This window comes from Platichthys flesus, chromosome 17, assembly GCF_949316205.1.
Source record: "Platichthys flesus chromosome 17, fPlaFle2.1, whole genome shotgun sequence".
Taxonomy (NCBI): domain Eukaryota; kingdom Metazoa; phylum Chordata; class Actinopteri; order Pleuronectiformes; family Pleuronectidae; genus Platichthys; species Platichthys flesus.
Genome location: NC_084961.1, coordinates 12,520,571 through 12,664,749, shown reverse-complemented (window position 1 = coordinate 12,664,749; position 144,179 = coordinate 12,520,571). Strand labels below are relative to the sequence as shown.

The 144,179-nt window shown below is 42.3% G+C and overlaps 2 protein-coding genes across 2 annotated transcripts; both read right to left on the bottom strand.

The window, feature by feature from the left end:
* Positions 1-74,437: 74,437 nt before the first annotated feature.
* On the bottom strand, positions 74,438-94,679 carry ptp4a2b (protein tyrosine phosphatase 4A2b). The gene is made up of 7 exons (XM_062409769.1): positions 94,525-94,679; positions 78,998-79,289; positions 78,572-78,680; positions 78,379-78,471; positions 78,156-78,286; positions 76,227-76,301; positions 74,438-75,727 (listed from the first exon to the last, which is right to left on the bottom strand). Exons 2-7 carry the CDS (start codon positions 79,000-79,002, stop codon positions 75,616-75,618), a joined length of 525 nt encoding a protein of 174 aa, XP_062265753.1. The 5' UTR covers positions 79,003-79,289; positions 94,525-94,679; the 3' UTR covers positions 74,438-75,615.
* A 2,911-nt stretch (positions 94,680-97,590) lies between these two features.
* Positions 97,591-143,944, bottom strand: col8a2 (collagen, type VIII, alpha 2). Its single transcript, XM_062410591.1, has 3 exons — positions 143,318-143,944; positions 108,393-108,584; positions 97,591-102,885 (listed from the first exon to the last, which is right to left on the bottom strand). Exons 2-3 carry the CDS (start codon positions 108,553-108,555, stop codon positions 100,982-100,984), a joined length of 2,067 nt encoding a protein of 688 aa, XP_062266575.1. The 5' UTR covers positions 108,556-108,584; positions 143,318-143,944; the 3' UTR covers positions 97,591-100,981.
* Positions 143,945-144,179: the final 235 nt, after the last annotated feature.

The following is a 144,179-nucleotide window of genomic DNA, read 5'->3' as shown; positions in this document are numbered from 1 at the left end:
TTCACCTCGCCACTTCTTCTCTGTATGAGCCACCTCTTTCCTGCACGGTGTAATAATTCAGTGTCTGACAGGGGGTTTAACACCTCAGTTAATAGCTGCTCACTGCTCCTATGAGCTATGCTATTGGGGGAAAGGTAACAATAACAGGGTGCAGAGACTGACAGTCAAGGCACGGCAGATCTTCTGCCCTCTGAGCCCCTTTCTGGCTATGAAACCCTTCTCTCAGGCATATCAGCACTAACACCAGATGAGCAAAGCCAACACAAGTGCACATGTACTGTAAACAGTTTCACTCACTGCTGGTTTGCAATTACGGATCTCCATTCATGCAGCAAAATGGCCTTGGCCACACATAAAGTGAAGCAGAAGTTTTCTCCATGAAAAAGAATCTTTGCCCTGTGGTACTTGATCACAGTTACCAAGTGAAAGACAGGAGTTAAGGACATTTATTTAACCAATAATAATGATAGAAACAACACAAAAAACATGGAGAGGAGGCATAGCCAAAGGTCCATGTTGCAAGAAGATATAAAATTGCATAAAGTGAGGGTAGGCAGAGTGCTCGCACCAAACGCTCATACTCTAAAGAGAGAGAAAACACTCTGCACATACCAGGTCAGTATGGCTCTGCTATTTTCTTCTCTCTCCTAGATATCAAACAGCGAGAAGAGATTGAAGAGGCGTGGAGACAAATGTTATTGAACAGTTTGAGAGGGGGGGAGAAAAACACAAAAGCAGACCAAGGACGGAGAGCTGCGAGAAACAAAGGGAGGGCATTATGTGGGATGTTATGAGCGCGAGGCCCACAGAGAGTGAGATGGGAGACGGAGAGACGGGAGAGCAACGGGGAGAGACAGAGAGAAACACGAGAGCACGTCCATCAGAACACTGTCCCGCTGCTGTGAACAGCGGCCCAACTCTCTCCAAGTAAAGGAGACGGAGTCGGGGAAGAGCAGGCTGCCCATTAAAAAAAGGGGCTGGGGAGGAAAAGGAGATGGGAATGGAGAAGTCGGAAACAGTCACGCTGGCTCTCTCAGGGCCCGCGGAGAGGCAATGATAAGACTCTGAGTTTTACATCAGCGGCTGATGGGAATCAGGGTCCCTCATCTGCCTCCTCTTCTGCCTCAACACTCTTCATCTCTGCACCTTTCCCCTGCCCCCCCCCCCCCCCCCCTTGCAGGCTGTTCCTGTAATTGGCTGCCCAACAGTGCTGTGTCTTGTACTGTGTGTCTGTGTGTGTGTGTAACTGTTAACTTAATGTGTATTTTCTTCGTTTTATTGTGTCAATTTTATAATTCATCACAATTTTATGTTTTTATGACTTTTAGATGATGACAGGGAGAGGGAAGCTCTTAAGTACATTCTGACTCACTTCGTCTCTGTCTGTTGCTCGCTGTGTAGCCCCCACAAACACACACACACACGCATGCATACACAGGCACAAGCACACATAAGCACACACACACTTATTTTCAGCGAGGATGAAGAAACCACAAGGCAGCTGGAAGTCCAGTTAATTTGATCATTTCTGTGATCAGACACATGTAAAGTTGAAGTTGCAGAGGAGCAGTAGTGCATGGCTGACTATTAATTTACACTGGTTAGAATTAAAGATGGAATAATTAAGAAACAAATCACTGTGGGTGTTTGGGCGAGGGCTGTGGCACACATCGCACACATCATGCACACAGGAGGGAACTGAGCTACATCTTCTCTGCAGCCACCACCTTAGAAATTGATGGATTCTAATACACCAATCCAGTGAGACTTTGGTGATGTGCAGCATTAAAACAAATAGAAACGCACAAAACCATAATAAAGGTTGCTTTGATGTGTTCGGAATTGTGTGTTGCCAAAGGGCCACGGTCCTCAGAGCTGCCCGAGGTTAAGGTTTAGCACAAAATGAAATTGTAATGCAAAATCATGTTACAGGGAAGTTGATACTCGACCCGCAACAATGCGCTCTCAGCAGTAAACTCTTGAAATAACAGCTACACAGTAAACCTGCCAAAAGGTTTCTACTTTGCATTGCAGTATTGTATAGTATTTGTCAACAACGATAATAACTTTTACAAAGACAATTTAAAATATTAGAATATTTGTATTCATTTGTTATTATTCATACAGCAATCACTACCCATAAGGAGTTTGTTAACAAATACAGCAATAATCACAACTTTCTCACTATGTGTAATAAACCATTTTCGAAAGAAAAAATATTTTGCGGTACAGACACGCAGCAACACCATTGAAAGTCAACAAATCCACAATTTAAAGAGGAAGCAAAGGTAGTCCGGCAAGAAAACCTATACCCATGAATATGAATTGTTCACACTTGGATATAGTCTGAAATACAAGATCTGATGCTCAAGAATTTGCAAAGACCAGTCCACTTTGTTAAATCTCTAAGGAAGAGTCATGTGTTCACGTCAATACAGTAAATAAATCCTTTAATGCCAGCTTCTAGAAGCTGGCATTAAAGGATTTATGTCTGCAGATTTGAAATAGTCAAACGAACAACTACACAAACATGTTTTTTAAACCTGCACCTATACAAAATGTTTTCAGTTCACAATTTAGCCCACCATAGCTTTGATTTATATCTCCGCAGGTTTCGATGAACTTAAAAACTGCATATGAAATGTTTCTGGACAGGGGAGGTTCGAAAGTTGCACTTCCTGTTGATTAATTCAAGCTGCAACATGTTCCCTGTACCAACATTGCTCAGGTTATTTGAGTTAAGAGCCGTGCGCTGAAATAATCAGGTTGCAATGATAAATTATCCAACACCTTCCGCTCACAACTCCATGAGACAGAGTTAAATCAATGCTCTATCACTCGATAGACAGTCCAGCTGCACTGAGGTCAGCTCTTCCATGCATCACAGGACGAACATCAGGTCACAACTCAGTTTTATTATCAGTCAGATACAAATTTCTCTCCACTCCGATCGATACGCGTTTATTCGTGGCTCCGTTGTATCTTCATTAGCAGTGATGTGTTACAGAGATAGTTATTCATGTTGTTCTTTTTTTTCATTACTGAAGAAGAAGCTGAAGATTTGTTTGTTTTCGCGAGGCTTCCTTTGGCCTGACAGGCCATTTTGTCTTGTGTAGTTTACTGTGCCTTTCATTGGTTGGCGAGATGAATACCGTTGCATCTTGTGGCCATTATTAATCCTAATAAAGTTGATACAAACTTTTGTCGAAATCCCTTTTAAGTAATGCACATCATAAGAGTCTGAGTTATGGAGAGTCGAGGTGGCCGTGACGAACGTCTCCACCGTGCCTGGTCTGTGAAAAAGCTATTTAGCCTCATTGGCTCTGATAATTCATGATAAAAAATTTGTACGTGCCAGATAATAACATAAAAAACCCAAGTTTGATGTTTTAACTGAACTGTTAATGCTCGATACCAAATAAAACCTGAGAAATGCAGAGGGCAGACACTGCAGGCAAACAAATGTGAGGAGCTAATTACACATCAGCACCTCATCTATTCCCTGCTCGAAAACTGTGTCTGGATTTTACTGAAACTTTCTCGAGCAAAAAGACATTAAGATCACTTCTCTGTGTGCTCTCTGCCTAAGTGCCGCTTTTTTCTGCCACTTTAGCTCAGATTAAAAACAGAAGCGAGATGAGCCTCCCCCTGCTCCCCTCACTTCTGTCAACACTCTCTCAGCTGGGGCTGTTACCCCTTAACCTCCTCTGAATGTTTCCAAACTTACATTTAGTGTTCATCACGCTGTAAGCCAGGAGCTGATCCAGGAGCAGGGGCAGGGAGGCACTGGCCCCAACTCAGTTTTCCCCTGAAGGTCCCCAGTCCTGCCCGTAGTCTTTTAAATAAACTCGTCCCTTACTGACAATAATAAGAATAAATTATTTTTATTAAGAAAAATTTATTTTCTAAGCTTTTTTGAAGAACACGGTGTGCTTGAACAAGGAACACATTTCAAAACATGTTCAGTGATGTGTGGCTTTGCTAAAAGCTATAGAGCAACAAACAAGGTGGGGCTGTCACTTTATATTAGAGGTTGAAACGTTAATTCAAACTTCAGTTCATAATCGACCTGTAGTGACCCACTTTAAATTCAAAATATTCAGTCCAGAAGCACATCTGGCCGTCTGAAGAAGTTTGTCTCCTGATTCAATATTGGGCGACCACTGTCAGCTTGACCTACTGCATGTCCTCTTGACCTCTCAGTAAAGTAAATCACTTACAAACATGACAGCCGGAGCATCTTAGAACTGGCGTTTGCCTATTTGCAATTTTAAATGGCAAAGTGATGATCAAAGTTGAGCCTGTTTGCACATTTTTGAACATCCAACTGCTTTATAACAAATATGTGGGTACACCTCTTGGCAGCAGCCGAGGAGGCACAACAGACATGCAGAGCAAAGTCAAATATTCAACATGCCTGCATATGAAATTCATTTGAACTAGATTTTTGGAAAACTGGCCACGCTGCAACAGGGAATGACAACGTGCACCTTACTGAATCAGGAATGGATGTTTGAGAAATAATTGCCCCCCCCCCCCCCCCGTGTAAATTGTGGCCCCTTTACGGACCCTGATTTCGACAATCCTAGATCCGCCACTGCTCTCACGCATACACATGACCACACTGTGCGTATGGAGAGTCTATCGAGAGAGTAACAAGTCCTATTGAGAGTGATGTCCCATACTCCACACCCTGTGAACTGCTGCGAACAACCAATCACCTTCTCCCCATCTATCATACATAACCGCATCCAGCCCCTGGAGGCTTTATCAGCTAAAAGCCCTTCAGTTGGAGATCCCCGGCATAAGCCCATGTGTAAATTTGCCGTGCGGCTCTGAGGACACATTGCGCTAGGAGACAGCTGATAAAAGCTACCATTAAAACAGCATTCGGGGCCTTTTGCTCTGTAATGAAGATGGAGGAACTGCACTCTTGACAGCGTCGGTAGATAAACAAACGAGTGCTCTGTTCGAGCTCGGAGCCGCGGCAAGGTTAGCAGAGAGGTGGGGAAATAAGAACACTACATCTGTGCATCTGAGCTTGTACTGTGGTCTCTGCCCTGCTACGGCTAAATAGCTTGACACTATCTCGGATCGTGTGCCTCCTGCGCTCTAGCATGTGTATTCAGAAAGTGTACTGTACACTCCCCTGTGTGTTTGTGTGTGTGTGTGTCTGTGTGCGTGTGTATGTGTGTGTGTGTGTGTGTGTGCCCTCGCAAATCTAATCTCAGGGCTGCAGCTTCAGTTGGAAGCTGCCTTGCAGTGGAGAAGATGTATATTTCATTAATTCGCAGTAGTGACCTCCTGGGCTGCTCGCTGGTGTTCATCAGCCTGCTGCTGAATCCTAATATCACTCTCCACAGCTAGCTCCACTGTCAGTGTGAGAGTAGTAGGGGAGAGGGAGACTGAGCAGGGATATAGAGGTTGTTGGGGTCATTTTTGGAATGCCTCGGCTTGTGTCTATCGACGAGCGTGTGTGTGTGTGTGTGTGTATCATGTACTTTTTCTCACTTTGTGCATTGGGAGTTGAAGCAAAGTGGCTCCAGTACTGAGACCATTCCCTTGGTGAGAGCAGCTCCAGCTGAAAAGGACCACGGGACGAGCGGACGGAGATGATGGGTTATTAAGAGCCGAGGTGAGAAGGCGAGGTCAGGATCAGGGCGCGGAGGAACCATACAGGGAATCGCGGATTGCTATATGCCATGAGGAAGATTGCTTCGGAACAAACCGAAGCAGCCCTTGGGTAAATAAACACAGCTGCATCCGGGTCATTCAGAGTGCGGAATAAAAAGTAATAAAACTCCCGACTTGTGTTTTTGAAAATAGACTTTCCTTCCCACCAGGCGCTGGTCACGTCACAGTGAAGACGTTTCTGCACCAGTAGAGCAGTAAACAGAGAATAGGCTGTGATTTTCCCTCAAGCACACTGCATTCTAATAAACCTCACGTCCTTGTAACAACCCAAACTGCAATTTTCCCTTTGTGCATGTACCTAAAAGTACACACATTGTGCCTGCTGTGTGTTCTCCTGCCAATGATTTTGCATACACAAAAGTAAGGCATTTACCACAACAGAGCACAAGACTGAGAAGTTAAAGAATCACATTTGCAAGCAATGTCTTGATGAGACAAAATGTTGAAGGTTAACTGTTCATTTGAAATCACCTCATCATCAAGTTACTCCCTGTGGACTTCCATGTACCTGCCACAGCTCAGCAATGGAAGATGTTAAAACCACTAACAAACTGTAATTATTTCACCAGAGAATCAACACAAAACATTTTAATCAAAATGTTGATCATCCCCGATTGGTTGCGCCAGCTTGTTTATTTCTTGTACAACTGACACACGTCCAATCCAAACTAGGGGGAAGAGCATTGAGGTAAACACTGAAATATCTCATTTAAATAATCAAACGCACTCCAAGCAGAATATGACATGTTCAATTTGGATCCAATTGGTTCCACTGAAAAATAAACACAACTAGACTGGCATTCAGTGGAGCGCCTACCGCTGCCAAGGCTCAACAGAGCCCGTAAATGTGATCAAGCTGCACCAAATTACACACACTCATAGATAGCAAGTCCCTGAATGTGCCTGATTCATTGCATCAAGATCCATGAATTATTCCCTGAGAAATTGATGAAAATGTAAAACAAACAAAAAAATTATTTCTGACAGTATTGAAGAAAGTGACCAAATTTCCCCGATCCTCCCCAAACTTTAATGGCGTCTTCCTTGGCCCCTGTTCCATCTTTCTATCCAGTTCTGTGAAAATCCGTTCAATGGTTCAGTCAGGTCAATCTGGCAGGAGCTGAAACACAACCTCTGCTGCCCTTTTTTTGACCTCATCACGGAGGTCATAAAAAGAACAAAGCTGGTTTTCAGGTCTTCCTATGAGGAGATGTGAACAATCTGTGAAACTATCAGCTGCCTCGCCAGCAAGGAAATGCAGAAAAATGAGCATCACAGACGTATCGTATTATTTCCTTCAACATTATGACGGATGACTGACAAGGACTAGAGCAGAGTCAACATTCACAATCATGCTCCTTTTACCTCTTGGTGCTACATGATGAGAGGTTGGGAACCAAAGCATTACGTAGAGGCTGATTACAGTGATATGAAAAAGTTTTCTTTTAAATGAGTCGTGTGCGGGATTCAACTTAAAAAATCCACTAGTTATTAAGTCTCTCAATCCTCAGTTACTTTGACCTCTTGGGGTCAGCGTCTTTGCTTCTTTACTGGGAATTTGGTGACGGGTTGATAACGGCTAGGTATTTCTGTCTGTTTAGTTCACACACAGGATAGTGAGGGGGATGGTTACTCCATGGTAAGTTCCTGGAGGATGTGTGGACCTGCTGCTGTTTGTCAGTGAACACCTCATAACTGTATCTTAGCACTGTGTGGCCCGGTACAGACCAGGTATAAACATCCGTCCTCAGCAATCTGATCACAATCTGATGACAACTTGTCATCAGATCTCACTTCCCCGCACTGTATGCAAATTAACATAATTTGTGTTAACATGAACCAAACTTTTTTTTCAGTTAGAGAATTCAGACGTATCCGATTGCATTGGGTGTGGTTGTGTCAGGGCAAACAAGCGAGGGCGGGAGAGAGAGAGAGAGAGAGAGAGAGAGAGAGAGGTAAAGGTCAGGCGGAGCTGAATGAATATTGTGCAGCTGTGCTGTGTTACAGGATTGGCCTGGCCCTGTAAGAACTAAAACGTGCAGTGTGTGAAGCTGATGACCGCCGAGAGTGTGATGCGAGTGTTGCTCCTGCTGTACAGCAAGAATAAAGTGGCTGTGTTAAAATATAGAAAAATCTCATCCTTCACAGAATGGTCCGGGCGGTTGGTAACCGGCCAGACAGCGAGCCAAACAACCAGTGAGCTCCCGATTACGGTTCAAAGCCGAGATACTGGCCATAGAAAGGTAACAGCTGTGAAGAAAGCTTATTCCAATATGAGAAAAGTATTAGCCACTATGTGGTGGTCAGTGTTTGAGTGCCTTCACAGCTGAACTAAGAACGGGGGCCGTGTTTGAGTTTGCATGCATAAAATACAGAATATATGAAATGTGGGTGTAGAGGCTTTGGGGAACCTAAGATCACTGAAAATCCTTTTAAAAACTCAAATAAATACAAATGGCAGTGGACCTTATCTTCATAAACCACAACATGCATGACATGGTTAGGCTATTTCACGAACCTTTCCCAGTTGATTCATTTATTTTCCTCCTGTTTTACTTTTTATAGATATGTAGGCTGTTTACAACCAGGAAAAATGCCAAAACTGGCAATGAAGGAGAACATTATAAAACATATATGGTTTAGATAAATGAGAAAAAGTTGTGCTAAAGCCTAACCTCCCCATTTGACGTATGGGAAATGGCATTGGACGGTATTTCATGACCAGTGGGGCAGATCTTATCATGTGGATGGATGGATGGGCAGGAGGAGAGATGAGGCGATAGAGGGATAGATGAAGAACAACTGTGAGCTGGTCTCAGCTATAGGGCAAGATGAAAATCAGCGTGCGGTCTGACAAGGGGAGGGATGTGAAGAAGTGGAAGTGGGGTAGGTCAGGGGGTTGAGGAGAGAATGGGTACCTGCGGGTGGCGGCACAAAGCCCATGTTTACTGAGACGCTCCCGCCAACAGGCAAGATAAAGTACATGGGAGACGATGGGACTTCATGGGGAAAAAAGAGAAAGAATTGACTTGGGACTTGAAACATATCTGTGGCACTTTCAGATAAAGCGAAAATTCAATAATGCTGTGACATTAACTCACTTTATGTTCACTGACTTTATCTAAAAATGTTTAGTATTCAGCAAAGTGAACCCGGATAGAGAAAATACAACCATTGGTCAACTTAGTGTGGAAAGAACAACACTAGTAACTAAGACGAAGTTTATTTAATGATGGTGCTCAGATCGGCAGATATAGGGATTGGTACAGTCGATTATGTTTATTTTGCACTTAGTATTTATACTGAAAGCGAAAGAAAACATGTTTTATAATCATCTTTAAATGAAGAATTAAACTTGTCTGTGCTTCTATTTACATTTAAACAACAAGCCGGGCTGAACCTGCTGCCCTCGTTCCTCTTGTCTCTCTACCAAGAGCGCAATGCATGAAGGAATATATTACTCGGTTAGTGACCACCACTTGTACACTACTTTTCACGATGCATTGTGGGAAACACAATATACTATACTGCACTGAAGAGGGTATACAAACTTAACTAAACATTCTGACACCACTACAAAATGGCAAACTCACTATATAGTGATTAGTGAGTGATATTGGACACAGCACTGGTGTAAACTTTGCACTAGCTCATGATTGGTCAGATTTGTCATGGATTTCTGGACAGTTAGGTCTAATTAGCAAATGTTAGCATGTGCAAACACTAAACTTGCATAAAGACAGTTTATAAAGATAGATGACGTGAGTGCACCTTAAAGGTGAAACCCAATCACCTTGATTGCCTGCAGATAAGGACCTAAACTGCACATCCTCCATGTTAACAGATGGGGAATGGACCAAACTAAAAAGTCAAAAGTAGACAAAGTCGGATATTTTTTAGGCTCAAAGGTTTTTGACATTTTAATGAATGAGGTGAAAAATCATGATTTTACTGATGATACTTCGACTTAATTTTTGTACAATGGTAGAAAGTGAAGATACTTTTGTGTATTTGGGTGAATATGGTAAAATTATATCAGTTGAAAATGATATGAGGATGGCAGAATCATCATGTTCATGATGAGTTAAAAGCACAACTGTGCTTCACTTTGCTACTGAACATGTGTGATTGCTGCTGATTTAGTCATGAATATTCAATATGGTCATTAAACCTCTTGCTGCAGTATTGTACACATGTCCTCTACAGCGCTCATGGTCATGGCCTTTAAAGTCTACATGGGTGAGGGGAGTGAAAATAGTCATCTGTTCTCAGACTGGAGTTTCTCTCAGTGTCCCTCGGTTGCCAGGATGTCAGGCCCTTAGCATCCAGACCTGCATTAACCTTTCTCCTTTCTAAAGCACATAGACTTTTATCTGTCCATAGACAGAGAGGGAGGAAGAGAAAACACACAGAGAATAACAGGGGCCACTGAGGTGAGTGGATGAGTGAACAGAAACAGACCCTTTAACTGGTTGGGGTTAGAAATAAAATATATTATACCAGCACCCCTCCCGAAAATACCATGCCCCATTATTGAATGAAGTCATGCATTCGCAGATGAGAAAACGCACAAGCAGCATGAAATATGTATCAGCATGAGATATAGTTTTCTCTCAGAATAATAATCAAAGCCCTGGACAGCGCAGGGCTGTAAGGACAAAAATCTGATTCCACAGCCACCCGCAGACACAAAGTAAGGCTGCTCCCATCGCCAGGCACCACCAGCAGCACCATCCCTGGGAGGGAGGGTGTGGGGGTGTGGGGGGGGGATCTAAATGATGTTACAGGGGAACGAAGTCCACAAAGGCTGCAGACAAAGTTTTCACTGTAAAACCGACCAAGCCTGCGTGCCTCCAGTGGCTCCACGTTAGTTCAGCTGTCAGGATCTCTGTGTTTTTGCGGCGAGAACACAACAGCAACTGTTTTTTTGGAGCGATGATTTGCTAGGAAAATGTCAGCAGTTTTATTTTGTTTGTCGCCATCTCTTGCTGGGCCTGCACTGAGTTTTTTAAGCACATCACTGCGTGTGTGCTTAAAGGACTTGCAAATATTGCCACCATGTGATAAAATAGTTAACTGCGAGATTCATGTTATTTCCCAGGGAATTGCATATTCCCTGGAATACAAGCATTCTGCACACAGTTGTTTTTGCTCAAGCCCAAAGCTGCTTCCCCACCCGTCACTCACAGGGTCGAGCGATGCTGGAAACCCCACATCCACTGCTGGTGCTTACTCGACAGCCTAATTCAGCATGAAAATGGCTTTCTTTGTCTTTACAGGCAATGACAGTGATATCAGGACAATGACTGTGTGTTTGAAAACACGACAGTGAGGAGAAAAAAGCGTTTCTTTGTCAGTCGTACCCTGTTGAGATTAGGGCCGCTGCCAAGTTTGACCCAAATTTGCTTTGCAGTCAATAAAAGGCTTTCATCGATACGTGACTGTTTAGTACTGAAGCAGCAAAATTGTTTTATTGGAAAAGCCTGTGAATAAATTTAAACCCCAAAAAACAACCGTCTATCTGTGGAAAAACACTCCATTACACTAGATGTCAAAATCTCTGAGATAAAACATAGACTAGTCGAGTTTGAACTGCCATTCAAAGCCCTTTAATAGTTTTACTCACACATTCCTATGCAGATCTTCTATGTTCACACCATGGTTAGTTTGGGATTCAGTGCCCCAGGACACTTCAAAATAAGGACTGGTCAATCCAAGATTTGAAAGGACCCATTTAACCCTCTTTCAAATTAGTGGAACAACCACTCTTCCTCCTGGGCGACACACAGTTTGGTCCCCAGTTGGGTTTCCACAGTGTTACATGGTGTTCAGGCACATACAAATTATACAACTAACCCTTATTAGTTGTATAAACTATTTTTAGAGACATGAAACTTGTTTGGTTAATTTGTCCATATCGTTGTGATACTGCAGGAAATTGGCTGCTGCATGCAGTAGGGCTATATTTTTCTCTTTGACCCAACCTGAGCCTGACAGGTGATTTGATTTTTCTGTCTTTTCCAGACAAATGTCGAGGATTCTCCCTCGACATTTGTCGAGATTCTCCCGTCCCCCACGGGAGAATTTCCACACCCTATCATCCCTATATAGTTCACAGAGCTTGAATCTTAATTATTCTATCTTCTCCATTAGTGACCACCAATTAAATAACCATAAAAGAACACAATAATATACAATATAATAATACTATTTATTTCCCATGTAAAAAACTGGAAATATGTGAGGATACCAACAGATCCTCCCAAATCACAGCTATAGAACCGTTTTGTGATGGGACATCCCTGCTATTGAGGAAAAGTTTGGTTTAAGCAAAAACACGAGTTGGTCAAGATTAGAAAAACATCATGGTTTTGATTTAGATTGCTCTTTTGGTTGGATTTAACTTTTATGATGATCTTTTTAACTGTGCATTCAGGTTCAAGGTCTCAATGATTGAGTCACCAACCACAATTTCCTTCTCTTGCTTCAGACGGACAATAGCTTCAATGACCCAATTTAAAGTAGGATATTTGGGAATCTGCTGAGAAAACACAGATCAAGTTATTCATCTTGAGGACAATCTACAGGATTCCCTATGAAATCCAAATACTGTAGAAGCACACGGCATTTTCAATTACAGGCAAATTATTTATTTATTATTTTATTTTTGTGCAATCTCAAAATGAACTGGCAGAGAGCTAAAGGAAATGAGTAAGTTGTAAAAAGAGCCTTGAGCTTGTGAACCAAATCAGAGCTAAAAGATTGGTTTAAAAAAAAACTGTAATTTTAAAAACAGGAAGCAAAGAAAAAATGCATCTGAATCTTTCTCACACTTAAACTACTCAAGAAATGGTCATATGCCGTTTTAACAACAGCAAAATAAAGAATGAAAAGAGCTCTATGCACTCGAAAGATGGTGTGATGAAGAAATGGGGCTAATTGATACACTGCGCTCTTATAATGTAGCAATGGGGGAAAAAATTACATTACAGATATTTCATATAATTATGAAGAGTGTAAAAAAAAAAATTTGAGTTAATTGCAGAATTGTGGCGGGGCAAATTAGACTGAGGAGAGCCACTAAGCAGTAAATGGGAAACACACTAGAAGAATGATGGATTTGGAGCCAAGCTTGCTATTTAAATTTGATCTTTTAGCTGCAGCGGCGTGTTGAGAGGAATGAGACGTTTCCAATTCTTGACAATTCAGCCTTTAGACTGACAGCTCTCTCTCGCTCTCTCTCTCTCTCTCTCTCTGGGCTGAGATTTGAAGCATCTTGATACATGAGTGATGCTTAATGTCTTTGATAACATTCTTGGTCTTTACTGATATGATGATTGGTTTCATGCCGCATGTTCGCCGCCACTTCACTTTTGACCTTCAAAAGACCGCCCGTCTGTCAGGCCTCGTTCACAGCGGCAACGGCTAAGTCTCTCACTGATCTGCGGTGCATCTTTGACGGTTTAATTCTCAGCTTTTATCATTTTGAGTGTCAAATCGCACTGGGACTCCGGGGTTATTGGAACCAGAGCTTTGCATGACAGAGCTCCATGAAAAGACAAGTTCCGAAACATGGCAGAAGTGAAATTAGGCAGTTTCTCATTTCATTTTCTCATTCAAGTGACGGATGAGTCACTGTAAGTAATTTCATACGGAAGTCAACTTCTAATAACTTTCACTGAGAACTTGAAAACATCACCCAAGTTTGAGACGATTTTCTGGGTCCACTACCACTTTGAGATTTTTTATCCGACATTAAAGTCCCTGGTGCAGTGCCCGTTCCACAAATGTCTGTTTGGAATTGACCTGAGGTAATGATGCTGGTAGCAGCTTACGTTCTAAAGCTGTAGCGTCTAGGCCACACAAGGTGTATGTGCTGTGTCACTCGTTGGCCTCTGTTGTTCACACAGAGCTGCAGCGTGAGGCTTCTGATACTGTAGTTCCTCACTAAAAGTACTGTAGGCCTATGTACACAACTAAAAACCAGGTCCCTATATCTTTAACAGAAACACTACAGTGCTTTGACTTTGAAACATGAATAGGAAGTCGTCCAAATATTTATGTCTGTGAGATATTTGCCCGGGCAATAATGACCATGTCTTGACATAACCCCAGCCGCCATTTTCTCAGGTCACAGAGCAGAGAAAAGCTCCACTCAAGGCCACACAAATAACCTTCTCATTTCTGTAGAAATGGCCTGTGTGTCATCATCTTCTGCTTCACCGCTCTGCAACCTTTCAAAACCACTGACCATTCTCTATGATTGTTTTTTAAACTGTGCAAGAAACACAGGTAAAATGTGGGGCTCTCCAAAGCCCATTTCCAGCTCTTATTCTACGCTCTCCAATTTCCAGTCTTTCAAGATCATCACTCAGGTTCCATTGCCTCATTTACTCATCCAAAGCGGTGCTTTTCATAATGGCCGTTTGTCGGCCAAATAGCCGACTATTCATTGAAGTCCAGCCAGCTACTTTTATGACCGTATTTCCTCAAATGGTGACCATGGCCTTTATTTACATAAACTGCAGAAGTTAGCAGCCCTTTATTTGAGGCAGGCTTGTATTAGAGAAAGACCTTTATGTCTAATTACCTGTTTGATAACTACAGTTGGCAACATTTAAATAGGAAGCCTTTTTTTATCCACCCCCATTTGCCTTGATGCACGGTCGCTGCAGTGCACGCTCCACACACACACACACACACACACACACACAAACACACAGACACACACAATATGCAGAGGGTAAGGTAAGGTAAGGCTAGAAGTGATTTGCTATGGAGAAGCTAATTTGGGCTCCATCCTAATGCTGTTGGTCTCAGGTCAATGATTCAATATTAGAGCTCGACTGGTTTGGATATTTGACGTACATCGACTTTAACCAGCTTATTCAAAACTATAAATAAAAGGAAACACAAATACGACCAAAAATATAGAACTTGAAATAAGAAAATATCTATCAATTCATCCCATCTATACTGCTTCTCCTTTGGGGGTCATGGGAGGAGCAGGAGCAGACCACAGGGCCAACATACAGAGACAACGATCCACTGCCACATTCTCAACTATGGTCAATGTAGAATCTCCAAATCAAACTAACCCGGAGCATTATGAAAAGAGATACATATAAGAGATAAAATAGAAATCTGAGGAGATTCTTATTATGTGGTTTTAGGATTAAGCCCAATAAAGTTTTTTATTTCGATCTGTCAAACCTTTTTGACCTGTTAAGACCTCTAGTTCTGATATGATTATTATTAAACCATTATTGTTAGTGGCACAATATTAGTCAAATTTTAGCCAGCATACGCCAACAGACCAGGAAAGCAGTACATTTCCTGAGGGTATTTCAAAGAACTAATGTGCATTTTTTAACAAAACAACTTTAACAATAACTTTGCTTCACTTAAAATACAGAACATCCTTTTTTTCCCACTTGTAAAACAACTAAAAGAAGCAGTTAACAGTGAGAAATTGATTGTGTCAAAAGTCACTACTGCAGGGAGGAGTACCAACTCAATGCTTTGACAGGATTTACATAACATCAACGGATTTATGTTGGATTGACTTGGTACATTTAGCAGTGTAATTTCAACTGTCTGCGAGTAATGTATCTCCTGGAACTGAGAGTGTGTTTTGAGTCAGTGTGTGCATGTGTACTGTACACACGTTGAAATGCCTCTCCCTGTGCTGCAATCAATCCCTTTAATTACTCTGTCCTCGCTGCAACCGAAGCCTTCATCAGAGCCTAAAACATTGCAATTGTGGCAGAGGAGGAGGAGGAGGAACAGGGGCTGGACGAGAAGAGTTATTCCTGCCGGTAAGAACTGTTGGATGGATGCCGTACTTCATTAAATGTGCAGACTTGACAGTTTTCATATATTATGTGGGTTTTCAATTTATAGCTCTGCACATCTGTAAATCTGTCATTTATGTAAATCAGTCAGATACATTGGCATCCATTTGTTATTAATAATCAAATAACGTCCAAATTATAAAATATACAGACCTGCTCTTGGAAAAAAAATAGCTGTTTACTTTTCCCAAAAGTCCTCTGGCAAACACAAACCATTAGACCCGTTTTTAGGCCTGTCTCTTCTCAAATGGCTCTCATGGAAAGAAGAGGACAAAAAATGGACTTCTTTACAAACACACAAGCTTTGTCCAGGTACTAGGGCCGAATCCTTTGGAAGTCTTGATCTATAAAGGTGCGGCCTTCGTAGACATAAGTAGTCCTCTAAGTCCAAGCTAAAACTAGGTCTGGTATATGGACTATATCCCATTCGCGACACTACATTGTACCACTCTAACCATTGCTTCAAATGTTACTTTGAGCCGTTGGACTTACTGCAGCTTAGCTGCATAGCTAGCTTCCGCACTGCCCGCATCCTAGGAGAGTCCTGGGCTGACCCAGGATGGATCCAACAATTTGATCCTTCCTTGCTCAGGACTTTGAGTATGAAGGAGCCAAGTCGTGCAGCTGTGATCAGAGAATTCTGAATTTGGGCACATCTACTGTCTCAACACAAACAATAGTGAGTTTTAAACTTAACTGACCTGAAATAACATTATATTTAACTGTTTACAGGTTGTAGTCTAGCTGAACCTCACATTTCTATTTTGATCAAGTATCCTCTTTTTAGTTGTAACTCTACTGATCCAATGTCTGCTCTCCCAATAACTCCAACTGGGACAACACTTTCCCTGTATCCTTAAATTAATCTTTCATCCGTGTATGTATTTGTGTTCATTGAATCATTTTATAGAAATCAAACTTTGCTGCAGTTCTCACTTCACAGTAAAACTCTTCATATTTTGATGCAGGAGGCCACTCCGCACTCTGTACGCCAGTTGACTTGCTGAGAGTGCAGTACTTGTATCCTCTGGGCAGTCTTCAGAGGCTGCCCTGGGGGTGTTACTTAGCTTTTCATCATTCTCTCCTGTTAGAATGTACCCATAGGAGGTGACAATGCTGTTGGTGTTGTTGTTCGCTTCAGCTGCACTTTTGTCGTGGCGCCCGTTGTCCTGGTCAAATGAGATAACACAGAAAGTGCAGCACAAAAACTCCATTTCTCCGACCATTTCACACCATAACAAATGTGTGAGATTACGATTTGAGGTTGAGGAAGTGCATGCATATACATGCATGCACCATCTATGCGATTCCCAGTACTGAGTCCTGAACCACATATTACATAGATCACTGTGGCATTCTTTGAGCATCTTTGTTGTATAAGTACTTGTACTGTGCAATGACAATAAAGTTGAATCTAATCTAATCTAATCTAATCTAAATACTGGTATTTTATTCAATTGAGATTTAAGCACAGATGGGCCCACCTGCTGTGCCTTTCTGCTTAAAACCCTCCACCGGTGCCATTAAGCCAACTAAAGGGTCATCAGCCAGAAGCCAAAAGTATCTGATGTCTTCCAAATGTGGTGGAGCAGCGACAAGAACGTCTTCCTTGCATGGCGTATGCTGTACATATCCGTCCATGTGATCTGACCTTTTGACCATGACCTCCCAGTTCCTGTACATCTTCCTTGTTGCCATTGGCTCACTGCGAAGATTTAGTTGCGCTTCTTGCCCATTTCGGTAACTTCAGCAATGACTTGGTCCTACTTTTCTTTCTTAGTGGCTGTGGACCACATCTTGGGGGCCGTTTCCCATCCTGACTGCAGTAAACCGACCTTCTCCTGTTGTTTCAGGCAACTTATGGCTTGGTCGACTGCTTACGTTCCCTTCCAATCTTGTCTTATGTCCTTGGGTGTTGATTTTCTGAACAAACAGATCAGTTTAGTTATTCAGCTCAAACATGAGCCACACCTTCTCCTGTCAGTAACCAAAGCTGATGGATTTCAGAGGAAGCTATAGGGTGTCATTGCCAAACTGCACCGTGGCGGACAGACCATAAAAATTACTTTAAAGGTAATTATTATTCATGTTTTCATTGCCATTACTTCAGTATAAAGTTTTAGGAGCAGCAATACCGCATGTACTCAGATATTATATCTTCATAAGTGATAGCGTTCTTGAAAAAGGCCAAGCAAAGGGCACATCAATATTATTACAGTGATATGCTGAGAAGAGAAAGCTGCACTCCGCAGAGACAATCTCATCAAATCTTCCAGGAAAATTTAGGATTATAAACCAAATGCCCTTGACAATAGCATTTTAAAAACAACAGCTTTCTCTACCAAAACCCATTTGTCTTAGAGGAGATGTGTAAATTAGGTTTGTGCACACAGGACCTCATCTCTATCCTGCTAGGAAATGATAGGTTTGATTTGTGGGGTCCATATTTGTGTATTCCTATCTGTCCATAACAACCCAGCAGTATTTGTACTTAATACACCACAATCTCTCACAAACCCAGTATGAATCAACATGTCAAGGGACTTTAGGGGCCCTTTTTCCAAAAGAATCATGATAACAAACCACTTCTTCAACGATTCTTTTCTTTCAACTCCCATCACCCTCCCAGACACATCACACATCTGGTCATTCTAGACTTCAACCAAACTACAACAAATTAATGAAGCATTTGGCAGAAAACTAGTGGCATGGGGCAGTGATAGGAGGCTGTACATACGTCTAAGGAGGTACTCACAAAATTGCAGCACCCCTGGCCACATCATTTATGTCTATGTCTTTTCATCGGAGTCCCCTCTTGAAATGAAGGCAGCTCTTTCATATGTTGAAGACAGTCACTTTTTTGTTCCTATTGACAAAAAACGTCACAGAAATAAACGATGACTCCCACTTTCACTCAGCGGTGAACACGCTTTGTCAGGTTTTAGCTCTGATGGAGGTGATGTAAAGTATTGCATCGACTTAAGTAACTGCACGCTTGCTGAAAAGAAGCCCAGTCAAAGTGTTGATTTCTGCACTATTCTACTGTGCATGTGCCCCAGACACAACATTTCCACCTGAATCTATGTCAAACTGCACTGTTTTATTCCACTTTGTTCATCCCTAATGGCTCAGTGATACAGCACTGAGCCACGTAGCTCGGCCTCCACCGAGCTACGGTTTCCTCGTCACCGCCTTCATTTCCTCTGGTTATTTTTCCTCCTGCCGACTTGCTTGTTGTGATCAGTCTCTGCGCCGGTTCCTTGGCAGTGAGCAGCTGATACAGAGCGAGCAGGGAAATTGCGAGAAATGGGCCCCAAGTGCACTCGTGGTTTGACATAATTTCCATACGGACATCTGGGGCCAATCAAGGAGCTGAATTGAAGCAGGGGGAGGCTCAGGTGTCTGAAAGGCTTTCGTAATAAAGAAGAGATACTGGCACACATTCATAAATGGCCAGAGCACACTTGTTAATGACTCGCGGAACTCTAGCCAGATCTCTCTCCCTACGCTATGCCTCTCTCTCTTTCTCTCTCTCTTCCTCTCCTCCTCACACAGACGCATACAAATCTACAGTAAACTGCTCCCTGACCCAGAAGTGCCAACAAATGATATTGCATTTAGCTGCACTGGTGTATAATGCACTTTGATCATGTCTGATCAGAATCTGTCACACGCTCTTTTTCTTTTCTCTGTTAAAGATTTTAATATTAAAGGAACAATCTCGTAAAGGCGCCTTTAGATTTCCCATTTCCTCTATTCTGTACTTCAATGAGAGGCACGTCTCCATCTTTCTGTTACGCAAGTTCATTTGAAGCAGGCGCAGCTCGAGGGGTTTCCAATCTGGATTTCAAGGTGAGGTTACGTCAGAAGCCGAGGTTTAATCTTTGGCTTTTATTATGCATGTGTATATAGAATGGCAAACAAATGCTTTTTAACCCATGTTCTCTCATACCTGTATTTTGTAACATCTTTCTTTGATTCCAAACCTGACTAAGAAATCGTTCATATTCACATTTATACGGACAGACATTTTAGAGTCTGCAATTAACCTAAACAGGGCATCTTTGGACTGAGGGAGGAAGCTGAAGAAAACCAACGTACAAGAAGAGAGCATGTAACCTCCACAGAGAAATGGCCCACCTGAGCCAGAATTCCAACCAAGAACCTTCTTCCTGTGAGGCAACACTGCTTACACTCTGAAATTCAGAATCAGAATATACGATATTTGCAGGAAAAGACATCAGAACACAGAGAATTCATTGTGACATTTACCTTTGGCCACCGATATCTAATCAGATAATCTAGTCCAAGTGACAACTGGTCACAATTTGAAGACATTCGTGAAGGGCAGACTTGAGTTATTATGTTGAAGAAGGCAAAACCATGTTTTGTGAGACCACCATGACCATAACCTTTGACCTTTGACCACCTAAATCTATCCGTGAGTCTGAGATAATATTTGTTTAAAATGTGAAAGGCCTCCCCAGAGGTGTTACTGAGATATCATGTTCACAAGGCAAAACAAGTGCTTTGTGAGACCACAGCGACCTTGACGTTTGACCTCGAATAACTCTCTCCTCGAGTCCAACTGAACGTTTGAAGATATTCCCACGTTGTGTTCTTTATATACGGTGTTCACAAGAACAGGATAGATGGACAGACAGAACCCCGAAAACATGGTGTCTCTGGCCTCTGTCTGTAGGCAGAAAGGCTTTCCTCTCATACACATGCTCACCAGAGAAGAGAGACTAGCAGAACATGTGATGAAAAAAAGGAGAATCTATATATTCCAGGGCGCACACGTATACATTTTGTTATAGGTCAACTCCTTATCCCAGTGTTACTATAATTATAGTGTGGAGAGGACACAGTCATGCCACATTATTGCCCTGGTCATCCACCATCTGGATGTGGGAGACAGGGAAAGCGGAAGAAAGAGAGAGCAAGGAGTTTGCAGGTCTCACATATGGCCCAGTTAGTTTCTTGTCACATTTTTTTTTGTAGAACAGGGAAAGGTTGAGGCAAGACATATTGAACCTACATGGCTGAAATGCCAGAGGGTGTTACTCTCTCCTTACTTTCACAACTTGTCTTAAAGGGATAGTTCACCCGGAAATGAAAATTCACATTATATACTCGCCAATATGACGATGGAGGGGTGGGTGAAGTGTTTGAGTCGGCCAATCACTTCTGGAGTCTCAGGGTTAAACAGTGTTTCAGTAAAAATTACCTCTGATGCAAGGTCGCCACCTGAAGAGGTCACAATTGACTTGAATCGTATCGGATTCAACCGGGACGCTGTTTACCCCTGAGACTCCAGGAGGTTTTTGGTGGACTCAAACACTTCATCAACCCCTTTATCAGCATTGTGATGATATATATTATATATATAGTTACATTTTTCGTCGAACCATCCCTTGAGACTTGTGTTTTAGGTTAACGTCCATCTGTGCGAAATGTATAAAATATTAGAGCCTTGCTAAAATAACATGTTAGAAACTAATTCCAAAAAATGCATCAACATTTTTGTCAAGTGTAAAAACAAGGAAGCTTCATTTGACACAATAAAAAAACTGGTGTATGTGTCTGATTTTATGACATATTTTATTCATACTTATGTTAAACAAACTTTTCCACTGTGCTCTCCAATCTGATGGAGGGTCATTTTCCCTCGACCAAAGCACAACAGCAGAATGTATAGAAGAGGTTTGGTGTATTTGTCTGCTCTCCCATGCGCAGTAAACATGAGTATCTCTAGCTAACAAGTTCACAACCCACTGTGACCTGGCGCTACTTCCAAAGTCAAGAAGCACAGCACTGCATATCATTGAGTGCTTTTTTTCTTTCTTGTAGAAAAGCTGTGTACATCACTAAAAATCTCCATTCAGCACTGTGGGGGAGCAAAGATGCAGACGTTCCTGCAAACGAATCTCCAGTAAAACTTTTTAACCTCTGACTTTGAGTCCTCATCCACCAGGCCTGCTCTCTGGAAAAATACAGTCTCGAAACAGGAAAAATAACACATACAGTACATCTCTGTGTTTCCTGTCCAACTATGTTTTTCCCCTTCATAGTAAACATACAAACGGTTGTGTTAAAATGAAGTAACACTTGTTATAATTCATGAGTCTCAAAGTTTCTTCCTTTAAAAAGTTGTACAAGATGTCTCATTATTTATTTATTTTCTAAACAAGATTGATCAATGTTATGTTATAAAAATTCTCCAAAATGATATACCAACTACGGTGATATATAAACTTTTACCTTGATTATGATAAATTAATAATGATGTTATAACATTTAAATACAAGGTACAACTTTCAGGTCCTCTTCGAGTGCCGAGCAGCCAGCCCAACCATTTGAATCACTGTGAACATAACTCAACTGTGTTTATAAGACACTGAAGACCTTCCTCTGTGTTTCATGCCACACTAAGATTAATATAAATCTCTGGAGAGATCCATTTATCCGTCACTCCGCAAAGTCCATACTCAGCATGATCCAAGTCTCGAAAGGACCGGTCTGCTCACTTCCCTTTAAAAAAAAAAAAAAATCAACCCGTCCATCTGGGGTTCACAGTTGGCTCAGATACAGCAACAAGAAGAGTTCCAGGAAATCATGTCTCTGCTTGTATTTATCAGTGTACTCTGCCCTGTGTCAAAAAAAAAAGATCCTCCACTACAACCAGAAAACCCGAACTCGATACACAAAGGATGTTTTTGATTTGTAAAATAGGGACTCGGGTGTTGTGTTTTTTTTTTTGGTACTTGTTCAGCTCATTTGAAATTGAAAGGTTAAGCATTAGGAGTCACGAGTGTGAACTCAAAATGATTATTGTGTCCCTAATTTAGATATGATTAACAAGGTCAGTTTAGAATAAGAAGGCTTACAATCTGTGTGTGTGTTTGTGTGTGTGTGTGTATTTGTGTGTGTGTGTGTGTCATTGCCTAGAGAAAAAAAAACCTCTCACAAACACACACAAACCATTCAATTACAGAAAACCCTGGCCTAATCTTTACCCCCTCTAATTAAGCCCCGGTGAATAATGTTTCCAACCTGCCGAGGGGTTTCCGCACCGACAACTCCTCCGTTGCTAAGATACAGTTACCCCTGGCTCTACAGAAATGTGGTTACCGTGTGTCGTCACCGTCTCCTTCATTTACCTAAACTGCTGTTTGGATTGCCTCCGCTCTTTTATATTTCATTTTCATGAGGCCCGAATGCTCCCCAGACGCCGTCACTCATGGGTCAGAGCGACGGAGTCAGAATTAAAAAAGGCCAAAGACTGAAGAATCTAAAATACAATGTTACGTATTTGTGAAGGCAAATGTAGTAAACTACTTAAAACTGAAGATATTCTGCCAAAAAATAAATTTTTGAAATGTCTCCTTAACAAAGGCAGCATATCTGGTTTATAAATTGGATTTCTGAGGCAGGTTTTCACCGGTAAATCCTTCTCTTAAGTTTAACACAGTTGGTTTCCTGACTGCCAGGCAATTGTCCACAAACTACCATGCGCTGGGTGCTTAGCGCTCCGCCATTTCCAGCATTGGAGGAGAGAGCAATCTGAATTGATGGCCATCTTACATGATGGATTTGATAAGGGGCGTCCCCTTTTCCCCTCATCTCGAACCCACCAAGGGCCTGGACGTGAATTGTCATTGGATTATCGCTCCGCTGAAAGAAATTGGACAAGAAGCACAGTCCAGGAGAGTTAATGCAGCGAAGGAACGTCGGGGAAAAGGAGAGTTATTTGTTGGAAATGCCTTTTTTCTCGTGTCTGTATGTGGTTGTTCATGTGTGCCCATGCCCTTCATTACCAACTGTCATTCATACATGCAGCCGTCCAGGAACATTTCAGGTCCTGTTGTGACATCCCATTCTGAACACCAACTGCAAACGGCAGGTGTTAGGATGATTGCTGAGGTCTGTAACAACATGGAGGAAATAACTCGCTTTCCCAGCATCGTCAACCTTATTGAATCCACCATTTTTCATCTGTCCCTCTTGATAAATAGGATCCTTAAATACTTCAGGTCTGCAACAAACAATTATTTGCATGACTGATACATCCGTCAAATTATTTACTAATTTTACCGCCTATCTCAAACCTTCACAAGCCTCTGTACCAGAGAAGTGTTGCTCTCATGTTTAAGGGAACTGTATACAATTGTAGGGAATCCATTTTTGTAGCGTGAAGCACGGGGGGTGGGGAACGTCCGGCCTCGGGCCACATACACACCTTATGCAAGGTTGTTTGATCCGGCACGGAAGGCAATTCATAAATACAGTTCAAGACGCATGTAGACACGTAGACACACAAACACACAAACACACAAACACACACACATTCCAAAAGGGTCCACTGAAACACCTAAATTATGAGCTGGTGCACCTAAATGGAAAGGTTCGGTGCACCTCTGCAACCAATGTAAAAAGTTCCTCTGGTGCCCTGGTGTGATTTATGTGTTAATGATGAACAATTTATTTATTAGAAAAAAGGTTCCACACCCCTGATGATTACATAAATCAAGAGCACAACATGTGACAGCAAATAGGTCAGAGGGCTACAATTCAAGAGAACAGCTCGAATTGCAGTAAGTGAAGCAGATAAATGTACAGCTGTGTGCAGCTCTAATATTAATTTCCCTTTTGCTACGTTTGTGTGCACATATGTTTGTCTCCTGTGTGTAATCAAGCTGCAGTGGTTTGATAAACTGAACCATAGTGTTCCAATGTGTAATGGGTGAATCGAAGTACCCACTCTCCCATAGATATTTTGACTCAAGCATTAGCTGCTCTTATTAAATTATTGTTATCTCCAGCTAGACACACGTACAGAGCAACACTACCTTTCAGAGTATTTGCTCAACCGTGTGGATGCAAATCCCCAAACAGACAGTCGCAGGCGGGGTTTGACTTCTCTTCTTTGAGATGCCTCTGCTTGAGTGAAATCCTCCACACACACACGACAGGAATAGGAGCGTTTGTAGCTGTGCAGGAACATTTTCCATTTTAAGAAAAACAAAACACTGCGGCTGAAAAATGGAAGTTGGGCTCTTTCAGGTTTTTTATACTGAATACATATTTCATATAAAACAAATACAGATGATTATGCAAATCTTTTTAATTTAAAAGTGCAATTTGGGCCTTGTTTTGCTTTAACTTTTGCAGCGTACCTTAGGTTATAGATGGTGGTGTTCTGCTCTACAGTGTAGTGCTGCAATATGAGAAAATGAAAGAATTAATAATTAATCACACCAAATTGATGGATAATGTTGTAACCCGAGTTTCTAGTTCAACTCTATTGATTGGCTCCTCCCACTGAGATGGGTGCCAACAGCAGACCCTGTCGCTCTTGGCTGGTGGGGCAGGGATAATAATCCACAGTTTGTGACATCCTGATTTAAGGCGAAGCCTTGAGGATGATGATTTGCGCATTGCAATTTATCGACAGCAATCCCCAACGTGAGCCTCAGATACAGGACAGAAGGTGAACTACCGCTTTCATAGCAATACACTGTTGCAATCTCAACAACACATTGAAAAACAGTTTTTGTTGTAGTCCTTTTTTTTAAAGGGAAAAGAGACAAGGGATATTCTCCAGGTGTCTTTGTATTATGTGATGTTCAGTGAACATCCTAGATATCAACACAGATCACGTGGATCCTATTGGTTTGTGAACTGTGGTTTTGAAGCCTTCAGATTGGCATTTTTTGCCGTCTTGGTTTTTGAAACCAGGTGAAACCATATTTGGAGGAAAAGGGTGAACCTGACTGAGAATTCAAGAACACTGCATGTCCACCTACACCTGTGTCCTGCACCCATAAGACGGCATTAACTCTCAATCACACAGTATCGATGACCAAATTCATAGTATGCTTTGTCATCTCTTTTACTGTAAATGGGACTGATGATTTATAAAATCATCGGTCACTGATTGGAGACCTTAAACCCCATGACTTATTTTTGCAGGGTTGCCCTCTGCTGTTCATTGAAGAGAATACAGGTTTTGAGTCACTTCCACATTCTCTTCACTTATTGGGCACAGCGTAATTTGCATGTATCATAAAAGAAAAGAAAACAATATATTCCACTAATCACTAATCCATAAACATATTGTTTATATTTAACGAAAAGCCATTCACTGCCACAGATGGTTTGTTTCTTCAGGGGGAAAAAAAGGTATTTGTTCTTACGAGCGGTTTGGGATTTTATATATTTAAAACATGCTAATGAAGTCTGTATCTGCCTGTAGAATTCTCGGCTTGCAGTTGGTAATTATTGTAAACAAGGTGATTTGCATAACTCTTTTCAAGACCTGTATAGAAAATGAAATATCGGACGTGCACTCACATACATACATCACTGTACACACAGACACTAACACGCACACACACACACAATTACTAAAAGACCACCATTGAGCACATACTCAGATATTCACCACCATCTGCCGCGCAATCCATGCGTCAAATTGACTATACTGATGACAACACCCTTGGAAAAAAAAACAATCCTCCAGTGAACACTTGCTCGCGTGTCTTAAACACGCCGACATGAATGCTAAGAATGTCGCTGACATCAGTGGAATTGACAGTTCCATCAGCACTTGTCAGACGTGGGCTTTGACTGCAATCACCTCCTGAAAGAATGTCGCTTTCAGACGCTGCTTCTTGAAATATTCACCGGACAAAGTTGACTTTTTCTCCCACGTTTGAAGACACAGTTGGTTGAATTGCTGCTGAACAGGAATTAAGCCTCGGATACCAATTCACAACATGCTCCCTGTATGTTTTGACATTTTGACACCTCAAGTGAGAATGAGTGGACTTCTCTCCTCCTATGTATGTCATCACCATAGTGTTTTTTTTTCCAGTCCCAAGATCAGACATTGTCACCCACTCAAAGAACAAAACAACATTTCTTTAGACTGATTTGAACCAGGGTTCAGGTTGGGTTCTCTTACAGTCTGTATTAGCCTGTAGATGTGAACATGTCCCTGTCAACACATTGTCAGGGTCCTGTGAAAAACAGGTAGTTTTCCTTTTCATAACAACAACAGAAGTTGAGAAGACGAGACTTACCCTTGCATAACACGGTACTGAAATGTTAATTATTCTTAATTGGACAGCAGGAGGTGAAAAGTACTGTTCCCTTTTTCCACCATTATATGAAATTTGCCACCAAAGAAACTGCCTGTTCACATTATTTGAAATGGTTGACCAAAAACCTTTTTTTCTAAATTATTGAGAGATTATTCTTGATTTAACTTCCGCTTTGACCTTTATCAGTGGACAGGTATGTCAGCGGACATCCACCTTCCTGAGAAAAACAGAATAAAGGGATGGATGGTTGTGTAAATGATACCTGCGCTGTACGGTCCGAGCAAATGTCAAAAGAATTATGGAAATGAAGAATAAGCGGCGTCCAGGCTCAGGCTGGTTGCCAGGTAATGCAGGTTAACAGCGGGATAGCCTCAGAGGTTTTCTTTGATGCCTATAACACAAAGATATTTAGTTATAAAATAAAGAACAGGTATCAGGTATTAGAAACACAATGGCACTTTTAGTGACTGATTCTGAACAGTGACTGAGAAGCACATTATCGGTAGTTGAAGGAAACCCATGTTCCATCCTTACAGGTGTTTTTTAAAGAGTATACTCCAGCTAGTGATCATAAAGTAATGAAACAATGGCCTGAGAAAACATTTGACTTCCCCCTGTGGGAGTCCAAGAATAAACTCCTGCATCACAGAATCAGAGATAAATCACATAAATACAGAAGAAACGATTATTCAAAGACTTGAGAAATACGGTCAAACATTGTGATTTAATCGGAACATTTTCACATCTAAATTGCTCAAGTTCAGACTCCCGATGAAAAAGAAGTGACCTTCTTCAACACTTAAACCATTCATGAACATTTTCTTACAAATGATGCGGCAATTGCCGTTGTTTTAAAAGTTGGACCAAATTTTTATCATAATGTGCGTCATGATAAAATAGGCATCTTGATACATTCAGCCAAAAGCTGATATAATCTTTCATTTTACAATTACAGGGTTAGGGCAATCAAGACACTTTGGCTTCACTTTTGGGTAGCCGTCATGTCGTCCTTCCTAGGGTTTATTAAATTACTATTTTATAATCATGGATCTTTTCTTAAAAATGGTAAAATATTTACACAAGCTCAGAAAAACAAAAGCTATTTCTATTCAGGTTGAGTAGTTTGCAGTGGTTGACAGGTACTCAGGTACTCAGGTACTCAGAGATGAGTCAACAGTATCTCTAATGGCGAGTGCTGATCATTTCTGCCTGATGTCAGAAAACCGAATGATGAGTGGCTGCCTGCTGCTGATCGAAGGATGAAAGCATGACACTGCCTTTGTAGAGAACCCCCCCCCCCATCCACAAATGAAACACATTAGCGAAAAAAGCAGAAAAGATGGACTTGTTGTTTTCGACCATCGCTGTGATGTGTTCACTCCCTGCTCTGCTTTCTGAGAATTATTGGCTTTTATTATCATATTAGTCGACATTAAGATGAAAAAGTCTGTGAGCCTTTCTCGCTGCAGACCACCTGTTGCAATCTCATCATAATACAGGAAATGCATGCCGCCCCACAACCTGATAATGCGCATGCACGCACGCACAAACACACGCACACACACACACACACACACACACACACACACACACACACACACACACATACACACGTGCATCTGCCCAAGCACCTGTAGAGTTTTTACGCATTGCCAGCTGCCCAGTCATCCTAAACTCTCGGTGCCAGCATCTGTAATAATCTGCGATGCCGCATTCAAAGCTGCCGTTCTGCTGTTTGTGTACACAGGCCCACTTCCATTAGAACAGTTACATACTTAGTGCTTCGAAAAATCCTTTTCACAATGCAGCTCTCCTTCAAGGTGCAAGGCGAGTAATTACTTTTTTCTTTAAAAAAAAAGCAGGGATTGGAGCGTGCTTCCCCCTATAGATGCTGAGAGTAAACAGTTAATATAAGAGGCTTTGGTGTGCAAGAAAAAAAAAGTTATTCCTGTAACTTCTTAGAAAGAGAGTCTTTCCTTTTCCTTTGGCACTTGCACCCCCCTTCCTTTGTCCCTGTTATCACAAAGAGACACACAGACAGTGGGGGATCCTGTTTGTATTCTCTATCTCGCACCGACACGTCTTCCCTCAACCCCACACCAACATCTGCACCTATTTGTTATTCCTTGTTCTACCATGCTCTCAATTCAGTGCAGAAACTTTTCTCATATGTCACAGCCTCCTCCTCCTCTTCGTCCTCACTCTGCATCCCTTCTTTTTCTGGCCTCGTTCGGTCCAAGCAATGTTTCACATTAGATCTTTAGCAAAGCTTCTCTCCTCCCCTCATTTTTACTTTCCCGCTACACAAAAAAGAGAGTCAGCACACAGATGTCAGTCAGGGATGGGGTTATTTGTTATAAAATACAAATTCCCATTACTTTGGTCAGTAAAGTTATTGATTAAATTTCGATTCCCATAAACAACTTGTGTTCTCTTCAAAAGACGTAAAAGAACTTCACTTTCAACTGTTTTTTCATTTTTTTTATTTTATATATCTTTTAATGTGATCTCTAGGGAGCTTACATAGCTGAGGACAAAATGCAAGAATGATAATAAGTAAACTAATGATCTGAAGTTGGAGGTATAGTGTCAGGCGTGTTGGTTTATCCTAAATATGAGAAGAGCCGGACTGGTCCAATTTAAATATTTATTGAGATGCAATGAAAGTTGAACAACATAGCTATGGACAATTATCACAGCCTAGGCTAATTAAGTTAGCAATAGGTAGTTAATAATGGCCCCGAACAAAAGGGGTTTGATATAGTTATAACAGTAGATATAATATGATTGGTTATGAAAGATTGAAGGGGAGTCACCGCAAATCAATTTGGTTCTCCCTTGTTGGTGCACAGGCATGTCCACGCCTCTTGGCACAGAAATCCAGGAAGTGACAAGAAGCCGCTCTCTATGACGCGTCTACTACTCTGATAGTTGCTAAGCAAAATGTTCTCTTCATGAAAGGCCTTGACACAGCTGATGCCATGTGGGCCATTGGAGAAAGGAATATGATGTTCCTGCTATATTCAAACAATGTCCTGTTGATGTAAACATTAGAATCCTCGAAACCAAAACAACGAGACAAAACAATGTCAACAAAGTCACACTGTCCGACCTCCAGAACTTATCAGACAGCTGCTTGAAATATATTTGGATGAGTCTAAGGGAATAATGGTTTGATACTAAAAGTTAGAATTCAGAACAATTATAAGATTCATTATTAACAATATGCAGCAAGGGTTATTTATAAATCATCTGAATAAAGGCCTTATATCTGGTTCAAACTGATCATGCTTCCCCCCCCCTCTTTAGTTGCAAATAGTTTCAGCCAGACCCAAATACTAGCTAGAATTTGAAATCCTAACAATAGTGTGAGAATTGAGGGGAAAAAACAAAATTAGAAGAGGCCCAGGAAAAATGTCAAAACTACTCTGCAACAGCTACTGTCTGGTCTTTGTCATGAGGTTGTTCACAACTTAGCCATGAAATTAATGTTATGTTTACACCCCTCACTTTTCACTCGTTTCTGAGTTTTACAACATTATTTCAAACAAGTCATAAACATGTCATTGACGGTTAGTTTATTGTTGAGTAAATACATTTTCCGAAATGTATTTCATTGAAGAAAATAAATTCTGAAAAACCAATGGGATAACCAATTTCCTCTGGCTCATGATTCTCAAACTTCTTCCCCCTGTGAAGACATTTGTTATTCTACAATTTAAAGTTCAGAGCCTTCACTTTAAAAACACAGATCAATAGTAAACGGCTGCTGCAACCATTCAGCAGCGCATGTGAGCCCCAGTTAGGTCCTGAACACAGGCATATCAGTCTCTCTCTGAACTTATTGAGCAAAGTGTTTTTAAAGTACTTTGAAGTATCCTTAAGTGATCTATTTCACAGTGAAAATGTTGAACTTTACTTGGAAAAATATCTGAATCTAAATAGTAAATATGTTTAATACTCAGTATGTAGGTAGTCAGAGAGGTTCTTAACACAGGCATATCAGTTTCTCTCTGAAATTATTGAGCAAGCCGTTTTTTACAGTATTTTGTGGTATCCAGAAATTAACTGATTTGATTGTACACATGTTGGACTTTATTTTGAAAAATCTCTTAATCCATAAAGTAAATATGTTTGATATTTAGATGTAGGTAGTCAGAGACGTCCTGAACACACGCGTATCAGTGTCTCGGAACTTATTAAGCAAAGTTTTTTTACATTACTTTGAAGTATCCTGAAATTATCTAGCCTGACGTTGTCAGACTCACAATTCTAGTCAGAACTTCCCGACCTAAAATGTTGTGGGCGGGGCTAAATTTGTCTGGCATCCAGGCTAGAAAATATCTATTCCACAGTGAAAATTTTGGACTTTCCTTTGAAAAAACTCTAAATCTATACAGTAAAAATGTTTAATAATCAGTATGTAGGTATTCAGAGAGGTCCTGAACACAGGCATATCAGTCTCTCTCTGGATTTATTGGGCAAAGTGTTTTAATGGTTCTTTGAAATATCCAGAAATTAGCTACCTAAAGCTAAAAATGAGTGACTTTTACTTTGTAAAATCTCTAAACTGATACAGTCAAAATGCTATTCATAAAAAATGACACGTGATACACCGTTCAGGGACGTCTTAATATTGCTACTGTACGAGTGAAAATGTGACCCCATCAGCTACAAATGCCCTGCAAGTTAATAACAAGATCATTGGCCTGCAAGAGGAAGCATGACTATGTCTTCATGAAGAGCAAAAAGACAATCCTCTCCCTCTTCTCCTCTACCTCTCCCCTCCACATCACAGCGAGCCCACACAGCCGGGCCCTGCTCTCCCTGCCAGCGGCTCCATTTCAAACGCTCCTACCTTCCTCCCTTTGAACAGCATCATTCACATTTCCCATACAATTACCACCCAGCCTCTCCCCATCATCCATCCATCATTTCCTTGCCACGTCCTCATCTCTCCTCTTGACCCATCTTGTCTTATGAAGCTCGCTCGCTGCAGAGCGGGCCTTGTGATCAGAGCAGGGAGCTCGCCAAGAGCTCTGGCGCAGGACCAGAGCGGCGTTCATGGGCAGCCCTTGCTCAGATTAGCCCCTCCTCGGAGTGGCGCTGGAGCTCCCCGGCTCCCCCGGGCTCCTGCTGGAGGAGAGGAGATTAGAGTAAGAGGGAGGAGCACATTGAGACACTGGAGATTCCAAGAGCCGTTTTCAGGCTGCCTGTGAAATTGGATAACAGATTACTCTCAAATGTCCTCCTAACACTTTACATTAAGTAGAACTAATAACATTAATCGAATAATTTGCCAAATACTTTGGTGGCTCTTTGAAGGGAGCGCAGGAAACTGGGCGTGTTCTCCTTCTCGACACTTGAAGACATGCATGGTTGTGTTTGGGTGGAGCTGAAACTTTGCTTCGGTTGCTGTGGTTGTTGCTGTTGTTCTTGTGGTTTGATGGGGCTGCTGTTGCCATCTTTGATTTGAAAATGCATTCAAATAGGTTTAATATTAACAATGGTATAGCTGACTCCATGTAAAATGAAATAAGTAATTCGTACACACAGGTTCCGACCCTCGCCCTGCAGCACCGCTCAGCTCTGACACCTGTTTCAGACGATTTCAGGTGGCTCTTTGGTTTTCGCTCAACTGTCACCCATGCAGGTGGGAGGTAAGAGTTCACTGTTCTCAGCTTCAAATTCCTCATTAACTCACTGCAGATGTTTAAAAAAAAACTCGGAACATTAGAAGGCTTCAGAACTTGGTTTCTTTCATGCACAACCTTTATCTTTATTTCATTAAATTTCAAACTTTCAAAACCCAGTTTTGAAATATGACATTGGATAAGATTCAGTACATGTAATGAGTATTTCATAATTTCTAAGTTAAAAGTAAGAAAATAGTTAAGATAGAAAATAGCCACAAATTCAAGTTATTAATCACACATAATGTCAACATTTTGAAGATTGTGACATTAAGATGGTCATAAGATGAAAGGATTTCAGACCAAATACAATCATGAGTCAGCAGAGCATTCAGTCACAAGTTACAGTATTAACAGCTCGAAGCCAAAAGGCTGGCAGGTTGCATAAAAGCACAAGCTGATAACGTTAGATACCTGCTGTCTCTGTTCTTCCATCATTTAAAAAAAATGTTATCTAGATTATTTTATTTCAGTCACATTTCTAGTGTGAGCTGGAAGTTGCGTCAGGCCAAGAAGAGAAAGACTGACACCCATCCGCTGGGGGAAACCATTCCCACTGTCAATCTCAGCCTGAAACACATGCTCACATGACACGTCTCACCTCCCACGGGAGCAGTGATCACCTCGTCCGCCGTCTTCCACGAAAAAGCAACAGGAGGTGTCAGAAGAGACGCCTCCTCATTTTCTGTGTGAAATAATCATGCCGGAAAAATTAGATTCTGCTTGTGTGTGTGTGTGTGTGTGTGTGTGTATGTGTGTGTGTGTGTGTGTGTGTGTTGCATCCTGACTGTTATTACTAAAAAAGATTCCGGTGAGGTTCATAGGCCAAATCGATATGAATTCTTTGGGTGGGGTGAATCGATGGGGACAAGCAAAGGTCGACCTCCCTCAGACCCCTGATGGCTCTATGCAAGTATCTAGCAACCTTTCACCTTAAGCAGTCACTGCGTCTCAGTGTGCCCTGGTTTAACCAATCACACGCCGTTCCTTGAGGAGGGACAAACCCGGCTAGCTTTCACAACCTGCAACTTAGCAATTACATAAACGCTTCTCTCCTGACACACATAACCATTGGGATTTCTAAAAAGTCTCAAAAAAACGTATGGCATTAGCGCCATCTAATTTGACCATTTGTGTGAAAATGCTCGATATGTAATCACCTGTTGAGATTAAGAAAATGTAAATGCTATAATTACTACACACCGTTTAAGGAGTTTGTCTTTGGATCCAGCAGAGGGCAGTCTACACCTTCACTTTCAGCTTACCCTCTGACCTTACTGCTATAAAAATGGAGGATATTAGCGAGCCTAGATGTCCCGCGCAGGCCCCCACAACTCCCTCTGAAGAACAGAGGGGGGGGATCAATACCATGGATGGAAAAGTGATGAGCAACAATGAGTTTGCTTGCATCTGTCCAACAACAACAAATCTGCATTGTCATCTGCTAGCTTGCCGAGTGAGTCAGCGGAGGTGGGCAGAGCAACGTCAAATGTTGCCGTCAACTGGTCGACATGTTTCACCTCAGCAGAGCCCTAAGTGGTGAAAAAATCTAAAAGATTTCTATGCAAGGGTGAAGTGGCTGAGGTGCGGGGGGAGGGCCTAGGCATTCTGAACGAGCTGCGTTCAAACTTTAACGTCTATTGTCTCGACTACTTACTGCAGGTAATATCGGTGATGTAAGAATTTAATTGCTGCAGTGGCCCCGCCGTTATAAAGGGCATCAGATATATGGCTGAAATCTAAAGGTCTAAATCTACTTGATGGAGCTCATAATGTGAGAGATTATACACGAGTATGATGGAGAAAAAAAAACGTTTTTGACAACTACACAAAGAGACTCAGCACTTAGAAGTGCGGCACTTCTGAAAACCCAGCTGCTACTTGACGTTTTCTGGGGACTGACAGTGAATGAACTTGATCTCTGTGGCTCAAAGTGCTTTACCGGCAGAAACCAAACAAAAAGGACAAATTTAAAACTGTTCCTTGAACTCTTTAACTCGAGTTTTGTAAAACTAGCTTAAAGTAGGATCCCCACAGGATTTTGTGTCGACCGTGCTATGGTGAAAGTGGAGCTGTGGGGATCTTCAGGTTTGTGCAGGATCAAAGGTCGATATAGTGTTTGCAATATAGAGGGGGGGAAGGCCATTTACAGCTTTTAAACTAGAAAGAACTTTGACGTCCAATCTGCGAAACACAGGGAGCCAGTGCAGGCTGTGTAAAAAAGAATTTATGCTCTCTCATTCTAGTTTTTTGTTAAAACCCTGGCAGCAGTATTCTGGAGTGTGAGACGTTTTGCATTAGCAGCTTTTTTTTCTGTTACTGTCAACTTGAAACAAAAGCATGAAAAAGCTTTTCAGCGTCTCGCTGGCTCAGAAGAGGTCTTACCTTTGTAATAATGCACAAATGATAAAAGGCACTTTTGGTTAAAAATTAAATGGGATGCAACATCGAAGTGAGAATCCAAAATCGCTTTTGGTTGCAAGTCTGAGGCCAGTGGGAAGTTTGAAACCAGGCAATCATTTTGTGTAGTGGGTGAGTTTTCTGACCTCTCTTTGTTTTTAAAGTCTTCAGTTAAGTGATCACTCTCCACCTGTTCCTATTCGATTATTATTGCACTATTTTCATCACTGCAGGTTGCCTATCAACACCTTGCAAAGGGACAGCCAATGAAAATGAGCCTTTCAGACAATTTGGATGTATTTACCTTTGTGCGAATGTTGATTAATATTTGTCGTCCATATTCAAATAAAACATTAAGTAAAGTAAAGTGGAAATACAACTTTTACAGAAGGATCAGTGGTAGAAGGACCTGTGTATCTCCAACTTCCCCATCAGGGCTACGGGCAAACTGCACAGGGAGCCCTTACAGCACTGAGACTTTGGGATGCCTCTTGCGTCTGCACAGTATAGAAGTAGAGCTGGCAGTTTTATATGAGTTGAAACAACGGTAGGTCAGGGGGGTTAGAGTCTGTGTGTGTGGGACATAAACACTTCACCAAACCTTAATAATAATAATAATAATAATGTGGTCAAATCGTGAAACACGTTATTTCTCCAAGAGTCATTTGTGACTATTTTAGAAGGTACGAATAAAGCAATTATTTGTGTCGTTCAAGACTGATTGGACACTTTCTTCTGCTCGGGTAAAACACTTTAAGAATGCTTTTATGTGTGAACTTCCAGTATATTTACCTTTGGTTTACTTTTGAAATGATTTGCTTTGTGTGTCTTTGCGTGATCAACTTCCTGTGATTGTCTGCGCCACCGGGATGTGTCGATTATCACAGCCTCTCTGTATTTAATCTCTGTTCTGTTCCCTGTTGATTTCTTGCATTGTTGTCTGTTCCCGTTTCGCTTCCTTCCATGATGTTTCCTCCTCTGATGCTTCAATGTTTTTTATTTTGTCCTGCTTGGAACCACTGCTTTTCTGTTTGCCTGTCCTCACCAGCCTTGTCTGTAGCCTGCAATTTGAATCCCTTTAAAATCAACACGTAACAATTTGACGTGATGGGCAGTCTGGCCTCAAGCTGTATTCTGAAAGTTCCTGCATGAACTTCAAACATCACATTTTATTATGATTATAATTATTTCCCCAGTAGGTTGCCCTCACATGGCAGATGGCAGCAAACTGGATTATGGATTACAGGATGCCTTTGACCAAATGGGTACATCCTTTTTGTGTAAAATCCAAGTAAATCAAGTCTGACATCCCAGCATTACATTTCCACTCAAATACATATTGCTCATTCATAATAGGCAGTTGTCCTCAGACATGTGAATGCAAGTCTTAGGAGAAAAGACCGATCTGAGGTCCAGTCAGAGTTTGGGGGAAGCTTTGAAGTTTGGTTTCAAGGCATCGGAGGATCGCTGCAGTCAAGGCCAAACCTTAGGTACTAATAAAGAAACTGATGCAGGATGAAAACCCAGAATAATTAAAATAGGACCTACTGTTAAACATTGTTTCATTTAATTTCATATTTTCTTGCAGCCAACACCAAACCTGGGCTTTGCTTTCAGTTGTCCCACCTACACATCTTCAGTAAGAGGTCTGGTACAGATGAAAACATGAGATTTCTTATGCCACTTTTCTTCTGTCATAACAGTGAACTTTACGATCAGTTTTTATTTGCTGAACGTGCACGTGAGGGAACGTCATCCACTCTCTGCCGCATCTACCACTGCAGTGAGAATTGCCTTGCGCCTTGAATTATGTTTTTTTTTTACTCAGTAAGGGATGTAATGTCCAATGTAGCAAAGTACAATACTTCAGTCAAAATCTACTTAAGTAAAAGTAAAAGGGTACACAAAAGTACTCAAAAAACTACTCAATTACAGTAACGTGAGCAAATGTAATTCGTTACTTTACACCTCTAGCAATGACCATGCGTGTCAGGGACAGGAGGCATCTGCTTTGGTCAGATTCATGTCGCATAGCCTTCACCTGGGCTCGGACACGCATGTCAAATCGTGCTCTAAATTGAGGAGCCAGGTCTGTGGAGCACAAACACAAACACTTCAAGTCTGAACACTGGTGCCACACAATACAAACAATGTTTCCCTCCATTCGAATACTTGTGACCGTCACATTGCACCTCCTTTGAATTCATTTGAATCAAGTGACAGGAGACAGAACTTTAAGTTGATTTAGAGTGCATCCGTGCCAGTGTTATATTTACTGGAACTAAAGCAGGTAAAATGAAGAACATGAAAAAATGACAGAGGCGAGGCCGGCGACTGATGTCTTAATCAAAGGATGCGGGGAAAGCACATGTGCCTGATGTGAGGAGAAAAAGGAGGAAACAAAGAAATGAATTGTTCTATTGTTTGTAAGGTGTGCGCACACACACACACACACACACACTCTCACACACAGGTAGGCTGTCAGGGTCATTTAAAGGAGGCGTGCCGTGCGTGCATGATTCCTGGTTCACAGCTCAGGTTTTACTAATGCAATCGATGATTCTGGAAAGGTTCCCGCTGCAAGGTTTACATGGTTAGCAGCCTTAAAAAAGAGCTGCGACACAATTCACAAAACCCCCTTGACTTGACTTTTAAAACGCCAATTATGTAAAGAAGGTAGTGTGTGGTGCTGCTCTCTCTGGATGATGGCGGTGGTTAGGATTAGGTGTGGAAAAGCAAAAGAAGCTCCAACCATGCAATCACAGAAAATGACACATGACATTTCAAACTCACTTTGTTCCACATAGCAATCCTCGCTGTAAATTACCAAACAAATCACCCGTGACCACTTCTTCCTTCTCCTTGGCTCCCTGCAGGCGGCGCACGGGGACAACCCCCTCAGCGCGACCCACCTCGATGAAATCTGTCACATGCTTCAAGGTCAAATGCTGCATGACTTTAAGATGCTCTGGATGCATGATAGGTGACATTAATCCATGGTTTGTCATGGAGCGGGTAAGAAGAGTCATTATAAGGTCCTTACACACCCAAGAGTGGGGCCTGATGGATAAACAACGTAAAAATGAAACATGAAAAACTCGCCTGCAACTATTTCACATCAAAAGTATTTGCGCCGGCAGTGATGTGACTTTACAAGGCAGCAACACTTATTCATTAAAAAGTTCCAAAGTTTTCATGCCAGCCCATTCTTCAAAAAGAATGATGACTGCAGCATCATGAAGAGCAGAGTGTGGTTGTTGTAGCTTTAACTACTACAGAGGCTGCTGAGCCCCAGCGACCACGCTACAAAAAAAATCATAGGCATAGCATCATCTACACTGTTAAAAAAACGAACTTACTACACAATCAATGAAACAATAAAGTGAAAGAAGATTTTAATTGAATTTAGGAATAAGTCCAATGGATCAAATGTGAGCATCGAGCATCGAACAGTCATCAGCATCATACCAAATTACTTAAATTATTAATAACTAAATCACACACACACACACACAGAGAACTGTCACGATTTGACTACAGTCATATTTCCTATTTTTGAATTTAATTTAGCGCATCATTATTTTCATTCTTGAGAGAAACCCAACGATGAAGTGAGTTCATCCATTTTTGTTTTCATTTGATCTTTTATTAATTTAGTCTTGCAAATACAAACACGCTAATTAACTATTACCTGCTGATCCAATACCAGTTTTGCAGACGGTGTAGAGTGCACGTGGAGGATGTCAAGCACATCTCTCTCGGTTACTTTCTGTAGCACGCCGTGATCTGCTCCACTGATTACATTAATTACTGATTGGCTGCTATGATTCTCATGAATCCTAAGACAAGTCATGTTTAACCCTCACAGCATGAGTGAAAAGTTTGTTAAGTGATTCACTGCACAACAAAAGGTAAATTCAAAATGAAAAGACAATATCTACGTCAACCCGCACCAATTCCTTCTGACCCGATATTCATGAAGACTTCTTGTATCTAAGAAGATGTCTCGTCTGCAGATAAATGTAATGGTTAGGTTCCGGTACTTTACACAACTGTGTTGATGATGATATCAAAGTGATCGTCACGCTTTACCCCCGTGTCCTTGATTTCTCTTTGCCCGGTGGATTGAATCATCCCTCACGACATGTAAGAGACTATAAAATGTCAATAATGAATGAGCGTGTCCATTTAGAGCGAGAGTGATAAGATGCTGTAACCTCTTTCATCTGTCCAGTTTGTTCTTTGCATCTCCCCTCACACTGGGTTTTCTTTCGAATCACAGAGGTCGGACTTTTGTTGGAAGAATTAGCCGCAAGCAAAGCGGAGTCTTGACTCGCTGTGCGCCGAAAGCAACCGCTATCTGACGGTGAGACTCAATATTTAACACCTCGCCAGTCATCTGAGGGATGGATCGCATCAGGCTGCTGGGAGAAAGGGTGGGAGAGCAGCAGAAAAAAGGAATAGGGAAAGAACAAAGCCAAGAGAAGTTGAAGGAGACACTTGCCTGTTGGGAATGTAAAATAGCAGACCTGGCGAGTAAAAAGATTCTGAACACAGCCAAGATAGGACAGTGAAGGTTTTTGAGGCATAAAAAGAAACGGCAAAACAGTATGAGGGCCCTGCAAGAGTCGATAAAACCGCTGTGCTCATATGACTACGCTGAGGCGCGGCTCATGTATGACAGCGACGTGATGCCCCGATGAAGCCAGCCATGAAATTGATCTGAACACGGAGGCCTCGAGAGCTCGTGCAGACGCCGCAGCTGCTCCTGCTTGCACGTACGCCCAGCGACGCGGCAGCGGGGACAAGAGAACGCCTCGGAAAGATGAAAAGAGCACCTGAGGATATTAGCAAAGCAATGAGAGCTGACCTTCCACACTCAGGGAAGCAATATCCAGGTGACACGGAGCGGAATGCAAATCAGCAGCCGCGGTATTAACAAGGCAGGGTCCACTTGTGCGCACATGCACATTTTTCACCGACCCAAGCATCTGTAAGATGACTGCTTTCATGTTACTTTACAGCTGGATGTATTCAGACGACGGCCGACCGAACCATTCAGCTGCTAATGAAAGGGAATTAAACCCGATGATTGTCTTGTGGCTTAGGAGGAGTTTGCTTTTCCTCAGGATTAAGAGTTTGAAGAATCAATTTCAATGAAATTAGAAGAGACAGCTTAACTCAAAACACATCGAGCTGCTGCATTGAATTGAAGCCGAGCATGTATTGGTCTTTGTCAATCAATTTCTCTTTGTTTCCTGCAACCCATCACTCGCAATATCTTCACTTGCCCTCGGAGACCTGCAGCATTTAGCCAATCGATGGCCTCTATTGATTGGAATCACTCACAAAACATATCATCCATTACAGTCAATTAATGTGGCGCATGTAGTTCACGGCGAGGAAAATGATGCCGTGCATAAGCAAATCCTCGCACATCAGGGCTGATGCGCTTCACATATGAATGCATTCGGGTTTGTTAGTTTGTGTGGGCGATGTCAGAATCTGTATGCATACATTGTACGTGCGTGGTCACGCGCTAGATTTGGGTGTTTGCGCCGTCTTCCCCTCAGTCGATCAGCATGCTCCCCCTCTCTACCCCCCTGCAGCAGCCCTCCACCAACCCAGAATAACAGGGCAAATTTGCAAGAATACATAATTAATTCCTCGTCAGAAATGGCAGCCGCCTCCTATGACAAGTGCTCCTCGTATCCCCCCCCCCCCCCCCTTTCTTTTTCATTTCCTGTAGCGCACCTGAGACACAAACACTCGCTCAGTACTCCTCCCTTGTGCTGCCGACCCCATTTTCCTCCCACCTATGTGGCGGCGCCGTCATAATACTCAGACACACACACACACACACACACGCACGCACACACACACACACACACACACACACACACACACACACACACACACACACACACACACACACACACAATTTCATGTAAACTCTGTCTCTCCAGGAAAGCACCAAACATACTCACATGCAAAGCTATTGCAACGTCATCTTACACGGAATCAATCTGCGATTGAAATGTGCTGGTCATCTTCAAATAGGAAAAAATAAAGAATAAAAATAACATTTCCCGTTGTTCTCTTCCATGCTGAGCCCCCGTCGCCTTCAGCTCTAAATCTGAAAAGGCTGTTTTCAGGTCTTTGATACCTGCTCTGTCCAGGTACTCAGGGCTTTGTGTGATTCTGACAAATAGAGAGATAGGAGTGACAAAGGTCTCCGAACTCGCCTGCTGCCAGGGAAACTCAGAGTACGACAGCACAGTCAGAAATATCCCTGTTATATTAAATTCAAGCCCCTTTTTCAGTTTCTTTTTTTTTTTTTTTTTTCTGTATTGTTACCTTTCAAATATCACACACACTGAACTGTATCTGTGTCCCCCTCGGGAAAAGAAGTATATGTGGTTAAACTGTCAATGTGAAATGTTGAAAACAAGTTGTGGAACAAGCTGAGTCGATCTCCGGACTGACAGGCAGGTCAAACTCGGCTTCAGCTACACAGTTCAGTGTTCTCAGACACAGTGCCATCGTTGGGATTCTTCTGAGATAGAGGATTTTTATGACGCACCGACAACAACAGAAAAATAACACAAGGGTCTCCCCGAGGTCACAAAACAAGGTGAGACTTCCTGTTCACGCTGTCGAGGAACAGACTGAAACATTCGTCAGTTTGATGATGTTATAAAGTTTTAAGGACCACACTGACTTTTTGGTGGTTTGGCACATTGATTACGTTAAATAATATCCACACAGATGATTACCTAGAAATCAGCTCTGTATATGCAGCGTTTGCTTGAGACATGACTTGAATGTCAACACAAAGAGTTCTCGCTTTGCACAAACAGGAAATTGACACCCTTACATGCCACCTGTAAGCAAAGGAAATGGCTTCATTGCAGTGCAGTTAAATTAAGTATTAAATATTGAGAGAAATGATAAGAGAAGGCTCATATTCAGGAACCTGAAACACATGGAGCCACAGCGGCACCAAGGCAGCTTCTTAGCTATAAGGTTGTTCAGTACTTCTGCCAAAAAGCATTAACTTATATTAACTATATTTCAAATGCAAAGCGATGCATTCATGTCAACGTGGAGCAGAGTCTTGAAGTTAAGGTCTTATGGATTCCTTGCCAAGGAGAACTGGGGCCAGTTGAGACCACAGGCCCCTTCCACGTTATCGGTATGATGTTTTTAATAGAGTGATAGTTAAGTTTATGCTTGACAGTTAACTATAAAAGTCCATGATATTACTATAGATACTTGGGCCTGACCCATACATTTTTTCATCTTATTTCTTCACTAAAATAAGTGGATAATTGTCACGATTAACTTTGACTCTTCGCCTCACCAACCGTTGTTACATCCCTTCTTTTTTCTGCTTGTCTGTGACTGAAATTCATGGAAATGACCGAAGCCGATTTTGGGTTTTATCCGGCTCGCTGGTCATTAGCATTGTGGCTGTGTGATGACTGATTGATCGAGGCGTCGCTGGCTTTGCATGCAGCTGCAGAAAACTGAAAGTAGTTTGGGTGAATAATGAATATTAATTGCAATAACCCGCACAATTCCCCTTCAATCATATTAGTCCTGACTAATCAAGCTGTTGTTTTTTTGCCTCCGCAGAAGGATCTTTTTAATGCATTTATATTAATTCATTATTTCAATCTCATTCAATTATTCTGTCGAAGGCCCCGGTGGCACTGCTGTGGCAAATTAAAGGCAGTTTTGCAGAGAGACACATACACACTTTAGCGACGCTGACAACAGTGACAGATCTTTATTAGAATAATAATGCACTGTTTATGTACAAACTCATTGACATGCACACATGCCCTGTTTATCGGAGGGTGTCTTCTGCAATAATGTGATTATTTGCAAGTGTAATGCAGCATTGACTAGGATGTGTTAAGGGGGCTGGGGGGGGTTAAGAGAACGGATATAGGGGAGGGAGTGTGCACGTTCTTTGAAAAGGGATAAAAGGGGATCAAAGCAGAGGGAGGGGAGGGGGGGCAAAGTGATGATTGGATAATTGAGCATTTCTTTCTGGGGCGATGCCATAACAATAAGAATGTCAGGGTCCTACCCTCCTCAGAGACGGGACAATGGTTGTTTACAGGCGATTAGGCAAATTACTAACTAAAAATATGTGTGTTTAGGAACAAATACAAAGGGTTAGAAGACTAATGGAGTTGTTAGGGCGCACTTTCCGATGGCAAGATCCCATTAACGATCCGGAGAGAATTAAATGGACCCGAGGAGAAACGTTTTAAAGACAACATGTCAGCTCCCAGCTCTGTCCTCCACATCCTTCTTGGCAGCGTTCACTTACTGATGAGGTGAGCAATATTTAAAACAAAGTTCACGTGAGGTTCTCCAGTTGGCCTCAAGGCTTTTGCAGTGGGAAAAAGCTGGTTATCCTTCACTGAATAAAAGAGAATACAGAGTCGAATCTAAAGGACATTTTCATTAGCTTGGCATCACTGCAAGAATTTCACACCGTCATCGAGAAGGTCAACACATTCAGAGCAGATAAAGGTTACTTTTGATCAAGCATGTTCTAGTGCAGTGGTTCCCAAACTTTTTACAGTCTCGTACCCCTTCAGACATTCAATCTCCAGCTACGTACCCCCCCCCCCCCCCTCCCCGACGCACGTATACAGCATATAACACTTGAAACTTTGAAATTGTCAGGGATTTCAGGACTCGGATGGAAGTTTAGATCAAACAGAGTTTATCTATCAATTGTCAGTTATCAATCAGTTGTTAACCATGATTGTCAGTTCCTAATCGATTGTCGGGAGAATTAACGATCGATTTTTGATTAATAGTTCATATTTATATTAAAATGCACTATTTATAGGCTCTGTTAAGATGCAGTGAAAATATAGATCTTTATTACAAGGTGAACAACTCTTATGGCAGTAAAACGGGATCCGCTCACTGGTTACACTTGAAAATATGCGCTACTGTTCTCTTAAGCCCCGATGAGAGTGCAGCTAGCTGCTGTGAGCTAGCTGGATTTGACGGTTCTTGACCTCTCAGTCCGGTGGTTGTCACCCCTCACCCAGAGCTCTGTCTGGGTCCGAAGGGGCTAACTTTGGAGCTAGACCTCCTACTTGAAGAGAGCATTGGTATAGCTTCGCAGTGTTGGCAGTGAACGCAACAGAATTAAGACTATGACAAAATGTCATCTAGGAAATTCTTAAGGATCAATTAATCGATTGTCGATTAATTATGCTCATCCCTCGTTTTTACTAACAGTCACTAACCTACCTGTAACTTTTATTAGCAGTGTAATTATTTTGCTGAATATGGGTATACATGAGTATTTTTGGCAATGCGACTTGGCTATGTAGACTATTTAATATTGCATGATTATTTATAACTCAGTTTGAAAATGTAAATGGGCTTTTTCACTTGGAAAACGCAAATACAATTTTCTCCCCATGTACCCCCTGAACCACTTCGCGTACCCCTGGGGGTACATGTACCCCAGTTTCGGAACCGAGGTTCTAGTGCATCTAGTACTGAAGTCTTCTGAAAATACGCAGATGGATTTTACAATACAATCCATGTTATAATTTGGGTTTATCGTTTTGGGAAGTTTGGGCGATACAGTTGCTAAATCGTTTTTTAAATCATCTTTTAAAAAATGCACAAAATAACAATATTTTATTGATGGACAAATTGGAAGTTGAAATCGAAACATATTAACTGTTAACAGTTAAAAGTATACTTAAATATACAGATATATAAATAAGTGACAAACGATTGCATGGGGTCTATGCTAGCAAAGAAACCAAAGGAGAAGGACTTTAGTCAGGCATTTGTTTATTTATCGCAAGTCATATCGTCATTGCAATATTAGACACGGTTATCGCATTTTTTTCTTCATATCGTGCAGCACTACAACCAAGGTGATATTTATAATGGAGAAACAAAGCTTTGTGGGAAAACATCAGAGCAGGACTGGGGCCAGATCTCAGCTTAAATCGAAACAGTTAAACAGGACACAAGGTTAAATTAACCAAGTTGAGTCGATAATTGCTAAGGAGCCCTGAAAGAGAAAACAGAGATGGAGTTTGTTACAAGGTTCCGACACAAACCTTAAGAGCAGCTACTGATTAATCAGGCAGGGTCAATCAGTTTGCAGAGGTGAATTCCTCTCTGGGAAATGTCAGGACTGGTGACTCTCCAGGGACTTGTGGTCACCCGTCATTATGCAAGTGATTGGGGCGCCTCACTTGCAGATATTTAACGAGGCTATATTTAAACTTGCCTCCCAAATGGAAATGGATTCCGAGAAAATAATGCCAGCCGATAGCTTCGATGATTGTTCCCTTATCAGCATGCAAGTCATGTTTAAGAACACTTCAAATGGAGAATATTTAACACATCAAGCCTAGAGATGACATCCAGCAATAGTCCCTGTGCTCACAGAAATCAAGCAACATAGCGGACCTGCTAAAGCCTGGAGAGTATGTTGAGGCGATGGTTTAAATTTGATCGGTACTTTCTAAGGAACAGAGACGTTATACGTTACCTTGGGGCTCGAAACATAGGGCCTATTTTTGCTCCTGCTCAAACTCAGGGTGCAGCTTCGTGCGGTGACGGCGAGAGCTCAAAGGACGTAGACCGAGGTCGCAATGAAACTACCCGAGTTAGGTCACCTTGAAAAAAGGGGACAGTGTTGTTGAACATAAAAATGGAACAAGAGAAAGAGACATGCAGTAGTTACACTTGTGCCTGCTCCCACTGTTAGTGCTGAGGCAGACCAACCATCCGCAGTCAACATTGAAAACAATAATAAAGGTGAACTAAGGCCATATTCAAATATAACTTGGTTCCATCATGGTTGTACAATTTCTGTCCTAATGTTTAGTGTGTGTCGTGGCCATTTCCTCTAGAGGGTCATGCAATATTTAATGAAATCTGGCTGTAGACATAAGTCAGAGCAGGGAGAGCTTGTGAGCCTTCACACTGCGTTTTTCTTTCTCGGAATTGAAGGATGTAAATCTTTTCACCGACTCCTGGAACAAGACACGGAGCGCTTTGTGCAAGCATGACGCAGCCAGAAAAAAAAAGAGCCCAGACAAAGCAGGAGCGTGTCGACGCACTCACAAATCTGACAGACTAATCCACGAGCAGCGCCGAGCCGACAGTAATGACGAGGCACTCGGTTTGGGTGAACACATTCCTAAAGGCGCACTCGATATCGTGGCGTCCCGACAAACAGCCTGCCAGAACTGTTCCGTCCACAGAGGGGAGACACGCGCCAGCAGAAAGTGCTCAGAGGCAGGGCCTTCTCGTCGAGGGATGAAATCTGCTCAATGTCCTGAAAGGCTGCACGACTTCAAGGACACGTCTCCATCTGAACACAGTGAGACCCCGGGCGGCTCCCGTCCAGCCCAACTTTCAACATTGTTGTGGACGAATCGGAAAAACCGCCGAAATTAAACTTTTCTGTCGGGGAGAGAGCGAGATAAACCGATGAGGCAGTTATCAGAAAATAGACTCTAATTAGGGATTTTCACTGGAGCAGTAATTTTGCATGAACTGCTTATCGAAAATCCGCGAAGGAGGGAGTGTTCTTTTAGAGTCTGATGATATTAATGTTATTTGATTGTGTGTGTGTGTGTGTGTGTGTGTGTTTGCTCTTGTACAGATATCTTTGCAAGGATCATTTTGAGCCTACAAACGACAGAGTGAAGACATCTTGGGAGAGTGAGGACATTTGGCCGGTGACCGACCGTTAATGGACTGCAGGACTTGGTTGTAGGATGAGGCATTTAGATTTGATGGTTAGGGATAGTGTAAAGAGCTAGGGAATGCATTATGCCAATAAGTGTCCTCACAAAGACAGGAGTACAAACGTGTGTGTGCGTATGCATGTGTATGTACATCTTTGTGTGTGTGTGTGTGTGTGTGTGTGGAGCCAATCCAAGCTATCGTTGGCAGAGAGGTGGGTTACAACCTGGATAGATCACCAGCCCACCACAGGACCAATATATAAACTGCTGGTTGACATGCCCTGAAGTCTGGACATTCACAGAGTGGCAGTATGTGAGAATACAAATGTTGATCCCCCTCAACGTCGGCTGAATGAGCCCATGTGAGAATGCATCGGAGGGGGGTTGATGATGACATGACGGAGGCGAAAGTGGAAGAATACAAATATACCGGGATTAGAAAGGGGCGTCATTCACCGAGAAGACACGGACAAAGATGTGAACTGATTCCAGAATGTTGATACTGGTGGTGACGCGCTATAAAGTAAACATTGCTTTCCACAGCTCAACTTCCACGTCATGTCCTAACTTTTCCAGGCGCCCTACTCAGGTGCCAACCCTCACATGGAAACTTTTCTGTTGTGAACACGTCTGACATGCACCAGCGGCATTTCTTATATGTGAAAGGCAAACTCCAGATAATGTCTCACACCAATGTAGCTGGGTGGAGCCATGGTGAGCAGTAAACTGCAGCTTGGGACCTAGTACTCCATCTGAGTCTGACACAAACAAGTCAGGCATTCTGTTTTTTTGTCACGAACCAAGTCCTATGTAATCTCCAATTTCACGCGCGTGCAGTGTAAAGGAATCCAGCAGATAGCCCAACCAATGTGACCAGACCCAAATATATTTTCAAAATGAAATTTAGCAGTATTTCATGCTTTTAGTATTCAGTAAAACATTGATTATTCATTACAGCTCTGGAAAAATCAAACATGATGAAAAATCCCCCTCATGAAATTGATGGTAAATCTAAATATCAAAAGATTTGATGAAACGGGAAAAAGCAGCTTTTTCACTGTCGAAAATAAATAAATAAAAATTAAATCATCTCCAGCTCACTCTCTCGCTTCTAAGTCATCGCCCATGCACATCATTCCTGCTGAGTGCAGATATTTGGGCTTGTTTGTTATGGTTGAAGTGTATCACTCACTGAGGCTGTGCTGTGCTGCATTGCATGAATTAATGATGAACGGAGGACGAGATGGAAAGAGAGGGAGGGAGCGAGGGAAGGGAAGGGAGATTCAGAGAGACGACAATGAGATGGACAGGACAGAGAAACGGGATGGGCCGATTATTCAGATACATTAGTAAAAGCTCATTTTGAGAGGCAAAATGAGAAAAGGGATTGGAGAGAGATGAGGGCGATAGGGAGGAAAAGAGGGAACAAGGGGGAGTGAGAGACAGAGAGAGAGCGAGAGAGAGAGACATGGGGAAGAGAGAGAGAGAGAGAGTGCAGCCGCTCTGTAACTTATCTTCCCTGGCTGTTTTGTGGCGGAATAATCATGGAACTCATTTGATTACAAGTGTCTCATTGAAAAACATGGGTTTTCATAAGTGTGCAGCCAAATGCTTCAATCACAAGCACATGCCGTTTTGAAACCGGGGGTTTGTAATGAGGACTAACTTCACATCTGGAAGATTCATATCGTCTGATGCAGAGTCGGGGCTTCTGACACTTCTGTTCATTCATTCTTTGGAGTCCGTTCCAATAAATACATCAAACGTTCCAAGAAATACAGTGACTCGAGGGGACAGCAAAGTCAGTCCATCAATCCCTCTGTCTGTTTTGGTGTCGAACTGAAATATCTCAACAGCTGTTCGCGTGGCTTGCCAAGACATTTTTGTGTGGACATTCACGGTGCCATGTGTGTCTGTCACACTCTTCACTGAGGCAGTCAAACTCCATTCGATGGATTGACGTTGACATTTCCGGAATGTCAATCAGCGTAAATGTTTTAAACTGCAGTTATAAACCTACCTAATGAGAAATGACTTGTGGTCAAGGTCACTTGTGACTGTGATACTGCAGATGTTTCAGGTTGAGGATCACACATGTCACTCATCTCTGGATTTACAGCCAGTCCTCCCGGGTCCCGTTACAATTTGTATAAAGTCGTATTGTACGTGAAATTGTTATCTATCTGTCGACGGCACCGACATGCAAATAAAACCTAAAAAGAGAGAAGAGAGATGTGGATCTGGTTCATTTGTTCATATCTGTTCATGGTGAACCTTCACAACTGTTTGTCCTGTCCTTCGCATGGCTTCACATAATAGTGTTTCAGAGGGAAGCATAATGTTTTTTCCTCTTTAGTTGACTTTATGATTTGATACCATCTGTAAGTATGATACACAGTTTAACCATTTAAGAGTCCAAAGCACTGGGAAAAGAAAAACTTTTTAATCAGCCACTGGGATCATTACGATTCTTCTGATGGCAACAAGAGGGCAGCTGCCCGGGCTGAAAATCGTGTCACTCTGATCATTATCATGTATTCATTGTTTTGGGTGAAGTCAAAGTTTGCGTGTGTCCATGAATGTGAACATGCCCATCAGGCCTGGTTCCTTCCACTAATCATCACGACGGGGATCTATTACCTCAAAGCCTGCTGGGAAAAACATTCTCCTCAGGACGCACTACTAATCTGCCAGCATATTTTACTCTCTCCCTCTAGAGATGTCTCATAAGATGAAAATGAAATATGAGAGTAATCAATATCAAAGTGTTTTTTTCTGTCTCATGCAGAGTAATTACCACGAGCACGTCGAGAGCAGAGTGTGATTTTTATTACCAAGGAAACCTGCGGTAGTCGTTAATGTGTCTATTCACTGTCAAACTTATCTATAAAACCGGTTTTATGTCTCGGTAGTAGAGCGAATGAAGCAGGGCTTGCATGTGTATTTGATTCCATCTTGTTGGCTCGAACAACTGTGTTTGTTTGAGCATTCCCCGAAAGGCTGCTCAGTCTTATCATAAAGTATGGCATCATGTATACGTGCAGGACTTCGGTCTCGAGACAAGATTTACATTTCTTTTCCTCATCCCCTTCATTTTCAGCTTTTGCGACGAGCGGACTTTCCCCAGATGGGCAAAAATAAAAACTTCACAAAATAGACCGTTAGCCATTTCCATCAGTGAATGATAATTATGATGTAGTTGAAACAATTAGCTGACGAGTTGAGGGACAGAATAATAATCAGATACTAATTCGCTAATTGATCGTATTTATTGCATTTCCAGGCAAAGTGCCAAACATAGTTACAGTTCATGAGAAGGGGACTGTATATATGCAGGAAAGGGGAACTGTTATGTGTTGTTCATTATTTACTATCTGGTGATTTATTTGCATTTAATGGTCAAAATAAATGATTATTTGTCCAATTTGTTGAAGATAGGAGTAAGCTGCAGCTGTACATCATTAAAAAAAATAGTTTGACATGTTATTACATATTGCATCTGCTCAGTACATGGAGGTACAGCCATTACTGGGTTAGCTTAGCTTAGCACAATCACTGGAAAGAGATGGATTCGGCTGACTTTCCAGAATAAATTAAATTTAACTTATAAAGCTCACTAACTAAAATTCAAGATGTAAACAATGTAGTTTAACACGGGTTCTGGTAAAACATTGTCACTTTGCTTGTTTTGGTTGCTTGGCAACTAGCATCTGGCCATAAATTGTGATGGTTATTTTTGACCTTCAAGGAATATTATAACTTGATCTGCAAACTTTTTTTAAACATAATTTTTTTAAATAGAGATGAATTAAAAAACGTGAATAGACACATTACTACACCATGATCGATATCTGTCTAGCTATATGTGTATTTTAATTACACAAATTAAGGTGATACAATAAGACCAGATGTCTGACCGACACGTGAGGCTCTTAAAATCGACTTTTATTCCAATTGAAATATTTTTTTATGTCACTGCTCAGTAACCATGTTCGAAAACATCACTCACCATTTAAAGCACAATTCTAAAATCTGCAGTTCTGAATGTGTTGAACTCCATGTCTTTCTTCAGCTGAGCCTCAGTGTCACTCCTCTTCATATGGATCCGTCTGCACCGGCTACAGCCTCATTCCAATCAAACTGTCTTGTGAATCTTGAACGATTCACACAGTCTCTTTCATTCGGCTGCGTGGTGTCTGCAACAACTAATCCTTCTAAAAGCCTGCGCCCCAACTATATGGAGCAGCAATGATAAGACGCTGTGTGACTCTGTCGTCATTGCCGTCCCTATATCCCTCATTCTGGACATTTAATCCTTCCTGTCCTCCACAAGACAACTTTTCCTCTCTGCCCCTTCCTGTCCATCCATTTCCCATTGCTCCTTCTCCGATGTGGAGTAATCTTAGATCCGCTAACCATTTTTCAAAGTAATGACGCGAAATACAATGAGTTGGAGAAGGCAAAAGCAGAACCTAAGCGATGGTAAACACACACTCACACACACACACACACACAGATTTGTGCGACATTAGGCGCTCTCAACATAATCGAACGTGACAGCGCAACACGGGCGTTATGGATATTTGATCATGGCCAGTGATTCAATATGCACACGCTCACGGCAACATGCTCATATGTAAATGCCAACGCACACAAACTGAATCACACTTCAAAATGTGTTAGTTTACCGTAAATTCTATTTCTAGTGCTGTACATTTACACCCAGCTCCGAAGAAGAAGGAAAGAAAAACCTATTTGCATATTTTTAAAACTTTGCAGTCTCATTCTAATCAAAAAATGTCTGTGTTGTATTTTCACTGCTTGAAAAGAGCAACAAAACCTCCTGTTGCATTTCACACTGCATTCCATGAGGTCTTTGTTGACCTAAAAATAACATCTTGGCGAGAGAAAAATCCAGCAGCGGTAGAGTACATTTTCTCCCATTTCCACCGAAAACAAAATTCAATACGGTTGCTCGTGCCAACATCAAATCAGAGCTGGGAGGTAATGTCGGCGATACATCATCCTTACAGAATCACTGGAATACAAAAAAAAAAGGTAAAAGCTAAAATGATACAACTTTTTCTTTGTGGACTTTGCACCTTGCACCAGAAAACCCGGATTTCACCTCACTCGTCACAGGATCACTAATTTCCCTCCCTACTCCCCTTCTCCCAGGACAGTGAAGAAAGAGTAATATGTATGAAATCCAATAGATGCCAAAGGTGTTGTTTTGACAGTGTGAGGGAGCAGGAGAGTATGATCGAGGGGGGGGGTGGAGGGAAAAAAAAGAAAAAGAAAACACCTGACATGAGATGATAAATGTATGGCAGAGGTGGAAATGGCTTCCACCTGATTTGATATGGAACGTACTGCCTGTCCCTCTTAATCTTACAGACTCTGTAACATATTCATTGGCACTGTCAGACAGGCAGCTTTATGGGCTAAAGGTGGGGGGTGTTGCCGTATGCTCTTATCTGAATAAACCCATGTGCAACTTTTTGGCATTTCCACACCAACATACACACACACACACACACACACACACACACACACACAGAGCAGCAGAATATTTTCATACGGGGGCATTGGGGTCATCGAGGAGCTGATGTATCATTTGTATATTCAAACAATATTGACGTTTTTCGGGCTGACTCAGACGCAGACATACGTCAAGGTTGTTTCAAATTAACACTTGGAGTGAAATGGCCGAGCGTTAAAGTCAATCAGCCTCTCTAGCTGCAGGCGGAAGCCGATTCTGTATCTTTCCATCTGCATTTCCGTCTCTGTCTGTCCATAATTTTTCACATACACACGTGTGTAAATACACAATTTCCCTGCCTCTGCATGGAAAGCTGGATAAGCTGCAGCTGGTGATATAGAGAGGCTGCAGAGGGCCCCAGCTGACCTGGGCTCTGCTACCCGATGAATCTTTTATCACATCACCTCTGCAACCCTCGCTCTCGCCACCGTCTCTCTCTCTCTCTCTCTCTCTCTCTCTCTCTCACCATCATCATGCTGCAAAAATAACCAAAGAAAAAAGGCTGCAAAATCACAGAACATTTTAACATTAATAGATCATTACCATTTTAATGACTAGGCATTAGTGTTATTTTAATAAACAACTGACACGACTGACGGTCTCATCCTCCACCAGCCACTTGAATCTTGATTGGGCACCTCGACATTAAGTACGTGTACATGGAGCCTGATATTTGGATTGTGATTGCTCTAAAGCCTGAGCAGAATTAAAATGCTCAATTAAAAAACACGTCAATAACAATAAAAACAAACTGAGGGGTAGACGGGTAGTTAAAAAAAATACATAAACCAAAAAAAAAAAAACCCGGAGCGCTGATCGAACGCGTGTCAGTGTTGTGTCATCCGTGAACGCTTCTCCTCAAAAGAGCACGTCTTCAGGAGCGGACAACACGAACCACTTCCTGTTCTGATCAACCTGCTCTGCGTCGGTTCGGCTGACGTCTCGGGCGGTTCGGCTGACGTCTCAGTCGGCTGCGAGCGAACGTGCAGGGACACAGTGACTCAGTGACTGATTCACGTCATTCGTTCACAGGAGAACGGGGGGTTATCAAGACGACACGTTCAGCGCTGATTGGGGTTGGTAACGTTTAGCTGCAGTGACTCAACACCATTTGTCTCGGACTGCAATACATACTCGAGATTGATTTAAAACAGACGTTTAAAGTTGTGGTGTGAGGTGAACTGCACACCTACAACCACACACACACGCAAAGTTACCATTATGATGCACTGACTGAATGGAGATTGTGTAATGTGATTCACGATTGCCTGAAAATAGTCTCTGCAAGTGAACGATTGTAGGTTTTCCATAGTCTAGTAAACAAACAATACAATAACAAGGGGAATAAGGGTAGCATCGCAGTCATACTAAATATTTATGAGGTAATATCTATGACAAAAGAATGAGCCAGTATGAAACTCAAAGTAATCACCGTCTTGGTTTTCTCTTTATTTGTTTTCCATTCCCTCTTAGAGCAATGAAACTTATTGTGAAGATCCTGTTTAGTCTCCGACAGCAGAACATCATCTGTATACAGAGAAACGCCAACTTTCAAAAAGTCGGAGCCAAAAACCAGCTGCTTGATTTCAAACAACCTGTTTTTTTTACAGTACATTACATTTCATTTAGCTGACACTTTTATCCAAAGCGACTTACAATAAGTGCATTCAACCCCGAGGGTAAAAAACTCAGAACAACAACAATCAAGAAAGTACAATTTCTTCAAAAATAAAGCAAATAAAGCAAAACTACAAAGTGCTATAAGTAAGTGCCATTTAAGTGCTTCTAAATTGTTTTATTCAAGGTATAGTTGTTTTAGACATTCATTTGCAGACAAGCAACTGGGAGTGGACTTTGTTATTTTGTACTTGATCCATATTTCTACAACTCTGAAACTGCAGTACAGTTCCAAATTGAACTTCAACTGTGAAGTGAGACTGCCACTGGGCTGAACTGGACCGGCTCAGAAACCAGGTGAGGTCTTCACATTTGACCTGGTGAAAGAAAATGTGAACTGTGTGTCTCCATTTTTCTGGAATTTGGGTCAATGCAGTTTCATAGTGTCCTGGAGTAGTGGAGGCTGGCTACCGTGCAGCTGCAGCACACAGTACTTGGCTTCAGAGATGCCCTCTGCTCTGCAATCACACAGATAAAGTATCTCAAAGAAGAATACAAGGTACTGAAGAAGCAGGTTAACCAGGTGTAAAATACTTAGAGGCAGCTGGAGATCCAGCTCCAAGAGGAGCTCAGGCAAAAAGAGAAGAACCACAGGTAAAAGAGACCAGCTCGCAAGAAACAGTACAAAGGCTGTCTGGACCTGCTCCCCCCAAAGGACAGAGAGCTAAAGACGAATGAAAGACAGATGAGCAGTGGGCAGGCCGGCAGCAGGAGCTGGCTCGGAGAGAGAGGAAATTATAAGAAGGTGAACGAGATTCAAAACAAGCAGGAGGAGATCAACACCCGGAAGGAACCAGGAGAAGGATATGGCTGAAAACAAGCAGGAAATCAAGATTCAAAAGGGTGGACAACATGGAGAAAAAAGACAATGACAACATGGAGCAGACGACAAAGAGAAGTGAATATAAACGAGTGAATGTGAAAGGAGAATATAAAAAAATAACAATAACAACATGGGCTAGCTCCACCAGCATTTGCTTTGTACTATCCAGCTAAGACACTCCAGCAAACAAACCCTTCACTCCCTCACAGACACTTCATCCCTCCTAATGCAAGTATTAAATATTTTAAACTGTTCAGTTCTGTTCCCGCTCCTGATGCCTCTCTGAATAAAGATGCAGGATTAACGGCTCTTATCAAGTATTAAAGTATTTATCATAAAGAAAAAGACAGAGATGATAATGTTCTCCCTCTTTGAATATGATTGTTTTAGACTTGAAGCTGGCAATAGAAGTTGAAGAATCAGTGTGAGCATCGGAGCCATCTTGGTTATAAAATGAGTCTTAATGCCCTTAAAGAGCATCGGGCAGCCTACTTAATTTAACAACAGAATCAAAAATATAACAGCCATTACCCCACGATGTTAACACCCTGCCTCAAATCTGTTGAAGAAAAATCTGTCCAGACACAATCTTTAGTTTGTATTTTTTAATGATTTGTGTTATATATGCCTTTTAGTTCAAATTCAAAGAATCATCCTTTAATGTCAAACCAATCAATAAACCGAACGCAGTAGATGGCGATAATGTTGGACTTGATGTTGGTAGACACCGGCCAATAAACCGTAAAATGAGGAAGAAGAATTTAAGCATCGTCATTGAAATTTATTAGATAAGAGGTCACACTCAAACAAGGACACACACGATTGCATCTTGCAACATAAATTCTCATGTGACACTGTAAAATGTGACACAACTGTATTTACACTGAAGGAGAAACGGTGTCAAGCAACTGCGGACAGCCAATATTGCAAGAATCATTCATATCCGTTATAAATAAATTCAGATTTTCAGAATTTGCTCCAAATATTTTCTCATGTGAATAATATCACGTTAGAGTTCGAAAGCCCATTTCAGATAGAAGGCGTTCTGCACTTCACTGGCTGCTTGGTTCAGCACGTGACCCCCTACCAGCCTTGGTTTGAACTGACCCGATTTTAGAGAAAAATAGGTTTACCTACAACAAGCTACCTGACTATTATTCTCAAAATGTTTTTCCATAATGTTTTTCCCCCGAGGTCCCAATATACATGTACAGTCAATTTGTGTCGTATAATTCGGGAACTCTGATACACACACTCACACAATATTCAGCTTTCCTTGCGTTGTGCATTCTGTGCCTGGCTGGATTCTTCTTTTCTACGTAACAACGTGTCAAACTTTCACATCAAAGTTCAGTTTGTGTAAAATGCCGCAGGACATTGAAAAGAATGGGTGGTGCCACAGTCGTGTTACATCTACAAGATATGATGTAGCCGAGATAAGATAGTGTTGCCTAGGACTCGGCGATACAACTTTAAATTGTTATTATTATAATATAGTATTTATAAAATATATTTGATTACATTTAAAGAACGGTTTTCCCCTAATGCATACATGGGGGAAAATTATTAACTGGATTAACTGACATGAACAAGATTAGGATGAATTATTGGTTATAAATATTGGTTTAAATACATTTTTGGTTAATTGCCCAGCCCGAGATATCACCACATTTTAACACCAGACATTCAAGATTCAAGAGATTCAAGATTCAAGAGTTTTATTATCAAATGCACAGAGATAGCAATTAACAGTCGCTAGCAATGAAATTGTTGAGTCACAGGCTCTCTTCTAACAATGCTCAAGAAAAAATCTAAAACAAAAATTGGAATAAAAATTGTGTAAAATAAAATATCAAAAATTTTAAATATGAAATAAAATATATATATATATATATCTAAATATATATATATACAGCTGAAGAAAGAAAAAACAGTGTGCAATTATGTGCAATAGTGCAAATTTCAATCAGGGTGAACAAATGTGTGCATGGAACCACAGCCATTAGACTTGATTCTGCCCACATGGGAAGACTTGTTGGTGACCAGAATTTGTTCCCGCTCAAGATTATAGTCACGCTTTAGGAACTCCTCCTGTGTTGAGATGTGATCACAATGCAAGTCAGGCAAACTCCACATGTGATCATTCTGATCCGATCACATTCCAGATTACAGGGCATTGTGTGTGAATTTATTTCCCTTCATTTCAATGCACTTTTCTTTTTTCGCCGAACAGGAGATCCAGATACAGACCACATATTAATACCAGGTGTAAATGTGGCCAAAATGACAGATGTCAAAATTAAAAGAAAAATAAAAGAACAATGAACCAATGGATTGATTCCCCAATACAGATGCAATATTAACAGTTACTGCTTGTTCATACAGTATGAATATTTGATTTAATCATTTTTTTTAAATTAAGTGCTGAGCTTCAATGATGGATAAAATACAATTAATAATACAGCTGAACTGTGCACAAGTTTGGAGGCTAATTTTCAGCCGTAAACACAAAGGCCCATGTATCAGTTGAACTCCATATGAGTAACGCTGAGGAGGAAAAAAGCATCTTTTCAGTCCGTTTTTCTCTCAGCTCATACTCGCACAGTAACTGCTTCAGTCAGGTATTGATTTCACTACAGAAGCACTCCTGAGCCCTCAGAGGTGCTCTGACTAAATGCATCCTGGGTGGATTCAGGACTGAAGCCGCTGCTGTTTTTATCAGTCAGCCCATATTGACGTGCATGCCGAAAGACCTACTTTAAAATCAGTTAAAGCTACTTCAATCATCAGACCACTGGAACAAGAGAAAAAACCTTGCCTCACCTATAAAATGATATGCGAGATATGAATGTAGTTTTTTTGATTTGCTTCATTTAACAATGAGTTACACTGCAACATGAGGTATCGAGCTGGATTTAATATAACATGTTTAATTGGCTTGCTCTAGGTAAATGGCGTAAAGGTATTATATATCATTTTAGAATAGAAAAGAACACAATCTTTTATGGTTGCATATTAATTCACAAAGTTCTGGTATGGAACTGAGGTACCCTACATTTCAAATAGTTACATTCTAATGGGAAAATATGTTTGGTACTTCATTTCTTACCGACAAGTCTGCCATGATTGGGTCCAGGAGATGAATAAGTGTTGCTGAAGGTTCATAAGAATCGACTGTTTAATCAAGGCATCAGTTCACATGCAGCGTGTAATAACAAAACCAAACAATCTCACACACTAAAGATAACAGGGGATAGAGCTGTGAGATATTCAATGGCTTTTCTAGGGTTATAGCTGAAGATATTATCAAACCTGAAAAATATCTTTGTTGCATTTTATACATCTGAACTGGTTTTATTCTGTAATTTAACACATTTAGAATGACAGGCGGCATCACGTTATTAGGCTCCGCCTGCCTATTCTCAAGCCTAATTGATTTGTAGGTAAGCATGGGTTTAATGTCAGTGTGTTGTCAGTTCGGTGAGGAGCTGTCTTTCCATTTGAACGAAGTCAATTATTGAGCTGGTTCATTTCCAAAATGTCGTTGTCACTCTGATATTATGATTTTACCACAAGCCTCACCAAGTTCAGGTCGGTGCACAACACCAGTATTAACGCACCAGTGCAAGAAATCCTGCAATCAACTTCCTCCGATTGGTCTGAAAATCCAAAGTATATTTTAAAAAAAAAACTCTGCAAACAAACTGAACCACTGAAGAAAGAATCGAATTTCCGAAAAACAAATGAATTGAGAGGAAAAGGTTGAATGTTCCCCACTTGTTTTGATTGTTCCATCAGCTGGGCTGGATGGAAAGAGGCGGAAGATGAGAGACCCAGAACCAGAATTAGAGAAAATGGCAAGCAGGATAAAAAAAGTCACCCTGAGCCGGCGAACAACTGTGTAAACACTCCAACCACAACAAACACATCTCACAAACTGTATTCAAATTCAAATGCCTCTCTTCCTGACCTCCCTTCTTGACACCCCCGTCACTCCATCCCGCGGCGGTCCGGAGAGAAGGTGCGCCGTTCAATTGTCCGCCTCTTTACAGGACGAGTGCGGCGACCTTGCCCCCCCCCCAAAATGAATGACAGAGCGGACTTTTATTTGAAATGTGAAACAGTACGACACATGACAGGCAATTACTCTCGGGGATGTCAGTCTTTCAAGGGGTCACTCCTGCCACCATTGTTGTTTAGTGCCACTCCTCCCGTTCGCCCCAACTCTTGATGGACGTTTCTTTAGAGTTGAGGCCGAGCGCAGCTGGCAGGCGGCGGCTGCACCAGGACAGAAACTCAATAGTGTGGATGAACTTGGAGAAAGGGACGAAGGGAGGAGGAAAGAAGAGAGTGAGACGACGGCTAAGAACACAGACGGGGAGAGGCGGGCCTATGGTGAAATCCAGACATTTCTTTTAATTTCTATTTGAATGCTTTCCGACTCTGGATGAAATCTTGAGGGACAGTGGAAGAACATGGCAAGCCGGCATCTACCCAATGCGTGAAGCCATCTCCTGCCATTTTTATTTTATTCTCAAGGTAATGCATCCAGTTTCCCTGTTGGGCAAATACTTGGTGCTCATCTCTTCCATAAATAGTTGGGAGAATTTGCTCAAATAAAATTACGTAAAGAGCTCTTTTTCTCGTGGGCCCCAATTAGAACTTATTTGGCAAAATGGCAGCTTTTTATCCCTCGCCGTCCTCATGTTGTGTTTTTTACTCGCAACACATCTCCTAACAAACTGCAGAAAAGAAGCAGCGAAATAAGGCCATTAAAAAACTGAGAGCGCTAGTGAGGGAGAGGGGGGCAAGAAAGGCTACAAGACGGAAAGAGCAAGAAAGCCATTAGTCACGCATGATTCAGACATTATGGAATAATTTCAAATGTTAAAGCTCCATATCTGGTATTCAGAGTCATTATTATACCGTGGTTTGCTTGAACCTCCGGGACTGAGTGGACTGCTTCGACCGGCGAATTCCGTGAAGTTTATTCTGCCAAGCTCCGGCTATGAGAGTTCTTTTGAGTCGAGTCAAGATGGAGGGTTATGAAAACACAAGCCAAGGCGATTTATATCTCAACGTGCAACATTGACAGTTTTTCATGTTTCAACGTTATGTAGCGAGTTCACTGCTGATGCTGAAGCACGCGCTTACGATGTCTCTAGTCCCAGCGGGACGCCTCGGCTCAGACGCGACCCGATATTTATATGCACCCCCGTCCTATATTTGGGCATCACACATCGATGCTTTCACAGAGAGAACACTTCAAGTACAGTCAACTTAAAAAGACCGACATGTTTCTGCGGCCCTGATGAGCGGCGGTATAAGCTGTGTGATCATTAGTTATGCTTGTGGGGCCGGGATGTCTTTGCTTTCTTTTCTGTTTTTTCACTATCTCGGCAGGCCAAGCGATCTGCTTGCTGTTCCTCAGAATACAAAGTTTCCAGCCTGGACAAGACCACGGGATTCAATTACTGAGCACAAAGCCCACAGCAGCACAAAACCCACAGCATTCAATAACAGCAGCTCCCGGATAGTGGAAATGGCTTATGGAGGTATTTTGATTGAAAAATATCCATTGATTGCCTTCTATCTGTCCCTCTGTCCTTGTTTATTTTTGTTTGACGAGCAGCAGTCGAAAAACCTGGACAACAAAGACGTGCTCTAACTTAGAGCTCGAGCCTGGTTTGCTTTTGTCGCGGTCAACCTGGACATAACTTTAATCACAGGAAAAACGTATTCAGCTAAGAAGGATTTTGATAGTTTAAACATTTGGTTTTAGTTGTAAATAATTAACTTTTCTTTCATACTCATCTATGATAGTAATAATAAAGCTTTTAAACTCATCAAGACCGCCCCCAACCCTTCCTCCTCCTCCTCCTCCTCCTCCTCCTCCTCAAACATGAGCCTTTGTCAGCAGGAATATTGCCTGTTTCTGAATCGTCTTCATTGTTATTTTCGACAATAAAGTACTGCTGTACCTGACTCAATGTAACTCGACTCGCTAAGAATGTCAGCCACCGTCTGAAAAGCTACTTTCAATACTTTTCTTGTAGGCTTAGCACACTAACAAGCAAAATACATTTCCTGTAATGTATAACGATGTATCACGATGCATTTCGTTAGTCACATGTCTTCAACACAACATCATGGATGACACGCACGTCTCATCCAGCTCTAAAAGAATATGTTGCATGTGGTCTCACCTTTTCTCGATGGCCTGTAATCGTGGACGTGGTGGCAGCTGATCGTGGACTATGATTACAAGTTTTCTTGACATACAATACCCCTACTCACAAACTCTACCTTAATGACATTAACGCCTCAACTCATTCGCAACTCAGGTCATACCAATGGTTATTTTGTTCATTGTTCTCAGATACACATGGCATCTATTGCTTTGCAGCCCTTCCTGTGAGAGGTATCCCTCACATGTGGCTCTCTCTGAGATTTCTATATGTTTTTCCCCCTGTTAATAGTTTTTTTTGGTAGTTTTGTCCTTACTTTTGTTGAGGATGAAGAACAGAGGATATCACACCTTGTTAAGCCCTCTGAGACAAATTGTGATCTGTGAAAATGGGCAATAGAAATCAAATTTGATTGATTCATTCATATAGCCTGCCTGGACTTATTTCTATGTTAAGGAGTCTGGGAAAATCAATGGATTGTGACAGAAATGATTGCTCCCATGTGCCTTGTCTCAATACCTTGCTCCCACTCTCCCAAAGCATCGATAGTGTGTAGCCAACATTAGATTACTTAAAGTGGATAGCCAACAGAAGTGCCTCCGATCTTGTAGGACGCAGGAAGGCTTGGGACAGCAAGATCCTGGTTCTATGGAAGAGAGCCGTTAATGGATGTACCAGGTCTTCCCCAGGAGTCAGGCTCCGGTGCTTGGATGCCTTAAGGCCATGATCTGTTGTAAGATGAGTTGCGGGCGCTGAAAACTGCTCTGCCTGGACTGCAGGACCAAGGCATGGCGCAGACGAGGGGACTAGATGTAGTGCGTCGACCTGCAGGCACCATCACTGTCACCACAGCAAGGGTCAGAGCTCTGAGGGGGGCAGAGTGTGAGGGAGGGTGCACAACTGCACTTTAAGAGGAAGAAGAGCTAAGTGACGCCGCACATAGGGATGAAGATCAGCCTGCAGATACGTTATCTGTTCTCTTTGAGAGGGTTGAATGTGTGCATCTGGGCCCTGAATCTGACAAGAGGGTTCCAACATCTGTTTGGTGCCGAGATGAGCTCTGTACCAAACAGATGTTGGAACTCAGTGATTCTTTGGTGGCTAATCCGGCGGTGGGCCTGAACCCGACACGTGCTGAAAGTCAACAGTGTGGAGAAGAAGAAGTGGAAGGAGGAAGAAGCTGTAGTGTCCAGGATCCAGTACTTTCCTCTACTGTATATAAAGATGACAGCTCCCCAAAAGTGAAGTCAAGGTGTCCTGATTGCCCCCTGGTGGTTGGCTGCCGTATAGGCCATAAACCCTGTATCCTCCATGTTAGCAGATGGGATATGGACCTAAGTAAAATGTAACATCTAACAGGTTTTTTTCTAAGGTCTAAGGTTTCTTGCCACACTTCAAAAATGATCAAGTGCTAAGTTACCCTTTAAGTTTCTGTTCTAAAATGACGTAATCGACACAAGATGGCAGCGTTCATATTATATTTATATACATTATATTATATTTTGGCTTAATCATAACTCAGTCCTCCGAGTGGGTGTTTTTACTATGAGATGATGAGTCAAGGAGAATGTAAACTGATTTTCACAAGTAACATTGAAGCATGTGAATTAAATCTTTGATTAAATCCTCTCTTAATCAAAGAACAAATCTGATCAAAAAGTCCCAGACTGAATTAACTTGAGTGAACATTAGCATATAATCCTAAATAAATACCTAAACCCGGCTGAAAGTGAAACATCCCAGCTTCCAAATGTTTCAGTGTAGCTCTCTACGGCATGTAAACAATCAGTCTGAGGCTGAACTCCATTGATCCACAGCTATTTCACTCTGGCACAGATAAGACAGGCACCATTGCTCCACGTAATGAAATCAGGGACCATATCTCACTCTGGTACATGATGCATTATGAAAAATAGAGGCAACCACGTAAGCCGAGTAGGTGCTGTGTTGGCACCGTGTGTGCATGTGTTGGTGTGTTTCAGGGAATGTGACAGCAGGGATCAGATAGCAGTGAATGGAACCCAGACTGGATTTAGAGTCTGCCTGATATAAGATTGGAAGGTGGAGATTGTCTCAAATATTTATTAACCGAAGCGCCTCGGGAAGCAGCGGTGGGCACTGCATGCAGCGAACAAAACTTCAGTGCTTTCCACAATTCCCAACTTGTGCTGGAATGGATTTCGTCTGCACAGCTTGATGAAACGTGGCCTTCATATGATGTCCTGCAAAATTTCTCATAAAAGTCCAGTTGTCACACACCTAATCGAGTCAACATCCACACTTTTCCAGCCCCTATAGTAAAAGGTTCTGCAAAGAGCATTTCAGGACACGGCTCCCAATCCTGTCACTTAAGATTAATTCATGCAACTCTAACTACACTCGTGGTAGGGCAAGAGGATAGACTGCAGCCCTAAGGAGAAAGATGGGTACAGAGAATGAATTCAGTCTTTGCAGGGAGATTTAAGAATGCTGCAACAATAGGAAGGGAGAAAAAAAGGTAGCGTGTGAGTTATACTGTTTCCTTTCTGCATGACTGAGTGTACAGCGTGCAAAACAGTGAACAACGCTCCGTGTGTGCTGGCCTAGGGTAACAACACAGTTTGTCACCAGGAGTTTGTGTCCTAACAAGTCTTTGTCAGCGGTCGGACTGAGGCAAACACCGCAAATGGACAAGGAGTCTGGAGAGAGGGAGTCTGATTAGCTACAAGAGGTTGTGCTTTCAGCAGACCTTTCCCAAGACCTTTTCCTGTCCTCGTCCTCTGCCTGGTAGAGACAGCTGAAGAGCAATTCTGACTTGGGTGCTTGGCCCTGAATGCAGAATCGTCCGCTGACAGTAAACAATGTGGGACGATGGAGCTTTATTTAGCAAAGACATTTGCATCACCTTTTCCACATGTACAGAGGTCCTAAAGTCTGAGACCATACATAATATATATTTTTAAATAACTATAAATAAAAAGGAAAACACAAATACAACCAAATATATATAGAACGTGTATATTAATGTAGACATAAATCTACATCTTAACTGCATTGTGAAAATAAGGTCTGTGAAAGGCTCATATGGGCCAAGATCATCAGTGGGGCTCTAAACATATCTACATATACATAAGTATGTGAAGCCCCACAGGGGTGCATTTCCTGATTTGCCCCCCCTCCCCAGCTTACTCCTCTCTGGTTTATTTCTACATCCTGCCATTTGTTTGCTGGGGAAATTGCCTCCAACACTAACATGGCCAGAGCCCATTACCATCAAGGGTGTTGCTCCACAAACACATTTGAGTGAAACACACACGGAATAGTGGAGCCGGTGCATTTGCATGAAGACATGTTCACCAGTTTCTCAACCTCTCGTCACCCACTGACTTCCTCCCCGGAAACTCCTATTACCTCCACCAACAGGAAAAGCTGTTCCACATCTTGACAGCGACGGCTGTTTGCCCATGTACCAGGCAGTAAATGGTTGGAATACTAAATAGGTTCTTGCAATGCTTCTATATGGGCTCTGCTGCAGAAACAGGGTTGAATTATACATGTATCGGGAGATCAATGTGAATATGTGCATGGGGCGGGGAGGAGGGAGAGAAAAAACAAAGCCGAAAAGGTCGGAGGCCTGCCATGTAGAATCAGGTGTCAATTATGCAGGTCTCCAATGCACCCACTCCTCTCCCTGTCTCTGGTGCCCTCTGTCAACTGCACTTGTTGAATTTGGATGTATTGTTGTGTTTGTTTCCCCCCCCCCCCCCCCCCCCCACCTCTCTTGTTCCGTCACCTCTGATTGCAATCGCAGTTCAAGCTTTCCGGCATTAAGTATGCGAGCCCTGCTGCATGCAGTGCATTTGCTATCAGCAATCAGCAAAGGCCATCGTCTCATGCCTAAAGACAGGATAAAAAAAAAAAGTACTACATGCCAACAGATGGGAAACTGAACCCTGACAGGGAGAGAATTATATATAAATAAAGCAATGAATGTCAACTAATGCAGCCGTTGAGGCACGTTATTAAATGCACAAACACCTGCCACCGTATAATTCAGATGTTTAAAATGAAAAAAGGCCCCTTGTCATCTCACTACACAACCTTACACCCATGCCTTAAGAACACGGGATAATTGCATTCAAAGATATTTTTACAGATATCATTCTCACATCTGTACAGTAAATGTTGACCAACTCACAGCACCTGCTTAGCTTAGCATTAATATATTACAAATATACCATTTGTAATGTTGTGATACAATTTCTTCCTTCCCGATACTGATACTTGGATTAGCGTTTCGGCCAATACTGAGTACCAATCCAATACTGGGTCATCTAAAGAAATAACAACTACATATTTTAACAGCTTTATGCTACTTGTATGAAAGTGATGATTTCTATAATTGTTGTATGACCTGTAGGTCAAAACCTTTGAAAAAAATATATATACAGAGAATGAATGCCATAGAACTTCATAACTGAAAAATAATCTAAATTTTTTACTTATTCCTGTTGTTTTATCATCATAGTTAGGTTAATATGAAACAGGTAGCAGCTCCAAGAGGGGACTGCAACAGGTAACACAATTGTCAGAGACGGTTAAACCACAACTTGTTATTTATAACCTCCAATTTTTGTAGCGGTTGAATAAATATGATGCAACATTCTGACTTGGGAGAGAGCCATGCTTATTAATGTGATCCAAGCATTTCAAAATGTCAAACAATCTCCTCTTGCTGATACAACAACAATAATTCATTGGACAGGAAGTGATTGGTCCTTTTGAACTTCCATCTGATGAGTTGGGTCTACCACCTTTCATCCACTAATGGAAAAGCTTTGATACGACACGAGTATCATTCTCTGCAGCAATGAACATATTCAGAGACCTCGCGTAAACACCACTTTGATCTGCACACAATAAAGAGGTAATTTAGCGATAATGGTGTGATCACCTCTCCAAACTCCTCTCATCCGCTTCCTGGGCTATCAGTCTGGCAACATTCAATGAACAAACGCAATGTAGCCTGTAAGAGTCAATAAAGCCAGCGTTGACAAGAAAAAGCCTTATTGAGTCAAGGATCTGACTCAATATGGCGAGAGATTTATAGTCTTTAGATTGCAAGGTTCACTGCATGATCCAAACATGGACAATCCCGGAGACGCACACTGAAAATCAGCTGAAGGAGCGTTTGTTGAAACGAAAAGAAAATGCCTTTTGTTTTGATGGGCAGTTTGACCCCAGAGATGGACCCGGCTCCGGTTGTCAGTGAAAGACTGGAGGGGGGGGTTGGCATTCAGACCGGATTCCTCGGGAGCGGTTTCACTCAGCAGGGATCAGCTGTCTGCCAGAACAGATTACACCGGGGATACTGACGCCGTCTCTCCGGAGAGGGTTCTGACAGCTGAAAGGTGATCTCTGATGGGAACGCCGATGCCCAGCAGAAGAGTAGATTTAATGCAGAGTGGGTTTAACTCGGGTTGAAAAGTGTGAGGATCGCATATGGATGCAGCTGAACAGATTGAAGCCTGGAACCCGCCCGTGAATACTGAGCATTACCATTAAACCCTGGAGGTGCTTCAACGAGTGTGTGGCAGTGGACCAACTTTAACGCTACACGGTCAAAACTTTGCATTAATGATAAAAAAATATTTGTCTTGATTTTCATCACAGAGAGTGGAAGAAATGTAAACACAGAGCAGATGACTTGGTGCTGTCACAGTTACCTGAAGTTGTCATATTTATCTGCAATATGCAATATGGATATTTGTAACATTTATATGTGTAATTTTTCACCATCCCCCTTGAGACACTGCCCTTCACTAGACATGGTACACTTGTGAAAATGGCTACTAGTTATATTGTGGATTAACCTGTAAGCACGTTCAAGTAAAAATAGATTCTCCAGTCATCTCTGAATTCATTAGGGCTGCAATTAAGGATTATTTAATAATTGTCAATTACTTGTTTTCTTGTTTTATCCACAAACAACAGATATGCACATTAGTGCAAAGAAATAAAAAATAATCACATTTAAGAAGCTTGAAACCAGAGTCGCTTGCCTTCGTTTCGTTAAAAAAAAAACACTTTAACCGAACAATCGATTATCAAAATAGAGGTGGTGAATTTAGTAGGCGTTTACTGATCAATTCATCTTTGCAGCCCTGACATTCATTGCTTTGTTCTTTTTAATGTGATTGGATTTGGTATTAGATTTAATGTATTTGTGTGTGTGTACGTGTGTACGTGTGTGCGTTCGTGCAAGCCCGCTATACCCACTTTATTTAAGTAGAGAACACACTACGGCAGCACAAGAGACCTCCTGGCAATCTCAGAGTGATGCAAAATTTTTAAAACAAAAAGAAATACCCACACCTGCCTCCTGGAATGTCTTGACCCTAACCGCTAATGAATAGAGAGCTCAAACACAGCCAATTACTTATGGTGCTTGTTAAGCCGGCCACTTAACGCATGCTGTGTCGGGATAGATTGGCCTTTCATGGCTGCTTTGGGGTTATTGATATGACTGCTGACGAGTGCATTCAGAGAGGAAAACTGCTTGGTGCCTAACTAAGCCCAATACCGCTGGATTGTGGTGTCCTTCTCAGGTCGACCACTCGATTTTGGGCGGGCAAACAGATGAAGGTCAGCCAGATAAAGAGAAACCACAAACCACACATCTGTTGTTTTCTTGCTTCCTCAGTTTTGGACTTTTACCAGCTTCTTTTAACCAGAGAGAGGGAATGAAAAAGAGGTGAAGGAGGGGGTTGTGTGTCTGAGAGGTAGAAATGGAAAGGTGAGAGAGAGATGGCGGGGGCCGGAGGGGGAAGCTGTGGGGCGCAGCAGAGCAGCATATCCACAGGAAAAGGGGGAGGATGTCGAGAAGCAGCTGGAGATGAAGACGAGCGCCACGAAGCCAACAGGTAAACAGAGAGGAGGAGGAGGAGGAGGAGGAGGAGGAGGAGGAGGACTTGGCACAGTGGAGGGAGGATGGAGGCAGCGCCACGGTGAGATGCCTCTCGGGAGGATGACACATATTTGATTCCCTGGAGAGCGAGGGTCCAGACAACCCCGCTGATTGACTGGCGGTGTCTCGGCCTGTCATTCACCATCCAATCAACGCTGGCGGGGGCTCCCGGTGACAGAGCCAGGGGCAGAACGCAGCACTACACTGCACAATGAGTCACCGGCAAGAAGCCGCTCCACGCCAACCGGCTGCACCGCATTAAAAGGAGCAATTAAAACATGACATTCCCCTGCATCGAGGGCTGTGGCAAACATATCGGATATAAACAAGCAACACCGAATATTCTGTCAACTTAGTGAAGGTCTTTGCAAATTAAAAACCACAAAACAATTACTTGCACGTGTCAATTCAAGTAGTCAGCAAGCAGCTTCCACTTGCACAATGACACAATCACATTTTCCTTGTTGCAGTCTCCATTCTGTAGTTGAATGTGGAACACGGAGAAGTTGAAACCCCTCCTCTCGGTGATGGACAAACGGTAAAAGTGTTGGTATTAATTACCGCGCGGCCTCTGAATGCAAACGTCCTGAACACACAGTGGCAGAATGACTCACCAGATTGGCGCCGTCAAAAGTGCTGCCAGAGAGAATACATCACACTCCTCAACACCGCATACCCGCCACCGGCATCCGAGGGCTGCATGTATTGGTACTGCGCCCTAGTGGCCGTTAGAGTGCCTGCAACACTGCGCTGCTCTGGCAGGTCTACATCGGCCTCTGGTGGGTAAAAAGGGGAATTACACTTGTTCATGCCGATCTGTGGTGGACTGTAGAAACAGGAAATGCTGTGTAATGAACATTGTTCTGCAAAGCTGTAGGGGAATCAGTCAGTTATATTAAAGACTTAGATGGTTAATGGTCAAAATATGAACTAAGAAAATTGCACTTGCAGAAGAGTGTGAAATACCGTAAAAAGACTAAGTTACATTTATTTATTAAGATTAGGATACATTTCTTTATCCCAAACACATGCACAGACATGCACAGGCACACTCATGCTATTGTAGGGAAATATAACCTCTGCTTTTGACCCATCTGGTGCAGGACACACAGAGCAGTGAGCGACCATGTACGGCGCCAGGGGAGCAGATGTTGGGAGAGTAAGGTGCCTTGCTCAGGGGCACTAGACTTGGTAGGGAGGATCCTCTTGGATTTTTGTCAATCCAAGTTCGTCTTTTAGTTGTTTCTCCGTGGAGTCGAACCAGAGATGAACCAGAGACCTTTTCTGCCCATAGTCCAAGTTTCTGCCACTAGTCAAACGCCTCTCCACCAAGAGGTTGAATCAACACTTACAATGGAAGCGCTGAGAGAAGTGATCAGGTGATGCGATGACCACAGAGCATCAGAAGAGGTCGGAGAAAATTGTTTGGATGAAGAACTTAGACTAAATACAGTGTTTCAAGTGTAAACTTATTGAAGTTGTCAGTTTAAGGTCCCGGCTGAAGTAAGTACTGAAAGCAGTAAGAACGAGTCGGGTGTGGAAATTAGAAACAGAGTGTGAAAGACACTCATAATTATAGTTCTTTCACCAGCATCTTATAGTGTGCTCGCAGATCATGAGCTGCTTACAGAGAAAACACAGACTACAGGCAGAGTCGGAGCCAGAACCTTATAAATAAACCTCAGTGGAAGTATGAGGTGTATAACCGAAGCATGATTATAGGTTGGAAAATGCGCTCACGGCCATTCATGTGGTGTCGGAACATTTGGAGAAAGAAGTTCCCCCAATGTGAAAATTTCCCATGAATGCCAGATCGAGTCGCAAGAACAACTCGGAAAGTTGGCTAAAGCAAATTACTGACATCGTCACACATAAAGCACTTAGCAATCAGCTTTTTACTGCAGCTTTTGATGTGAACTTGTCAATTGTTACAATTGTCCCTTAAAATATGCAGAACCATCAACGATTTGTATTATTTAAAGGCCTGTCAAACCTGCTCTTTTCTTTCTTTGCTCTCGGTTATCGTGCAAATATCAGAAAGAGGTGTCAAAACACATATACATAAATATAAAACACATTTTGTTTCCACATCCGATTCCAAAGCACATGAACACACCGAAGTGACGGCAACGGCTCCACAACTCAGGAAATGAGACCTTATGAAAAAAGAAAAATATTTGGCTATTTCTTATTTCCGCAACAGATTGGTTACACTTTCTGTATATGTTCCCCATTATCTGCAGGGCTGGATGCAATTACAATTTGAATGTAGCAGGATAGAAATTGGCCGAAAGAATTAAAAACTCCTCGCTGGTTTCTGAAGATCCTAAACACTGCAGTGACTCCAACTGATGCTCCAGCCCGCATCTCGGGGCCTCGAAGCGAAGATCACATGTAACCGCTCCTATCTGCGATGCCACATTCTTATTCATTCCTCCTCCAAGCAACACATTCAAATGCGACAAACATCCATTTTACAAATCTGCCTCTCCGCTGAGTGAAATTTGATAATTTCTTTGAGTGTGCACAGTCTAAGAGGATGCTAAAATCCCACTTTGAAAATTAAATGGTTTTGCTCTGGAGCACCGGAGAATGATATGCACCAGTGTAGCCTGTGGGGAGTCAGTGTGCGGAAATGTTCGCTCTGCTTTAGACGGAGACAATTGATCAAAACAGACTAATTAATGTATGTGTTTTACATATATTCATTTCCGTATCAAATATTAATGAAAATAAACGTATTTGTTTTTCAAATGAGCACAAGGCTATCAAATATTTCAGACACACCTCATTAAAGATACAGAGCCAAGAGCGGGCATGCATTTTTAACGGGCCCCGATTCACAATGGCATATCACAGAGTTGGCTGCTTAGTAATGTAGCCTAGATCATCTATGCAGAGGTTCAGAGTGCCGCAAGAGATCAGGGTCTCCTTGTAGAAGGATTTGACCCCTCCATCACCCTGAAGTAATTCACGGGTGAAGTCCAGTTAGGAGGTTAGGGTCAGGGTCACGATCCACAAGAAGATGGGGCGAGGTGGACCCTCCCAGCCCAGACAAGAGGACACAGATTGTAGAGGAAATCTACTCCGGGGGAAATATTTATTCAGAACTAAAAATATTGTAAGGATGAAGACAATGAGGATAGTTGATGAAAACTGAGAGAATGGAAGGACTGAGGCTGTGACAGTAAAAACTAAATTATAAAAAAAGGTTAGGGTTAAGAGTCATACAGCTCGTAAAAGAGAGTTGAACAAGTTAAATTCAACGCCTTTAAGAATTTCTAAGAGTCTAATGAATGAAATTGAAAATCTATGTTCAGTGCGATACATATGAGGGAACATCAGAGAACCAGACGATAAGGTGAAGTATTAGAGTAGAGAATAACCCTCTAGTTTTCCCCCACAGCCTATCTGAATTTATTGATGAGCGGAGGTATCTTTAAAAAAAAAAATCTGTTTCTCTGAGATAATATTTTTAAAACGATGGCGACCTAATTAACCGAGCTAAATGTATTAATGTGATGAGTTCAAATATTTGGGACTTTTATTTGGCCTACAATTCAGACTATTGGGTTTCAGACAAGCTCATGCAGACAGTGCCAGGCAAAATCCAAGGACTTTAAAAGCGCTCATTTACGAAAGGATGAAATTGATTTCCCCAAAACCATCGGCCGCAAATGAACAGAGCTTACGATCTTTTAGACTTTTATGTCACACAGAAACCCTCTCTTCAGAGTTCAGAGAAGCTTTGGCCTTATAGATTTGCAGCGTAAACTTGAAGTATTTGCCCAGCAATACCACATGTTCGGATCAGATGAGTTTGTTGAGAAGGTCCAAAGAAAGAAATAAGACTAGGAAGACATTTTGTATTGTACTATTTTACACAGAACAACATAGGGCTCCACTTTACTATGCTTGTCTCATTAGAGAGTGAACTCCCGTATTACCTGTGCAGGTAACTGATCCATATCAATGAGAATCAGTGCAACACTGCGGATAAAACATCCGGATAATGTCCTGGCTGGAGTTGTGTCAGGTGACCACCAGCAGAGTCCTTCCATTGGAGCAGAAGCACAGGTGACAAGCCAGCTGGCAACGAATTAAAGTTCTGTTATGCTGACTTCTTGAATTTAATCATGTTCTCAGAGGTATTAATCATTTATTTGAGGGTGAATTTCAAGCCAAACTTGAGGAAACTTCTATCAATGTGACAAATTAGTTAATATTTTTCCAAGATGGCGACAGGAAGTGACATATTGAGGCTATAACTCATATGATATTTCTCTTTGTATGATCTTCTTACCATTAATCACATTGGAAGGAAAATAAAACTAATAATTTTTAGTGTGCTACTAACTTGTGAATTTTAATTAAGAAATCCCACATCCAATAATCCAAGTTCTCAAAGTCTTCTTTAGAATCTTTTAGAATTTATTTGAAGATGCATTCCAAGTTGTTTTATTAATTGCTCACTTATTTTAGTTGTATTTTTTTTTTACATATTCTCATTGTTTATTTTGTTTAATTTCTTTAGCTTTCCATTGTAATCATTATCTTTGTGTACTGATGTATTTTATTTATGTCACATCTCATTTATTGTGATGCCTACAGTTTGTCCGTGTGATTGTAAGCTTTTAGATGTTAAAAAGTATTTTGAAAATGAATCAAACATTTTTTCCCCCTTGAAACAATTAATCAATGTTTAATTCATATCTTTTCATTTCAGTAAAATATTGCAAGTTCTTTTCAGTTACATCTGGAGAGTCCTTGATTGATACAAGAAGGTTAAGCCAGGTCGGCTTAACTGTTATCAAGTAACAAATCAACGTAATGTTGGTATATAAAAGTCTAAATTGACATAGTAAAACATTTCATAACTATTTTCTCATAGACAGTATACCTCACCTTAAGAGGGAAGTAATCATACAATGTTAATAAATATGTGTGTCCCGTTTCAGTATATTATATTACAGGACTCATTAAACAAGCTTATCTTTTTCACAGAAATGTTATTTATAACCTTAATGGCCGACTTATAGTCATAGGAAAAGCAAGGATTTTACTAACATTAACAATGGCCCCATTCTGTTTAATTCTCCCTGCAAGCTTTTACACTGGGTCCCCATCCACACAATCAGGATCGAGACACTAAAGCAGCTCTGAAGCAAAGGTGACCTGCTTCGAGTCAAAGTCACCGGAACGTATTATTCCACAGCTTTAATATATGTTAGTTATATTGATTAACGGTGTCCATAGCAACCAGCATCACCGGGTCACACGATATAAGATTCAGTGAATGCAAAAGTGGGACGACCTATTGTTATTCTTATATAACTGTGAAATCAACCTTCCCACGAACAGCCAATGCTTTGTGGTTCTTATAGGAGATTGGCCGAGTCATTTTAAACTCTGAGGAAAGAAACCCATCTGGCCCTTACTTGGAAAGAAATCAGATTTATAGCTTTGATCATTATCTTACCCAGCAATGACAACATACTGAGTCATTTATCTACCGGGGCTACATCAATTACAGCTCCATTAAGACCCTGTTTTTGCTCTTAGACTGCAACAAAGTGCATCTGTTGTTCATGTATATCTCTAAATGCATTAAGACATATTTCTATCTGTGTCTGAACAAACAGGAACTCTACTCCCATTATTATCATAACTTAAACTTTAAGATATATCCCAAAATACAACAATTTGAGGCGTCTTTTAGGGTTAATAGTTGGATTTAAACAGATTTCAAAGGCTCATTCTAGCAAAAGGGCCAAATTTCACTTCGCAGCACATAATCTGGTACTTCAAATCAGTAAAAGTACCGGAATACATAAAAGCATTCATCCTTGCTGTACAACATGACGTAACGTGGGCGACATCCATGGATTTGGCATCATTGGAAGGGAGCCATCATTAATGTTATCCGCCCACCTCTGATCTTCCTACGATTATAAGTCTAAACAGCAAAGGCTCTATTGTCATGTGGATTTATTAGTTTGTGGGCAATTGTTGTTGGTGAGGTCAGAATATTTCATGAATAATCTTCTGGGAACTAAAAACACTATATTCCTTTTAACGTCACAACCATTTTATTGCAACTCCCTATTGCACAATGCCTCTTACGTGTTTCTACTCATCTGTAAGGTTAATGTTACTCCTTGGAAACACCATTTACCCTAATGATGAAGAATTTCTGCCATGACTGGATTTGAACAGCAGATGGGGCCCTTTCTGTCAGTTCACGTGGTGGCAGGAGTCGTGATTAACAGCTCAGGCTATGAGTCATTTCTCAGTACCACGGTGTCCTGTGCCGTTCCACATGCTGCTGACTCACTTTCCACCGGGGAAAGGACATGTAGGGCAGCTTTTGACTGGGATGTCTAATGAGCCCACCGTGTCTGGGGAACACCGTGTTTCTCACTGTGAAGGGAGAGCATCGTAGCTCTGCTTCTAAAGTCAGCAGGATGAAAAGAAAATGACAATTCCTTGTGAGGCCTTTACTTTTTACTTTTATCAATTCAGGAGACTGATTTTGGGTCTGTATAAAAAAAAAATAAAATTAAAAAGCATTGCTACTCAAATATAACAAAGCAGCTTCCAGTCAGAACATGTAAGCTTCTCTGCTATTTATCCAGCAATATTAATTGTTGTTTATCATTGTCAACATAATATAACTCATGAAAGAGCATTCGTACGCTGCAGACAGCCCACTTATGTGTGCAAACGAGGCAGACAAAAAAAAGACAATTATGCTTTTTATTTCAATTTATTTATCTTGTAAGAACCAATACGAATTGGGGATGTTTTCAAAATGGGTACAATGATAAAAAACTGACCATTTTCATTCTTCTCCACCTTGTCTTTCAGATTGGATCTTAGGCTCTGTGTGTGTGTATGTGTGTGTGTGTGCGCAAGTTTAAATATGCATAATTAGGGAAGTCCTATTGTAGCCCCATTACAGAGAATGAATGAAAGCAGGAGAAGTACCTGTTGTAGGAGTTGCGCTTGCTTTTTTTCCTCTTTAACTGCCTGAATGAGTGTCTGAAGTGTATGTGTGTTTGTGTGTATGGATTCTCAGCAGGGTTTGGTGGGCTTATCTGAGGTGGACTGATTATTGCACTCCAACAAAATAAAAAATAAAAAAACAGACATGGCTCTCAAGGCTAAAAAAAAAAAAACTATTGGATGACAAAAAGTCCTTGCCCCTGCCAAACTCATAACTGCCACACATAGCATGTTTGTGAATAAATATTGCAGACATATTCAAACTTAGTGAACCCCTAAAATGAAAGTGACTTTAAGCAAGTGATGGGTAAAAGGAAAACAATTACTGCATTTTCAGGTGAACCTTTGAGTTTCTGTGCAAAAAAAAATAAAAATAAACACCCAATACCAAAAATGGACAATCACAATGTGTGTTCGAGTTTAAAAATGTTTTTAAAAAGGTACATTATTCTGGCCTAATCATAATATCATTAATTCTTGGGAAATAAAATTCAGAATTTCATTGAACATAACATCTTTTCATCACGACTGTTTGTGTCAAAATAAAAATTCACAAAATGGAAAATGGTATCCCATGATTTCAACTGAAAAAAAAAAAAAAAAAAAAAAACAGAAAAAAAAAAGGATGGACTCAAGTTAAAAAAGAATAATTGTGGCCCGTGGTTGTACAGTGTAACCGGGAGGCGGGCCGATCTGTGTGCTTGACCTTCCATTCATTGGTTCAGCTGGTGGATCCCCAGATCTGGATTCATTCATACCATCGCTCGCTTGCTCTCGGATCAATTTACCATGACTCAGTGTGAACATATCATCACAATATTTACTGATAGCACTCTCTTCATATTTTTTTTTTTTTCATCTCCCCTTCTTGGGAGATTCCCCCACTAGATGCACATAAGAAAGATAAACTGACAGGCAGCCTACTGCACACAGCAGTTGTGGCCGTTGGTATCCTTGAATCGCAGACGCATTTTGGGTCTGTATTTCTCGAGGTAGAGGAGCTGTTTGGAGTTGAAGGCTCCACGTCTCTTCCTGGGAAAGATCAGAGGGGAGATGGAGAAAATCAACACAACGCGATCCACAATCAATGCACTATATTTAACACACTACAGTGATTACGAAATGCAATATGCTGCTATGCAGGGTTTGTGTGCCAGACTAGTTTCGGGTCAGTAACTTCCTGGAGTCTCTGCAAGGCCAAAAGCACAACGTTTGCTGAATGTTGGACTAATCCTTTAGCAGGTGAAATTTTTGGTGCAATTTTGTCTCTGGTGGCATAACCAGACTCAAGACTAACACTTCCTAGTTTTCTGCAAACTTAAGACAGGCCAAAGCCAACGCTCTGAAGTTTTCAACAAAGTAGAGAACCTAGAGGTCTTATCCAATAAACAATCTTAAACTACAGTTTAAGTATTGCATAAGTATTGCTTTTTCATACAATTTACACATATTTCAAATATTTACTCACTTAGGACAATTTTATATTTTCTTCTTAAAGCCTTTGGGCAGAAAAGTAAAGAAGGGTACTTACTGCCTTATGAACTGCACAGCGTCTTCATACTTCATCCCAGTTTCAATGAGGGCTAAGGCCACCAAGACTGGAGCTCTGAGAGGTAGAGAGAGAGAGGTAGAGAGAGAGGTAGAGAGAGAGAGAGAGGTAGAGAGAGAGAGAGGTAGAGAGGTAGAGAGAGAGAGAGAGAAAGAGACACAGGATTGAATGCCAGGGTTCACATGGTTCCATAGTAATACTGTTGAGGAGGGATGGGGTTGTTTAAACCTGGGAAACAGGTCTGGGAAATCAGCAGGGGCACACAAGTTCACCGTTGCCCTGCTGAGGTGCGGCGCTCACACCCCGAGCCTCACACACACATAACTCTGATAAGTTACAGTAAGACAACCTTCTCCCTTATCGCCAAGAGGGATTGAGTGAAGGGGAGAAAGAAAAAAAAGGTTTGTCGGAAAACTTGGCCGGTTAGCTCCTGCGCTGACTGAACATTTACTCAAGTGGCTTTTCTCACACACACAATTCGAGGAGCGGCATGCGAGACAGAAAAGGATTGAAAGAAAAATTCGAAGATAAAAATGTGGTGAGAATATGCTTAAAGAAAATAACAAACAACAACAGGGCAAATAGCTGCAGCCTCCCACGCTGAGGGCATTCCACATCTGAGGGTATGCAAGGGCTGGGCCGCGTGACGAAGATCTTGTTGCAGACGTCTGGTGAACTGGCAAACTTTACGTATACTAGGAACAACTTTGAGGCTGTGGTGTCCACAGATGCTGTTGCGCACATCCACACAAACAAGTACAATTGAGGCCTTAAGAAAGTGTCGACTAGTGTGAAGTGGATCAGACTGTAAGGCGATGGAAAAACCCACATGACTGCAGTAAACACAGCATAGGGAAGAAAAAAAAGAGGCAAATGCCAGTTTGACCAATCCTGCTAATTATAAAACTTCCCAAAGGCCACAGCGATGCAAAGCGCTTGAAGCCATCAAGAAGTGATTGGCTTATTTTACGCATGTGGTCAACAAAGGCGTTCTCACACTAGCTCGCCTATGTCATGTGCTCCTGCTGTCTTTGTTTTCACACTTATATTGAGTCAGCATAATTTGTTCTAATAAAATTCACTGTCACATCGGCCCAGTGAATTTGTTTATCTGTACATCGCCTGTGCAGCCTCATGACCAACAGACAGATCACATGCAAATGTAATTGCCTCTCTTTCTGCTGAGGCCACAGCAACAGGCTGTCGTCGCTATTGATAGAAAACTCAAGCAGCTGTTTACGAAGCAATAACAGGAACAGAAAGCGGACAACCGGTAAGGATCCTGAAAGAATCACTTGTGTGCATTTTAACATTAGACACAGAAGAACAGGAAATGTAGGTACAACGCTGCACATTTAGTGGAGGCAAACTAAACTGTGTGAAGTAATAAGTATGAAATAGAAGGAGGAAATGTGGATGTGGCCTTATTTCGATAACATTTAATAAATAAATGTGTTCTTTGGCCGTGTGTGTACAGACTCTTACAGGTGCCACATGACTGTTCATGATTCACTTTGTCCCAGTGGAGGTGAAATAGACTGGTTTGTGCACTTAAACAGAGGAATCCCACTAGATAATCAGACACCAGATAATACTAACAGGAAGGGGAAACTGCAGACGAGAGAGAGATAGGGTCAGCGTTACACTGGGGAGAAGAAGATGGTTTTTGTTGTTGCCCTTCCAATTAATTCTAACCTCACAAAAAAGGAAAGCTGATGAAACTTCATATATGTGCCACTGCATTTGAATTTGTTGGATCCCATCATATATTCAATGTCCCAACCTGATCCATGTTTAAATGCACATTACTCTAATGACGCAACTAGGTTTACTTTGTAGTTGGAAAGTAGTTTTTTTGCCACAGTGGACCAACAATCCAAAAGATGAGACATAGTGGTGGTAGTTACTCACCGGCCGAGCCCTGCCACGCAGTGCACAGCGATGCAGCAGCCAGGCTCCTCTCGAAACTTGGTGTTGAGCAGCTTGAGCCAGTCGTCCACAATCTGAGTGGGAGGAGGGGCGCCATCATCGAAGGGCCAGTCCTGGAGGAGACATAGGAAGCGAGATAAAGTTGGACATGAGAAACTAACAATAAGAAAGGCTGCCAGAAATGGACCTTCGAGTGAACTCTTACCAGGACCTGGATCCCCTCCTTCTCCACCGGAGCCTTGTCGTAGGTGGAATCACAAACTCTCACCAATGTGTTCACCTCAAACTTTTTCAGGTCCTGACGGATATGGAGAGAGAGAGAGAGAGATAAATTCAAGCAGGAGAACTAACAAACGACACAGAGGCACACTGGCACAGACGGACAGGCGAGGGCGTACCTCGGTGAACTTGTTGAGCGTGGCATTGGTGGGGTTGTGGGTGATGAGGAACCTCATGCACTCGTAGGCAATCTCGACTGCAGCGGGGCGGTTCATGTTGGCGAGACGGCTTAAAAAACAATTACAATACAATACTCTTACAAAACAAAAGCGACTTTTGGCTCAGAAGTCAGCAAAGACTGCTAGGAGATTAATGAATTCAGGAAAATGGTAGAATAAATAAAATTGATAACACGTGGATAATGATGGATCAGGATGACAACTACAGGATGATGTACACAGAGAAAGGTAACAAAAAGGATAAACTAGTCCACGGTACTCCGGGATGTAAAAAATTAATTAACACAAAACAAAAAAAATCAAAGAATAAAAAAGAAAAGGAGAAAAAGATGGAGATAATATCCAGGAGTCATCCAATCAGTTTACCCCATTCAGGAGAGCTGTTTGTGATTGGCTGTTTGAGGAGAAAGAAGAGAGCAAAGATCTTTCGTATTGGTTGAGGCAGGGCAGGGCGGTCGGGCCAAGGACTACGCAATATCCCAGGAGGGCCTTTGGAAGAGTCTGCAGTTCCTCTTGCTGGCAATCAGGGGGGTTTCTGGGTAGCGTAGTCCCTCAGGGGGCGGCCGATTCACTTCTCCACAGAGGTGAGGTGCTGTGCCTGGCAGAATTCTCCGCTCACACACGCCATATAGGTATGGCTCAAGTCAACACAGAAATTCTATGAGGAGAAGAGAAAAAAAGAAGAGGAAGAACAGATTAAGCTATTTTAATTGAAACTAGTGCTGATTAACATTTGACGCATCAATTGTCCAACTCGCACATAAAGCTGCTATCCCCTACCCAAACCTCAGTGGCTACAGACACCTGGAGTTGCTCTTCACTGCAGCTCTATCAAAGCAATCTTTGCTGGTTGGTTTACAAAACAGATGCAAAACATAGCGCTACCACTGCAGGGATGTCCCCACAGACATTGAATTTAAATCTCCAACATACAGAGTGATGTACCTGGTACTGACAGGCTTAACCTGTATTAACTTCTTTGCAAGACATTTTGTTTGTGTGCTCCCAGTCTCTTCTGACTAAGATCGGGGTGGAGTCTATATACGCACGCACACACACCAGCATACATACATACAAACAGGCCCTGGGACCCCGCCCCCACCCACTCACACGCAATGATCAGCGCAGCTGCTAAGTGATCAGAGCAGAAGCAGCAGTTGGTTTATACCGTGCTGGAGTTTCCTGTGTCCTCCCTCAACACTACTGCTGACCTGCACCCACTTTAACTCATAAAACCCAACAATCATCACAGGTTATTAGGACCTGATCAGTACATAAAGTAACTTAGTTTTTGTTTGATTCACTCCAGAGTTTATGTGGCTGCATTTAAACATAATGAAAAATAAGACTTCAACATTGTGTGCGCGCTCAGTACAACAAGAGACGTGACGCGCGAAGCCAGGACTCAGCATAAAAGTGTCAGGTACGACACAGATTCTTGATCCGACACCATTGATTATTAACTAAGTACATGATCGTAAGTTTGTCATCTAAATCATAACCATCTTGTTTACCGAGCGGGTTACACATAACACTGTGCCAAATGTTAATATTTATTCAAGAGCATATTTTGTTAACAGAGCCATATCGTCCATTTTATTTGTTTATGTTTTTTTTTATTGAAGATATTATAATATTTCTAATGTCAGACTGAATATTCATGCAGGGTCCCTGCATGTTGAGACAGAGGAGGACCTGATAAGAATAAGTCTTGAGGGAACAAGCTTGATGCCAAAGTGTCTGTACAGATGAGGTTCAGTCAGGGCAAAAGAGCTAGAAGGCCCTACTACAAGTAGAAGCGTGCTGTACTGTGCTTGTGCTCCTCAAATCTTCAGCACAGGGCGACAGTTCTCCTAGTATAAAGAGTTAGTTTAGAGCCCTGCTTTGTTTAAAGGCTTGAATGTAACAAACAATTTTGTATCTTCAAGTCCCACAATTCAGCTTTAAAAAGTCTGCTATGACCCGACTACACCTTTGGATTACATCACTATTTCAATAACCCCCTGTCACCAAAATGGAAACTAATAATATGCACAGTATGGAGTGAAAAAACAAGCGCACAAGGGTGTCTTACAGAACAGGTAATGTCTGGTCTGTAACCAGCCAGGGAGCAGTCAGGCCAACTGTGCCAAGTCCTTGACAGTCTAAACCCAGCCGCCACAGACTGGTTGGAACCGTCTCAGAGCAACACAGGAGGGAGGTTACAAAGGGGGATGACGAGAGCTGGCTGTCACTGTGTCTGCTGCGTACACGTGGGGAGTAGGAGGGCACCAGAGAGAAAGGGCTTGGACTTTAGCACTGTGTCACAGGCAGTAGTCACAAGGTGAGGATTACAGGGTGGGCAAGGCTTCAAACAGCCAAAGTATTTCAAGTCCCATGCTCCCTCTTCCCACCTCCTTGAGATTGACACAGTATTCTCTGTACTCCCTCCATTCCCATGTTTACTCTGACACAATTTACTCAGGATATTATACTGTATGAAAGTGCATTCCGATTGTTTTGTCGCTCAAACCCACCTGCTTGAGTTCTAGTGCAGCTAAAACCCGAAAGCAGTAATTTCTTGCAACCTAATGTCGCTACAACCATCTCCCTTTTTTCCTCTTGCTCCAACTAACTACTCCTCTGTAACTTATCCTTTCAATGACCTGCCAACCACAGAGCCTCTGTAAAAGATGTATCAGCTCACCCTCTAAATGTATCTATTCTCCCCTTCATCTTTTGTACTTGGCAATAGCCAAAGGGCCAGTCGAAACAGCTTTGATTTCTTCTTTTTCCCCGTGTGAGACGGCTGATATCCTCTGTAAGGCCTTTAATTACCACCTCTGTCCTGAACACAATATGGCATTGCTGCATGTACGCAGCTAAAGCTTGGACAAAGGGTAACAGAGCTAATAGGTTTGTTTTAATCAGCGTCTAATCCTCCAGAGATGAGAAAGGATGGAGAAGGGGGTGATCAACATGTGTTGTCACCTGTGAAAATGGATGGTGGAGAGGAGAGAGCGGACTGAGACATATAGAGGAAACACTGAAGAACAAGGGAATTGACAGATACAGTGTGGACAGCTTAAGCTTAAAGATAAAAAAAAAACATCAATATTGTGGAAGGTTGCCTAGAGGCTCAAAGTGACTTTATACAGTAAGTGTCTTAGCCACATCCAATAGCAGGGGTTACTGAGGCAAAAAGGAAGATCAAATCACCACTTCAGGGTTAACACGTATGAACGGAAACAAATCACTTTTAGGCAGGAAGTATGAGCAATGGCCAACAGTGCAATTATACTGTAAGTACTGTCTGTGTTGACTGTCATCCCTTCACAATGTTCAACTGTTAAATCCAACATACTCGTACTGCATTGATGGAGAGTAGAAATATTTAGTAGTCAACTGAGAGCTAGAGGTTTCATCCAATGAAATTCAAGATTTGACGGCAGATGAGTGAAAGAGATGCCTTCTCGTCCTCCTTGAGCACACGCCTGTCAAAGGAGCAGAGCGTAAACCTTGGTAAGATCAAGCTCAAAACACAGTCTGCCAGCCTCTCAGGGAACGCATGCAAATCACTCTGAAATGCAAACTGGCTCTGCAGTGAGGCAGTGCACAGATGCAGGAAGGACAAACCAAACGCACTTACATGCACGTCGAATCTGTTTGTTGAAGCGAATAGACACGTTTAACCACACAGGAAACAAGACACATTGTTTACTCAAGACTTGAAAGCTTTAGACTGGGTGATGGATGTTCCTTTTGTGTTTAATTGCTAATACTAAAAATTAATTGAACCACCAACAGTACAAGCCACCTAGGGAGCCAGTTTTCTATAATAGAAGACAAGTTGTAACAAAGTTTTTTATTTCAATTCTTAAGACAAGTCCTCAAAGTTCAATTTCGCTTTAAGTAAGCAAATTCAATTCCAGTACACAGCCACTATTATCAGGTGAAATGTTGGTATGAAATTTGAAAACTGATCTAAAAGCAATGTAAAGCATCTTATCACCACTCATCATATTCTATTTTAGTGATGAAGCTACAGTGACAGGTGCCAATGAAGCTATGTTTTCTTGTGTGTGATGAACTACACAGCTGTGAGGATTGCTAAACAAGTGTTTGTAAGTGTGCAGCGGAGCATCAATATATTTTGGTACCCCGAAGTATCTGCAGAGTGAGCACTCCTCGCTTTCACACTGCTCTCTGGGTTAAACCCTCCCACTACATGGCAGTCATCACGTCTACTCTGGAAAGATGTCATTGACGGGTACGAAATGAACCCTGGTTGAATCTTGGTAAGACGGAGGCCTGCTTATCCTCATAGAAAACTTGTTCTGTATCTTCTGCTTAGAGGTGGTGAATTTACCGATCAAAGCAACTTATTAGCTGAGTAAGCAGACATTAGCTCAGATGGATACCTTGGCTTGTTTACTCTATTACATGACCTTTGCTGTCACCTGGAAAGTACGATCAAGCCTCAGTCCGAAATCTGGCAGTTCAATAAGGCTTGATATTCAATATGAAAAAGACAGGGCACATATTAAGGGGCCAAATCTGACATTAAAACGGCCTCTAATATAACACTTCTGGTAAAGTACATTTGGGCCATTTGTGCATGTGGCTATGTACAAGTATACTGTATATACTCAACTGGGAGAAAGGTCACAGAGTAAAGGCAGAGGCCCGGAGAAAACTCCCTTGGTGCCCTGTTCCTAATCACGTGTTCAAATGTTGGACTAGAACTGCAAGTGGAGGGGTAGGGGAGTGAGTGGGGAGGGGGACGCACTGATAGGGAGACCTTCCCAAATCAGCTGGTCTCTCCCAGAAACCACCTACCGTGACTAAGGAGAAAGAACAGAAAGAGAGAGAGAAGGGCACTGTGAGAGCAGAGGGTAGCAGTACGAGCTGATAGGGAGCGCAGTATCTCAGAACAGAAGAGGGACACGCAAACCTAAACAGGTGATAAAGCGGCAAACGAATGGGAACTGGGTCATGGGTCTCGTGCAACTGCTCATGCCAACTCATCATTTTAGAATGATTCATCGACGTGTCGAGCAAAGAATCACGACATGTCAAGTTTAATTATCAATAAATGAGATGGAGGCAGCTGTCCACTATCAAGTTTATACACCTGAGAAGTAGCACAAGGTTGGAATACAGCCACGTAAGGTGTAAAGTGCAGAAAGAGAGACTGAACTGCTGCAGTGGGAGTGCTAACCGAAAACCTTTTACTTGTTAAGGAATTCACCACCAGTACTACTGCCGTGGGCAGGTTGGGCCGTTACCTGATAGCTGGCAGGAGCCCCAGCTTCAATCAATAGCCTATAATGTGCCAAGATTCACCAAAGCGGCAACAGGGTTGTTCTAAATTTAGAAAGAAAAAAAGACAGTCACGGGAGCAAATGAGCTCCAATGTCTGGATACGGCATGTACAGGGGCACCGTGGCAAAACGTCAGGCTGTTTTGCACAAAATGTGGAACGCCTTAGTGTGTCTTCATCCCCCATAGTGAAAGATGTTAGTGTTACATCCAGCCATGTCTGGTGGTCTGAGGTTGTGCTTGAGTCTTACTGATGTTTTGTCTGGAGCCAGACTGGGCATGACCAGACTGTACTGCCTTGAAGCAGCTTGAGGGTAATTTGATGTGTGGGAGCCGAGTCAAGGGGCAGGGGGAGTGCCTGTCATCCATGGCAGGATGGACTTTGAGAAGAGGAGGGAGGGAGGAAACCCCTGTTCTCCTTGGGGTGAGAGCAGTATGCACAGCAAAAGAAAAGATTAAAGCCTGAAACATGCTTCTGCGTTTTCACGGGCCCGTAAGCGCAAGAGCCCTTCCGGGTCCCTTACGTGCTTATGTATCCCTCCTTACGTGCTGACGGGTGTCGACCCCCTTTTCTAAAATTTACGGCAAAGCTCCGCAAGCTCACTCAGCCCGCAAGGCTGTGATTGGTCTGCTCTACATCCCTTCTGGAGCTGCATTTCCGGTTTCATGCCCCATAATACCGGCAGAAATCACGGAAGATTTAGAAGAACGAATATGGACCAAATAGAAGAGCACTTGGCAGAAGATATCCGATGGTATGATCACTTGTAAAACCTGTCACTGACTGGCGGATTTGTCCGCCAGAAAAAGGCTACGAGGAGCCGCAGTGGCTATGTAAATAAACAATCGACGAAGAAGAAAGAAGGCGTCTCTAAGGTCGTCTCGACAAAAAGCATTACTCCGCCTAGTGTTCTGGCGCGGAATTGCCTTGTAAGACGCGCAACGGTTGGGGAAGCATGAATGAAAACGAGTCTTGCGCCACAGCGGCGTGAAAAGACGCAGACGCAGTCGCAGAAGCATGTTTCAGGCTTAAGGCCCTGATACACTTGCCCCAGATACAACCTGCTTGCAACACCCACAGCACACACCTCTCCTCCACAGCACACACCTCTCCTTTTACTTTGTAAGGGCTGATGACTCAGCTTCACACTTTCATTAACAAAATTACACACCCGCATTAAGGCGAGGTGTCAGAGACATATTTATTTTCCTTCACACTGCCTGATCTTAAACTCACCAAGCAGTGTTTAAGAGGTAATATTGAAAACCAAATGTAGAGAAAGCAGTCTGGCTGGAAGTGAAATGAGGTGTCACAAAAGCATTTCCTCATTACTCTGGCTGCAGTGATTACCAAATAAGAGATAATTTATATCCATGGAAATGTCAAGAGGGACAGCGCCAAAGGAATTGTGACATGGAGAAAAACCAGTAGGACTAAAGAAAAATTCTCAAGAGGACATAACAATGGATAAGCCAAATAGGAGCAAAAAAAGTAAGAGACAAACTAAAAACACAGTCAAGCCAAGAGATTGGTAGTGCCAGTGACTGCGATACATCACACCTGCTGAATGGTCCAGCTGGTCCCATGCAGTGACGTCAATGCTGCTGATTGGCTAAGTGCGTGGATTTCTCAAATTGGAGCCATCCTCAACACAACTCATGTCTCGCAGCAACAAGAGATAAAAGGAAGCCCCATTCATCCATTTCAATCCAATCCTGGTTTATGAGAATGAAAAACAGCAGCGGCTGGTTGAGCAGAGCTTAGGGATTTGGTGACAGGGAAAAGTTGAGCAGAGGCCAGCCTTATATGAGCCTTGTTGACACACACACCCTTTTTATGGTGTTTTTCACACATTGAAAAGGGGATGTTCTTATGGGCCTGAGGCCATTTGTACAGACCTGGGTAAATATACATTTTCTGAAACTTGACCCGTTTACAGACATAACCAGCGGATAAATCCAGAGTTGAACCGCAGGCTGCCTTTCACACATGCACAATGCAGCGGGAGGTTCTCTTCACAAATGTGTTTACAGGAGCAAAAAATCCTCCACATTATGTATTACCTGCGATGCGGAGATCACATGGTTTTCTTGTCAACACACAGACACCTGTGACTGTCAGCTCTTATTACCACAAACTCGCTATTCCACGCGTGTGTCACTCCTTTTCACCCAGAGTGTTTTTCTCATTAAGAAGCACATCAGAATCTAGCCTTGTGGGAAGGTGCAGCTGCATTGTGAAATGACACACACCCACAACCCATACTGGTTTTCTTTCCTCACAAATTTTGTTTAACTTCAAGTATTAGTATATGAGAAGCCCTCAGTAGGTCATTAGATTACAGCATTAACTTCACGGACCAAAAAGGGCCCGTAAATGAGGGGTATGGTGATAGGTCACCACAGCATTCTGCAAACAGTGCACACATAAAGGAAAGAGTGTGCACACCTCTCCCTCACCATCAGTCATACTTAAAAAACACACAAAGACAAACAGACGTGCAACAGAGCAAACACATACTCAGAATTAAAATAAGCTGCACTAGTTAAGCCTCTGCCCTTTTTTCTGAGCCATGCCAGTTTATCTAGTGTAACAAGCACAACACTAAAATCCCTAGGCATGTCTGGACAAGACAGCATTGAGAGATGGAGAAGAGAAAGCTTATATATTTAAAAAAAAACTGAACTCCAGCAGCGATCCCAAACTGTTGCTGTGCCTCCCTCTCATGAGCTGCACACTCCTGGGATTCGCAAACAAGAGCCTCAGGCTGAAAGTGATACTTTAAGTCACTAGATTCTGTGAGGCCTCATGCTTTGTTGACTGAATTCTGATAACGTGCCCGCCTATGGGTTTCTGAGAAGGGAGCCATGGCTCTGGGAAGAAGTGGTAGACGTTTATTCAAAAATGTTCTAGGAAAGGCATTTTACCTCACCTGCTGTGCAGGTAGAGCAGGAAGAACATTGCAAAACTTAATTATATCTGAGTGGGGAATGCTGCCTCAACTACAAGCAACTTGACCAATCCTCTATCCAGGGTAGGACTTCACTACATTTTCAAGCAAAAATACCAACATTCTCTGGTAATAGCTTTTCTCATGTGATTATTTGATCCTTCTCTTTCCTATATATCACAGTACCTTTAATATGTTTAGGTTAAGGGCTGTTGATCAGACACAACAAGCAAACTGGAGGTGTCAATACATGCTTGGAGAATGCTAAATGGCATTTCTCTCATTATTTTTACATTATTGATTCATTACTGGCAAATTAATTGATTATGGAAGTCATTGTTAGTTGCAGCACCGCCTGCCTGTATTTTCATTCACAGACACTCAGTTATAACAAACATGTGGTTTACACAGTGCCATTACTGCAGGTCCCTAAGATATACAGCTTACCCACTGTGGGAAGTGATATCAAGAACAGCATTCCAGAGAAATGCCATGACAAAAGGTAAGGTAACAGATGTATATTAATTAACACAAACATCTTCCATTGCTGACAAAGTGTAACCTGAAATGGCAACACTACATTTAAAAAGAACTTTAAACAGACTAGCCTGTACAGCCACAAACATTCCTCCTGTTTTAGCTCGTGTGTGGGTGGACCGCATTTGATCAAGCCTAGAAATATGTTGAAGTCACATATGACACAGCAGACCTCCTTGAATTTATAGATCTACTGCACTGTCACACCTGGACCTGCTCACACAACAATGGTGGTCTATAAATGTGTAAGTCTAGAAACATCACTGGTAGCTGCATTGACAAATGGCTTAGCACTAGTATCACCTGATCTTAAAGGAATACAGCATTGAGGAGCTTAAACTCCAAGGTAAGTAAAAGGACAATCAAAGCCAAATGTTTTAAGTCAAACACATTTAACCGAGACAGATGATGTCTCTGTTACAATAACCTCACTGATGCAGATGTTTAAATTTCACACGATAAAAAGAATAATGTGCTTTGCACTTCATTAGAAGTTTAACTTAAAGATTGTTTCCTGAAGAAAGATTAGTGATACTGTCCAACAGCTTTAGTTTAGTTTAGCTAATGAAAATAGAAGAAAGTAGTATTGGATCCAAACTGTTTGTTTCCAGAGAAAATATTTGTTATGTATAGATACTGCAGTAGTGACGCAAGTTCCAGAGAGCACACTAACCACACCTCAGCCAAAGCTCCCATTTTTTTTTTTCTTTGGCAAACTTACAGAAATTTTTTGCTGCAACTCCTAACAATTGCAAGCAAAAGCAAATATTATCTAAAGATTATAATAGCACGTTTATCCACCCAAATCAGATGAAAGATTTTGAGATACCCAGCTGCTTACCAGTTGTGAATAACCCACACGTACCATAACTGCACAGAAGAGATGTGTATTAAAAGCAAATGAATAAATAACATGATGGTAATAAATTCTCTGTTAACATTTAACTATGTCCACAGAGATTTTTGCAGTGTTTGTCAAAAACACAAGGAATGTTATTTTATCATTTCATCTGTTTGATGAGATCCACTTATCATGTAAGCCTCATCAATGGAGGCGCAATATGTAATGTACTTGTGAGCCTGTGTCCATCTTAACAATGCATAATATATTACTGTTACTGACGTGTAGAGCTAATTGTGTAGATTAATTGCAATTTATATTTAACAACTTTATGACTCAAGTTCCTGTGCAGTTGAGCACTGAAATTATCTCAACTTTCTATTACACTATGTCCATACTACATACCCAGGGAGTACTCCTGTTTGTTGTTTACACCCCCCCCCCCCCCCTTCTGCAATGGACTGAGACACCATGCATTCTGTTACCTCGAGACACAAGACTCCACACCTAAGAGCTTAATCTCCAGGGCCATAGAGCATGTGACACTGGACACATTACTGTCTGCACATTTACACTTGTATATTTTTCTATTCACTTCCTATGTGACTATTATTTTTACAATTTCATAGTTGTCAATTGTTACATCCTCTTTTCTCACTGTATGTTGTGCAAGTGTAACACAGCAATTTCCAGACTAAAAATGCATAAAGTTTTTTGGACATCCTCATTCTGTCCCCTATTCGGCACAACAGGTTACCTCATCTGCTCCCAGAGGACAGGAGCTGATCTTCCTGTGGATTACTCGTTATCCTGGCCTTTGCTTTCCCTGTAAAGCAGCCTGTAGAGGATAGGTAGAGAGAATATGTAACCCCCCCACACCACCACCACCTCACCCCATACACACCCCTATTTCCGTGAACAGACCAGCACCAGCGCCACGCGCACTCACACACGGCGAAGCCCACTTATCACACTGCTGTGCAGCCTCTGAGTGAGCAAAGATAAACAGTGTGACGATCAAAGGCCTCTGATAGCGCCCTGGGGGAGGACGAGGGGGGACAAGGACTGATCCGTCTCTGGAAAAGACTGAAAGAGACCAGGGCTTGGTACCTTAGAAACGGGAATGAAAAGAGGAAAAACATTTCCTGACAAAGGCCTATTCTCTCCTCGCTGTGGCATTATTGCACTTTTAATCACACGTAACACAAAATTAAACTCCAGCACCTGAAAAACAATTACATTTGAAAGCTAAACAAAGCCAGACATAACACTGACATTTGACTATGATTTGAATGAGGATTTAGAGTGACGACACAAACTGATTATCTGCTGACAACAGAGTGAAATAGAAGAACACAAACAAGGGATGGTCTAAAATGTGGTTCTAAAAGGGAAATCCAATTACTATTCCAGATCATTACTTTTGTCAACATAGAAGTGCAGTTTTACAATTAGGTAAATATTTTCAATCTAGTTCACAGTTTTCTGAAAACTGGGTCAGTGTATTGTAGTAAAATCGCTGACTACTACGAAATGCTCTGGAGAATTTTAGCCTGGAAATTGTAGCCGCTAATGAGAATTTGCCAACAGCCAAAAAAGACAAAGAAACTATATTATGTCCTTAAGATGACACTGTGATTGAAGGCAGTAAACTATTTTGTGATACGCCTTAACAGCTTAACTACAGTGTGAAATAACTTGTTCACATTGGTGAATACATATACTTAGGTTATTTGCTTGAATATGTAATAACCAATTAATAATGATAGCATCAGATTTTATAGTAGTTCTCCTTTGTTCCCGCACTTTCTCAAGCAAATTCTCTCATTCACGTGGCTCAATTTACTACATAAAAGAAGGGCATCTGCCACTATGCAACGAACACAGATAGATCATGCTTTTATTTTACTTGGTAGGTTTACCCAAGTAGCTGAACTGTTCATTACCAGTTAAATCAGGGACCAAAGTGTAAGACATCCGACTGGAGGCGCACCTAGCTGGTTACGTATTACTTTTCACGAGCCTAAGAGTATGAAAGTACCCCCATTAAAATACCTTTCTGTGTATCAAGATTGATTATTTTTTAGTACTACTCCAACTTCACCAATACGAGTCAAGTGTTAGTTGCTAGTTTATTCTGGACTATGGTCGAGGGCTTATATTAAGCCATCTCTGTCCTACTGTGGTTAATCATTATCTCATGTCAGATCTCAAATTTGGTATCCAGGTTGACATCTTGCAGGCTGGGCGGAAATATGTACATGTTGGCAATGAGTCACACCTCTACCTGTTGGCCAACAAATCAATGATGCTAAAACCAGGTTTTAAAGAAAGCGACGCAAAGGTTATTCACACTAAAAGTGCTTCCTTTCACAATCCACCTCACCCAGTCTTACATTCTGGCAAAAGCTAGTTGTATGTAGTTGTGCGTTTTTGTTGGTCAACTTCATTCTTGAAATGTTTTTACAAAAGAACAAAATTTACCTGCAAAATTCCATGACAGCCTGAAGTAAAAGTAAGTTTCGGTGCAAGAGGCCAGAAGACAGAAGAATGTCTGCTCACATTTTGCCAAGAGGTGCAGAGTCCCACCGCGCCATCAATTCTTCTGACATTTGGAAACGAACGTGGCCTTCTGACAGCAGCATCAGGGGACGCATGTTGCCATATCAACAATTGTCCCAGCGGTAGCAACAAGTGCTCCTGAGGGGAATTTTGGTGCTTCCCGTGAAGCGATCAGAGAAGAGCAACGGTGCTCTCTTTAAACATTCACAAAGCTGAAGAAGCGGCAGGAGGTACAGCCTTTGAGAGGGTCAGGGTTCAGTGTAGATGGCACATATACACTAATCTAGGAACATTTTAACCTGCGAAAGCCAGTATCTTTACCAGAAGCTTAACATATACCCTCTGGTCTTAGTATAGCCCCTAGAAAATCCATCTTTTTAAGATTACGGCCACAGTGAACACATTAGTGAGAGGTCATGTTGTGAGAGGTACCCACACATTGCATGTGTTTAATAAGCTGCTTAAGGAAATTAAGGAAAAGTCAAGCTCTACCGAGAAACAACACAGTGCCCAGGCAGTAGGAAAACACAGCATGCTTGTTTATGTGTAATAACCCGGCCTTTTCTCGACTGTACTTGGTTTAAACCTGGAACATTTTCTGGATCAGCAAAGGTGAGCATACGCCTAAAAACAACAGCTCTAATAACAACAACAACACCACCACCCTTCACTATAGCGTGTTTTGGCAAAGGGCTGTGTTTTCCCCAGCTAACTGAAGCCCTGCAGGCTTTAGCTAGACTAGGTGGCTGAAAACACTAATAACAAAAGGTAAATCCTATCCCTACCTGTTTCTATAGTTTCAGTAGGCAGCCTTGCAGCAGCATCTAGAAGAGGCATCAATCTGTCAGACACAGACCAGCGCAACAGAGCTTGTGCCTTCGCTTTATCCAAGCACTGTGGCAACAACAGTAAACGAACACCATGTCGACCAGAACATGATTCATTAGCAGAAACAAGCACAAGCAAAAGAAAGACATAAAGGTGCCCATAGCGACAGGTGCATAATTATAAAGAGGTTTTTCACTCAATGGCTTGAAATGACAAGTGAAAAGTGTGGGCATTTAATCCCAGCTTTCTTCTTGGGACAATTTCAAAACAAAACTTTAAAGCCAAGAATTTTGAACACATAGTAAAACCAACACCTTTGTCCTTCTACCTCATCACAGCCAAAGACCCAGGGGCATTACTGGATTTTAAATTGGCTAAATCTGTTCAGCTGGTCACGGTGAAACAGACCCCAGCTTTCAACACTCACAGCCGCCCAGTGGCGAGATGGGCTGAATGCCAGCAGTCTACAACATAGGTGTTCCTCTACCTCAATTATTCTGCTTGGTAAGCTGGTGTCATGTTACTGTTAACTGGAATCACCTTTCACAGTTACGGTAACCAAGGTCAAGAACTTCCTCTCTTGTCACATAGCCTTTATTTTTTAAATGTCGCCTTTAGACAGAGGAACTAACATTTTGCTGGGGTGAAATCCAGCCATGTAAACACCTAGTATCACACTTGATCTCCAACATAAACCAATTTATTCATAAGCAGAACAAAACATATTCAGACGAAGCACCTTCCATCAGCCAGATTCTGAAGAAAGATCTCTTGACTGCTTTTTTGCAAACACAAAGCATACATGCCAAAAATAACGATGTTAGTTATAATTTTCTGCAAACAAAGCCATTACAAAGTGACGTATGATGATGTCCGTTTCGGGGTGTTACAAAGAAATTGTGTGTTTTTGTATTTAAACACTTCTCGGAGAGTGGGCCTGGGGATGATGGGGGTCTCACTTGAGGAATGGCGCCTCGTGATAGAGTGCCTACCACTATGCAGGGCCTGATTCCACTTCCAGCCTCTGCTCTGAGTGGACCGAGCAGAGTGAGGCTATTTCTAGATTGAGTTGTGCATCATGTGTCAATTAGGTAAAAAATAAAGCAGGTCACTGGCTCAAGTGACCTACTTCCTCCATAAAAAAAAGGCGAACTGAGCATAAGGACTCGAGTGGACGCCGTTGTTTTTTTTGCATAAAACAAAGCGGTGGAATTATGGGATTTGCATAATGAATATACAGATTACTACGAGAATCTCAACTGTCACGTCTTTTGTACATTTGGCATTGCCTCACGTTTGTTTTAATGACCGATGCGTCCGGTCTTCTCTCAGTGCCTGTCATATGGGTCACCTTGCAATGACTCATAAGCAGGAATGTATAATTAGCTTACCTGTTACTCCAGTTAACGATTGACTCATACAATAATGCGGGGTGGGAGTGCTCGGTGCTATTCTTTTGTTTTAGCCACCCATGAGGTTTTACTACCGGAGAAGGAGGCTCAAACCATTGGAAGGTCATGTATTGAAAACTGAGAGGCATGGGAATGTGCTGCGGCCTTTAGTGTCACAGCTGCTCCGGTCAACTTCCTCACTGAGTGAGTTTCCTCATTTCACTCCAGCCCACATGGCTAAAATGGGGTTTTGGGTGCTTTCTTTTAAAGGGAAGAAGACACGGCTAAATTAAAGAACCCACCTAACCCCGGGGTTAGCTCCACTTCCACATGGTCAAACCGGCTAGTGGACAATAGAGGCACTCTGACTTATAAAATGAAGACACTAAAGGCAGCGAAACAATCACCATACCTTACATATCTTGAGTGACTGTTGTTATGTTTAGACGTCGGGGTGTTAGCTTAGCACACGGCTTTGAAACAAATGGGCAAACCGTGCTGTGGATCCATATTGTGTCACAAAGGGCGGAAGGCAGCTCGCTCGGTCGCCATCTACCTTTAAGTCAAAGCTTCCCCCAGCTACCGACGCCTGTCGAGACCGCACCGTGACCAGCACTGTGACAGAGCTGTAAAATGCTCAAGAAAAACACGGTGTCCTGTTATAATGTAAACCTCATACCACGGCACTAAACATTAGCCAAGGCAGCTGTTAACATGTCACCCACGTTGTTCGTTAACGCGGAGCTCGATGTTGCCCAGGAGGAATGCTACCTTCACGGATGTACCCGGAGCTCATTGTGTAGCTAGGGGTTAGCTCTTATTTTTACATGATTGCAGTCGACGTCAAGTGGAGACAACAACCCAATACTATCAGACACCCGACGTCGCTGTGTTTCACGACAACACTCGAAGCGAACGAGAGCATGTCGATGTAATTCCACATTCGTCGTGTTTTGTTTTTCTTGAGCTTCTTCCCCATCTAGGAAATAGCCCTAGCCCTGGTAGCAAGCTAGCATGGCTACACCAGCTAGCAGGCTAGCTCGGCTCCGTACTTTGCATTTCCCGGCAGCGTCTCGCAATAAGCCCAGACATCAGCTGTCGCTAGTTGCCACTTAAAACATAAACACGAGTGACTGACCCCAATATCCTTAAAGAAGATTTAGGTTAATAATAATAATAATAATAAATGTCAACACCATTTTTTTATAGCGTACGTAGCCCAACACTACCGCCCAAGCTTTGCTCGTCGAGCTAATGTTAACGTGGCTACACACAGACACAACCACTCGCTCACAATCCACTGTATCTGCCCCTGTGTTATCAAAGCGATCATAATATTATCAAACAATATGGAAAACAACTTTTAAGCGTCGGACTCCGGCGGGTTAGTGCCGCTGCAGTCGCGTCCGATCACACGAGAGAAGACGAGCTCAGGCATCTCGGTTAGTTTCAGTTCAGTTCGGGGTCATTCGTGCTACTTACAAAGAGCAGGCTGAACATTGAAATCCCGTGACTGCCCCGGAGAAAGTGGAGGGAGAGTGGAGAGCTGTCAGGTCGCTGTTTGTGTTCTTCTTCAATGTGGCAGCTTCTCGGCGGAAGTGGAGAAGTGTTGTCGAGGAGGAGCCTCCTCAGCCCGGAGACTCCCTCAGGGGCAGTGGGAAATGTGGCTTTCAGGGCGGCATGTCCACACGGTGGGAGCGGGGACCTCTTCACACGGGAGATTTGTTGTTGTGAAAATGCATCGTGTTTTGATGGTGAAATTTGCAGATCTACAGTTTCACACACTAGCTAGTTACTCGACAATGCACAATGTCATCAACACGAGTTGCTGTTTCCTATTCAGCCTATTGTCCTAATCTGGCTAATGGGATTTAACTGCAATTGTTTTATGTATTTAATTTTTTTAAATGTTGTAATTTATTTTGTAGATGACATTTGTAGTTTTGGACAAGTTCAAAAGGGATTATTTGTTCTTGTTTTTATTTGTAGCTCTGACAATGTATAGTGTTATTTGCTGTTTACACGGTATTTTCTTATTTAGACTTCTTTCCTACTGTCTGGTTTATATAATTTAACAGAGATATTCTTATTTTATGTCAATATGTCGGTTTTTATTAGAAATTTTGACATTGTACTTAGTAAGATAAAGGCTTCATTCCAATGTCTTCATTGTTGCTGTTTAAATGGCAGTGTCTTATTTAGACTATTGTCTTATTCTGGTTACAATGTTTAAACAGAGATTTTTCATTTTTATTTTTAAAAACGTTCTGTGTTTTTGTTGATGAAATTCGTAGTTCTGAGAGTACACTACAATGCCTTCAACATGACTTGATGTTTATAAGCTGCTGTCTTATTCAGGCTATTCTAAGAATTAATTATTAAATTATAATTGTCAAAATGCACACTGTGCGGTACAGGCAACACTACACTGATTTAATTATATGTGTGAGGCCGTTTGAACGTTTGAGCCTTATAAACAATATATTAGAGAAGAGTTACGCAATCAAAAAGGTCATCAGAGAGACGGATAGAAAATGTAATAATCATAAGTGACAAACATTTCCTACTCATTTGTTCAATGCTTGTCACTCCCTTTGCTCCCCTGTTGAAGCACACTATTATAACAACATAAGTAAACAACAGCTGTTATTTCAGTCCGCTACAAAAAGCAGATGTTGGCGTGTGAACTCGCATCCTCAAGCACTATGTAGGCAGTGGAGTCGAGTTTCCGGAGATCACTGAACGCAGCACCGAGGCTCTGGCGTCAATACGACGTAAGAAGAATCCGGGTGCGTGATGACAGCTCACCATGGTGACGACAGTTCCAGAAAAATAAGCGCACAATATTATCCTTTCCCTCGTGGCTCGTTTTGTAACATACATATTTTATTACGGTGTTGTCTTCCAATCAAATGTCAAGTAGCTCTTTTAGATTAATAGATACAGAATCTATGTAGAGACAACAACACCCTGGTGATCTACAGTTCTTGTGTTAATTAAAAGTGAATTTATTTCAGAGTGTGTTTGTGTGTGTATATATATATATATATATATATATATATGTTTGGACTAAATACTATTTTAATGGATACTACTAGCACAGCAAGACTTCATTTTATCAGACTCAGCACCTAATCTAAAACAAAACAACCCTGTCAAATGGAACATTACAAAAACAAGCAAACATTTTACCCTGTTCATTCCAGCCATTGGTCCTATTCTGAATAAGTTATTATTCTGATTATGATGTTTACATAGAAAATTCCATTCACATTCACGCTTTACATGATACAGAGCATTGTCTCATTGTGTCACAAAATGTTTTAATCTCCAACAGGAAGTGCAATGCAAATAAGATAAATACATGTCTACTCTGCTTCAAATTATTAAATTTGAATATTGCTTATTCTTGGTATGACCTTATTTAGGTTGAGGTCATGAGATAATGCTGTTTACATGGCAGCATCTCATTCAAATTGTTGTTTTAATCGGGTTAAGTAGAATATTACTGTCCACGTGAAAACAAACTCTAATCGAGGCGTGAGTGTTGGGAGCTAACAGCCTGGTTTCTGAAACTGTTGATCTGAGGTTTTCACACAGACACACCAGTCTGTAGAGTTTTCTTACAAAGGTGCGAAAAAACCCTGTTGACAAGAGAGGCCAGAGGAAGAGAGACGAGATGAGAGCGATGCAGCATGTCACAAAGCAAACACAGTCTCAAACTGGCTTCATGAATATGGCAGAGAGTTCAGCGGCCTCCTCAATTTTCAGATCGGAAATCCAGCAGAACAAGTTTGTGACGTGGCAGAGCAGGAGATAAGCTGCAAGTATGTGCAGCCAACACATTTGCATACATTATGTGATGAGGTGATGTCATCATGAATCAGAATGTCAGTGTTTCTAGCCTCTTGTGGAGACCGCGTCATGAGTAGTCTGTTTTAAGATGAACCCATGTTATGTTATTTGCAATGATTTCATATCCCAAGTGTCTGACTAACACATATTTTTTATTAAAGTGATCTGAACTGATTAGCAAAAGCTTATCTGAGCTTAAGGGCAGATCAGATGTATCAGAGGCCTGACGCACAGTGTATCCTATAATTGAATATCTCCCTCTAGTGTCTATTCCTACTACCTACGCTAGATATCTTCACCAAAAGTACAACACAGATATCTTTACCTAGAAAAACTAAATTAATTGTTTGACATATTGCCTCACAATGCACCAAGATCAATTTAAAATTCAAATTTAGTATGTGGTCGATATGGATTGACTTTATCCAGCCCTTGAGACAAGATTGTACATGAGAGATAGGTGCATGACTTGAATTTCCCAGTTGTCTTGTTATATTTTGTGTTGTTGTAAAACATTTCTAATTGTCTTATATAAAATCTCTGACTGCCAATAAAAAGCTAAATAAACAATACAAATTAGTGACCATTGAAAATACACCTGTCCCACTGAGTGGTAGTGACTCGTGCATTTTATGTTAAATTCTTAATCCCAACATGTAAATGCATCAGACAGAAACAGGAGCTGGACACCAATTTACAAGAAGGTTTTTATTGATGTGATATCAATACAATCAAGTACTGTAGATTTTGTATAAGCAGACAAACATTTTTCAATCATAAAGAGTGCATTTTATACCCAAATTCTATTGCATAGAGTGCACGCAATAGCCTTGTATGACAAAAATCCTATATGTTGATACATTGTAAATGACACAAAATAGGACATAAAAGTCCACAAAATAATCCTTCACAAACAACACTAGAATGCTAACTAGAAAATAGTAAATGCTCTTAACTCATCAATGCCGTTAAATACCATTTTATACGTTCTAGGCTTCGGTGGTCGGTTTTGGCATCCCTATTAAATTATCATAAATGTATAAATACATCTTCATTAATTTCATGTGCAAATGGGAATGACCGTCTGTGTTACTTGAAACTAAGACAAACAAATATCCCTTAAGAACCGAAGCGAGGCTGTTTTTTTTTCCATATTTTTTGTACATTTTTATAAAGAAAAACAACACAACAAACACTGAAAAGCAGTTTTGTGATTGAGAAGGTCCACGGATCTAACTGACACTTCACTTTTGAAATGATTTGCACACGGGGCAAACTCTGCAAGCAGGTGACATTGTCTATGAAAACATAAGGAGAGCGGGTATTAGCCATGTGTAACTCACATCACCATGTCATATGTCAAAAAAAGAAGAAAAAGAAAAGAGAAGGTGACAGAAAAAAAAGGCAACATACAGTACATAACGAGCCTCGGACTGCCTTTGAGACCCACTTAACAATAATGACACATAGCAATTGTAGGTGTGTTCATGTTATTAAACGGAAAAGGGCGAGAGCTGCATCACATAAATGTAAAATACTGATTTGGCCTCCTCCTGGTGCTGCTCTCCTAGAGCAACTACCTGTTTACACGTAGTGACGCAGCATGATTTGGAGAAACCAATGATAATAAGTCAAACAGCAGACATTAATTTCGATTGCAAAGCTAGATTTGGCACAATCCTTTCCGCACATTGACATTCCCTCCATCAGGGTGCAAGGTAGTCAGAATTCAGTGTAATGAAGGCATTATTGGGCGGCACGAGTTTGATCAGAATCCTGCCTGAGCTGAGGCATGTACAGGCACAGATATGGTAATACAAGCACCGGCGTTTTCATCGTTTAATCACAGCAATGTTGCCCAAATCTCTTCTTTAACAAGAAGCGATATTGAATAAAGAACTCGCAACAGCTCCGCCACTGTCTTCTTTTTGTTTCGCTCGTGACTTGGTAAAACACAGAGTTATTGCACACCATTGGAGCAACATAGCCCATTCAGTGTTCACCAGGAATGTTATCTTATCATCTCATTGTGTAAATTAAATTCCAGGATTTGTCTGTCTCCCATCATCGATCCATTACATTCATCACCTGTTCCCCTACTTTGCAAAGGCACTATTAGAAAGCATGGAATTTCCTTAACCTCCCCCTCCACCAAAAGGATGCAGCACCATTTAAAAGTCAGATTTCTTGTGGAACATTAACAGGACTGTGAGTTCTTCCCAACTTTTGGTCACTTTGTTCAAGTTTATTATTACCTTTGCTGAAGTGTCCAAGACCTGAATGCCAGGGGCCCAAACGTGAAACATCGACACACACACAAACACACACATACACACATTGACAGGGTGACAGAAAGGTACATCTAACAGAAACAGACACACAGACCCCCACACACACACACAAACACACACATTCAGTGTGTATCCTTAACGACTTCTCCAACAGTAATGAGTGAATACATAGCTCTCACCTCTAGCCCACCACCTCTCCCAGAAATCTGGCAGGGATTTGTTAAATGTTACACTACCTGCGTTTCACAACCTGTGGGCCTCAGTCAAGTCCCTTTACTTATTCATCCAGTAAATGCATATCCAATCTCATTTCCTGCTGTATGCTTTGACATTAGTCAGTTCGGACACATCCTGTCCTCATACTCACGGATGTTCCATTAAGCTAAATGATAATCCGTCCATTTCCGACACAATGGCTTGGGAATTAATTGAAAGCTTTTTCAACCAGATCTACAAATGATTCAGAATTGCTCTCATTTGCACCGGAACAAGTCACACAGACCACATGCATCCAGGGAAGAAGTGGATCTATTTGATTTATTATGCTTTTGCCTCCTTTCTTATTTATGAGCAGGAATAAGTTTACAGCATCTTGACATGTTTTGTAATACATGGTCAGAATGGGATTTTCATAGTATGGCAGTGTAGATTACTGACTTGGAATGTTAATGTTACACTGATTCATTAGTAGGTAGTACACCGATAGAAAAGTGAGCATGTGAAGATGATGCCTGCCACATGGTGATGGGGAAATCAGATCCATACAAGGTAGCAGGGCCTTCGATCAATCTGTAGTTGAGTCCCTAAAATCCATTTGCAGTTGCTCTCAGTATTGATTCCATGGCATGTTAACACTGACTGTATACATACATGTTATTCTTGCATGATGGTGTTGATCCTTTTAACACGGATGATTGAAATAAAATGTTTCCAATATTGTAAGGCCATTTTTGCCTGGATTGTATTTCTGGAGAGATTAAATTGTGAAAAAAGACAAAGACCCATCATTTAAAATGGTGCCCAACTAAAATCAGAAAGATGCAAAGAAATCAGCACCAAACAGATGCCAATACCAACTAAATGTCAAACTCTATCTCACTCTAAAACAAAGATTCAAGCCCATTCATATTTTGTTTTAACAAATAGGTCAAATAAAAGAAAAATGTACTAAATGCAATGCTATTGATTGTCTTGACTACCTATGTTGTACTGTTGCTCTTTAAGTCAGTATTCTCGGTTTAAATAAGGGGACATGGGGAAAGTAACTGCTGCCAGAGGAACCAATCATCGCTCCCCCCCCTCCCCCCTCCAGGGTCTGGTGATGTCGTCCTTATGATGTCAGAGCTTTTGGGCAAGATGTGCAGTCACACGGGAAGGTCTGTCACTAGCACATTACAAAGTAAGGCACTTAATAGTCTGTATTCAATAAACAACAACAGCAATGATGATGACGAGGACCAAATAATAACAATAAAATTATGACAATATAATAATTAAAATAATATAAGCTAAAAAACACCAACATAGAATACAACCCAAAAACACATTTGAAGGACACTGAAACGAGGAACACAGTATGAAATTCCATCCCCTGCTTTGTTTTTAACTTTCCATTTCCTTCACTAAGTTTGTTTTCTCTTTAGCTCATGTTGTTGAGGGTGAGATATTAAAGATGATGGCAATTAGTTTGAGAATCGTATGGGTTTTGTGTTTCTATTATGGCTGCAGGTAATTTAGGTTTAGGGCTGCTCTGAGGTGCCAAAACAGGAACATATTTGAAGGAGAGGACAAGGTTATGTGGGACAGAGCAGGAATCCTGAAAAGGAGGAGTGGATGTACTCGGTAGAGTAGAGGCCGTTTGCCTGATCCGAGGGCATCTGGATCCATACCTGGTCACTCTCCTTCAGCTCAAGGACAGCACTACCAGACGCCTGGTCCATGTAGCCTTTCTTGTACTCATCATACGTGTAAGTGGCTGGTACATTGTTCTTGTACAGTGCCACCCACAGGCTAGTTCCCTTTACATGCATATGGTATGCAAAGTAGTAGACGCCAGACAAAGGAGCAGTGAACATGCCAGTAGCAGGGCTGTAGGCATTTTGCCCATTGTAAAGGGTCCTGTCGAATTTGATTGGCATGCCAGAGGGAGGAAAAGGTGTAGTGAGGATGGCTGTGAACGCTGGTGCTACAGAAGCAGAAAGTGGAACTTGACTGTACACTGAACCCTTCCTGTCCCCTGGTACTTCATCCCCTTCCAACTGTGAATCTGATGGCCCTGCAACAACAGTTTGGCCATTTCCTGGAGGACCAGGGGCCCCTGGAGGCCCAGGAGGGCCAAGGTTACCATTGAGCCCAGAAGGGCCTGGTTTCCCTGGAGGACCTTGTGGACCTACAGTTCCCTTCTCTCCGACCTTACCAAGTCCTTGAGGCCCTGGAAGTCCAGGTTCACCCCTTGTGCCAGGAGCGCCCTGTGGCCCCATGGGACCCATGGGCCCCTGAAGACCAGGAATGCCTGACTGTCCCCTGGGGCCTGGAGTCCCCATAAACCCATTCTCACCTTTAGGCCCTGAGCCACCCATAAACCCTGGATTCCCAGGTAGGCCAATATGCCCTGCTTCACCCTTGGGTCCAGGTTTTCCAGGTGCACCATTAAGTCCAGGGATGCCTTTTTCCCCAGACATGCCAGGTTTCCCATTGGGTCCACTGGAGCCTTGGTCACCTCTGAGGCCAGGCAGTCCAGGAGGGCCCTGGGGTCCCAACTCTCCCTTTTGTCCTGGCATTCCATGTTTTCCTGGAAGTCCCATTGGGCCTTGAAGTCCTGTTGGCCCTGGTTCTCCATCAAGGCCTGGCTCCCCAACTTGGCCCACCATTCCTTGCAGTCCTTTGTCTCCTGGGAAACCAGGCAGGCCAACATGGCCTTTTTCTCCTTTTATCCCACTCAGACCAGGTTTTCCATAGCCTGGAGTCCCAGGAAATCCAGGAGGACCCCTGGTTCCTGACTCTCCTTTTGGCCCTAGTGGACCTGGTGCTCCTGGTAGTCCATCTAACCCAGGCTTCCCAACCCCGACTGGCCCTGGAAGACCTTGTGGACCTGCATTGCCAACCTCTCCTGGTTCCCCACGATCCCCTGGGAGTCCATTATCACCTTTAAGACCAGGCAGTCCAGGCAAACCTTTTAGACCTGGTTTTCCTATACCTGGAAGACCAGGTGGTCCTGTACTGCCCTTTAGCCCTGGAGGACCCCTCATACCTGGAACCCCTGTCTTACCATTTCCATTCTCTCCCTTAAGCCCACGCTCTCCGGGTTGGCCAGAAACACCCTTGAGTCCTGGTTCTCCCCGTGCCCCATAGGGGCCTCTGATGCCTGGAAGCCCAGGTTTCCCATTCAGAGAGAGACCAGCTGGGCCAGGAAGGCCAGGTTGCCCTGGAAGACCTCTAGAACCTGGTTCGCCACGAGGGCCAACCTCACCAGTAAGGCCTGCCATTCCAATTGGCCCAATCTTTCCTGGAAGACCTGGAAGTCCAGGCTTACCAATTCCTGGAAAGCCAGGAGGCCCCTGAGGGCCGGGTTGCCCATTGAGGCCTGGCTTCCCCAGTCCGGGTTTTCCAGGAAGTCCCGCTGGCCCAGATGGGCCTCTTGGTCCAGGTTTTCCTTGAGGGCCTGGTTCCCCCTTCACTTCCATCATGGGTGGCATATCTAAAAAAGAGAAGATGAACATGTTGCTGGTAAAATAAAGTGTATTTAAAAAATAAAAGATAAAACAGACAAATTAGAGTCAGAAAGTTTGAAATGAAGTGTATTTTAGGGTTGGGTATTAAAAAGGTAATCTGGTATATATGACTGTTTTTATTTTTTATGACTAGGTTGTTAATGTTGTTACCAAATACAATTCTGTTGCCAATGTTGTTCAGTAAAAACAAATACAATTGTTCGCATTTGCTTTGCATAGCACTTTTCAGACTAAATACTCAAAATTATTTTAAGGAATCACATTAACAAATAGACAATTAAACATAAACCAAATATTTTTTTAAACAAGATGTCAAATACACAGTTTTGTAAATGTTTTTTTTAACAGCAGTCATATTGTGGCTAGAGATGGTATATCAGAATTTGGCAGTTGATTTTCGAATGCTCTACTGTAAAACACAAACAATTTTTGAGAAAAATACAAAAATAAAGCCAGAAATCTTATAAAAAAAATTAAAAATCCTATTCATATCAACACAATACGAAACTCTATCCTACAGCTTCCTCATTAAGCAGTTGGAACACTTTGCACAATACTAACACTTAGTGGTATTCCCATCGGGCTGTTAAAGGGGCCATAATGAAAAACAATGGATGAAATATTTACCAACAATGGTTTATTTTTATTGCATGATATTGTTTGGTGATTCCTTTAACCACACATCATAAAAGGGTGTATTCAAAAGCTAAATTTGTTGAGGAAAAGGAGACTGCACATCACTGTTGTAAATGTATTGGAAATGACAACATAATACATTTTAATTATCAATTTATCAGACTCTTTCATTTATTCAAGAATTATCGTTACCAAAGTTACTTTGTGATTTGTTTTCATGCACTTACTGCACAATACTGACACCTGCTGGTAAGAACACCACTTTACATGTGAGTGCCATCGTGGAAGCACTTGTAGGAGATGAATAAAACAAAAGCTACTGCTTAGAGCAAATGTTATGATGTGATGAGAAAGCGCATTTTAAAGCGGTGTTGGAATAAGGACCTGGACTGCAAGAAATGTGGAACAATGAACAAGCCAGGTAAAAGTATGGAAGTTAACAAAAAATGCACAGAGGTCATCCGATTATCTACGTGAAGAGAAACGTGTCACCACAGAGGAAGAAAATCTGAAGAACCTGGATGCCTTTATAAGTTATTATTAATATTGTTCTAATGACCTACACTAATTCACATGTTAGGCTTCAGTTTTGCTTCACACAATCAAGAACACCAACTGAAGTTGTATGGTGTTTGCGGTCACATGGCTCAACAGTCATGCGAGTTTGTTCGAGTTTAGTCTAATGCTGACAGTAATTGGATGGTTCAATGTGGTTTACTTGTGTTTATGGTGCAGCCTCTTCGTCGAGTGCCATACGATTTATGGCTTCTTACTGACACCTGGTGTCAAGAACAACGCATTACAAGGGACAGTCTAAGAAGCGCCTGCTGTAGAGGAGATGATTTAAGAGAAGAAGTCTCTCTCTGTCTTATTAGTGTACAACACTCACTTGCAGTTTGAGTAGTACTCAAGAATATTGATTTGAAAATGCTTGTTTTTAATGCCCTGCATGGTCTGACACCTCAGTATCTCTGCATTGTTTCTGACCTTGCCAGCTGATCCCTTATGTCAGCTGGAACCAGCTGGCTGCCTATTCGGTCTCCATGAAAACTGGTGAACATATAGGTGATATCTGACATCATAATATCAATAATAATAAAAATCAAATGCCCGTCAAAGGAAAAACATCTAGACATCTGCAGTCCTCTGGATTCACTTTTATATATTTTCGGTGCCTTCTGAATCTTTCCAGTTAAGCTGTTCTTATATAATAATCAGATAATTTTTCTGTTTTTTTTCAACTGACTGAGGTGAGAGGTTTCATTTGGTTCGAGTGTGTGTGAGAAATGCAAATGTTGGTGTTTGTGCAGCCTTCAGAAAACTCCGGACTGAGAACGGATGCCACATGAACTCAGAAACGGTCTCATTATTTTTTCCCAGCAAAGTGGAGCAGAGCGGAGAGCGAGGCCGGGCCAGACAGAAACACAAGCCTGGTCCGCAGAACACAACAACAACTCCGAGCCAGTTTCTGCTGACTTGTTGTTCCACTGCCTCATCGCAGAAACACTGGGCCTGAATGTCACTCTTCAAGGCGGCTCACACGACCCCCGGGGGAAAATCCAAGCCTGCTCAGTACTCCAGACGTGTGAATAATTCCTCTGAAACTTTAATCCATATCAAAATAAACATGTGAAAGTTTATCACATTATATTACTCTTAATATAAATGCTTATTGGAGAGCACCTTTCCCACTAGATCCCTGAATGCAACCACAGCCCACTACTTCCTCCTAGTGGCAGTTAATGAGACTTGCAGCCCTTTCAAGATGATGCAGAAAAGGATCAATGATTCTCAATAGAGTTTTATTGTAACAGTCATGGCGTGTGTGTGAGAAGCATGACACGTCAAGTGGTTTTAAGCCTGAAACATAAAATAAAAAGTTCCAGAGAACACAAGCACATTAAATAGAAGTGGTCGTCTGTGGCCCTACACACTGTATCTTACTTTAGGGGCTGTGGTCATGCTTCCTATTGTTTTTACTTATTCTATTCACCAACTTTATTGCTAAAATCTGCAAAAATACTTAAAAAGCTGAACCATCAGGCAGATTATAAACAAAACTCTTAAACGGGAAATGTGGCAGATATTAAAATGAATATCCAATATGTGTATTGTGAGTATCCATGATTTAAATTGCAGACCGACTTCCCGCTCTGACTTTCATCCGTTCTTTCATTCACCGCAGGTTTTGTACAATAATGAGATTTTGGGGTTGCCTCATTTTAGGTTGCACTCCCACATACATGTTTTGCATAGCATGTCTAAACTTGTGGTTTGTCTTCATAAGTGAGGGGGACACCTTCTGGCCGAACTGCAGTTTTGCACCACATCCAACAGAAGCAATTCTTTTTTTCCTTTTCTTTTTTTTGTGGAAATGTGCAATAAGCATTAAAGGCTCGCTCTTGTTTCCTGTTATGCAGCTCTGTGCTGTAAACCACCTTAATATATCACACAGAGAGGAAAGATAGGTGCTCAGAATATAAAGTCTTCTTCATGTATTAAGTGACTAAAGTCGAGTTAATATGGCGACTTTAACAGAACAAGCCGCACAATGCTTCACTAAAGAACAGTTGTTCAAATTGAACACTGAAAAAAACAGACAACGCATTTGCACACATTAAAAAACGATTTTTCATAGAGGGTTTTACATCATCTTTTCTATTTTTCCTCTTTTCTCCCTCTCTCTTTAGGCGAAGGCATGCTGGAATAAGTTTTTCATGAAGAAAACAGAATGGAGGCGATGTCGCTCAACTTGCTACGTCCAGTTGTGATCACAGAAATTATGATAGTTGTGTTTTCAAATATATCTGTCTGCTTAATCACAGTAATTGTAAAACTGCAGCAGAGGTTGCAGTCTGATCCGAACTCCAGTAGATAAAGTTCCAGTTGGAATTGTAATGTTTCCCACATGAGAAACTGGGACGTAAACAGAGAATTATCTTGAAAGGAATACTCTAGGAATCTTTTGGTTCTACACAAATGCAACTGCACTTGCTGTTATCTCTGGAAAACGTTTGACCTCTCATGCAAATGAGGACATCAGATGTAAAACATCTAAAAAAAAAATCAAGTTAGGTCTTATTGCTTTCGTGCAGCAGTTGGAGATACCATTACCCATACGACTGAGGATTTGCATAGCTGTAGAACATTAAATATCATTATCCTGGGTAGTATTTAGTAATCATGGTCTGACTGATAGCACTATAGTAATGATTTACAACATGAAAAATCCCACATTTCTGTAAAAGTGAATAAAGGCCATTGCAGGAGATTGATTTAACACCTAACATAGTAGATCTAATGACGGTTGTAAGCTATAAAATATATAGTTAAATTAAAAAAGCTGAAACAATATATTGAATATGTTTTTTTAAGCAGTTGTTTTCTTGTGGGATGTGTCAGATGTGCAATGTGCACATGTGACCACTGGGTGGCAGAGCAGTGCATTCATGTGAGGCACATGAAGTTCTCAGCCCAGAGTAAATCTTGTTCCTCTTTGCTCTCCACATTACAATTTAACAGTGTGGAAATTATTTTAGCAGACCTTTGATGTTTCTGTGGGGGATTTAAATCTTAAATTTCAACAGTGAACTTGATCTCAATCCACCGTCAAACATCGTTTTATAACGCTGAAATAATAATTTGCTTTGCATTTCGCTTTGAAGAAGGGGGCCTTCGATAATGCAACGCACATTTCATATGATCCAGAAATCACATTCGCAGCTTGAGTCAAATTTAATAATGATGGCAGTGACAAAATGCATTTTTTAGGGATGATTATTGCCACACTCTGACTTTTATTGAATCTATTTTTATTTCCTTCACACCCTCTTCTCTTCTTGCAGATGAGGAGCATGTGTTAAACAGTGGATTAACACCATCCAGATGGCAGGAGGAACAACTGGCCCAGTGGGCACTCGGGCCTCCATTAGGACCCGTCTAAAGCGGCTGGACCCACACGTTTGAGAGCCCTTCGACTGCCTGAGAAGAAACGCTAAACTAAACCTGTGGCTAACAAGTCTGTCCTGCTCATGGGGTGGACTCCCTATCAGTTACACATTTAACTGTGATGTTGGAGACCTCTTTGTTCGAAGAGGGTACAATTTGTTATTGTATAGGATCAGGCTCACTTTGGTGCAAATGGCTGGAAAAAGATCTCAGGCTGATGCCAACAGGAGACTGCATGGAAATTAGCTGTTTGCAGAAAATAACTTTGGGCCATGCAGGGACTATTTTGTGAACATGTTTGAGAATACTTGTGTACAGAATCAGTGTAAAGTATCAGTGCCTCCACTGACCCAGTGGACTGTTATAAAGTTTCCATCACGGCAGTTCAAGGGCCGGTTAAGAGCCAGAGACTAATCTTGAACCAGTTCTCTGTGTTTCGACAGCCAGAGAACTGGTTCTTGGCCAGAAAAGAGGTTAGATTCTGTTCCAACATTTTGCTGGTCTGGAAGAAAGAACCTCTTACATCAGGGGCTGGGGGCGGGATCATGATCAACCGGACCAATAAGACCAACCAATGCATGACGGCTATTTTTTTTAAATTCAGAGCTTGGGTCGTGTGTTATCTGCGAAAAAGATTGAACATTTGAAATAAAACTGAAAAGAGATCCTCGAATTGTATCCTGGAAATTAGAGACGTATACACTGATGTGATGACGTGGCTCTATGGTTAAAACCTATTAAAATCTCTACTGGTTTTTAAAAGCACAAGGTTTTCCTTGTTCAAAAATCTGTGTAATGAATTGGACCTAGTGACCTGCAGTGTTGAAGAGTAAGACCATCAAATAAAAGAGACACACACATATACTCCACACTCACGGGGATGACTTACCAACATAATGCCCCTTGCCCTCGCGAAACGGGGGTCCAATGGGCCCTTTCATCATGGGCTGCATGTACTTCATGTGTTGTATGGGGGGATAGCCTCCAGCAAGAGCACGCCCCCCCAGCATCAGTAGCACACAAACAGGAGCCAACAGCATGGTCACCAGCATCCCAGGCTTCAGGCGTCAAACACAAAGAACTGCAGGAGACAGAAAAATAGGACAGGGAGTGTTTATTTATATGAGCTTCATTGCCTTTGATTGAAGACCTGCATTGTTCACATAGAAAGAGCATTGATAATGAGTTAGAGAGCAGCCCTGATAAAAGTTTAAAATAACAAAGTACAGTACCACACGGTGTGTCAAACTCTTCATTTGAGAGACTTGAAGGATGCAAGGTGAACGTGTCGATCAGCTGAGATCACCGAACAAATCTTCCAAGGTTTGGTCCGACATTCTCTCTACCTCCTCTGTCTGTGTCAGCCAGCCACACACACTTAGCCAAAGCAAACCGAGGGAAGCAAAGGAAACATGTTTCTTGCTCAGAAGCCTAGACCCTGCTTGATATATATGTCCAAATATAAAGGGAATGTAGACACAGCCTCCAGCTCTGATGATGGATAAGCTGGAGCGATCCCTGAAGTCTTACATGTGTAAACGCAAGATGCAAAAACACACAAATACGACATGTAAGCGTAACATGTGAGTCCCTGCAGTCTGCTGCCACACAGGTAGGGAGCAGGATGTGGTAAGTACTTGGCCGGGTCAGTTGTTTGGTCTAGGTGGCCCTAAGAGGCTGTGACAGGCCGATCTGTTGACTTTAATTTTACCCCAGGAAGAAGTGACCACATCGTCCTCAGCTAAATATTTTCACAACCGTGGTCAGGTGCGAACAGGAAACCATCAGAGCAGGGTGAGAGGGTTTGTCGACCATAAGTGGGCAACTGTACGTTTTCCAGCGCAGGCTTTAACCGGTGAAATGATGTGTGAAAATGGCAAAGAAGAGAGAAATTCCACTCCAATTCTGCCATGAGCTGTTTTCATCAGCTCTCTCCGGACTGATGAGCTGTCAGGAGCTGATGCCAAGAATGCCACGGTTACTGTATGGGAAGGAACGGGAAAAGTGTTCACTGCAAGTTTCTCTCCATTATGAGCCTGTCGGACAGGACGGAGCAAGAAAGTCAAAGAAATATGTGGGATGGAGAAAACGCAAGAGATACACTTCACCACTCTGGCATTTTCAGTTCTTCACTGTCATCCTTTAGTTATGTTATCTAATTATAATTCAGCAGAATTGACAGACAATATGTTACTTTGGCCATTAGGGGTCTCTCAGAGAAAACAATAACAAAACACAGAGTTTGATGATGTCATGAAAGAGGGTGGGATCATGGGAGATGTTTTCAGGCTCTGTAACATTTCAGTGGCAATATAAATAAATGTCTTAGATAGTATTTTGTTCAACCATATCGAGCCCTTAACTTGTTTATGTTTGCAGATCCGATCACACAAAACCAGAATCTTTATTCTATATCTCCCGTGTTTTATAGAATATTCATCTTCTTTTTGGTGTGTGTGTGTGTGTGTGTGTGTATATGAAGTAGGGTTAGGGGGGGTCAGGTTTAGAAATAGCCTCAGCTGAGGTTTGCATTATGTCGAGGAGACCTCTCTCACACAATTTATTCAGACGCACGGGAGTTAAACAAGCACCAGTTGACGTTTTTTTCTAATTTGCCAACAATCTGACATTTTCCTAATTTGAAAATGACATGAAATTACCCAGCGCAGTTAATTGGAAGCAGGGATTGGGCGTAATCTGGGAGTCAGCAGCAGACCTCAGATCTAAAGTACTTTAAAATAGAAAAGGTGCGTTCATTGCCACCATGTGTGCTGAGCTCAGGTCTGTGTAACGGCTCTGCTCTCCCCGGCCGTGTGTGACTGCTCAGCAACCGCATAGCTAAGCAGTCAGATTCTTGCTCTACAGCCATTCACCAAAGTGTTTCTCTTTAGCTTTCGGAGTTGTTTTATTTGTAATTACTCGTTAAGTGCGTGTGTCTGCGGTGTCTGTTTATGCTTGTTTCTGTTGCCGTGTTGTCTTTGCCGCCGTGAATCAAACATCAGGATTTTCCCACCGAGGCTATATCCACAGAAAAAAAAGAGAAAAGCGAAGATGTTAAAGAGAAATAAACAGGCGAGAGAAAGGGAGAGGGTAGAATTTGGTCGTTGGCCGACTTGCCGGCTGGCTGGCAGGGAGGCTCGTCTGGTATGGGGGTCTGTGGTTTCGGTGCAGATGTAATTTAACAGGCAGCTGGAGATGCCCACCATTCTGCAGGCGTCAACGTTTCTCGAAGAACCATAGCGACGCGCATCAAGACACAGACGCTTTGCATGAGCCGGGCTCAGACCCAGACCTCCGCAATCTGTTTATCAAATGTTTTTGTTGAAAAGCTCTGCAGACGTTGTGAGACCCCAACATTTCTTTTTCAAGCAATCCTCCCTGGCGGGTCACGGCTGCTGGACCCAGATTCGCACGACGCACACCAAGAAAACTTCGTGAAACAAAACGTGCAAAGTGTCTCGGAAATTCTCGTTAACGTTCTTTTCCCCTTTTCACATAAAAATCCGGCCGTTCAAAACAAAGCAGAACAAAAAACACTGAGTGTGAGAGGAGAGGAGCTAATGGCGAATCAAAGCCTCCCTCAGTCATTAAACGTGAGCGGCATTCAAAGTTGCAGCGAAAAATCCACGTCTGGCGCGTCGAGTGACACTTTATATGAAACAGATTTTTTACTGAGAAACGAAATCACCACACACACACACACACGCACACACACACACACACACACACACACACACACTGCAGCAACAGATCCCAAAACATTCACAAAGAAAGAAATGGCAGAACAGAAAAGCAGCATTAATAAGGAAATAACAGAGAGTCTGAACAGAAGGTACGTAAAGGCCACCGCCAGCTCCACCATTACTTTCTTAAAGTCAGGACTTTGCTGTTCCTACTTCCAGACAGCTGTCCAGTTACTGAACACTATGTCTGATACACACATCCATAAGCATGAGACATTGACAGCTTAGACTGACTCTTGATTGGTCGACCACATGGAGCAAGGGAATATGATACTACCACCTGGATACCACAGCTTGATTCTACAATCACTATACTGCAGAGACGCTGGCTCCAAATGACGTTCAAATGAGTAAGACCCTCAAAATAGTATGAAAAAATGGCAACAGCTAACTTTCCTATTTGAAATTATCATGTGTCTGTATGGATTTTTCAGTGACGATTTGCAGCTGGACCATAATCAGACCCGATGAAGTGTAATGTGTAGTGATGATATTGGTTGGATAGTATAAAAAGGGCCTCCTCAGTCCATGGTCGTCTCGGCCTGTGCCTGGTGGGCCTTTCCAGTAATCCGTCGTTCATAGCCCCTACCAAACATAAAGACACATGTTGGCAAGTGCACATGAAGAACATAGACAGACTTTCCCACACACACGGTCCGCCTCACTGACCTGTCTGCAAACCACCCGGTAATCTGATTCACCAGCACAAAACCCAACTCGAAACTTGGCCGTCGTCACTTCTCTTGAACATGTTGTCGGACGCCATTTTAACAGAGCCCGAAACGAATGATCCGCAAAGGCCTCGGGGGCGGCCAAAGCAGACTCAACAGTCTCCAAAGCCACACTCAGCAGCATCTCAAGTGGCCTTCTCAGACAGGCAGAAGAGACACAGACACCGCAGCTGATACCCGAGCCAAGCGCCCACACTTCCCCAACAGCTCTGTCTGCCCGCTGATTAAATCAGCAGCATTGGGGAGGTGAGGTCGCAGGTGCCCTCATTTCCGTAAAGCGGCACATGTGTGGCTCCAGACCGCCAAGCACTTCCTAAACCTCGTGCCACAGAGAGTTTATAGGTAGAGTCGGTGTGAGGTTTCAGTGTCATGGAGGGAAGAGGAGACGGTTGGTTTTGTGGCGAACGATTGAGCCGCTGACTGAGTGGAGGAATCGTCACCTGAGCGTAATGAACCGCCAAATACCAGCTCTTTGCAAAAACAGCAAATAGTTCAACAACAACCGCGCACCATGGTCACGCAGGTATGGTGGTAGATGCAGGGCGCGATTAAAACCCCGACCGCACATTTTCGCTGACTCGTACTGCCGTGACAAACCTTCGCCACAACCACGACCAAAACCCCTGCCCAACGCAGCCACCAGCGGTCGGCTGGTATTCACCCACAACCATCCTGCTTTTACCAAAACTATTAAATTCAACAAGCAAATGTTGGATGATTCCCTTTCACGGCAACAACGAGGTTCCCAGCACTGGAAGGGGGACAAAGAGCACACTTCAAAAGTAAATTGAATTTATACATCTGTGCTTTATTATTCAATCTGTAGTCTAGACGTACGAGGATAAGCCGATTTCACAGATTTGTAGTCAGAGACGTGCACCTGCAGACGTCAGGCGCAAGCTTGAAACACACACAAGCAGGCCCAAATATGACTCACTGCAGATATATCACTTCAGAGCAGCACAGAGCTTCATTGACCATTGACTACGCCTTGTTCTACACGAGAGGGAGCGACAGGAGGGGGGAGAAAGTGAGGGTTTTTGTTGAGTGAGTTAATCTCTCCTTCAGCCCGAGTGGCACCCGGGCCATCACACCTTTTTCAGGCGTCAGCTCACCACCACTTAATATTTAAGCTGTGCTCACATGTTTTTCGGGGGTTCTGAATGCACACTGTTTTACTCAACACAACATGTCTGTGCGTGTGTACAACAGTGACCACAGACCTCATGCACATGGTGAGACGTTAACATGTGTCACGTCTGTTGCCACAATGTGGAAATTGTAGTCAGGATTTTGTTTGGTCTCTTTTCAGGAAAACTTGTCCTGCTCTGCCCCGCCACAATAAAAGCTCCTGTGTTCTCTTATAAGTGTTTCCAATGAATCATCATGTAAATTAGAGTCATTAGAAGAACCGTCAATGATTATTTTTCAAGTCAAGACGTGAAGTATACTGTTTACTTATGTGACCACATTTAGTCACATATAATTACAGTATGTACACATCAGAATTTCCATCAGAATCACACTACATGGTGAAATATATGTGGACACCCTCATTTATATAGGGTTAGGGGCTTTTCATAGTGACGCCATTTAGTTCCAATAAAGGAAAATCTCAATGCAACAACTAGGACTGCAGCACTGATTAGTCAAACGTAATTATTTTACTCGATTCAATGATAAATAATTAAGTATGAGAAAATTATAAAAAATTATTTTCGCAAGTTCCCAAAGCCCAAGTAGTCAATGAAGCAAATATATTTTAGTGAAGTATAACATAAGGGCGGCAGTGGTTAGCGGTGAGAACTGTCTTACAGAGAGAAGGTTCCTGGTTTGAGTCCCAGTTTGGCCCACATCAAGAATCTGGGAAAGTGATTTCCCAGTTTGCTGTGCATAGCTGGCCTACAACCCTAATCCTAGCCTCATTAAGCACCTACAGCTTCTCCAAGAGACTTCTCGCCCCAACATTTTATCGGAAACCTTAAAATATTAGAGGTGGTTATAGCAGCATTACAGAATGTGACAAGTTCATTTATCAGAATCTATCAGAGTAGGAAAAGTGGAGATGATGGAGAATCAACACAGAGACTTCATCCATCTCACTCTCTCTTCTTTGTGGATAGCAATCATTTTACATTTGAGTTGACACACAAAGGACAAGCTTACCACAAACACTTGTACGCTCGAGCACAGGATCATGTTTCATCATATTTTGTGAATCTGTCATGCCTACCTAAACGTCCATCGTCTGTTCTACTTCTTGACTTCTATCAATCCCTGGGATTCCCCTGAAATGGTTTAACAGATTGTGCAAACGCTATTGGAATCACTCCCGCACACTGTCTGTCGTGCAGTGATGTATTTATTTGTGATGTTTCAGTGCTAGCTCTTCATCTGGCAGAAACTGATAACTGATTGTGCACCCTTGGTTTTCATCTGTCTTAACCGTTATGGGGAAGACACAAAATAGGAGATGACAGAAAATCGACCAAAAGTGAACTGAAGACAGGACTGAAAAAGGCCTAATCTTGCTTCATGTACGGAAAAAGGTAGTAAAACACAGAGAGGAGAAAGCTAAGGAGACTTGTCAGTTCAGGAAACGGTGCCTGTGGAGCAGGGCTGTGTTTTCCTATAACGTGCCGGAGGTTCAGAGCGGGTGTGAAAGGATTGGAGGTGTTTTATTCTGAGGTTATGCCGATGGAGAGGTTAAAGAGGGAGGAGCAAAAACCAAGCGGAGGATGTCGTTTTCGGAAAAATGTGGGGCTCGAGGCAGGTTAAAGTGGTGTGAAGAAAACACTGTGAGGCGGGGAGAGGAGCGAAGAGGTCAGATGGAGGGTTTTCATTTCTTGATGACTTAATCCAGAGGAAGCCGTTTAATACCCCTGGGCCCAGGTCTAAGTGCAGAAGCAGATGTGCTAATCGTAAGATGGAGGGAGGAGATGGAGCGTGCATATGAAAGTGTATGCTTACACTCAAGGACAAAGGGTGAAGCAGTCAAAGTGAGGCTAATTTAATTAGTCACTTTTATTAACCTGTAGGACCTCACACATGTACAGTTGCAATGTGTGGTTTAAGATGATTTACATATATATATGTAAAGAATATAATAATATATATGATATTATGGCTTGGGGCTGAAGAATAACTGATGGTGGCTTTAAACCACACATGGCAACTGTACATGTGTGAGGTCCTGTAGGTTAATAATAGTGAAAAATAAAATGTGCCTCACTCTGACTTCATAGTGCAGTACAGGGGAGCCGGAGATGGGACAAAGCAAGAACGTGTGGGCTGAGAGACACGACTATACCTTTCTCTCTGAACCGTCGGTGAACCTTAAACCCAATATGAGCGCTTGATTAGGTAATCGAGAGGAAGGAGTACAAAAATAATCTTATACAAGCCAATCTGCTTCCACCTTTCCAGGCCAATAAATGTTCTTCTTTCAAATGCAGCGAGACGGGCCACTGACAGCACACATCCACACTCCCCACAACCGACGTTACTGACCTAGGATCAATTTCCCCATCACATGAAGAAAAAATTGAAATTAACACAAACACTGAGACTCCAGTATTGGAATATATTACTGCACAGAGGATTGTGTGTTAGGGGGCACTGCGGAGATGACCTCACCTGAAATGGGAAAACTTTGAGGACCCCTGGTAACATAATCTCCTGTAAATCAGAATCACAGCGACTCCACTGGCAACCCCAGCTCTTTCTTCCCTCGCTTCGATTCCCCATTTTCTCTCCTGCTTAAGCCTCCAGCTCGCTGCGCCGCTCGTTTCTGGTGTGAATACTTTTATTGTTCTCTGCCCAGACCTGACCAAGCAAGGCAACCCCCCCCCCCCCCCCCACACCCTCCCCGAACCCCGCCCCTGTAAGTTCACTGGTACTGACGTAAACTCAGCTCTGTTATTCTTAATTTACAATAACGGTAAAGGTCTGATGAGAAGAAACAAACACACAGGAGAAAAAAGGAGTTAGAAAATATTTTGCATGTACTTTTTAGTTTGGTCTATGTCCCATCCACTAACATGGAGGAGGTGGGATTTATGATCTATACTGTACTCAGTCACCAGGTGGCGATTGCTTCGGCTAGCATAACATAAGAAAACTTAATTGATATGCTCTATATGTAGGTCCTCAAGCATATAACTATATAAGAAGATAAACACAGTTAAATCTATTAAAATCGTTTCCTTACAGCCATACTCAAAACTCTTTGTACTATGGTCTATTAGAGACCCGTGCATTTTGTCATTTGGTGATATGCAAAACTTGCTATATCTGTCAACAGCATGAATCGATAATCCCCGTTTGGGGTAGGGTTATGTGAATAGTCTATTGGTCGGTAGTTGTATTGAATGCAGCATCCTGTGGAGCTCTGTAATGTACTAGGTTTTGTTTGGTCTGTGTTCTGTCTATGCCTTGTCTTCAAGTAGCTGTTCCCTTGTTCCCTTCCTTGGGTGGGTGGCTTAGCGTCTGCAAGAATGGGGGCCTCTGAAATGTGCAGTCCGCACACAGGCCAGGGAACACAAAGAAAAGAAGTCAAGACAAGGGAAAGTGCTCAAAACAAGCAGCCACAATTTTCTCCAAAACAATTCTTTCAGTGAGCTTTTTTTTTCGCATTACAGCTTTGTTATTTCCTGACTGTGTCAAACTATCCATGGTGGCAGTTCATTCCAAGGCGAAGCTGGCTGTGGCAAGGAGCCAAAGCCCATGTGGCGAGGGAGAGCATGGGTCTATTCAAGATTCGGCTCTCTGAAGGTAAGAAATGTTTTTGGGGCGCTGAAGAAGCGGGTCTAAACCATGCAGGAACAATCGCACACCATCAATTGTTCCATTCTGTTTTGCCAGGACTGGAAAAACTCCCAAGTTGCACGTAGCTGGGGCCAACTTCCAGGAGGGAAAAGCCCAGAAAAGTCCTCTTGTAGTCTGCTTCTACCAAAGGATTCCACAGTTTGACACTCCATGAAAACACTAAGCTATTACAGATCACATTGTCAAAGGCTACCGCTGGTGATGGAGGGAGGTGGAAACTTGTGTCAAGGCATAGTGAGAGGAAGAAGAAAAGGAGGGAAGCGGATTAGGACCCTAAATGAGATTGAAGCAGTAGAAGGGGAGGAGAAAGCATGAAGCCATGAAGGAGACATAAAATCATTACGACAGGCAGAAACAAAAACAGGGAGATGGATGAGAGGAATGAAAGGGAGCTGAAAGTAAAAGCTTTAGTTCTTGATCTCCCCGCTGACCCACTTCAGATGCGTGCCCCGCCAATCATCTCACACACTCCTGCTGCTGGCAGCCGAGGCAGCTTCACACGTACATGCACGTGTCGCACACGCACAAACACACTCATCAGTTGGCAGCGAAACAGAGAGGGAGGCCTATTTTTCGGTCCGAAGTGGAGGGAGGGAGGGAGAGAAGGAGAGGTAGAGGGGAGATTATAATTTAATAAGGGGCAGGAAATCTTTGTCAAATCCCCCTGAAGGAGCTGAAATGCCTCCGTGCTGGAGGCTACTGGACTACAGACTGACTGGGCTCCATCTGAATGGGCTTCTCTGGCACAGGCGGTGGCCCGACTGCCACAAAGGCAGACAAAAGACCGGGAGGAGAGGAATCCCGCTCGACCTCGGTCTGGAGCCATATTCTCATATGAAATATCAAACTAACATTTTGTAAATCCATAGTATCAGCTGCGTACTTTCTGTGGGATACACACAGATAGAGGCTCAGCGCCCAAAGGTTTCAAACTTCCTCTTCCACATCTTTATATACCATTTATACCACTTTTTGAACTGCTAACTTTGATATAATACTATTTTGATGCTGGTGACAATACAGCATCCTAGGGTGAACACTTTCTCCTTTTACTCTATGAACTATCAATACAATTTTTCTGGTGAAACTTTATTTGTTCATTTACCAAAACAAGCTCAACCTATAAAGCAAAGCAGTGTTAATTGTTGTATTAAAGCAGGCAGCCATTGAATGATTCTTACTAAATAAAATTGTTAATTAAATTAGCATAATTACAACAGCAGAATTATCTGTTTATAGTTAATGTTGACAACACATGGTTTGAAAGTGCTGACCAATAACAATGCTGCAGTTACCACTTGCCACAACTGAATTTCCATTTAATAAGCGAGGCTACGTCACTACTGAAAAGCCACAATGGCCACAAGTAAAGTTACAACTTAATAATAATAATAACAGAGTGATTTCCCATTTATGGTTTTCTTAGGCCAATTCTATTACAAACTTTGTAATTAGGCAACCTAACAGAGAACGAGTGGAAGGATAAACTTAAAACGGGTCACCTGGTGAAGTGTGGTGTGCTTACTTTTTGTTTTAATTTTTGATATGTTTATTTATAGTATGCAAACTTTTTATGTTCCACAAAAACATGAGGACTCACTGCTAATTGACTCGATAATGTCAGGAACAGAAATGGCAATTTAATGCTAACAAACATTGGCCCTCATTAGCTGCCCATACCAGACCAATCAAGGCTGTGGCTGCAAAACCACTGAGGGTCTCGGAAGGTCCAAGAGTGTGTCTCATGAAGTAGGAATCTTTCATTTGAAGAAGAAAAAGAACTAGGCTTGTTTTTGTCATTACACATTAGGAAATCGTTAATAACAATCACTCAAGTTTCTCTGCTCTTTCTTCCCCCCAGGCCAATGCAAAGTGCAAACCCCTCTTAAGATCAACAATAAAAGGGATTGACTAAATGCATTGTGAGCTTTCAAAAACAATAACGCAACTGCCAGGAAATGAGCTCGCAAGTAACCTGCGCTTGTTGCTCCAGTCCTCAGGCAGTGGGACCCGGGTCCATCTCAGGATCAAACACAAAGTGATGGGCCACCAGTTCTTGGACACCATTGCCACTATGTTCCTGTCAATCCAATAGTGTATAGATGGGATAAGTGAAGTGTTGGTATAGTGTGCTAGTGATTTATAAGTCTTTATAGAACATGGTCTAGAGATTGGATCAAATAGGCAGTGCATTGAGCAAACCACCGATGCATATGTAACACTATTGTGAAGCGAACTTTCCCACTACATCTCTGCTCCGGGCGGCTCTCATTTCAGAAATAACTTGTTTCCCCTTCGAACCTCACACTATGTTTTAAATGGAAATTCATTGGATGGTTTGAATCCCAGTTGTGGACCATTAGCTGTTCATTGGCCTCCGCTTGACTGATCACTCACTTAGAACACCACTGACCCCAGCTGGGTGTTTCAGTCTCCAGGGCTGGCCAACAGAAAAGAACACACAGAGTGGCTACACACATACACACAGACACACACACACACAGACACACACACACACACACACACACACACACACACACACACACACACACACACAGACACACACACAAATTCATGCATAGTTACCAGACCACCAGCATGCAGCATCGCCCCCTCTGACTGTGGTCCTCCCCGAAACCCACCCCACCCATCAGGATCAATGCAAGTCTTTATTAACTGCTGGCTACGAGCCCTGGTTGTGTAAAAGGACCCTGCCAGTTCTGGCCTCACACCTCCCAAAATCCACCGCTGGGCTGGATAAACATCTCTCTATGTGTGTATATGTGTGTGTGTGTCTGTTAGTGTGTGTGTGCATACAAGTTCTGTCTATACAAGTTGTGTGAAGCTGAAAGGTTCAAAGCAACAAAGAAAGATTTACAAAGCATAATGAAGGGAGGAGTGGACATTAGAAAATGAGAATAAAATCTGAACTATAGTGAAACATAAAATACAGATCACTTCATTAAACAAAGTGCGAAAAAGACGTTTAAAAAAAACGCAGTGAAACAATGTTAACCCACCGACACATGTGGAGTACAGCTCAGAAAAGCACAGTGAATATCCAGTCATCCCTAATATACAAAGCAATAACTTTCAAGAATTTCCATGTACTTCCTAGCAGGGCTGCTGTAACAACAGTGCAGTGTCTGTGGAGCAAGCATGTGATAAGTGGTATTTTTAATGTGGCTACATCTGTGCCGTCATATTCAGTCTGCGTTTCTAGTATGAAACGCATAAAGGAAGTTCGATGACTGCAGACATGCTTCCACATGGGTCATGTAAAAACAGTAGGAAAAGCCAGGTGATACGTTCCATTTGAGTAGTGTATTGTTGGCCAACGCTGGATCCTATGAAGGCTATAGGAGCAGCCAGAGATCGGCACAGGTCAGACCAGACACTATTAGAAGAAGCTTTGGGGAGTGAGACACACTCAGGTGAAGAGGAGGACAAGTAAAGGATTCATGTCTGCTCCTATTCTACATGACTCTATAACTGAGTGTCTGATGTCGTTTTAAACGCAGTGTGTGTGTTTATTGTGTTCAGACTGACTTTCCGGTCACTGCATTAAACTACTAATCTTAAAAGTAAAGTTAGTGTCTTCTAGATTGACAATGTTGTTTCAGATGTTAAAATTTGTATTTCTAAATAAAACTTAAATAGCCTTATCTAATAAGAATTTGACACGGAAAAAATCTTCTCTATGTAGTGTATTACATTGTTATATTCAGGGAAGATTAATTCATCACAAAAATACATGTGGTCATTTGACCTTGTGACCTTTGACTTCAAAATGCTAATCAGTTTATCCTTGAGTCAAAGTGAATTCCTGCACCAGATGTAATGAAATCCCCTATAAGTGCTCTTGCTGTACCACATTCACAAGAACATGAGGTCACGGTGACCTTTGATATTCAACCACCAAAATTAAATCGGTCCAAGAGAACATTTGTACTAAATTTGAAAGAATTCCCTCAGGCTGTTCGTGAGATATTGTGTTCATGAGGCAAAACATGTGCTTAGTGAAGTCACCGTGACCTTGACCTTTGACCACCACAATCGAACCAGTTTATCTTTGAGCCAAGTGACAATTTTGACCAAATTTGAAGAGATCCCCTCGAGGTGTTCTTGAAATATGTGTCAGAAGTAAAAACTGCTGAAATGGATCCCTCGCAATTTGGTTCCAAGTACCTCCCACTGCACTACAGGGGGATACTACTAGTGCTCATGTTAGTCGTAAAGAATGTTGTTTGAAGTAATGTAACTCAACAATGGAGGTAAATAACATCCAGAACAATACTAGTTATCAAGATCAATTAATTGTTTGTCTTCGCTGATAATGAGATACAGAACATCACCAGATTTATCCTTTACGCAGACAATTCACACACGTACAGCCCTAAGGCATGTGGTATGTGTATTGTAATCTATAACTTCTTGAAACCAAGATTGTCATACCAGCTACTACACAGAGGTAACAAAGACATATCCCTGTTCTCCGGGTCCGTCAATTAGAAACAGGTGGAGACGTAAATTTGGCAATATCACAAAATAAAAATAAAAAACCTGGCCTGCTTCAGCTTGCAACAGCCAGCATGTTCATTAAAGCATCTGAAATCACATTTGGATTATTTACACAAATTAGCAGAGATATTCCTGATTCTAGACAGAAGACAAATTGGGCAAGCCCTTTGCCAATTTTGCTTGTGATCCAGTGCAGCTCTGCAGATGTGTTTGTTAGATATCAAAGAAGGGGAGGGAGACAGGGACGTGCTGGTTGGCCAGAAGCATTTCACCTTGTTTTAATAATCATAGTTTGTACACTGAAACTGAAAGAAAAAAGGGCTAAATGAGATGCCGCAGATCTGCAGTCAAGTCAAGACAAAAGAAAAAACACAGCAGCCTTTATGCAGGACTCCCTTTCAAATACAAAGGCAGTGATGCAGCTCACATTGTCAGACAGGCCGTAATGTGTTTTTCTTTGAGTAGTGTGCTAAGGTTGGTGAGTACTGTCATTCCACTGCTAGAAGGTTCCAGATTGTCTTTCTGTGTGCATGTTCCCCCTGTGTCTGTGCGGGTTTTACTACGGGTACTCCAGCTTCCTCCCACAGTCCAAAGACATGCAAGGTTAAGGTTAATGGATTAAGGTTAATGAGAGACTCTAAATCGGCCGTCAGTGTGAATGTGAGTGTGAATGGTTGTTTCTCACCGCATGCTGGACAGATACGCTTGGGACTTTGACAGGGTGTTCCTCACTTCTCACCAACTGTCAATTGGGATTGGCTCCAACGCTTCAAGCAACCATTAAACTTTTAAGGTAAGGAGTATAGATAATGGAAGGATGGATGGATGGAGTATGAGGATCAGATGTATCCCCTCATGTCCTGATCATATATGTCCATCATCCTGTGAGTTAATCTGAATACAGGTTAATGGAGGAAAGAAACTGAAGTGTAGTTTGTGTGGGAGTTCAGACGGAGACAAAGAAGAGGAATAAATAAGTCCAACTTGGAGCAGGACAGACGGAGCAGATACAGAGGTTAAGTCCGTGTTTCCTCCCTAAAACCTTACGATGCAGATGAGGAGGATCTGTTTTATTTCCCTTTATCGCTCTGTCTCACTCTCTCTTCCTCTCTGACATAGTATCCTCCCTCTGACCTCCCCCCCCCCGTCCTGTCAACACCCCTCTGTCTTTTGACACTAATCGCGATCGGGGTGACTCCCTCTTCAGTTCCCGTTTGAGTGATTGATTTCATCAGTGCTCCTTTTTTCATATTAACACCAGATCTCTTCATTCTTCCTCTCATATCTCTTTGGCCCAGTCACCAGCATACATCAAAGTTATATATTATGTGGAGATGACTTCAAAAGTCCTCTGAAATGTCTGATTACTACACAAGAGCCTGTATGGCTTATGCATGATTTAATTTAGTGAAAAAGGAATTATTTGCACATCTGTTTAATACAAAAAAATCACAAATCTATTGTTAATGGGCTGTAAAAGTGTCTGGTCTCTTCCCATGAATGCCAAGTTCGAGCACGGTCATCAGGAAGGGAGGAGGAGAAAAGCGAAATAGCGTTTAGTGACAATAAACATTCACATGATTGTGTAGTGTTGAATGAACTCCGGTTCCTCGCTCACCTGCCTCATGGAATTCCTGCAGGACTGCCAAGAGCCAATAAAACAGCAGATCCAACCTTTGCAATGCTAGACGCAATAACAACCTCCTCATTATGCTTTATGTAGAAAATGGTTGACGCTAAGTGGAAATAAAGAAACATGGAATAATATCTGTGGATCTGTGCTCGGTGCTTCAGTCAGACTATATCAGTGAATCTACCGCAATGGAGAACACGCACGACAACCCTCCGGGAGGCTGCATGAGCCTGCGTGCATCTAGTGGTTCATTAAGGCTGATTCTCCAGATCAAATACAGTACGTGTTCATCTCAGAGCTGGCAGCCAGAAGAAGGGTACATTCTTGAGAGTCTGGAGTGAGTTTAGATTGATGGGCCCTTGCTTAGATAATCACCAGACCAAAGGAGGGCTGAAGCAGCTTCTTTGTCTCTGCTTGGCAGTGAGGAGGGACGGGAGGATCGGTGGGAGCAACTTGAGAGTTAGAGAGGAATAAAACTTACACCACAGACATGAGAATGAGACACATCCTTGGACACCGGAGGAGCAGTGGGGAGAGGCCGGAGATGCTGAGAGGTGATGGAGGACAGGCTCCCTTCACAATGTCTATGTACAGGTCAATCAAATCCAAAGGGGAAACAGAGAGCGGGCCTGCAGGTGAACGTGCGCTTCAAAAAACAGCTTGCAACATGAGTGATGCAGCGATTTTGGAACTGAACTAAACAAGTTCTACACTTTTAAAGATCTAAAGGGGCAATCTCAAGCATCATCATCCATTGACGTTCACACTACTAGTTTGAACGTGCATGAAACAAAAATGTTGAGTTGTATTCTGTACAGGCAAAAAAGAGAAGAGAGATGTTAGTATTGACAAAGATTACCGATTATTATTACCGATGCAGTTATCGCCTCACGCCCAGAACATTGTTTTGGTGTGCTAGCTTGTATTATTATCCTTTATTGATAGTGGCCTTTTCTCTAGCTAACTCCAAAAGCCCTGAGCTTGCCACCTGCATGCTACCTGCTCAACAGTTGGCATATTAAGTTAGAGACTAGTTGGGGAATGTAGTGGCACATGCTGTGTAAACATGCAAGGTGGTAAAATGTCACTGTTAAGTTCACAGCTTGTTTCCACTGCCTCAAGATTTAAGATTTAAGAACCCACAAAAAGTGAATTACTGTACTTTCAATCCAGCACAATAACTCCTCTGTTTTCAATGTATGACACACAGAGGGTCACAGGAAGAGCATTAATAAGGAAGACAGGGTGAAAGGTATATCTTCATGAAGTCATGTTCAGTCCTTCCAGTGCACTAAATTCCTCCAAGGGCGGGGGCCTCAGCAGTGTTATTACTCCAAACAAACCTTAATGACAGACCCCGCCAAAATAAGGAATGACGAGGATGAAGAGTGGATTGGTCCTTGAGCGGCCTCGTTCCCCGAGTTTGTATACAAGTGGTCAGTTTAGCAAATAAGTGCAAAGTGGAGCAAGGGGGCACCGGGCCAAGTGCGCTTGGAACATGGCGGGGCAGCAGCACTGAGTCAGATTAGGTTGAATATGTGATCTGGCCCTGCCCAGGCAGATGCCTTCAAACTACGTGTGAGAGTGAGATCATAGATCCGGGAAAATGTGTCATTTCCTCTTGGATACACCCTCTTTAATGATGTGTGAAGTTTTACACACAGCGGACTTTATGTTCTGTTACACACCTGATACGTCTACAAATACAGAGAACGAGTCAGTTGGGGATTTTTCTGATGATTTGCAATTTCTAAAGCTGTTTTCAGACATGGACTCGGGAAAGTATGCCCGCAAAAGTGGGGATATATTTCTCAAATCTCTCGTGGTCTCTCGGGTTTTCAGTTTTGCAGAATTCCCTTTGTGTGGTAGAAATGCCCATTTGTTTGCTGAGGATCTTTCCTGCTGTATTGTCACCTGAGCTCACTTGGACATTTTCCGGACATCTTATATTGGGGCAGGCCGGAAAAGTTCCTCAAAATGCTTGGAGCAACTAACTCAAATCCAGTCCCTGCAGAAAATGTCAGGACAATGTTAATTGCCGGTCGTAGAGCAGCTTATTTCATACTGAAATAATAAAAAATAACAGGTAGTGGTACAGACCTACATGTCAGGCACGTTCAACACTGTGTCATATTAACTCTCGGAATAAAAGATATCATGTGCAGTCGAATTAAGGGACTTGAACGACTGTAATGTAGGTACATTGAACCATGCAAAGTTCAGACTGTCTTCCAACCACTGACTCAGCAGCTCAATGGCTGGAACCGAGAGAGACAGTGGAGGGAGAAAGAAAGGAAAGCGAGGTAGAGACGGAGAAAGGGAGAGCTGCTCGGGTTCCTCAGATGACACAGAGCAGGCCGCTGTGGGAAACCTCAGCTCCTTCATTCACTGTGGTCTGAGAACATAAAAAGCACCACCACCGTTTGATCTTCAGACTTGAATGCAACTCTCAGCTTCACAAAAAATAACACAGCTTTGAAAGCCATATTCCTCAATTATTCCCCCATTACTCCCCTCTATTTCTACCTCTCTCCCCCTCCCTCCATTCCTCCCACATTAGTGATTCTGTCTTTGATATCAAAGTGGGAAGAAGATTAAAGTCTGAGTTGTGCGGTATGGAGCAGCACCGGCACTTGGCCACAGCGGATGGAGTAATTCGCCCTCTGTCTGCCCACTGCGAGCTCTGTTCTAGTGACCGAAGGTGGCCGGGAAATGAACGAGGGCCATTGTTTCGTCTCATCCACGCTGACGTACTCCATTCAGTTTGACAGCTCTACATCTGCTTTCCACTCGACACATATTCACTTGAGCAGAAAAAGAAAAAAAACTCCATTATCCATTCACACCTCATGCTCCAGCATCTCTGGAAGGATTTAAAAGTCTGTGTCTGGGAGGATAGTGACCCAACAGCACTGTAAAAATGGAGGAAAAGCTTCTCTTTGAACTTCTTGTCTGCTCTCTATTTTTTACATTTATCCACCAGCATGTGTCTATGAGTTACGCCATGTCAGTCATAGGCAACCAGACCTTCAACCCCTTCCTCGCTTCCAACTGTGTATGCGCTGTGACCCCCCCATGACCCAGAAGATGTCACCAATTATCAAGCTTGTCAGAGAGTCACAAGGTCAAATCTCATGTCAGTCAGACAAAAAGGTCAAGTTTGTTACTGTTGTCAAACTCCATGTTTGCCTGGACAGGTTCTTTACCACAAAACATGTACTTTTAGGTAGTGACTACTTAGTAGGAGTAGTTTTGTATTACTATGCAGGAGAACAGAGTCCTTAGCTTTCTTAGTCTTTACATTATTTGTTGCTATGAGGACAATATACATGAAAGATCCAAATTTCATGCCGTTACTTTTTTAATACAGATTTCATAAGATGCTGTTAGGCCTTCTTTTTACCATATAAGTTGATGATTGAGTGTCTGCCACTCAAATCAATGTGGACTTCACCTGTGTAAATTCAGTGACCTCACCCATAACTTTGAAAGCAGGCTCTTAAAACATACCATCATTCTTTTAAGCAAAGTTTGATTTCTTTACATGGTTACTATGCAAAGGATGCAAAAAGGATTACGAAATCGAATTGATCCATCATGGTGACAAAACTGCCCCACAAACACACCTGATTCTGCAAAAATCCAAAACAAGTGTTTTCATAAATTGGGGGAGAAACAGCTTTGATAACTTGAAAAAGAGAATTTAACAATCTGATTAAAGACTATAACATAAATCATCTCTGTTCTCAACCAAGGCGATAACAAGAGCAATGCATTAGGCTGTTTATGAACTCCATGAAGTCAGAATTTTGACAAGGTGTCAATAGCTGTGCTAACAACCTAATGTTTAGCAGATCTAACATATATATAATATTTCATTGACTTATTTCAGCATTTTAGCATTCTAATATTTGATTATTAGCAATAAAAAATCACTAAATCTAAATCTCTCTAGAAAGAATTTGCTCACACACAAGTACAGAACAAATGTTAGATAGACAGATTGAATCAATTATTACAATTCGTTCTGAGGGGGACATGAATATTTCATGTTGAGTGTCAAAACCCAGAAAACATGAACTTCATTGTACTGCTGGAGGAAGTCAGAGGATCACCCGTGTAATTAGCACTCATCCTCTGGGCCCCATGAATATCAGCACCAAATGTCTTGGCAATCCATCCATTAGCTGTATATAACTCTGGACAAAGTGGTGGACCAAAGACACTGCCACTTTGAGAGCCATGTCAATACAATGGTTTAAAACTCAGCCTTTCTATCATATAAAATTATCTAAAAAATTTTTTAAAACAGCCAATGGAGTTCGAGATTTTTGGAAAAACATGTTCTGCCTTATTTGGAAAAATAACTCACAGCATACATATTTTGCAAAGTAAAAGTCCCAGTCCAAGGACTCCCAAGTTGTTAGCGGGACTTGGGAGCAGCATCATTTGAGATAACTATTACCATAACTAACTTCAAAGAAAGAAAGGGGGAGCGGCAGGGGGAGTATTTGCATCATTGCAAAGCCTCAACCAATCCCCTAATGCTACCCGGCCCATTTCCATACCACATTCTGGCTTCCCATCGTCGCTGACCTCATAAAACCCTCGTCGAGATAAAACTATTGTTATAGAAAATGTGTTTTAGCTTGAAAGCACTAAAAATGTTTTAAATAAATTTAACTGGCAATCACACAGCTTCACAGACTCTGAGGACCCATGTTGCTCAATTCACAAAACAGCTTTGAATTAAAAGGTATTTCCAACAAGTAAATATTCATAAGACTGGACCTTATGTGCACATCTCCATGGCTAGTGATGCAATTTCCACAAACACACTGTAAGAATGGCTGTGTTAGGTTGTCATTGATTATAATTTGAAGAAAGTGGAAAATGAGGAACAGCATGCCCATAAACAGAGTGTTTTTCCTCCGCAGCACATGGACGCGAGTGCTTCCATGAGAAACAGGGACAGAAGAGAAGGGGTTCAGGCTGGAGACTCTGCTAGAGCAATTATCTTGTTCCTCAAACCTGCCGTTTAATGGAAATCCTAGGCCTTAGCCAAACTACACGCCTGTCTTTAGGTATGAACCTCTGAACTGATCCACGCCCCCCCTCTCCCGCTCTCTCATTCCACCAAATATTTTCATAGGACATCTGACTTCAGTGGCACGCTATTAGTTCCACAGGTGTGGAGAGACAACCTCCATTTAAACATCCCAGCGCATTCCACCGCTGCACTTGCCGCAGGCCCAAAATACATTTCTGACCCTCTGACTCGCCATACAATTCATAATTTTAATGTCTTTTCAATCCCTTCTGATATTCCCCTGGATGTAATCATTCCCCCTATTTTTAAACTATGGCAATTTCATTTGTATGAACATGTGTATTGCTTTACAGTAGCTGGCAAAAGTCTTCTCGACTGTGAACTGTTGTTTTAAAGCCCTTGGAGGTCTCTGTATCGCTGCCACTAAAACTGGCACAGGATACAACTGCAACAAGATGGAGGACTCTGCCATTGTTTAGCCAGTTGAGCAATATCATGCAAGAGGGCAACGCAAATATGAGGGAGAATGGTAAAAATACTGAAAATCTGAAATCTGTGCTTTAAGGCAATGCAATACACAACTGGAACAGATTGCATGTAAACTCTTTCCGTCGTTTCTCTTCCTTGTCTGATTATTTGTGACTTCATTTCAGGAGCAAAAATTTTCTCCCCGTTTCCAAGCCTGATGTTCTCCATGGTAATCAAGTCGAGAAAGGGCACATGTGAATGAAGGCCATCAAACAGAGATCCCATGGTCCGGTCAGAGCCGGAGGAACGACTGCCTGCAGCACCACAAACGACCCCGAAATGACTCGAGGTCCTGTCATGTAAATTGCCCACAAAACCTCTCTTTCCTTTCAAATCAGTCATCCACTGCTGAGAAAGCATAACCCCAGGCCCCGTCTGACACGTCTCTTTAGCAGGACTCTGTATGGTTTGGAAGCCTGCGTGTTTACTTAGGTCTGGAGGGCCAGGGAGCGAAAACCCCAAAACTCTTGATGCAAGTGTGTGTGTTCGATGCAACAGAAAAACTAAGATGGGGGACAGGAGACATCGATTTATGTTCACACTGCGCGTCTTCAGAGAGGTTACCGTGTGTTCGAGGTGGTGCAAGTGGAGGCTGAGGTTTGTTAGAGGTGGGTTTAAAGGAGAACAGGCTAGTATGTGTTCTGTTAATCAAGGGTAATGGCTTTGGAATGATCTGATTCAAATGTGTGGATCTCAGTGGGGCTGGGGGTGTGCATACGTGTCTAGATGTGTGTGCGCATACATATGCATAACCGATGCAAGTCTCAGTAAAAATAGAGTAAAATAGAGGATAAAATAAAATAGTTGGTTAAAGGACTGCTATGGTAAACATATCTTTATAGCTATTTTCAGGTCCTGAAAGAGGCTTTACAGTACACTTTTTGCCATTCAACCATTTACACAGATTAATACAGTGCGTCTTTGTGCAGCATTTTATGAGAAGTGGCCATTTTTGGGTTCAGTCTTTAGCCCAAGGACACGTGGAATGGAAAAGACAGGGATCCAACCGTTGACATTTTGGTAAACACCAATAAACCAAGTTGAACTCCTTAACTTTGTTTTGAAAGCCCTTGCAAGAAATCATTTGTTTGTCTGCAACTCTGCATTGTGAACACCTGTAGGTCTGTATTTGAGATGCTCTGCACTTTTTATGACATAGAATCTTTGGGCATGGGGGAAATATCAAGTCGTTCCAAGTTAAGGGGCTAAAAGTCCTGAATCGGTCGTGCCAGAGTCAAAGTTGAGTCGCAGGTCTTTTGTTGAGTTTGCTGAGTTGGGTCCAAAATCATCCGAGTCTGAGTCTCACTGCTTAGGATTGTATTAGTATTGGTGCAAAAAGATCGAAAGACGGAAAAACCTTGATGGGCACACTAAAAACCTCTAGCATGACTAGACACCACTGTGTAAGAAAAAACGGCTTTGTAATTTGGTATGTTTCAGAGATCAACGGACGATGATAGAAAATAGAGTTGGATGAAAAAGGATCAGGACACCCAAAAAATGTAAGACCGCAGCCCAGGAAGTCGGAGGAGCGGTGATTATCCGACATCTCCTTCACCCTGCTCCATATTTGCACTCAGTCGGCTATGCTAACACCGGCCTGGATCGCGTGGTATGAGAGAGCTCTGTTTAGACGGCTTCTCACAGCTCCTCAGTTGAGAACAGTGCAAATAGACATAATGCCGAAATAACAGTCGTCGGTATGCAACGCTGCATATGTGGCTGTTGGCCTTGGATGGAGATTTAAGGTTGTGAGCTAGACAGATAACCCCCCCCCCCCACCTCCCTCACACACACACACACACACTTTCCTGCTACATGTTGCTTAGTCACGTTTTCAGAGGAGGGGGTTGTCCGTAGTAGTCTGGGGTCTTAATGGGAGGGATGATTAACTGAATCAAACAATGGCATGTAGGTGACGGGTTACACACCAGGGTAAATAAACAGGTATTAGCAATGGCAGCAAAGCACAACCATATGGTCAGACATCCTGTGAAGTGTTTCTTGGCTTCAAGCTGCCAACATGGGGTTGATATCTGGCCGCGGTGATATTGGCAAAACACCGCGTTCAAGCCAACAGACACATAGGCCGGTGGGAAATATCACACATTTAGCTACAAGAGGAACTGAAGTGATTACTGATAAGACTGGCAGGAATATAAACCCTTCGCACCTTCCTGCTATTACTAAATCATTTTCCCAGACAGGAGAACTAGCAGGGCGGCAGAATGACATGAAAAAGATCCAGTGCAGACTTGAAAACAAACATTGTCTGACTTACTTTTCCTGCATTTTTCTTTTTCTTACTAGCCCTCATCCCCAGAGCCTGGCCCGACCATGCCATAACTTTCTCTCCCTCTATCTCCCTTGGACATATTGTAACATATTATAATGGCTGTGGTTTTTATTGGAATGACTTAAATGGCCCTTAAAATGCTGTTTGAATGATGGGTGCTGGGTCGGTCCTCTTGAGAGTGCATGCTCTGTGTGTGTTTATGCGCGAGTGTGTGCCGGCTCCAGGCCCCGGTTTCCATCGGCGATGCCAAACATTTTGCACCCACCCACCTACCCACGAAAACCCTCCCCTCCCTAGACCTCCACCTCCACCCCCACTTCTTGATGTTCCCCACATCTCCCACAGTGGTCTCACTCATTTTTGCTTGTGTGTGTTTTTTTCCTCCTCCCTCTGCCTCAGCTTCTCTATCCAGACCGTTGGGAAAAACACAACGGCCCTCTCAAACTCTCTTAAGGTAATGGCTACAATTTGCTTATCGCAGGAGCACAGATGTGTAAGTGGAGTCTAGACTGATAGTGGAGACAAAACCCTACCATCTGGGTCGAAAAACCCGCTTCACAAAGCATCGTAAGTCAATCGAACAAAGATGTGTTTTGTTCTGAGATACTTTTAAGAAAACAGGTCCAGCCCTGTCCAGTCTTAATTTCAATATCTGTAAATCAGATGATCTCCTCAGCTCACAAACGTCACCATCCATTACTTTGTCTGCCTGTCTATGCTGTCTGCATCTCTGCATAAGCTCCCATCTATCACACACTTTCTGTTGCTGTTTTGAGGTTCCCTCTCGCTGAAAAATGCACTGAAAACGATTACAGACACATTCCGGACGCCCACTGCCGAATGAATGATGGACCGACAGAGAAACACGAAGATGCAGAGAGGACATAGGATGAGGTGCATCTGAGGTTAGAGAGGAGCCATGTCGAGACCCTTTGCACCCCGGGGCTCAGAATATGTTGAGACATAAAGTTTGAGTGTCTGCTTGGGAACATGACTTATGCTTGTGTGTGTTTTGCATGTAGGCAGTATCTTAGCAAAATGCCAGAATTGCTAAAGCATACAGCGGAGGGCAGAATCTAAATTTGCCAGATGGAATTGAATCCACAGACAGGCCGAGACTGTGAATATGCTGTTGTGTCTGGCAGGCCTGAGAACTATTTGGACAATTTGAACCCTGGCAGCGCTACAACTAATGCTTTTCTTTTTCCTCTCCTCCCAGAATAATTGTATTGAGAGCAGTGTAATGGGTAGGGACGAGGGCAAGGGGAGTGTCACATGGAGTAGATTAGCAGATTAATCGATGCAGACTCCACGGAGTGCATACCTCAATGTTGTTCGTCCATTTGGCCGATGTGCACCAGTGATCAAGAAGGAATGGAGCAGTGCGGAACCCCACAAGCTTCTGTTAAGCTGAGGTTTGATTCCCCTTTAGTTTCCTCACACAACCTTTTCACAACTATGGTGTACAATATATGTTTAACAATGGCACTCATATGGCTTATAAACCTGCCACTTTAAACACATTGCTATTTTCTTTACTAACCCTGTCACCATACAAGAATGCTGATATCTGTTGGGGCAGTAAACTTACCTGCTACAGCTGATGCTGTCAAATGGAAACAAAGAAAGTAGTTATTTCTAGATTTTGTAACAATTATGGCCTAAATATGTTATTTTAAACAACCCCTATTGGGAACTACTGTCTGAAAATGCATCTCTGACAACAATTTCTGCACATGGTACCTATGTTATGAGTAATTTTAGGGAAACATTGTGTTGGTAGGTATTTAATGAAAAAAAGTTATTTGCAAGTCTGATTGTGGTCTCCTGCAGCAAAGGGATCCTTCTCCCCACACACAATGCTGTACATCATAGCAAACAAGTATTATCTGTCTCTGAGAGTAACTATGTATGATGACTATCACTTCCTTCTCCCTGGGAGAAGTCTTTCGACAAGCAAAACCAGCAAGATGTTACATCAACAGAGTTATGCATGGGAACATTATAGACACAGAGAAACATTAGAGAACCTGGCTTTATGATAACACACACATTATATACTGCCCATTGGGGAAAGACCCAAAATCCATCGGGGCCCTGTTTGTGTTTACTCTGCTGACTTAGAGGGGGCCTATGTGCTTTCCCCACACAGTGTTGAAGGCGTCTGGATATGTCGTTGTCTCATGTGATTGGACAGCCGTTTCAGCGTTTCGCTACATCGTTGCGCCTTGTTTGCCTCAGCTGGCCCTCCTCGGCCTCCCTGAAGACGAGATGTCCTGGCTGATCCACTCGCAGAGAGGGATTATGATATGTGGTTCTACTAACGTCGCTGATATTTTAACCATTTTCACACAACAAGGATGTCTGTTTTTATACTGCACATGATGAACATCCACAACCATAGACGAGGCTTAGTCTTGAAACTTGAAAATCGAATCCCTGCCTATCTGCATATTTTCTTGTTTTTTCATACAATAACACCATCAAAGAGTTTTTTCTTCTTTTCAATTTAATTTAAACGAGATCCCTCTTTAGAGAGAACAACATTCAAGGTGTATGTGTCATATTATATTGTGGGATTAAATAAATAGAGAATAGTATCAAGAGTTTCTCCTGGGATTTAGGATTGAAGACTTGCGAGAAGCCAATTAAAGAGTTAGAATGGCACACAGCCCAACAGTTCCCTTAAATTCAGTCAAGCTGAAACTAATTCCAGATATTTGTAGATATCAATCCCTAAATCATGCCTGCTTTTTTTTAACAAGATCTCTGTATTATTTCGTTATAAAATTCAAAAGTGAAAAAAATAAATTCTGGATCAATCCCCTTTCTTGAATCTGCTCCAAAAGTGAATGGGTTCTCCATTGGCCCACACCCTGCTGTTCCATTAAGTTTCAACAGAAATCAGTTAAAGTAGTTTTTGTGAAATCCTGCTAAAAGACAGACAAACAGCAATGAAAACAACTTCATTGGCAGACTTTTAGCACTTTGCACAAGTCAAACACAGGAGCCAACCTAACCTTGATAACATCGCTACATTTGTCTCTTCGAGATTTACAATTTTTGCGCGTCCCAACTCAATACGACTTTGATGACATTATTATGTTTTCAGACTTTACATAGCTCCATCAAAGGCCAAGGTTTTAGGACATAAAGCCAAGGCAAGGAGCTTAACGATGTTAAGGAGGGTCTATGGAGAGCAACAACAAAGTTGTGTGATCACTCTCGGTGAGGTTCGCTACTATTATCGATGCACTTCACGTTGCACAGTCACTTGACCAGGTGCAGTTTTAAAAACAAAATGGTTTCTCTCTTCAACAAAAACCCTTGGACATTGTTTGCAGACTAACCATGAACAAGCCCCTAAGTCTACTGTCTCCTCACTGTCTCTATGCTCCCGACATGAGGTTTGAATCAGTAGGCTGTCATATGGCAGAGACACAGCATTCAGGACACATCCTCTCACTATAACGATCTGGCCGACATGTCTGCATCCTCGTCTTCCTCCTCCGCCTTCTTGTTATCCCTCCTCCTTCCTTCCAGACTACGAGAAATACAGAACATGCCTCGTCCCTGTGATGGCAGACTGAAGTGAATGAAGTGGAATGATTTAGATTGTGAGCTCGATGAGGAATGGCTCTATTGCTGAATAAACTACAGAACATAAAGGCTGCACTGTGTGAATCGAATATATCTTTACAATCTTCAAAACTACACCGATTTTTGCTTCCCCCTGGAGATTAACGCCATTGAATGTTTCGCTGATTTCAGGAGTACTGGGGTATTATCGAGCTTGCTTGAGGAATGGGCCCGGGTGTTCCCGACAGGGTAAACAAACATTGGAGTAGTAAAGAGGTTGTGGCAAACTGAAGCAGGGTAATTCATGGAGGAATGATCTGTGTCTGGGAGCAAACAGACAGCCTCTGCATGTTTATGTTGACACTGGTTCAAAACCTTGGCCAGATCAAAGACGCCACATGGTTGCAACAAACTGAGCGCTCCTCCGACTAAGCTTACTTTCTCTTTTCTGCTTCTTCTACCTCCAAATCTTTCACCTCTCCTCGCCTCTTTCCCACAATAATCACCGCTTCCTCCACTTCGCGTCTTCCCTTATTTTCATCATAACCTACTTCAATCTTTCGCATTCTTTTCAAAATGGATCTATTGCCATTCCTCTTCTTCAACCCTGCCCGATATTTCCTATCACACTTTCACCACATGTCAGGAAGAGGGGTTTTGGTGGTTTCTGCCCAGCTTTGGGAGTGCTCCAGCTCAGGCTCCACTGGGCTGGTTGTCGGGTTCGGCTTGCGGAGCAGACTGGGGCCCAGTTAGGAAATGACCACTTCTCTGGTTCAAATTAGCACTGAGGCAACGCAACAGGGCTTTTTTTTTTTCGCTGGCGGCCCGCAGAGGAAAGAGCAGGAAGAATGGGGGAGAGAGAATGTGTAGCCATCTGCAAACCACATGAAAGTGAGTGGTAATTGTTTCAAAGCCCTCTCTAATTAAGTATTATGTTGGTTGGCCAAAGAACATCCTCCCAGAAGTGGTTGTACTTCTGTAGAGTTCATTGTCCAAACAATTGGAGGCTTGCACGGTTAACGGTCGTTGGAGGATGTTTTTATTCTGCAATCTATCATGCATAGGACATCCAGGTTTTAACACAGCTTATGTAAATCTTTGACCTTCCTCAGTTTTTAGTAAGACCGTTTACTTCTGTGGTGCTTTATGCCGCTACAGCTGAGTTCTTACAGCTTCCAAAACCCTTGAATCGGGTTCATACACATAAAAAAGGGTGAAAATCGTGCTCGTATGGGACGAATGTGCCATATTTTTAATGTATAAAGTGTAATGTCATCACTATATATGGTGAATGAGGCACCACTATAGCTTAAATGCCAGGTTTTATGAGGAAAAACTTTCCATACTCTCTTGCATGGTTACTTATGTTACCTACTTGAGTTGACATTGACAGACAAAACCAAGCAAATGCGTGATGAAGAGGCAAACAGCGCCGCTGTCATCCAATTAGTCTTGTGTTTGTTTATCTTGGTCTTTGCACCGCAGCATCTCACATGTTCTCCATGAAACTCTACTCAGCTCGTATCCCTCAACCTAAATTGTTACCGGAGACAGAGCAGTAACCCTTCCTGTCTTATGAGCATGAAACCAAATAATTCTTCTTCATCGACTTCTTGACGCGCTTAGGAATGGTGCCAGACTCCTGTGCCTCTTCTGTCTAACCTCAGGAAGCATTACATATATTGCAGGGATAAACAGAAACAAGAGAACTGCAGTTAGGACCACGTACACACACTCAAAGCTCACTCAGCAAAGAAATGCTCACACAGCATTCACCTAGAACGAGTTGGAATGAGCACAAAGTTGCTTTTTCATTTCATCGTTTCACTTCTTTGCTGCTGATTACAGGAAATGATTAGGACAAAATCCTTGAAGGACTGGTTGTGTTGTATGCTGCCTAATGCCCCTGAGCATTGCATTATGAAACACATGTTGCTCAATGAGCTCAAAGTCTGTACAGAAAAGATTACGTCTTTAAGCCAAGGCCATTCAAACATCAAGTGCATTGAACAACCATGAGGCTCAAGCTACATTTTTGTTTGTCGGATGAGTCTTTTAATTATTTACTGTCTTTACATGGGATTAATAAGGTGGCACTGACAGCTCAACTCATTTCAACTAAAGAACACACATGCAAATACACACAACAAATGCAAATACACACAATACATGCAAGATAAATCTATATTTTGACATTGTGATCACAGTCATATGTAGTTTCTCAGATACATGCTGTTTACCTATTGTTACCCTCATGCTTATAATTAGCCTGTCAATTCTAGGGACTTGATGAAATACACTTCAGGAATTGAGAGACAGGCAAAGGTCATGTCGGCTGGCTATATGACATCTTTTCAAAATCGAAGTGTTATATAGCTAACATGACATTAGCCTGTATTTCAATTGATTAAGGGTATTCCTTCTGATTAGTTAATAAGGCAAGCTAAAGCTCCCCCAGCCATGTTAACTTGTCAATGTCGCATGGAAAAACTTCCATTTGTTGTGAGTGTTTGCTTGTTCCATGAGTATTACGTTGTTTTGCCAGTATTTGGTTGTGATGCTAAAGAAATAACTCTGAAGTCCAGGAGGGTGGTCCACTGCAGGGGATAAGTCCTCTTACATCTGTTTTCTTATAGGGAACTGTGAGCCAAGCTCAATTTTAGGTGTTTATCTGGGCAGAAACTGGCAGCCCCAGTCAGTTTGTTTAAGGCTGGAGGAAAGAGGGCTCACAGATGTTTGTGCTCGGCACCGGTAGTCACCAGCCAGGGACAGACGACACTGGGATTAGGCTGTGAAAGGACATCAGACACACTGACTGATGATAACATGTCATTTAATGCTGAGCAGGATTTACCTTAATATTAATATCATAATTTAATGATATATGAATAGATTATAAATAATATAGGTGCTATATATCTTGTATAAGTGACATGCAAACAATTATTTTCTCAGATGTTTGTGCCATAACCTCCCATTGTCACATTTTAAAGCATATCTCGGATTAGATTACAATGACTGTGCATAGCTCTAATCAATGTTGTACCATACTACCTGCCCAAATATTGGTATATTACAGTTTAAAACCGTATGTCAACAGTGTGTTTATGGCTTATTACACTGCCTCCAAGAGTAAAAAATAATTATCTGTTCCTTAAAATGTGCTATAAATGTTTTAGAATATAATAAATCTAAAAAATCTCTTTTTATTTTATTGCAAGTAGTCTGTCTGGATACTCAACACAAAGCTACTTATCATTGCTGGTTGGTTTGGCAAAGTTGAAGTGAAATGGAAGTGGAAATGTCGACTCTTATTTATCTATAAAAGTTTTATTTCTCATAAAATAAATCCAAGAACTAATTGGAGGAACAAAACGTCTTGATGCATGGTAGATATTAAGTTACTGTCTGAAGACTAGGAATAAATTCACTACGAGTGAAATGTATGATGCATGTGTCACCTAGTAAGCCTTCATCTCAGACTACAGAAAATCTGTCTCAGTGAAATAAAATGTTTTTTATTATCCTGCTGTGAGGGGACTATAACAACACAATAACCCTGACAGTCTTTTCTCGTTTTTTTTTTAACGAACACCTAAGCACACGTCTAAATCACCCTCAGACTGAACAATAACAATGTCTGGAACTTTTCAAATGATCTCAGAAGAGATGTTTCCAACCCCTTTTTTTTCAATATTGACCCATCAGAGAGAGAGAGAGAGAGAGAGAGAGAGAGAGAGAGAGAGAGAGAGAGAGATGGAGAGAGAGAGAGAGAGATCCAACGTGTATCTGAAGTGAAACAATAAAAATGAAGAGTTGGCTTCTGAAGTGTGTCTGTAACAAGATGAAAAGAGGCATAATGGGAGTTTTATATTGAGGAGTTGACCCCTGTTAAGTGTTGGCCCTAACGCCCTCCTTTTGGACGCCCCTAACTAAACTCTTGCCAGACGGTGAACTGCGGGGCAATGAAAGAGCCAAATGAAAATAAACGTACACACACGCAGCGTACGCACATGCTCATTTGTACCTAAACATACAAATGTTTGTGCTACACAGCCAACCCGACATTAGACAAACTACATTTGGTTTCGTTCAGTGTGATGGATTCCCCTCGATTTTCCCATAACTGAGGCTGGTAAGCGGGGAGGTTGAACACATCCACATGAGACATGGGGAAACTCTCGCTTCCTTGCATCCAGAGTTGAACCAGGGAAAACTAAGCCTCGACGGAAGAGCGCAAGATGTCACATCCCATTAACTAGGAACAGCACAGTTGCTGGATGAGCAACTGGGCTCTCGTTCCTGTTTGTTCCTGTTGGATTCTCTTTGAAAACACGAGCTGCCGTCCCCAAAAACTCTGACGCACCACTGGAAAAATATACATCTGACTCCAGGAAGCATTGCTTAATACGTGTGTTGTCCGCGGCTTAGTCACTGCGCCTTGTTCAGGCCTCACTGACTAAAAGCAATGTCTGGCATCGGAGAATAAGGTTGCTTTACCGCAGGGGTTTCAGTTTGAGCCCAGTAAAGAGTGAGGGTTTGATTCGAGAGGATTTGTATCCTACACCAGTAGAAAATGATGGAAACGGTTGAAAGAAGGGAAGAAGCAGGGGAATGAAGTCAAGAGGGAAGAGGAATGTTATAAGTTCTGTCTCATGAACTATCACGCCTGCGATAAGTTCCCTTTGATAGCCGAAGAAGGCACGTTGTCAAGCTCTTTTGAGGCTACCGGGTCTTCTAAGACGGCAAAAGTGCTGACAGAGTCAACGGGAGGCGGATGAAAAAAACCCAGGGACGTGTGCCAAGCGTCCCGACTGCTCGGTCTCCCTGTCCCTCTTCCCCCGCCGCTGCCAGCCCAGTGGAAAATCTCCCATCGGTCCAGACACAGCGATGAGAAAATGAAAGTGCAAGTGGGAGACAGGCGAATGAATCAGACGATGACAGAGAGCAAGAAATATTAATACATGTAAACAGAAATCAAATACTAGAAAGATTTCCTACAGTTTTTTGTTAGGTCTGTTTCTTCACAGCTCATACAGAGCTGAGGGCCAAAACAAGGTCCTCTATTGTTAAGATTAATAACTCGCTGCTTTATCCACAATCCAGGGCCTTGTGTTTGTGCAAATTCCCTATCTGCTATATACTGTAGCCGACTGGCTTCCAAATGTATTACTCTTACTCTTTTTCTTCACCCCTCTTAAGCTGAAAAACAAATCCGGTCAATTAATCTTAAATGTTGAGGTCCAGGCAATGATCAAGAGCAGAGCCTGAGTTCTGTTTCCACCTCCCTTCACTGCAATTCCTCATCCAGAATATCAGCAGCTCCAGTTAGCAAGCTACGTAACACATGCTGAATAGTGTGTGTACATGGAGTGTATATGTGTATGTGTATGTAATTACAAGCAGAAAAGAGGAGCATAAGAAAATACACTATCTATTGGATCCTGTTTTTCCTATTTATTTCTAAGTGTGTGTGTGTGTGTGTGTGTGTGTGTGTGTGTGTTTGTGTATGTGTTTGTGTGTGTGTCTGTTTGTGTGTCTGTGTGTGAGTGTGTTCTGAAGGTGCTTGCGTTCCAGAGAACTAACGGAATAAGTGGGCGTTTACTTTTCCTTGAGAATGAGTGGCATTCTCTTTCATTTCCTGCTAGCATGGTTGACACACACTCATGCACCCATGCACGCACGAACGCTGACACGTATATACACACACACACACACACACACACACACAAAAGCACATACATAAAGTTAAGGAAAAGTGGGGCAGAGAGGTTGGTTGGTCAATAGAGGGCAATAGGGTGCCGCCCTACCCCTCCTCATGAGCACTGTTCATATGTATTCTTATTTAGCAAAATAAATATTAAATAGTCAAGGAATAACTTATATAATCTGCAATAATGTTATGGATTAAAAATGTAAATGGGCAACAATCTTTAGTGGTACTGTACATGCCACAGACTGTATATAAAAATAGATGACATGTCAGCTCCAAAAATGTGAAGCCAAAGTATCTCAATCACCACCTGGTGGCTGTCTGCAGTATAGGTTGTAAATCCCACCTCCACCATGTTAGTGGATGGGACATTGTCCAAACTAAAAAGTACTCTTCAAATAAATGTTTCTCAAATATGTTTTCTTTGGGTTACTTGTAGGTGTAGGTTCAAGATCAACATTTTCCAACATTTTTTCTATTTTGTTTGGGTTTTGTTCTTTGATGCATTCAAAATGGGCCGAAACATACGATGAGTATCAAAGGGGACTCGCTAATGCAGATCTACCCCTAATTTTTGGTTAGAGTATATTTTGGACTTTGGTTTCGCCCATCCAGGAGAATAGTTCACCACTCTTCACTGTTTGAGAGCAGTGCATACAAGTCACACAAATAGTTTTAGAATGTTTTTTTAAAGTTATATATGGCATCTTTATCGAAACCTCCAAGTCAAATATACTGTGTTTTAATCGGTGTTTGACAGGTATTGTGCCTCCTTGTGGCCACACAAATTATTTTACAGGCCACAGACAGGGTGATACATAAGGCATTAGTGCAGTAACAGCTCCTAACAGTCCAGTTAAAATCCTGTCAGCTTCTAGAAATGGTGCAAGTATAAATCAACTCTGCCTTAGTCCCTGTGACGTAGGAGTAAGAGTGACAGAATTTTAAGCAAGAATCTGCCTCGACTGAGCCTTCCAACTCTCAATGAGGTAAGTTCGTCAAAACGCTTAAAAACCCATAAAGAAGACCTTGTTCTTTCACCTTGACATCAGAACAGGAATTATACTCAAGTATTTTTTTTTAAACGCAAGAGCCAACGTTAACCTTGGAGTTTTGAGTCCCAACCTCAACACGTTCTGGCCTATAAAGTAACTGCAGTGGGGCGTGTGAGGCTCTGAGCCATGTGAGCAGGCGGTTTGGCAGCCGACAGTGTGAGTGCTCATCTGTTCGAGATGTGTGTAACTGTGTTAGACCCATGTTTATGTTGCACAGGGCATAGAGTTTACATGTGTGTGTCGCTGTGCATCAACAGTGATTGTTGCTTGTGTACGGTCGGTCACGCTTCGGCAGAGACTATCAAAAGACTGCAGAGCGATCAGCCAGTTGGAGGATGTTAGTTGTGGTTAAGCAATGTGTCACACACACACACACACTTCAGCTGCTTGTAACCAGCCGACCAACCACTGACCAGTAGCAGTGGCACAGGGTTGCAGCTGTCCCAGCATAATGTTGCCATCACCCTTGTTCTAGGCATGCAATTACATGCCATGCAAAAAGCGACGAGTGATGTTGGCAGCACCTGGGAGGAATATATAGTTCTTCTCACCTACAGATACTTTAATAGAATCGAAGAGATTCTGCCTGGAAACTACTTAACCTATACGAAAGGCCCTGAAATTTATGAGCAAATACTATGTTGAACAGTAAAGCAGAAGGTGCTGCACACCAGCAGCTCCGTCCGCCTCTGAGACGTAGCTCGCTGCCAGGGGAGAGTTCACACTTTAATGCGTATCCATCCCCGTTGATACGCAACACAGATTCAGTCACCTAGCACCAGCACACACACAGGTACATATTCAGTTGACTTTTCTCGCCATGAGCCAGTGAAAAAGACAGATGCTGCCAAATGTTTTTGGATTTCAGAGTTCCAGTCCACTGTCTTTTCCAGACTCTCTCCCCCTCCCCCTCCTCTCTCCTTTTCTTCCTCTCAAGCTATACCTCTCTCTCTCTTTCTCTCTCTCTCTCTCTCTCTCTCTCTCTCTCTCTCTCTTTATCCCTCCACCTCTTTCCCCCCTCAGAAAGCCTGCTGTCAGTGCACTGAAACACATGTGATCTAGAAATGTATCATCCCAGCAAATCATCCACTTCGGAATCCTCTCTTTTATTTTTTTTAGGGGCATGTTTTTCGTAGCTTCACCAATGTGTCGCTTTGCCTCTTTATTTTTTTCCCTTTTCACTTTTGCCCTTTCCGTTATTTCTGTCACGCTGGGTACCTGAGGACTCACGGTCGCCACCATCCCTCCTTCGCTCTGTATGTGACGGAGGGATGTTGTTACAGTGGAATGCAGCGTCGCTTGCCAGAGGCGTCACAGTGGATTGATAGAGAAAGGAAAGGAGAGGAGAGGAAAGGAGAGGAGAGGAGAGGAGAGGAGAGGAGAGGAGAGGAGAGGAGAGGAGAGGAGAGGAGAAGAGAGGAAAAAATGACCATTTGAAAAATTCCGTCTTTCTCAGGACATTCCATTCGCAATACAATATGTGTGTTTACCAAATCTATCCAAAAAGACCCTTTGCAACCAGCTGCAGTCTATGCCAACTGCACGTGACAGTGAGTCACCACAAATGATACAAACACAACATCTCTCTACATTGAGGACGCTCCTCAGCATATCTCTACTGTCACACTGCCCAACCTTGATACACCTTCCTAATGCAAAGCACGCCCACTTGAATATCATCAGCAACGGTCCTAGATGCACAGAATGTGGGTATGGATGTATCAACACTGTTTTACCAAAACTCCTGGAATTCTACAAACGCAAAGGCAGAACTCCATAATCAATACCATCACCAACATCCCTATCTTCCATAACAGATCAATACAAGTTGCAAAACCAAAACTTAAACATTAGAATCTCTGTCCATATGGTGGTTAGGGTTAGTTTGGGGCTGGGTGAACAAACTGTACCAGATCTTTCTAATCTGCATGTTGTGCACTAGTTTAGGACTGAGCAGAATTATGCCGGTCCCATGACTAAGATATAGCAGCGTCTGTTTTTTATTTATTTTGTTTTCTCCGACTGTTTCTTTTGGCCGCTCTCACTGCAGCCCCAGGTGAAAAGACAAGAACAGAGATGATAGGACAGGAGGATGCTAACACAGCCACAGGAAATGTAAGGGCAGGTATAGGGCTTACCTTTCTCTCCTCAGAGCGTTTAACGGTACAGAGGGATGCACTGGGTCAGGGAAGCTGTAGGTGCGAGCTTCAGGTGGGTCTCTCTTCTACCTCCCTCCTTGCTTCAGCCACGCATGTCTCCCATGGGATGCGATGGCATCAGATAATCAAGGAACATGCAGCCGAAGAAGAGGAGTGCTGTCCTCCTAGGCAAAGAGCCGGCACCCTGAATCGGTCCAGTGCTGCTCGCGAGTGCAGGGGAAGGAAAAAAACACGACCCAAAAAGTTAAAAAGTTGGATATTTTCAACTGCGAGTGGAGCAAATTGTCTGTTGAACTTTTTTCTTTATTTTTCTGTCCCCAGCAAAGAGCAAAAAAGTTCATCCATGTGCTTTGTGGCAGAGGTGGTCGAAGTGAGGGAGGAGATGAGAGGAGAGGGGGAAAATCCTCTCTGTGCTGTCTTCAAGCTGTCCAGACGCAGGTCTGAGGAGCACCTTCCCAATCCGAGCACTCTCGCTCTCCAGGGTGGAAAGTAGGAGGGAAGGAGCGAGGGAGCAGGACAGAGAGGGAGAGAGAGCGAGTGAGTAACTGTGGAGTGAGTCAGTCAGTCAAGTCAGTCAGGCAGTCAGGCAGGCAGCAAGGCAGAGTATAAGTGTGTCCGAGCAGGCTGCACTCCCACTCCCAGGACTTATAAACAGGGGCTGTGCACCTTGCTGCTCCAATCTCCCTGGCTTACTCGCCGATCCCTCTCCCACTGGCTTATTTTTGGGAAAAGACAGACTGGATTGTTCATTGGGCTAAACCCCTTCACACAAAAAAGCGAGTGTCTGTGGCTGGCTGCACCGAGGGGAGTGATCAGGAAGGGGTGGGGTAGCAGCCGTGCA

Coding starts and splice junctions, on each gene's coding strand:
- ptp4a2b (XM_062409769.1), bottom strand. Junction 78,287..78,378: donor AGGAGGGGATCCAGGTCCTG/GTAAGAGTTCAC, acceptor TGTCTCCTCCAG/GACTGGCCCTTCGATGATGG. Junction 75,728..76,226: donor GCTGTGCAGTTCATAAGGCA/GTAAGTACCCTT, acceptor GATCTTTCCCAG/GAAGAGACGTGGAGCCTTCA.
- col8a2 (XM_062410591.1), bottom strand. CDS start 108,555: ATGCTGGTGACCATGCTGTTGGCTCCTGTTTGTGTGCTACTGATGCTG. Junction 102,886..108,392: donor GGGCAAGGGGCATTATGTTG/GTAAGTCATCCC, acceptor TCTCTTTTTTAG/ATATGCCACCCATGATGGAA.